The sequence below is a fragment of the Rana temporaria genome, chromosome 13, assembly GCF_905171775.1.
Source record: "Rana temporaria chromosome 13, aRanTem1.1, whole genome shotgun sequence".
In the NCBI taxonomy this organism is placed as follows: domain Eukaryota; kingdom Metazoa; phylum Chordata; class Amphibia; order Anura; family Ranidae; genus Rana; species Rana temporaria.
Genome location: NC_053501.1, coordinates 118,658,254 through 118,788,395, shown reverse-complemented (window position 1 = coordinate 118,788,395; position 130,142 = coordinate 118,658,254). Strand labels below are relative to the sequence as shown.

At 49.2% G+C, this 130,142-nt stretch overlaps 5 protein-coding genes across 8 annotated transcripts; 2 read left to right on the top strand and 3 right to left on the bottom strand.

Annotated features, from left to right (window-relative positions):
* Positions 1 to 23,922: 23,922 nt before the first annotated feature.
* Positions 23,923 to 45,566, bottom strand: TDRKH (tudor and KH domain containing). Of its 3 annotated transcripts, none has more exons than XM_040332448.1 (14): positions 45,466 to 45,566; positions 41,997 to 42,123; positions 38,240 to 38,346; positions 37,276 to 37,468; positions 35,060 to 35,199; positions 33,530 to 33,791; positions 31,249 to 31,412; positions 30,983 to 31,155; positions 28,854 to 28,918; positions 28,619 to 28,767; positions 27,826 to 27,930; positions 27,658 to 27,739; positions 25,086 to 25,649; positions 23,923 to 24,098 (listed from the first exon to the last, which is right to left on the bottom strand). In XM_040332448.1, the coding sequence occupies exons 2-14, from the start codon at positions 42,106 to 42,108 to the stop codon at positions 24,043 to 24,045; spliced, it is 2,172 nt and encodes a 723-aa protein (XP_040188382.1). In that variant the 5' UTR covers positions 42,109 to 42,123; positions 45,466 to 45,566; the 3' UTR covers positions 23,923 to 24,042. The 3 variants fall into 3 exon arrangements, with proteins under 3 accessions (XP_040188382.1, XP_040188381.1, XP_040188383.1); XM_040332447.1 differs by lacking the exon at positions 45,466 to 45,566 and adding an exon at positions 45,095 to 45,290; XM_040332449.1 differs by lacking the exon at positions 45,466 to 45,566 and adding an exon at positions 45,105 to 45,290.
* LOC120920401 (zinc transporter ZIP1-like) lies at positions 45,180 to 52,461 on the top strand. Its single transcript, XM_040332474.1, has 4 exons — positions 45,180 to 45,304; positions 48,265 to 48,455; positions 48,553 to 48,683; positions 48,804 to 52,461. The coding sequence occupies exons 1-4, from the start codon at positions 45,195 to 45,197 to the stop codon at positions 49,437 to 49,439; spliced, it is 1,068 nt and encodes a 355-aa protein (XP_040188408.1). The 5' UTR covers positions 45,180 to 45,194; the 3' UTR covers positions 49,440 to 52,461.
* A 12,858-nt stretch (positions 52,462 to 65,319) lies between these two features.
* LOC120920414 (protein S100-A10-like) lies at positions 65,320 to 79,191 on the top strand. Of its 2 annotated transcripts, none has more exons than XM_040332502.1 (3): positions 65,320 to 65,430; positions 75,591 to 75,754; positions 78,893 to 79,191. In XM_040332502.1, the coding sequence occupies exons 2-3, from the start codon at positions 75,617 to 75,619 to the stop codon at positions 79,046 to 79,048; spliced, it is 294 nt and encodes a 97-aa protein (XP_040188436.1). In that variant the 5' UTR covers positions 65,320 to 65,430; positions 75,591 to 75,616; the 3' UTR covers positions 79,049 to 79,191. The 2 variants fall into 2 exon arrangements, with proteins under 2 accessions (XP_040188436.1, XP_040188435.1); XM_040332501.1 differs by lacking the exon at positions 65,320 to 65,430 and adding an exon at positions 74,420 to 74,506.
* Positions 79,192 to 99,844: 20,653 nt separating this feature from the next.
* On the bottom strand, positions 99,845 to 114,907 carry LOC120920404 (acyl-coenzyme A thioesterase THEM4-like). The gene is made up of 7 exons (XM_040332480.1): positions 114,794 to 114,907; positions 110,819 to 110,910; positions 106,032 to 106,185; positions 104,433 to 104,586; positions 104,224 to 104,334; positions 103,948 to 104,072; positions 99,845 to 100,141 (listed from the first exon to the last, which is right to left on the bottom strand). Exons 2-7 carry the CDS (start codon positions 110,903 to 110,905, stop codon positions 100,101 to 100,103), a joined length of 672 nt encoding a protein of 223 aa, XP_040188414.1. The 5' UTR covers positions 110,906 to 110,910; positions 114,794 to 114,907; the 3' UTR covers positions 99,845 to 100,100.
* A 7,800-nt stretch (positions 114,908 to 122,707) lies between these two features.
* Positions 122,708 to 127,234, bottom strand: LOC120920405 (acyl-coenzyme A thioesterase THEM4-like). The gene is made up of 6 exons (XM_040332481.1): positions 126,921 to 127,234; positions 126,496 to 126,649; positions 125,878 to 126,031; positions 125,657 to 125,767; positions 125,242 to 125,366; positions 122,708 to 122,961 (listed from the first exon to the last, which is right to left on the bottom strand). Exons 1-6 carry the CDS (start codon positions 126,993 to 126,995, stop codon positions 122,915 to 122,917), a joined length of 666 nt encoding a protein of 221 aa, XP_040188415.1. The 5' UTR covers positions 126,996 to 127,234; the 3' UTR covers positions 122,708 to 122,914.
* Positions 127,235 to 130,142: the final 2,908 nt, after the last annotated feature.

The window sequence follows — 130,142 nt, the reverse complement described above, 5'->3', positions numbered from 1 at the left end:
CCAGCCATACTACTATAATAAATGGTGGCTAGTGAAGGGGGAGAGGGTGCTTTGGTGGCCGGGGGGGGGGGAATTGTCCAGCCGCTGTGGGAGAGACCTGTCATAGTGGGCCAGTCTGGATGAAGTCCAGGGCCAAATTTTTGTCCCAGTCCTGGTTTGGGACCACACTCAAAGGTCTTTGAACTTGACGGTTATCACACCAGTGTAGCCGCCTGGTTACTTCAAAGTACTGGTGCTATTTAAATTTTAGAGGGGGATCAGAGTGTTAATTGAACTCTGATCCAGTTAATGTGTTCAAACTTGGGACTCTGTCTCAGCTCTCTGTGCTATGGGCTCATTCTGTTGTTGCTGGGGTGCTCTTCTCACCCCAGGACAGTAGGTGGCAGCAGTGGAGTCAAGGTTTGGGTGCTTTTCCCCCAGCAGCCAATCAGGAGGGTTGAGCCTCGCTCTGCATGCTGGGGGAGGGTATTTATGGGGCAGACGCCATTGGTTCTGGGTCTTCTTCGAGTGTGGTACCCACCTTTTAGGGTGACGGCGCCCCACCGTTATGGCTTACCTGGGCGTGCATTCCACGCGGTGTTCCTGGACCATTTGAGCTGTGGCAGGGAGCCCAGTAGTCGACTGGGTTCCCAATCCTAAAGATCCCAATCGGTATAGCTGTTCGGTGGGGAGTCCATCTGAGGAGAGCCAATGAGAGGCTGGTGATCCAATAGGGTCTCGACAAAAAAACACCAGGGTTTAAGGTATCTGCACACTGAGAGGCTGGTCACATGTCAGTCGGTACCTGAAAGCAACTTGAAGGAAATCCAGGCGTAATTCTATCAATGAGGTTCATCTCCGTAACCACAATCGGGAGGGCCTGTGGCAGAGGTTTCTTTCTGAGTCTATTTCCAGGAGGGTCTGTGGCAGAGACTTAACCTTAAAGGTTTGAGCGATACTCTGGCTGCCAGGTCAGTGAGAGAGGCCTGTCCGGGTACGCTATACCCACTCAAGCAGGAGTGGCGCAAAGTATTACACATGGGAGCAGGACTGTTTCCCTATTGTTACGCCAGAATCTGCTATTCTTCTTCTCCTTTCAACTCTACCTTCTTCACCACAAGTTTTATTATTTTCTCCAAAATTGTTTTCTCCTGAAAGGCGCATATTACCCTTCTTCAGCCACGGCTCCCATTGAACATCCATATGGTCCGAACAGTCCTCAACTGTTTTAATGTGTTGCGTTCTTCAACATGCACCTCAGAAACCGCTCCTATGGCACAGTCCATAACTAACTTCCAACATGTGGTTCCGAACCAGTACCTCTGGAACAGTCTTTCATTCTTCAACATGTGAAAGAGCTCCTATGGAACAGTCCATAAATGTCTTAACGCATGTGGCTTCCCAACCTGTTTTTCCGGACCAGTACCTATGGAACAGCTATTAATGGTTTTACTGTATTGCGCCTCTCAACATAGGCTTCAGAACCAGCTCCCATGGAACAGTCCTAACGAGCTGTGCTTCTCAACACGTGGGAGCAGGACTGTTTCCCTATTACGCCTGAATCTGCCATTCTTCTTCTCCTTTCAACTCTACCTTCTTCACCACAAGTTTTATTGTTTTTACCCGGCTGGCAATAAAGAGCACAGCAAGAGACACCTGTCGCGGACATTCCGTTACTACTGCTATATGCACCATACACCCCTAAGACGGCGGAGGAGCCATGAGGTAACATGCCACCCAAAACAAACCAGCAGCTCCTTCGGGGGTAGTGCTACACCAGTATGGGTAAAGAGATCCCCGTGGTGGAGGAGGAAGACAGCAAATCTATACCAGGGTCTGGAATGGGTACTTCTAGTGTCCATGATCCTCGCAAGCGGCACTGGTAGGGGGGCACACCTAGGCGTGAGTCTGGTGCAGGATTCCTGGAGAGTCGTAGATGCAGGATGGTCATCAAACTGGGGGAGCTAAAGGCCATTTCGCTGGCCCTCAAAACCTTCCAGCAGGAGCTCCAGGGACATCACGTTCAGGTCCGCTCGGGCAACCCCTCAGCGGTTGCCTACATCAACCGACAGGGGGGCACCAGGAGCAGTTCCCTGTGGGCCTGTGACGGAAACCATATACAACTGGGCCAAAGTTGCAGTGCTTTCCCTGTGAGCGGTACACCTAAGGGGGGGGAGTTAAACCAGCTGGCAGACTTCCTCAGGGGGAGAGACTGGATCCTGAGTTAGGACACTTACAGGAAGATTACCCAAAAGTGGGATGGGGTTCCATGTATGAACCTTTATGCTTCAAGGGAGAAGGCAAAAACTCCCCTCTTCGTCTCTCTGAACCAGTGGGACGGGGCAATAGGGGTGGACGGTCTCTCTCTCAGAGCTGGTGATATGCCTTCTCCCCCCCCCTGCACCGTTGCCTGCAGTCTTGATGAAATTCCAGACAGAGGACACGGCCCTGATCTTGATAGCGCCACACTGGCCCAGAAGGAGGCCATGGTTTTCTGTCCTAAAACATCTGGCGGTGGAATCTCCTTGGATATTATCAGTCCGGGAAGACCTTCTCTCTCAATGTCCAATCTGCTGTCCCCAGGTGGAGAGGTGGAATCTGGCAGCTTGGCTACTGAGGAGGACAGGGGTTCTCCGAAATATTGGTGGCGACCCTTCTATTTAAGGCCGGGTTCACACTATTGCGAATTGGATGCGGGATCGCTGCATCCAATATGCAATAGCAGGAGAAAGTGATTGGCTCTCTATGGAGCCGGTTCACATATGTCCGAAGCGGCTCCGGTGTGAATTTGCACAGGAGCCCTGTGCGTCTTTTAGTCCGTTTTAGGTCCAAATTCAGCCAAAAATGTGGGCTGCAAATGTCGACCCGGGACACACTAGACCCCTGCTGGAAGCTGCATCGGCATTGGGTGTGAACGGAGCCTAAAGGTCTGGAAGAAGTTAAATTCTTGGTGCGCAGAGAGCTCCTTAATACCTCGTACACACGGACAGACTTTCCGAGGGGAAAAACGGGCGGACTTTTTTTCTCGGAAAGTCTGGCCGTGTGTAACCTCCATCAGACTTTTTTTCTCCATCGGACTTCCGACGGGGTCACGGGTGGACTTTTGCACGGTCCAAAGTCCGACCGTGTGTACGAGGCGTTGGCAGCTCAGTAGCAGTACTGGAGTGAGGCAGACAAGGGACTGGCCCTCGGCACCCTTAAGGGCCAGATTTCCGCTCTAAGTGTGTTCTTAGAACAACTAGCAGTGAACCCAGGGGTGTCGGGAGGGTGGTGGGTGTCACTTGGGGGGCTGAAGCCCCGAAAAGCCCAGAGTCTATGGCATGCAGCATTTCATTGTTGGCCCCCCGAGTGTCGGGACCAATCTGATCCCGAGCGCCACAAGTGCGGTCGAGTGCCATAGCAGGTCCAGCCTTCTGGAGCCCGCAGCACCTATGATGGACGTCCCACTCGTCCAAGGCCGGGACCACGGGACGTGTGACGTCCATCATAGGCCCTGCAGGCTCCAGAAGGCGGGAATTACAATGCGTCACATCCCCGCTTGGGTGGGCTGCTCCTCGGCGGATGACTGACTGGCTGCTGTGACACCGCACACCACGGCTGAGGTAGGTCAGGCAGGTCAGTGTATGTAGGTCATGCAGGTCAGTGTAATGGTCAGTGTCAGGCAGGTGAGTTTAGTGGTCAGCATTGATGGGCACTGGTAAGCCACACAACCCCACCGCCCAGCCAAAACAATACACATACACCCTCCTCCCCGTTTCCGGCCTTGGACTTCGGGCTGAAGCCCCTGGTCTTAATGCCACCTAGCAACGCCCCTGAGTGAACCCCTGGATATCTAGGTTCTAACCCTAAGCCATAGGTAGGCAGAGACTGGTGTCCTCCAATCCCTTTCCTATGTGGGATCTCTCCCTGGTATTGCAGGCTCTTACAGAGGAACCCTTTGAGTCTATTGAGTCTTGTACAGTGACATTTCTAATTTTTGTAGCGATCACTACCGCAAGGAGGGTTAGTGAGCTAGACACCCCTCGATCAGGGCACCTTTCTTTCAAATCCTTCCGGATCGGATCATTTTGAAAACCGATCCGACCTTTTTGCCAAAAAATGGCTTCTAAACTTCATAGGAGCCAGGAAATTTGTTTGCCCACTTTTTTTGTTCAAATCCTGTGAGGGAACGAGAGCATGTTTTTCACAGGTAAGACCAGCGGCGGTGCGTCCATAAAGGGACGAAGAAATTCGTCAATCAGGTGCGCCGGGTCTGTGTTAACCTGTCGGCTGATTGGCTGGAACGACAGGCGCTGTGATTGGACACCTATGAGGCATCCAATCATGGCAGAAGACGAGAGGAGGATGAGCGCGCAGGAGAAGACATCGGGGTCAGGGAAGAAATGGAGGACACCGGACACCGCTGTCACCCGCTGCCCACCTGAGACGAGCTAAGGGCCGGGCAGACAGGGGGGGGCACAGTGGCTGCGTTTGATGGAGCACAGTGGCTGCGTTTGATGGGGCACAGTGGCTGCATTTGAGGGGGCACAGTGAAGCTGCAATTGATTGGCACAGTGGCTGCGTTTTGAGGGAGGCACAGTGGCTGCGTTTTGAGGGAGGCACAGTGGCTGCGTTTTGAGGGAGGCACAGTGGCTGCGTTTTGAGGGAGGCACAGTGGCTGCGTTTGAGGGAGGCACAGTGAAGCTGCAATTGATTGGCACAGTGGCTGCGTTTGAGGGAGGCACAGTGAAGCTGCAATTGATTGGCCCAGTGGCTGCATTTGCCCCCATCAAACGCAGCCTCACTTTGCCCATTACAGTGGCTGCGTTTAATGGGGGCACAGTGAGGCTGCGTTTGATGGGCATAGTGAGGATGCAATTGATGGGTGTTTTTCTTTCAGAATTTTTCAGTTTGTTTGCGCCCCCCCAAAAATGTTGAGCACCAGCCACCACTGGGTTAGATGTTAGGAGATTGAGGGCGTTTGAGGGGGGCACAGTGGCTGCGTTTGAGGGGGGCACAGTGGCTGCGTTTGATGGGCACAGTGAAGCTGCAATTGATTGGCACAGTGGCTGCGTTTGCCCCCATCAAACGCAGCCTCACTTTGCCCATTACAGTGGCTGTGTTTGATGGGCATAGTGAGGATGCAATTGATGGGTGTTTTTCTTTCAGAATTTTTCAGTTTGTTTGCGCCCCCCCCCAAAAATGTTGAGCACCAGCCACCACTGGGTTAGATGTTAGGAGATGTGTACTAAGGTTCTTGGAGAGTGCGGAACAGTTTAGAAGATCCGATTCCTTTTTTTGTTTCCTTTTTATGGGTCCAAAGCCTCGACAGTTCACTGTCCTTCATACTTGAGGGGGGCCGGACTAGGGCCAATGGGAGTAAAAAAATGTCCCTGTGTCCAGTGGGAGTAAACAATGCCTCATCTTTGATGCCAGTGGGAGGACTAGTGCCTCATCGATGGTTGGTGTCAGTGGAAAGAATAGTGGCCCACTTTTGGTGTCAATGAATTGAATTCTGGCCCATGGTTGGTGTCCGTGCAGGGAAATGTGCCCCATGATTGGTGTTGGTGCCGGGAAATGTGCCCCATGGTTGGTGTCCGTGCAGGGAAATGTGCCCCATGGTTGGTGTCAGTGTGGGGAATTGTGTCCTTTTGATGGTGTAAGTGGGAGGAATATTGTCCCATTGTTGGTTACATAGTTAGATTGATAATAGACACAAGTCCATCTGGGTCAACCGTCCTGTCCTTGGTGACAAGGACAGGAATTATGCCCCATCGCTGTTGTCAGCGGGGGAAATAATGCCCCGTTGTAGGTGTCAGCAGCAGAAATGATGCCCCATTGTTGGTGTCAGTGGATTGAATAGTGTTCCAAGGGCTGCATAAAGGCAAGCAAAGGGCTGTGTCTGGCCCCTGGGCCGCAGTTTAGAGACCGCTGATCTAAAGCAAAGCTGTGTCCTCCAAAGGTCGGAGGATTGTTTTGTTTTTGTACCATAAAATAATTTTCTCGATCATTTCTGTACTTGCTAAACAGGTTCTTATCTTGAAAAAAGAAAACTAATGGTGGCCACCACATCTAAGGACTGGTAGACTACAACATATGGATGTTTTTGCTCTTGGGTCTTCACTTTAAGTAGATATTTGAACTTTTGCTCCTGGGTGTGTCGGTGAATGTTTGGTTGCCATGATGGAGGAAGGGCTTTCCCCGCTCTGTCTGTAATCCAGATCTATGGGGGATATTGGAGGAGGTCATACACACCATGCCTAAGGCTTGCAAATCCCGGACTTTGTGTGAGTCCCTCAAGGAAAGTCTAGTTGAGGCTGCCGACTAGAAGCTGTTACAACCATAATGGGCGAAGTTGTGTAGGCCGGTTGGGTTTAGCTGTTGCTTTAGAGAGGACGTCTCATACTGATGTCTGTAATAGCGGCCATCCAACCGGTCAATGCCGGCCCTTTCTGTGCACTGCATTGTGGGATAGCAGGAGCATACTTACCAGACAGAGAGGTTGGGTCATCCTTTTCTTGGTCGGACACCCACTGTATGTAAATGTGCCCTCTGCCCGTCTTGTGTCTACATATCATGTGCTCAGGGGGGCGCTGTCCGCTAAACTTGTCTATTGGACGAGCCCCCATCTTGTGACAAACCAGCTGGAATCCAGAGATTTCCCCAGCAGTACTTACTTTCTGCCACCAGATGTCCCCGGTCTAATGGTCAGCATCCTAAACTCCAGGTCATCCCGGATAAGCCTCCAACTTGTTACAAACCAGCTTTTGCTGCTATATTTACTTATACCTCTTGAGATTTCCCCTGCAGTACTTATTTTCCGCCACCAGATGTCCCCAGTCTAATGGCCAGCATCATTCAACCTGCTTTCCCCTAAACTCAAGTCATCTCAGATGAGCCCCCAGCTTGTGACAAAACCAGTGTTTGCTGCAATATTCACCTGGAATCTAGAGATTTCCCCAGCAGTACTTATTTTCTGCCACCAGATGTCCCCGGACTAATGGTCAGCATCCTAAACTCAGGTCATCCTGGATAAGCCTCCAACTTGTTACAAACCAGCTTTTGCTGCTATGTTCACTTTCACCTCCAGAGATTTCCCCATGCAGTACTTATTTTCTGCCACCAGATGTCCCCAGTCTAATAGCAAGCATCCTTTAACCTGCTTTCCCCTAAACTCAGGTCACCCCGGACGAGCCCCCATCTCGTGACAAACCAGCTGGAATCCAGAGATTTCCCAGCAGTACTTATCTTTCCCCACCAGATGTCCCCAGTCTAATAGCCAGCATCATTCAACCCGCTTTCCCCTAAACTCAGGTCATCTCAGATGAGCCCCCGGCTTGTGACAAAACCAGTGCAATATTGACCTGGAATCAGATTTCCCCTGCAGTACTTACTTTCTGCCACCAGATGTCCCCGGTCTACCGGTCAGCAGCAGAAATGATGCCCCATTGATGGTGTCAGTAGATTGAATAGTGCTCCAAGGGCTGCATAAAGGTAAGCAAAGGGCTGCGTCTGGCCCCCGGGCCACAGTTTAGATCCAAAGCAAAGCTGTGTCCTCCAACGGTCGGAGGATTTTTTTATTTTTATTTTACCATAAAATAATTTTCTCGATCATTTCTTTACTTGCTAAAAAATTTCTTAGCCCGAAAAAAGAAAATGAATGGTAGACTACAACATATGGATGTTTTTGCTCTTGGGTCTACACTTTAAGTAGATATTTGAACTTTTGCTCCTGGGTGTGTCGGTGAATGTTTGGTTGCCATGATGGAGGAAGGGCTTTCCCCGCTCTGTCTGTAATCCAGATCTATGGGGGATATTGGAGGAGGTCATACACACCATGCCTAAGGCTTGCAAATCCCGGACTTTGTGTGAGTCCCTCAAGGAAAGTCTAGTTGAGGGTGCCGACTAGAAGCTGTTACAACCATAATGGGTGAAGTTGTGTAGGCCGGTTGGGTTTAGCCTTAGAGAGGACTTCTCATACTGATGTCTGTAATAGCGGCCATCCAACCGGTCAATGCCGGCCCTTTCTGTGCACTGCATTGTGGGATAGCAGGAGCATACTTACCAGACAGAGAGGTTTTAACCTTTTGGTTGGGTCATCCTTTTCTTTTGTCTTGGTGGGACACCCACTGTATGTACATGTGCCCTCTGCCCGTCCTGTGTCTGCATATCATGTGCTCAGGGGGGCGCTGTCCGCTAAAAATGTCTATTGGTTGCCTGTTATCTGGAAGATGTGTTGGATAAGAAATGGCTCAGAGGTCAGCTTGAACCTTGTATTTTGCCTTCTTATGTTTTAGGTCTTGACCTGAAGTATGATGGACGAGCACATTGAGGTGTGTGAGGAGGTGGTGGCTCAGAGATAAGTCCTCTGGCTGTAGACCCTGCAGCTATGAGTTCGTATCCCGGGGCCAACATCTCCTGGAGACTCCTCCCCACCATGGGAGTTCACCTCACAGGTCCTCCAGAATATGGAAGATCAGGAGTTGAAGGAGTCTCCAGTAGTGGGATCACAAGCACCTCCCACATCCACCAAAAGGTGGGTGATTGGGGGGCATCACTGAGATGCCACCATGAGAGTGTGATCCCACCATGAGAGTGTGATCCCACCATGAGAGTGTGATCCCACCATGAGAGTGGGATCACATGTAGGGATTTTTTTTTTTAATAATAATAAAGGTAGTAGGCATAAAAAAACCTCATCCATCTGAGGGTCTCAGGTCTAGCTTTGCCATCTTCCTGCGATGGTGAACTTCAAGGGCACCTGGGACCATCTTGGCACTCTCATTTGATGCCAGCTTCCAGTGCCACCAGTGCTCCAGACACCAGGTTTCACCACAGGGGGACATACAGCTCATGTAGGTCACTGCCCAGGACATTGGAGGTGAGGTGACCTGTCCAGAGCCACCAGGAGACCACTCAGGGATTCGAACTCGGCACCTATCGGCACCGGCTGCCCTCATGTTGGGCTATTAGTCCTCTGAGCCGTCTCCTCCTCACACAGAACAATGTCTTCGTTCTCCTATTTCTCCAGAACAAGGACTGGTGAAAATATAAAGAGGTAAAGAAGGGCTTCGAACCCACAGTGCCTGCTCACCATCCAGAGCACTTACCACCCAGCCATCTCCTCTTTACATAGCATGGTGTACTCATCCTCCTATTTCTCCAGGACATGGACTGGTGGAATTATAAAGACAAAGAGGAATGGTCAGGACTCACAGCACCTTTCTTAGCCTCTGAAGGGCTTTACACCCAGCCATGTATATCTTCTTTATATAGGCTGGTGTGCTGATCCTCCTATATCTCTAGAACAAGGACTGGAGGACTTCTAATTCATGGAACCTTCTGAGCTTCCAGGGAATTTCCCACCAGGCCCTCTGCTCCTCATTTAGCGTGGTTTGCTCTTCTTCTTTTTTCTCCTGGACGGGGGACAAGAATTATAAAGTGGTAAAGAAATGGTTCGAACTCACAGAATCTTCTCACCAGCCGGAGCACTTACCTCCCAGCCATCCAGGAGGTCAGGAATAAAGAAGGAAATAGTGGGATTCGATCTCATGACTCTGGGTTTACTAAACAGAGGAACTAAACACTAAGCTATTTCTCCTGTGGGACCCACCCTTAAAAAAAAAAAAAGAAAACATATAGAACGTAATAAAAATACAATTTTGGAAAGAAAATAATGAAGAAAGCACAAATATACAACTTGGCAGTTCTGTGTTGCTCCGGCTGTTGGGTGAACTTTGGAGATAAGAAAATTGAAACCATTTTTAGTATCACCATGGATGGACACCTTCTCGGAAGGTTCATAGCTCGGGATTTGGTGTCCTCAGGTCTGAGTTGGGTGAACTCCGGAGATAAGTGAATTAAAACCATTGTTAGCGTCATCGTGGATGGAGACCTTCTCAGAAGGTTCATGGCTCTGGTTGTCGTGCCCTCAGATCTGAGTTGGGTGAACTCCGGAGATAAACAAATTGACACCATTTTTAGTGTCACCATGGATGGACGCCTTCCTGGAAGGTTCATGGCTCTGGTTGTTGTGCTCTCAGATCTGGATGAACTCCGGAGATAAGGGAATTGACACCATTTTTAGTGTCATCCTCCTATTTCTCCAGAACAAGGACTGGTGAAAATATAAAGAGGTAAAGAAGGGGTTCGAACCCACAGTGCCTGCTCACCATCCAGAGCACTTACCACCCAGCCATCTCCTCTGTACATAGCATGGTGTACTCATTCTCCTATTTCTCCAGGACATGGACTGGTGGAATTATAAAGACAAAAAAGGGTATGGTCGGGACTCACAGCACCTGTCTTACCCTCTGAAGGGCTTACCACCACCCACCACCCTTGTATTCCTTATATAGGCTGGTGTGCTGATCCTCCTATATCTCTAGAACAAGGACTGGAGGACTTATAATTCATGGAACCTTCTCAGCTTCCAGGGAATTTCCCACCAGGCCCTCTGCTCCTCATTTAGCGTGGTTTGCTCTTCTTCTTTTTTCTCCGGGACGAGGACTGGAAGAATTATAAAGTGGTAAAGAAATGGTTCAAACTCACAGAATCTTCTCACCAGCTGGAGCACTTACCTCCCAGCCACCCAGGAGGTCAGGAATAAAGAAGGAAATAGTGGGATTCGATCTCATGACTCTGGGTTTACTAAACAGAGGAACTAAACACTAAGCTATTTCTCCTGTGGGACCCACCCTTAAAAAAAAAAAAAGAAAACATATTGAACGTAATGAAATTACAATTTTGGAAAGAAAATAATGAAGAAAGCACAAATATACAACTTGGCAGTTCTGTGTTGCTCCGGCTGTTGGGTGAACTTCGGAGATAAGAAAATTGAAACAATTTTTAGTATCACCATGGATGGACACCTTCTCGGAAGGTTCATAGCTCGGGATTTGGTGTCCTCAGGTCTGAGTTGGGTGAACTCCGGAGATAAGTGAATTAAAACTATTGTTAGCGTCATCGTGGATGGAGACCTTCTCAGAAGGTTCATGGCTCTGGTTGTCATGCCCTCAGATCCGAGTTGGGTGAACTCCGGATATAAGCAAATTGACACCATTTTTAGTGTCACCATGGATGGACACCTTCCTGGAAGGTTCATGGCTCTGGTTGTTGTGCTCTCAGATCTCAGAGCTGGATAAGGGAATTGACACCATTTTTAGTGTCACCATATGTTTGTCCTCCTATTTCTTCTGAACAAGGACTGGTGAAAATATAAAGAAGGGCTTCGAACCCACAGTGCCTGCTCACCATCCAGAGCACTTACCACCCAGCCATCTCCTCTGTACGTAGCATGGTGTACTCATCCTCCTATTTCTCCAGGACATGGACTGGTGGAATTATAAAGATAAAGAGGAATGGTCGGGACTCACCGCACCTTTCTTAGCCTCTGAAGGGCTTACCACCCAGCCATGTATGTCTTCCTTATATAGGCTGGTGTGCTGATCCTCCTATATCTCTAGAACAAGGACTGGAGGACTTATAATTCACGGAACCTTCTGAGCTTCCAGGGAATTTCCCACCAGGCCCTCTGCTCCTCATTTAGCGTGGTTTGCTCTTCTTCTTTTTTCTCCTGGACGGGGACAAGAATTATAAAGTGGTAAAGAAATGATTCGAACTCACAGAATCTTCTCACCAGCCGGAGCACTTACCTCCCAGCCATCCAGGAGGTCAGGAATAAAGAAGGATATCGTGGGATTCGATCTCATGACTCTGGGTTTACTAAACAGAGGAACTAAACACTAAGCTATTTCTCCTGTGGGACCCACCCTTAAAAAAAAAAAAAAAAAAAACATATAGAACGTAATGAAATTACAATTTTGGAAAGAAAATAATGAAGAAAGCACAAATATACAACTTGGCAGTTCTGTGTTGCTCCGGCTGTTGGGTGAACTTCGGAGATAAGCAAATTGAAACAATTTTTAGTATCACCATGGATGGACACCTTCTCGGAAGGTTCATAGCTCGGGATTTGGTGTCCTCAGGTCTGAGTTGGGTGAACTCCGGAGATAAGTGAAATAAAACCATTGTTAGCGTCATCGTGGATGGAGACCTTCTCAGAAGGTTCATGGCTCTGGTTGTTGTGCTCTCAGATCTCAGAGCTGGATGAACTCCGGAGATAAGGGAATTGACACCATTTTTAGTGTCACCATATGTTCATCCTCATATTTCTCCAGAACAAGAACTGGTGAAAATATAAAGAGGTAAAGAAGGGGTTCGAACCCACAGTGCCTGCTCACCATCCAGAGCACTTACCACCCAGCCATCTCCTCTGTACATAGCATGGTGTACTCATCCTCCTATTTCTCCAGGACATGGACTGGTGGAATTATAAAGACAAAAAAGTGAATGGTCGGGACTCACAGCACCTTTCTTAGCCTCTGAAGGGTTTACCACCCAGCCATGTATGTCTTCCTTATATAGGTGGGTGTGCTGATCCTCCTATATCTCTAGAACAAGGACTGGAGGACTTATAATTCACGGAACCTTCTCAGCTTCCAGGGAATTTCCCACCAGGCCCTCTGCTCCTCATTTAGAGTGGTTTGTTCTTCTTCTTATTTTCTCCTGGACGAGGACTGGTAGAATTATAAAGTGGTAAAGAAATGGTTTGAACTCACAGAATGTTATCACAAGCCGGAGCACTTACCTCCCAGCCATCCAGGAGGGCAACCATGAAGAAGGAAATAGCTGGATTCGATCTCATGATCAATCTTCAGATCTCAGAGTTGGGTGAACTCCGGAGATAAGTGAATTGACACCATTTTTAGCATTATTGTGGATGGACGCCAACTCAAAAGGTTCATGGCTCTGGTTGTCGTGCCCTCAGATCTCAGAATTGGGTGAACTCCGGAGATAAGGGAATTGACAGCATTTTTAGCGTCACCATGGACGGACGCCTTCTTGGAAGGTTCATGGCTCTGGTTGTCGTGCTCTCAGAGTTGGGTGAACTCCGGAGATAAGGGAATTGAAACCATTTTTAGTGTCACTATTGATGGACGCCTTCTTGGAAGATTCATATCTCTGGTTGTCACGCTCTCAGAGTTGGGTGAACTCCGGAGATAAGTTAATTGACACAATTTTTAGCTTTATTGTGGATGGACGCCAACTCAGAAGGTTCATGAGTCTGGTTGTCGTTCCCTCAGATCTGAGTTGAATGAACACCAGAGACAAGGGAATTGACACCATTTTTAGCATCACCATGGATGGACACCTTCTTGGAAGGTTCATGGCTCTGGTCGTCGTGCTCTCAGAGTTGGGTGAACTCCGAAGATAAGTGAATTCACACCATTTTTAGCGTCTTTGTGGATTGACGCCATCTTGGAAGGTTCATGGCTCTGGATGTCATGCTCTCAGATCACAAAGCTGGATGAACTCTGGAGATAAATTAATTGACACCATTTTTAGTGTCACCATTGAATGACGTCTTCTCGGGAGGTTAATCTCTTCAGTTGTCGGCTGTGGAGCCGGAGACCATCATTTGTAATCTATGTCGGTGTCACAGGAAGCCACAGACTTTCCTCTCATCTCATCATATTCACGCCGAAAAGTTTGACTTTAATCGTGCTCTGGGTGGGTGGAATGGTGTCTTTATTGAACATGTTTCTGGCACTGGGAGATCATCTTGTTGCACCCGGACCTCATTAGATGCAAGGAGAAGGTGTTAAGGGGGCCACACCTCATATCAGTATGATCCGCCTGATATCTATTATCAACGAAATGTATCAATATGATCAACCTAAGTGATAAAATCTATCAATATCGATGGGACTGGAATGATTGAATATGAACAGTGAACTGCAGACCCTCCATTCCATTGCTCTGACTTGAGTAAGTTGATTGGCCGTGGTGAAAATGCGCTTCTGATTAGTGAGGTATCGGCACGTATATCAGAGAACCCATCATAATATCGATTGATCGATTTTTTCTATCAGTACTGTAGGTGTTGGATGTTTTAATCAATGGCGAATCACTAGTTTGCGATGTGTGTGTGTGACCACCGTTGGAGGTTTCCCCTCACTTCCTGTTTAGTGACACTAATGTCAGCAGGACAGCAAGTGCAGTGAAATCTGTCCCAGAAAGCAGTAGAACCAGACAGCGTCTCCGCCCAGCCCAAAACGGAGAACATACACTTTATGTGCCGTGTTAAAGGGGAACTCTGGGACCTCTGCAACCCCCCAAACCTTTTTCCTGCAGTCTTCTAGCTGATCCGGTGACGTCACAGAACTTCCTTGTCGTACCCAGGCTGGCAGCGTCCTTCGGGGGCCCCCATGCTCAATGCGTTGCGGGAACACGCAGGAAACAGCCCTGCACTCGGTGTGAACAAGACAATGATCTTTACACAAATCAGAGAGCCCAAACCCCAACATGTTTCAGGTACTAGGTGCCGAGTGAATTTACCTATCCAGAGTCACCAGCCACATCAGCATCCCGTCCCCAAACAACACCATGTTCCCCCCTGTGGGGTCCAGCCCTGCAGACGGACACCTTCTATCAGATGCTCATTTTATTCTTGGACATTCCAGCATTGTGGATTTCGGATCAGATCTAGAAGAGGGTCTGGATTTGGAATCAGTTCAAGAAGGGAGTTTGGATTTAGGATCAGTTCTAGGGGAGGCTCTGGATTTGGTATCAGTTCTAGAAGAGGGTCTGGATTTGGGATCCGTTCTAGAAGAGGGTCTGGATTTGGGATCCGTTCTAGAAGAGGGTCTGGATTTGGGATCCGTTCTAGAAGAGGGTCTGGATTTTTCTGATCAGTTCTAGAAGAGGTTTTGGATTTGTGATCCATTCAAGAAGAGGCTCTATATTTAGGATCGGTTCAAGAAGATTTTATGGATTTGGGATCAGTTCTAGAAGAGAGTTTGGATTTATGATCAGTTCTAGAGGAGGTTCTAAATTTAGGATCAGTTCTAGAAGAGGTTCTGAATTTGAGATCCGTTCTAGAAGAGGGTTTGGATTTATGATCAGTTCTAGAGGAGGTTCTAAATTTAGGATCGGTTCGAGATTTGGGATCAGTTCTAAAAGAGGATCTGGATTTGAAATCAGTTCTAGAAGAGGGTCTGGATTTAGGATCAGTTAAATAAGAGATTCTGGATTTGGGATCGGTTCTAGAAGAGTTTTCAGACCTAGAATAGGTTTTTCCCAGTTATGTTCCTCTCTCGGGAGGATCATCAAGTTTTGCTTGGATTGGAATGTCGGTGGAATCAGTTTGAAATGCTTCTAAAATCATTCAGAATCCATTGACAGGTGCATTTGATGGTTCCAAGACCGAGTATAGGGTCCCTCAATGACCGAGTATAGGGTCCTTCCAAGACCGAGTATAGGGTCCTTCCAAGACCGAGTATAGGGTCCCTCCAAGACTGAGTATAGGGTCCCTCCAAGACTGAGTATAGGGTCCCCCCCAAGACTGAGTATAGGGTCCCTCCAAGACTGAGTATAGGGTCCCTCCAAGACTGAGTATAGGGTCCCTCCAAGACTGAGTATAGGGTTCCTCCAAGACTGAGTATAGGGTTCCTCCAAGACTGAGTATAGGGTCCCCCCAGGACTGAGTATAGGGTGCCCCCAAGACTGAGTATAGGGTTCCTTAACGACTGAGTATAGGGTCCCCCCAAGACTGAGTATAGGGTCCCCCCAAGACTGAGTATAGGGTCCCCCCAAGACTGAGTGTAGGGTCCCCCCAAGACTGAGGGGTGCAGGAAGGACAATATGGGATCACTGAAAGATTAAGGGGGTCGGTCAGGGAGGACAGTATGAGGTCCCTCCAGGACTGAGAGGAGCAGCTAGGATAGTATAGGGTTCCCCCTGCACTGAGGGGTGCAAAAGGGAGCCTTTCAGTATTGAGTGAAAGAGGGGGGACAGTATAAGGTTCCCCCAGAATTGATGCATATCGAGAGGGAAGTATGGGATTGCTCCAGGACTAAGGGAAGCAGGAGGGACAGTATAAAGTTCCTCCAGGACTAAGGGGTGTTGAAGGAGGTACAGAAAGGGCACAATGGTGTTCCTCCAGGACTGAGGAAGGACAATATGGGGTGGTCCCTCCGGGAGTGAGGGAAGCAGAGAGCACAGTAAGGGGTTCCTCTAAGAATGAAGGATGCAGAGAGGACAGTATGGGGTTCCTCTAGGAATGAGGGATGCAGAGAGGACAGTATGGGGTTCCTCTAGAAGTAAGGGATGCAGAGAGGACAGTTTGGGTTTCCTCTAGGAATGAGGGGTGCAGAGAGGAAAGTATGGGGTTCCTCTAGGAATGAGGGGTGCAGAGAGAACAGTATGGGGTTCCTCTAGGAATGAGGGATGCAGAGAGGAAAGTATGGGGTTCCTCTAGGAATGAGGGGTGCAGAGAGGACAGTTTGGGGTTCCTCTAGGAATGAGGGGTGCAGAGAGAACAGTATGGGGTTCCTCTAGGAATGAGGGATGCAGAGAGGAAAGTATGGGGTTCCTCTAGGAATGAGGGGTGCAGAGAGGACAGTGTGGGTTTCCTCTAGGAATGAGGGGTGCAGAGAGGAAAGTATGGGGTTCCTCTAGGAATGAGGGGTGCAGAGAGGACAGTATGGGGTTCCTCTAGGAATGAGGGATGCAGAGAGGAAAGTATGGGGTTCCTCTAGGAATGAGGGGTGCAGAGAGGACAGTTTGGGGTTCCTCTAGAAATAAGGGGTGCAGAGAGGACAGTTTGAGTTTCCTCTAGGAATCAGGGGTGCAGAGAGGACAGTTTTGGGTTCCTCTAGGAATGAGGGGTGCAGAGAGGACAGTATGGGGTTCCTCTAGGAATGAGGGGTGCAGAGAGGACAGTATGGGGTTCCTCTAGAAAGAAGGGATGCAGAGAGGACAGTTTGGGGTTCCTCTAGGAATGAGGGGTGCATAGAGGACAGTATGAGGTTCCTCTAGGAATGAGGGGTGCAGAGAGGACAGCATGAGGTTCCTCTAGAAATAAGAGATGCAGAGAGGACAGCATTGGTTGTTCCATCAGACTTCCCCCATAAATCAGTTGCCACCGCCAGGGACCCCCTTTTATCAGGTATTCCCATCAGATTTCATCATCAGACGGCACCCCTACATCTGGTGTCTCACATCAGTGTTCCCTTCTTACATCATTTGTCCCCATCAGTGTCGCCTTATAGTAGATGCCGTCATCAGAGTGCCCCTTTACATCGGGTGTACCCATCCAAGTGCCCCCTTACCGCGGCCGTCCACTGTAACAAAGCCCCGCCTCCTCTTCGTCCGCGATAGACGGAACACTGATTCAGTGGGGGGCAAAGCCAGGTGACACAAAATCTGGAGCCTGTAGCACCTCAGGGGCCCCTCAGGAGGTGTTGAGGGATTTGTTTTAGCAATTTCTGAAGGTTTCTCTGTCAGTGTTGGCAGGTGTTGGGGGAGGGTCACCTCCCGGAGGTGTGCCTCTTTTCCCCAGTTGTCAAGGAAGTGGGGTAAGCGGACAACCCCGGGTGGGGGGTACAGAGAATCCCAGCTGGTGACTAGGAGACACGGAGCGGTGTCTTACCTCACCAGTGACATCGGTCTTATCGTGGCTACAGGACGGAACTCTCCTCCTCTTAACTCGCTGAGATCGGTTACCATTCCATGTTGCCGGAACACCGCACAGACACTTCCCCATCCTGGACTGTTCTCACCCCGTGCCCCTCTCCATTCAGGAAATGGCTCACAGCTTCTCCCCAGCCAATGAGAACAGAGGGGTGTGGACTGCGGAAGGTAAAGTGGAAGCCCAGTATTAGAGCGTGGCTGTGGGGCCCTAGGGCAGATCGGAGCTGGGCCCCCCTTGAGCTTAGGGCGGGGTTGCAATTGTGACCCCTGCAACGCCTTATGCTACGCCCATGGGGGAGACCCTCACTCGGGTATAAGCCGAGGGGGGCTTTTTCAGCCCAGTAGGGAAGTAGAGCACTTTTGGAAATGCGTGTCCTGTTCTTGTCTGATACAGTGACACCACCCTCTAACGAATGAAGAGTAAGGCAGAGAACCCTCCCAAATCCACATATTTTTGTATATTTATCTATTAGATCTTTATTGTATTTATTGTTTATTTGCATATTGATATTATTAGAGGTAGACCGATATGGGTTTTTCTCTGGCCGATGCCGATTTATCAAAAATGGCCAAATATCGGCCGATATATCGGTCTACCTCGAGATATTATGCCAATTTTTTTGAATTGTTTGTTCTTTTTATTTGATCAAAACAATCAAACATGAGGTCTCGTTCCTGTCTCTTGTTATCCTTAGCATATTGCACATCTCACCAGAAACTCCCGAAGAAGCTCAAAAGGGCGAAACATGTTGAGTGGTAGAGTCTGGGCATATGCCTCTTGATGGAACATACAATCTTGATACGAGTGGTTTAATTTCCTCACGTTTTTTTAATTTTTGTAATACAATATTCGTTTTGATTGATTTCGTAATTGTGTCCTCACACTTTTTCTATACTGAACACCGTTAAAGTCCCGGGGTCCCTTCCCTACTTCTTGACCTCCTCCAACGGTCCGGGAAGACCTTTTAGGAAATTATGCTGCAGCCTCAGCTTCCTACAGCCTTGATGGGGTGGGGGGCCTTAGCAGGTCTAATGTACAAGCCCTGGAATCCCTACTTGGCTGACCTTACCCACAGCTCCTCACCATGATGGTGTAAATCTGGGATTGCACCAAGCTAGGAAGATGAAGTGAGAGCTACACGTCCAAGCAGAGTAGGCCTGCTCTCAGTAAGGATCAGAGAATAATTATATTAAAAAAACAAAAAACAAGATGCCCCCCCATCAGTTCACTATGGAAAGGACAAGGGTTCACCACACTTCAATGGCCAAGAAAATACAATCTTCATTGTGTAAAATCCGTATCACAAAGACCTCAGTTTCCAGATACAGGACGACAGCGGATAACGAGTTTCACGCAGAATGTGCATAGTCATAATAAAGACTAAGCGTCTTCTGCACGAAACGCGTTGACTGCTGATGCCTTTGTGATATAGAATTTGCACAACAAAGTTTGGATTTACCTGGCCATCGGAGAGTGGAAGTTCTTTGGATTATCACAGATCGGGGCCTCCACCATAAAGGTGATGGACTGGCCAAGCATGTCTCCAGACCCTATTGAGCATCTGTGGGGCATCCTCAAACGGAAGATGGAGGAGCGCAAGGTCTTTAACATCCACCAGCTCCGTGATGTCGCCATGGAGGAGTCAGATCGGGGCCTCCACCATATATCAACAGTGGCGGGGTTGATATATGGTGGGCCCACCTGGGGCGGTGCTGGACTTTCACTCCAAGGGACACCACCACCTACCCCCCAAATATACTTTTTTTGGCTGTTGATGTCACAGAGAGCAGAAATCACCTTTTAATGTCACTCCCATGGCTGAATGGTGGGGAGCAAGAAAGAGAAGAGGGGGGAATTAGGTGACCCTTAACCCAACTAAAACTAACCGCACTTCATCCAGCACTGGGAGGCGCAGCTACTGAATCCTCACTCCTCCACCGGCTGGCTCGTCCCCACTCTTTCCTGGACTGCTTGCTTGGGGAAAAGGTCTAATGGGCAATGGTGTGGGGGTGGTGGCGCTGTCTAAGTGGAGGCTGATGTTACCCAGAGGTGGTAAGAACAAACTATATGGACCTCAAACTAATAAGTGATAAATATAGTGCCTCTTATGATGTGTGATATGTCAGTGATAAAAATAAATAGCTTAGGTGTGGCTAGAACCACATGCTGTAAATACAACTTAATATATAACGTTGGACAAAAGTAAAGTGATAGCGCACAGCACGAGTGCCAAAAATTGTGTCCAAAAAAGTAAAAAGTTGTGTCCAAAAAAGTAAAAAATCCAAAAGACTAAAAAATGTCTAAAAGTTCAGGAAAAATATATATAAGGAATATATATGTATGAAAAGCAACAATCCGGGTGTGAATCCAATATAAATAAATTAACAGCAGTCCAGAGTGATATTGGTGACAATGTGACTTTCCAAGTGGGTAAGTGGTCACAGTATGCAGTAGTGCAGTGATGCGAAGTGGGTCCGGTGCTCCCCCTCCTGGGTCCCTACTCACCAGAGGCCCTCACCCCTGCAGGGGTAAAGAGCATAGAAAATCTCCAACCGACTCGGGTCCTCGCTCTCCCAGTAGGTCCTACGATCCAGCTGGTACCAAAAAAGATCCTGGATATCCGGATTCCTCCAAGGGATGAAAAAAAGGGTCTCATAGAGTAGTAGGTTCAAGTTCCAGTGGGTAAGTTTTATTGGTACAGCCACAGGCTTATACTAAAACAATATATACAAATGTATGCAAACAAAAGAAAAAAGTAAAAATAGATTTAAAAATGAAATAAAAACGGGGGCCAGATAGAATGCTTGTGAATACAAGCAGACAGTTATCTGTGTAATAGCAAGCTTCCCAGCACAGCACAAGCTCCACAAATGAGAACCAGCGTGGGAACGGCGTGCGTTCCACCAAATGAACAGCTGGTTAGTCCAGGAAGTGCGTGCGGGCGTGCGTGTATCCGCTTTACGCACGTTTCGTTCTCTTACGTCTTCTGAAGCGGGTACACGCATACCGCTACTGATGGTTAATATAGCCAGCGTCACCATGGAAAACCCTCCCACTTAGCGGCGTTCACCAATCATAATTTTGATGGGGAAATCCCTTCCGATCGGGAGATTTAGGCAGGAGTCCCTGGGTGAATATAATTGTAATTTCCATGGTGTGCATATGCTTAAACGGACATAACATAATATTCCATACAGTGACAATTTACATGGTGTGCATAAGTTTCTACGGACATGACATAGCACTCCATATGATGACATCTCAGTTTAACTATATGGCTTATATCAGCGCTAAATACATATTCTTCTCTCATATGCAATATCAGTGTGTGACAGAATTGTGGTATATATATATATGTATGCACAGATCAAAAAATAAACTACAAGTCATGAATAGAAACATTATGTGAATCTGGACAAGTGCAATGGTGCATATATGCTTTATGAACTGTAGTTTTGCCTGTTGCTAATGGGTCCTAATGCACAGCTCATAATGCTTAAGGAGGAATGTAAACAGAGGAGGACATAAGTTGCAGATTAAAAGTTACAAATTTAAATACATAATAAAATGATGTTGCTCCAAGCAGAGTGAGCACCCCAGGAATGAAGTGAAAATTAACCTGGGGGTGTATGTATAGGTACAAACAGTGTTATACCTATAGACAAGGATGGAGAGGTAGGATGGTTAAGCATTATGAGCTGTGCATTAGGACCCATTAGCAACAGGCAAAACTACAGTTCATAAAGCATATATGCACCATTGCACTTGTCCAGATTCACATAATGTTTCTATTCATGACTTGTAGTTTATTTTTTGATCTGTGCATACATATATATATATACCACAATTCTGTCACACACTGATATTGCATATGAGAGAAGAATATGTATTTAGCGCTGATATAAGCCATATAGTTAAACTGAGATGTCATCATATGGAGTGCTATGTCATGTCCGTAGAAACTTATGCACACCATGTAAATTGTCACTGTATGGAATATTATGTTATGTCCGTTTAAGCATATGCACACCATGGAAATTACAATTATATTCACCCAGGGACTCCTGCCTAAATCTCCCGATCGGAAGGGATTTCCCCATCAAAATTATGATTGGTGAACGCCGCTAAGTGGGAGGGTTTTCCATGGTGACGCTGGCTATATTAACCATCAGTAGCGGTATGCGTGTACCCGCTTCAGAAGACGTAAGAGAACGAAACGTGCGTAAAGCGGATACACGCACGCCCGCACGCACTTCCTGGACTAACCAGCTGTTCATTTGGTGGAACGCACGCCGTTCCCACGCTGGTTCTCATTTGTGGAGCTTGTGCTGTGCTGGGAAGCTTGCTATTACACAGATAACTGTCTGCTTGTATTCACAAGCATTCTATCTGGCCCCCGTTTTTATTTCATTTTTAAATCTATTTTTACTTTTTTCTTTTGTTTGCATACATTTGTATATATTGTTTTAGTATAAGCCTGTGGCTGTACCAATAAAACTTACCCACTGGAACTTGAACCTACTACTCTATGAGACCCTTTTTTTCATCCCTTGGAGGAATCCGGATATCCAGGATCTTTTTTGGTACCAGCTGGATCGTAGGACCTACTGGGAGAGCGAGGACCCGAGTCGGTTGGAGATTTTCTATGCTCTTTACCCCTGCAGGGGTGAGGGCCTCTGGTGAGTAGGGACCCAGGAGGGGGAGCACCGGACCCACTTCGCATCACTGCACTACTGCATACTGTGACCACTTACCCACTTGGAAAGTCACATTGTCACCAATATCACTCTGGACTGCTGTTAATTTATTTATATTGGATTCACACCCGGATTGTTGCTTTTCATACATATATATTCCTTATATATATTTTTCCTGAACTTTTAGACATTTTTTAGTCTTTTGGATTTTTTACTTTTTTGGACACAACTTTTTACTTTTTTGGACACAATTTTTGGCACTCGTGCTGTGCGCTATCACTTTACTTTTGTCCAACGTTATATATTAAGTTGTATTTACAGCATGTGGTTCTAGCCACACCTAAGCTATTTATTTTTATCACTGACATATCACACATCATAAGAGGCACTATATTTATCACTTATTAGTTTGAGGTCCATATAGTTTGTTCTTACCACCTCTGGGTAACATCAGCCTCCACTTAGACAGCGCCACCACCCCCACACCATTGCCCATTATTTCTGTATCCTTTAGGGGATTACATTCTTGGGGGGGCTGCAGTCTTATTATTCTTATTATTATTATTTATTTTGGAATACGTATTTTATGTTCGAATTTTAAGTACTACTACATATTTCCAAACTAGTGTTTCCTAAGCGCGGTTATTTGCTTTTTATTTTGGGGAAAAGGTCTGGCATGGATTTTGGGGGGGCAATGAGAACCCTACACCATTTTGGTGTGGGGTTCCCCCAAAGGGCTCAATATTGATTGTGGGGGACCACCCACTTTTTTCTGCCGTTCGTTTACATCCTGCTGGCAGCGGGGAATCCTGCTGACAGCAGATAAGTCACGGTTGTTAAGGACTCTGCAGCCACTCGCTCCTTAACAACCGGCTTTTCTCGCTGAATCCGAATTATGTGAATTTTTCTTTAACCTTTTTTCAGATTTGTTTACATTCAGAAATTCAGAGACATCCAAATCTCCAAAAACTGAACATTTCAGATGAAGAACAAAAATGTCAACGAATTGAATGGCATCGGTGTTCCTGAAAGTGATATTCCAAGACTCGAACACTGTTGTCCTCCTCGGTCTTACCCCTTCAGGGAGGCTGAGAGCGAATCAGCTTTGAGGTCATGAAACCCAACCAACCCGTCCTCCCAACCAACCCACCCCTCCCAACCAAGCGACCCGTCCTCCCCACCAACCCACCCTCCCAAACCACCAACCCACCCTCCCAAACCACCAACCCATCCTCCCAAACCACCAACCCACACCACCAACCCATCCTCCCAAACCACCAACCCATCCTCCCAAACCACGCTCCCACCCAAACCACCCTCCCAACCCAAACCACCCTCCCAAACCATCCTCCCAACCCACCCACCCTCCCATCCTCCCAACCCACCCACCCATCCTCCCAACCAAGCGACCCACCCTCCCAGCCAAGCGACCCACCCTCCCAACCAAGCGACCCACCCTCCCAAACCACCAACCCATCGTCCCAAACCACCAACCCACGCTCCCACCCAAACCACCAACCCACCCTCCCAACCCATCCTCCCAAACCACCAACCCATCCTCCCAACCCACCCCCCATCCTCCCAACCAAGCGACCCACCCTCCCAAACCACCAACCCACCCTCCCAACCTGCATGGACACCAACGTCCCGGTGTACGGCATTCACCCACCAGCCCTGCAAATCACTGCGAGCAGCCAAGACAAACAGCCCAATAATAAGCAGCCGGCCATCTCATTTTAAATTAACATTGTAACTTTAATAACGGAAATCTATAAATACAAATGTAAACATTGGGAACTGGAACGTGCAAGTGTGCAACAAAGTACTGCCCCCCCCCCCCCCCGGAGGCATTTAGGCTTCATTCGGCTCCACCACGATGACATCATCACTTGAGGAATTCAAGGTCTCTGAAAAAAAAAAAAAAGAAATGCTGAATTATAAATGAGCCTAAAAGCCTGCTGTGCCCATTATGAGGGGTTCCCACCATGCCTGTGCTGAGTTCCCGGGTCTGTATACCCTCTGTGCCCATGAGGGGTTCCCACCACCCCTGTGCCGAGTTCCCGGGTCTGTACACCCACTGTGCCCATGAGGGGTTTCCATCATCCTTGTGCCGAGTTCCTGGGTCTGTACACCCGCTGTGCCCATTATGAGGGGTTCCCACCATCCCTGTGCCGAGTTCCTGGGTCTGTACACCCGCTGTGCCCATTATGAGGGTTCCCACCATCCCTGTGCTGAGTTCCCAGGTCTGTACACCCGCTGTGCCCATTATGAGGGTTCCCACCATCCCTGTGCCGAGTTCCCGGGTCTGTACACCCGCTGTGCCCATTATGAGGGTTCCCACCATCCCTGTGCTGAGTTCCCGGGTCTGTACACCCGCTGTGCCCATTATGAGGGTTCCCACCATCCCTGTGCCGAGTTTCCGGGTCTGTACACCTGCTGTGCCCATTATGAGGGGTTCCCACCATCCCTGTGCCGAGTTCCCGGGTCTGTACACCAGCTGTGCCCATTATGAGGGTTCCCACCATCCCTGTGGCAAGTTCCCGGGTCTGTACACCCGCTGTGCCCATTATGAGGGGTTCCCACCATCCCTGTGCCGAGTTCCCGGGTCTGTACACCCGCTGTGCCCACCATCCCTGTGCCGAGTTCCTGGGTCTGTACACCCTCTGTGCCCACCATCCCTGTGCCGAGTTCCCGGGTCTGTACACCCGCTGTGCCCATTATGAGGAGTTTCCACCATGAGAATGATGAAGGCACAGGTGAAAAGTGATAGAGAATCTATAGTCAGTAACTTCCATGTGTCCACCATGAGTCGAAAAAGGTGAGTGAGAAGGAAAAGTTGTGATCCAATCACCAGAGGAGAAAGATAAGTAAAGCGGTGACATCACGCTGTGTACCGGGTTTGGTGGCAGCCTGCTTGGCACCATCCTGGAGTACTCCGCTCTCCTCCTCGCTGTCGGAACTGATGGTAATGACCTCCTTGGAGTCGTCAAACACTGAGCTGGTGGACACTTCGTCCTCCAAGTAGTAGAAGCAGCCGCGTAGGGAGTTGATGCTGCTGTCCTCCATGGACGACACGGGGCTGCCCACTTCGGAGGCCGTGCATGTAGAACAGTCGGTGGAGGTCGTTAGGGAGGAGAAGGAGGAATCCACCGAGGCCGAATGGCAGGAGGGGGTGGCCGATTTGTCGGAGGTGGCCGATTTGTCGGAGGTGGTCGATTTGTCGGAGGTGGCCGATTTGTCGGAGGTGGCCGATTTGTCGGAGGTGGCCGATTTGTCGGAGGTGGGGGAGGAGGCGGCGGCAGCAGGGTCCTCACTGCTTCCCAGGCAGATTTTGGACAAGCTCATCTCCAAGCTGTCGGCTGTGGAGATTTGCAGGAGAGGCGGTGGAGACGAGGCGTCGGCCAGCTGTAGCTCCAGGCTGCGGTTCACATCTGCCCGTGTGACTTCGATGGACTCATCTGGCGGGTAGGTATGTCAGTTACATCCAGATTCTCATCCCACCACTGACCACCCGTGTGTGAGGGGGGGTGGGGGGGGGTGCTACCTTCAAAAAGGTGACAGGTGCTCAACCAAAAACAGACACAACCTGGCATTTACCTATCTCACCTACCCCAACCGGAGAGATGCAAGGGCTTGTCCTTCACCTCAAGTCCTGGCCAGGACATTGTGAAAGTAGGGTGATCTGATCGATTTGGACCCTGCCACCCGGGAACTCAAGCCACACCCAAGCAGCCACAAAGGACCCCGACCACACTGCACATCCAAAGCGCAGCATGGCACTCTTGCACCCCCCCCCCCCAAAAGCACCACACCTGAGCGGGCGCAATATTAAGGGCTCATTTACACTTGCTTCAACTTTCAACACATGAAAATGCCTATCACTTCAACACACTTTTTTTATGGGTTTTTGTTGCTGACGATGCTTTTTTGAAGCTTAGCAAATGCCCCGTATGGTGTTGATTTTCTATTTGTTTTAAAGGGGCCCAATAGAACCAGAGATCAGTGGTACCCCCCCCCAGCTCTGCCGATGCCCCACTCAGTAGTAACCTCCCAGCTCTGATCCCCCGCTCAAAAGTAACCCCCCAGCTCTGGTCTTGTCACCTCCCCGCTGTATTTCTCCCAAGCTGTTCACAATGTTTGACATCTGCCAGTTTCTCCTGTTCCGGTCCCCAAGCTCTGCCGATGCCCCCACTCACTAGTAACCCCCAGCTCTGCCGATGCCCCCGCTCACTAGTAACCCCAAGCTCTGCCGATGCCCCCGCTCACTAGTAACCCCAAGCTCTGCCGATGCTCCCGCTCACTAGTAACCCCAAGCTCTGCCGATGCCCCTGCTCACTAGTAACCCCAAGCTCTGCTGATCCCCTGCTTAGTAGTAGCCCCCAGCTCTGCCGATGCCCCACTCACTAGTAATCCCCCAGGTCTGCCGATGCCCCACTCACTAGTAATCCCCCAGGTCCGCCGATGCCCCACTCACTAGTAACCCCCAGCTCCGCCGATGCCCCACTCACTAGTAACCCCCAGCTCTCCCGATGCCCCGCTCAGTAGTAGCCCCCAGCTCTGCCGGTGCCCCACTCACTAGTAACCACCGGCTCTGCCGATGCCCCGCTCAGTAGTAACCCCCAGCTCTGCTGATCCCCTGCTCAGTAGTAGCCCCCAGCTCTGCTGATCCCCCTGCTCAGTAGTAGCCCCCAGCTCCGCCGATGCCCCACTCACTAGTAATCCCCCAGGTCTGTCGATGCCCCACTCACTAGTAATCCCCCAGGTCTGTCGATGCCCCACTCACTAGTAACCCCCAGCCCTCCCGATGCCCCATTTACTAGTAACCCCCAGCTCTCCCGATGCCCTACTTTAGTAGTAAACCCCCAGCTCTGCCGATGGCCCTAAGCATGGCACTTTAGCAGGCACAATATTAAGGACCCAGCCCCAGTGCGTGCCCCAAGCATGGCACTCTAGTGGGCACAATATTAAGGGCCCCAGCCCAATGCGTGCCCTAAGCATGGTACTTTAGTGGACACATTAAGGACCCCTGCACCAATGCATTCTCCAAGCCCCACACTCACAGGGGGCACAATAAGGACCCCAGATACACTGCGCATGCATAAATTTAGAATGACTCTCCAACAGGCACAGGGATCCCAGCCACACTACTCCTCCAAGGCACAGCACTCTTCCACCCTTAAGCACCGCCCCCGAACAGGCACAATACTAAAGACCCCAGCCACAATGCATGCCATAATCGGCCATATTGATAAGAACCCTTGCACACAACGACAAGCATAGCGGGCTGGCTCCATTGAGACCCTTGCAAAGCAACGTAGCCACCTTTGGAGGGTTTGAGAACACTTTAATTGCCATACTCGCCCTTTTAGAGGCAGTACAGGTTTGCTTTTTTTGTGTGGGGATAGGGGGGGTGATTCATGCATTCATATATGGTGACAATAACCCCCGGTGCTAAATGCCGCTTACCAGACTCCAGCCGGGGTTCCTCCTCTTGTAGTTTTGCAAAGCTTGTGGGTTCTGGCTTCTCAGACATGCTGGTGACTTCCGTCTGTCAGGGGGGGGGACATACAATGAGCCTACACAGGGCGACACATTGGTTTTTGAGAGAATTCACAGCCGAAGAAGGTTCCTCACCAAAAGTCGAGATACCGTTGTCTCATCCTCGTCCGACTTCACAGGACTTTTCCGTTGCTCCACTGCAAGTCCCAGACTAATGAGTTCCTGGCCGATATCCAGCATCTGCAACAAGAAGAGAGTCAAGGCCTGAGAAAATGCCAGAGGACCCGTCCCAACTGGGCCAAGGGCCCCCGTCCCAACTGGGCCAAGGGCCCCCGTCCCAACTGGGCCCAGGCCCCGTCCCAACTGGGCCCAGGCCCCGTCCCAACTGGGCCCAGGCCCCGTCCCAACTGGGCCCAGACCCCGTCCCAACTGGGCCCAGACCCCGTCCCAACTGGGCCCAGACCCCGACCAACTGTGCCCAGACCCCGACCAACTGTGCCCAGGCACCGTCCCAACTGGGCCCAGACCCCGACCAACTGTGCCCAGACCCCGACCCTTGCATTCTTTGGACTTCAGTTCTGTCAATTATGGAGGCCAAGCATTACATGTGGGCGTTACCTGTGCAAATACAGCCTTTGCCTAGGAACGCCCACACCTCAAGACTGATACCCGCCCATCAAGGCAATTTCCACATTAGCAAGATTAAGCATTGGGGCATCTCCACTCCCGACCCAACTGGGCCCTGATCCCGACCCCTTGCATTCTTTGGACTTCAGTTCTGTCAATTATGGAGGCCAAGCATTACACGTGAGCGTTACCTATGCAAATACAGCCTTTGCCTAGGAATGCCCACTCCTCCAGACTGATACCCGCCCATCAAGGCAATTTCCACATTAGCAAGATTAAGCATTGGGGCATCTCCACTCACCGGGTCCTTAGATGGGTCGTATAGCTGGATCTGAAAGTGGGAGACCTCCGGGGACGGGAAACTGACTATCTTGGCCAACAAGGGTTTCCACTTGGCACAGTGCACCAAGGTATCAAACGTGTCCAGGGCCTCGGAGGACCACTTCTCACCTGCCACAAGATGCAGACATTGGAATGAGCGGACAATTTGGATACGCTCCAAACTTGAGGGTACCGAGGAGGGTTCTGTGACTCACCGTTCGGAACGACATACGCGAGGCCACATTCCACCGCCTGGAACGGCAAACTGAGAAAGTCACTCCTGAAACGAAAAACACACAAATGTTTTTTCAGAGGAGAAACAAGACTCAGTCACATGGGCACTGAGGCCTGAAGTCCATACATCATAAATTGCAAGACAAGACCACCAAAAGAAAAAAAAGAGATTGGTTGTGCTAGGAAAGCGTATGTATTACTGTTTAAGTAACGGCAAAGATTTTCCCGAAAAAATGGGTCCATAGCAGGAACGTAAAAATGCTCTACTCCATGGGAGTCAGGGGCGAGAACTGAAATATCTGAGAATTTGTGCCCATTTGTGAGATCAGGCACTGAAGTTGGATGAAGAGACCTGGCACACACAATGGGCACCAAAAAAAATGCCAGCACTATGACCATGAATGTTTCTCTTTGGTATGTCAGCACTATGACCATGAATGTTTCTCCATGGTATGTCAGCACTATGACCATGAATGTCCCTCTATAGTATGTCAGCACTATGGCCATGAATGTTTCTCTTTGGTATGCCAGTCGTGTGACCATAAATGTTACTTCATGGTCATAGTGCTGGCATATCTTGAAGCAACATTTATGGTTACACGACTGGCATACCAAAGAGAAACATTCATGGTCATAGTGCTGACATACCATGGAGAAACCTTCATGGTCATAGTGCTGACATACTATGGAGGGACATTCATGGTCATACAGCTTGCATACCGTGGAGAAATATTCATTGTCTTAGTGCTGGCATACCAAAGAGAAACATTCATGGTCATAGTGCTGGCATATCTTGAATGTTTCTCTTTGGCATGCCAGCACTAAGTCAATGAATATTTCTCCACAGTATGCAAGCTGTATGACCATGAATGTCCCTCCATAGTATGTCAGCACTATGACCATGAATGTTTCTCTTTAGAATGCCGGTCGTGTGACCATGAATGTTGCTCCAAGATATGCCAGCTTATGACCATTAATATTTCTCTACGGTATGCCAGCTGTATGATTATGAATGTCTCTCCATGGCATGCCAGCACTATGACCATGAATGTTTCTCCATGGTATGTCAGCACTATGACCATGAAAGTCCCTCTATAGTATGCCAGCACTATGACCATGAATGTCCCTCCACAGTATGCCAGCTGTATGACCATGAATGTTTCTCCATGGTATGCCAGCACTATGACCATGAATGTCCCTCCACAGTATGCCAGCTGTATGACCATGAATGTTTCTCCATGGTATGCCAGCACTATGACCATGGATGTCTCTCCACGTGTGACCATGAATGTTGCTCCAAGATATGCCAGCTTATGACCATTAATATTTCTCCATAGTATGCCAGCTGTATGATTATGAATGTCTCTCCACGGTATGTCAGCACTATGACCATGAATGTTTCTCTATGGTATGTCAGCACTATGACCATGAAGGTTTCTCCATTGTATGTCAGCACCAGGACCATGAATGTTTCTTCATGGTATGCCAGCACTATGACCATGAATGTCCCTCCATAGTATGCCAGCACTATGACAATGAATAATCCTCCTCAGTATGGCAAGTGTATGACCATGAATGTTGCTTCAAGATATGACAGCACTATGACCATGAATGTTTCTCCATGGCATGCCAGCACTATGACCATGAATGTTTCTCTTTGGTATGCCAGCACTATGACCATGAATGTCTCTCTCCACGTGTGACCATGAATGTTGCTCCAAGATATGCCAGCTTATGACCATTAATATTTCTCCACGGTATGCCAGCACTATGACCATGAATGTTTCTCCATGGAATGCCAGCACTATGACCATGAATGTTTCTCTATGGTATGCCAGCACTAGGACCATGAATATTTCTCTATGGTATGCCAGCACTAGGACCATGAATATTTCTCTATGGTATGCCAGCACTAGGACCATGAATATTTCTCTATGGTATGCCAGCACTAGGACCATGAATATTTCTCTATGGTATGCCAGCTATATAACACGCTTGGCTATATAATGCTAGGAACAGAAAACTGAACCCATAAAGAGCTCACTCGCTGGCATATCAGCCCAGAATAAATACACAAAGCGTGGCAAGGCGATGCCCCACATGCACTTACCTGAGCGGGAAGAGGTGCCCTTTCGGGCACGCCCAGTTGTCGCCATAGTCCACGTAATACAAATCCACCTGGCCGTTCTCCGGTAATCCCAGGACCTCCGCCCTGTACCAAAAACCGTCAGCGTGGAACGGAGCCGCCACGATATCTCCGTTCTGAATCTCCGCCATCTCTCCCTGATGAGAAAAAAAAAAAAAAAAACAGCCACGGTAACGCCACGCCTGCCGCAAGATCAAAGCGCACCCGGGGGCCAAAGCGCACGTCCTCACCTGCTTCTGTCTCAAGTAAAAGTCGCTCATCTCCGTGGTCAGCTTGTCGAGCTGCGAGGCCCGCGAGCCGAGGATCTGGATCCAAAAATGTTTTGGGTTCTCCGTGGCGGAGACGCAGATTTCCACGAACTCGCCGGCGCGGAAGTTGAAGTCCGGGCTGGGAACTGGAAGGCGGAAATACAAAGAAAAATAAGGGCAGATCAATTACAAAAGGGGGATCGCAAAATCAATAGCATACGATTTGTTCTCCCCTCCGATTCTAGTTTCACTTCTCTTTGGGTCCCGCCCATCGCCAGAGCTAAGCCCTGCCCCCCTTTCCAATGATGGCCTATACAAGGGCGGGTATAAAGAGGAGAGATAGGTGCAGCCTAGTCCTAGAGGTGAAGGCGAAGCCTTGCAATGGGGGGCCACGGCAAAGCCTTGCAATGGGGGGCCACGGCAAAGCCTTGCAATGGGGGGCCACGGCAAAGCCTTGCAATGGGGGGCCACGGCAAAGCCTTGCAATGGGGGGGGCCACGGCAAAGCCTTGCAGGGGGGGGGGCCACGGCAAAGCCTTGCAATGGGGGGGGCCACGGCAAAGCCTTGCAATGGGGGGGGCCACGGCAAAGCCTTGCAATGGGGGGGGCCACGGCAAAGCCTTGCAATGGGGGGGGCCACGGCAAAGCCTTGCAATGGGGGGGGGCCACGGCAAAGCCTTGCAATGGGGGGGGGCCACGGCAAAGCCTTGCAATGGGGGGCCACGGCAAAGCCTTGCAATGGGGGGCCACGGCAAAGCCTTGCAATGGGGGGCCACGGCAAAGCCTTGCAATGGGGGGCCACGGCAAAGCCTTGCAATGGGGGGCCACGGCAAAGCCTTGCAATGGGGGGCCACGGCAAAGCCTTGCAATGGGGGGCCACGGCAAAGCCTTGCAATGGGGGGCCACGGCAAAGCCTTGCAATGGGGGCCACGACAAAGCCTTGCAATGGGGGGCCACGGCAAAGCTTTGCAATGGGGGGCCACGGCAAAGCTTTGCAATGGGGGGCCACGGCAAAGCTTTGCAATGGGGGGCCACGGCAAAGCCTTGTAATGGGGGGCCACGGCAAAGCCTTGCAATGGGGGGCCACGGCAAAGCCTTGCAATGGGGGGCCACGGAGAAGCCTTGCAATAGGGGCCACGGCAAAGCCTTGCAATGGGGGGCCACGGCGAAGGCTTGCAATGGGGGGCAACAGCGAGGCTTGCAATGGGGGGCCACAGCGAAGTCTTGCAATGGGGGGGCCACAGCGAGCCTTGCAATGGGGGGGCCACGGCAAAGCCTTGCAATGGGGGGGGCCACGGCAAAGCCTTGCAATGGGGGGGCCACGGCAAAGCCTTGCAATGGGGGGGGCCACGGCAAAGCCTTGCAATGGGGGGGCCACGGCAAAGCCTTGCAATGAGGGGGCCACGGCAAAGCCTTGCAATGGGGGGGGCCACGGCAAAGCCTTGCAATGGGGGGGCCACGGCAAAGCCTTGCAATGGGGGGGCCACGGCAAAGCCTTGCAATGGGGGGGCCACGGCAAAGCCTTGCAATGAGGGGGCCACGGCAAAGCCTTGCAATGGGGGGGCCACGGCAAAGCCTTGCAATGGGGGGGCCACGGCAAAGCCTTGCAATGGGGGGGTAGCCACGGCAAAGCCTTGCAATGGGGGGGTAGCCACGGCAAAGCCTTGCAATGGGGGGGGGGGCCACGGCAAAGCCTTGCAATGGGGGGGGCCACGGCAAAGCCTTGCAATGGGGGGGCCACGGCAAAGCCTTGCAATGGGGGCCACGGCAAAGCCTTGCAATGGGGGCCACGGCAAAGCCTTGCAATGGGGGGCCACGGCGAAGCCTTGCAATGGGGGGGCCACGGCGAAGCCTTGAAATGGGGGGGGGGCCACGGCGAAGCCTTGAAATGGGGGGGGGGCCACGGCGAAGCCTTGAAATGGGGGGGGCCACGGCGAAGCCTTGAAATGGGGGGGGGGGCCACGGCGAAGCCTTGAAATGGGGGGGGCCACGGCGAAGCCTTGAAATGGGGGGGGGGCCACGGCGAAGCCTTGAAATGGGGGGGGGCCACGGCGAAGCCTTGAAATGGGGGGGGGCCACGGCGAAGCCTTGAAATGGGGGGGGGGCCACGGCGAAGCCTTGAAATGGGGGGGCCACGGCGAAGCCTTGAAATGGGGGGGGCCACGGCAAAGCCTTGCAATGGGGGGGCCACGGCAAAGCCTTGCAATGGGGGGCCACAGCCGAATGAAACTAGTATCAGAGAGGTGCACTAGAGCGCCCCCTACCCTCAAACTTGTAGACATTGAACGTAGCGTTGGCGAGATTTCGGGACTCGGATTCCTCGCCCATCCTTTCCTCCGGAGAGTCGGCGGTGTGGAAACTCTCCGGGGAGCCCGTGCTTGGGGTGGCGCCCTCCTTGGCAGCGGGGGGCGGCTTGTCTTTCTTCTTTACGGCGATTATGGTCTTCTTGTGCGACCGGAAGTTGGAAGAAACCGCTGGATTTTTCCAGATGGCGGCGTCGTCCTCCAACACCTTCTGGATCAGAGCCTGTGAGCGAGGACAGAGGAAAAAATAAAACATTAAAAAACGTTCCAATCAGATCACTGGGTTTTTAACCCCTTCAATACCGGGCACTTTCACCCCCTGTCCTGCCCAGGCCAATTCTTTCAGCTTTCGTCGCTGTCACGCTTTGAATGACAACTGCGCGGTCATGCAACACTTTACTCATAACACGTTTTTATTTATTTTTTCACACAAATAGAGCGCCCCTTTTGGTGGTATATAAAAAAAAACACACAAAAAAAAAAAACACAAAAACAGACAAAAAAAAAACAACAACCACCAACCAAACAACAACCACCACCAACCAAACAACAACCACCAACAACAACCACCAAACAACAACAACCACCACCCCACCAACCAAACAACAACCCAACAACCAACACCCACCAAACAACACAACAAACAAACAAAAAAACAACAAACCATCATGTGATCTGCTGCGATTGGAAACAGCTAGTCACGTGGTACAAATGGGATGTGATTGGTCCAGTCTGTACCATGTGATCACTGTAGTCAATCACAGCAACACAAAATTGTATACAATTAATGGCATTGATAGGAAGCCATCCATTGTGTACAACTGTCATGTGATCTGCTGTGATTGGCCATAGCTGGTCACATGGTACAAATGGGCTGTGATTGGCCCTGTCTGTACCATGTGATCACAGTGACCAATCACAGCTAGCAACACAATTGTACACAATGAATTGCATTGATAGGAAGCCATCCATTGTTTACAACGGTCGTGTGATCTGCTGTGATTGGTCACAGCGATGACATGGTACCGGGCAGTGGGCCGGAACACTGATCAGTCATCCGCTATCACATCGGAGCGCCATACGACGTCCTCCCAGAACAATGGGGTTCCACGCCCCGGACGTCATTTAACAACAGCGTGGGCGGGAAGCAAATACCTTTGGAGACCAAGTGGAATTACTGGGTCTTTGCCAAATTTGTGTGTGTGTGGGGGGGGGGGGGGGGGGCGGAGTCACAACACCCTTTCTTGAGCATTATATGAAAGAACACATGCCAGGCATCCCTTTTGACGTGCATGCTCCTTCCTGCTGGCCGCTGCAGATTTCCGCTGTGCAATCTGTTGATCATTTGCTTGATTACACTCTGGTGGAGTGATCGGCAGATTGCACAGCTAAAGTCTGCCCCCCACCCAGTGGCCAGCAGGGAGACACGGGTATGTTGGAAGGGACGCCAGGGACGTGCCCCCTTCACGGAGCTGGAATCAACCTAAGCACCTTGGCGGCCTCCACTTGCTTCAGCGATCCGGTGATGGTGATGCACCTCGCGAGGTCCAAGCAGTTGTCTGGCTGGCGCTCACACTGGATATTGGCGCCGGAGGTTTTACTCATCTCCCGAACCCTCTGCCCTCCTTTTCCTGAAACCAAATGGGACAAGGAATGGGTCAAAGCACAGTCACTACTACATTGCTAATCAGTACGGAGATCCTAATTCTTCTATATAGATACTTGTATCACTAGAGGGGTCTTCATCAGGGGGAAGGAGGTCCTGATCCCTCTATACAGATCTTTATATCACTAGAGGGGTCTTCATCAGGGGGAAGGAGGTCCCGATTCCTCTATACAGATCTTTATATCACCAGAGGGGTCTTCATCAGGGGTATGGAGGTCCCGATTCCTCTATATAGAGCTTTGGTTAGATCTAATTCCCCAGTTGGGCCCTCAAACAGAATCCATGACTTGTTGGTAGGACATTGTACTGTCCAATCCAGGTGAAGGAACCCAAGAGTCCCTGATCATTATATCACTAGAGGGATCACCAGTAAGAGGAAGGAGGTCCTGATTCCTCTATATAGATCTTTATATCACTAGAGGGGTCACCAGCAGGAGGTCCTAATCCCTCTATATAGATCTTTATATCACTAGAGGGGTCTTCATCATGGGGAAGGAGGTCCTGATTCCTCTATATAGATCTTTATATCACTAGAGGGGTCTTCATCAGGAGGAAAGAGGTCCCGTTTCCTCTATATAGATCCTTGGTTAGCTCTAATTTCGAATATGGTGTCCAGTTGGGCCCTCAGCAGAATCCATGACTTGCTGGTCGGACATTGTACTGTCCAATCCAGGTGAAGGAACCCAAGAGTCCCTGACCATTATATCACTAGAGGGATCACCAGTAAGAGGAAGGAGGTCCTGATTCCTCTATATAGATCGTTATCACCAGAGGGGTCTTCATCAGGAGGTCCTAATCCCTCTATATAGATATTTATATCACTAGAGGGGTCTTCATCAGGAGGAAGGAGGTCCTGATTCCTCTATAGATCTTTATATCACTTGAGGGGTCTTCATCATGAGACCTCTATATAGATCTTTTGTTAGATCTAATCTCGAATATGGTGTCCAGCTGGGCCCTCAAGCAGAATCCATGACTTGCTGGTCGGACATTGTACTGTCCAATCCAGGTGAAGGAACCCAAGAGTCCCTGACCATTATATCACTAGAGGGATCACCAGTAAGAGGAAGGAGGTCCTGATTCCTCTATATAGATCTTTATATCACTAGAGGGGTCACCAGCAGGAGGAAGGAGGTCCCTATTTCTCTATATAGATCTTTATATCACTAGATGAGTCATCAGGGGGAAGGAGGTCCCGATTCCTCTATATAGATCTTTAAATCACTAGAGGGGTCTTCATCAGGGGGAAGGAGGTCCTGATTCCTCTATATAGATCTTTGGTTAGGTCTAATCTCGAATATGGTGTCCAGTTGGGCCCTCAAGCAGAATCCATGACTTGTTGGTAGGACATTGTACTGTCCAATACAGGTGAAGGAACCCAAGGAGTCCCTGACCATTATATCACTAGAGGGATCACCAGTAAGAGGAAGGAGGTCCTGATTGCTCTATATAGATCGTTATCACCAGAGGGGTCTTCATCAGGAGGTCCTAATCCCTCTATATAGATATTTATATCACTAGAGGGGTCTTCATCAGGGGGAAGGAGGTCCTGATTCCTCTATAGATCTTTATATCACTTGAGGGGTCTTCATCATGAGACCTCTATATAGATCTTTTGTTAGATCTAATCTCGAATATGGTGTCCAGCTGGGCCCTCAAGCAGAATCCATGACTTGCTGGTCGGACATTGTACTGTCCAATCCAGGTGAAGGAACCCAAGGAGTCCCTGACCATTATATCACTAGAGGGGTCACCAGCAGGAGGTCCCGATTCCTCTATATAGATCTTAATATCACTAGAGGGGTCTTCATCAGGGGGATGGAGGTCCCGATTCCTCTATAGAGATCTAATTTCGAATATGGTGTCCAGTTGGGCCCTCAAGCAGAATCCATGACTTGCCGGTCGGACATTGTACTGTCCAATCCAGGTGAAGGAACCCAAGAGGAGTCCCTGACCAAATCAATGATATGCAAGTCACCGATCTTATGATAGCCCCTCCCCCCCACACGCACTTCCCATCGGGGCTCCCTGGAAAACGTACCTATAATCCGGCACACGGATCTGGCCGGTAGGTGCAGCTCCACCTCTATCACGGCATCATCCTGTAAGATTCCCGGGAGGAGCTCCTGGGCGTGGCGCACCTGGGCGGGGCTCCCTCTGATCGTCAGCTCTTGGCGCCCATCGGAGTCGATGACTTGGCTCAGCTCGATACGAGTGGACGTTCGCTTCGAGAGCTGCGGGGGGGAAGAAAGAAGGCAGAACGGTATTTTCTAGAATCACGTGATCAGCCCCAGCGTGGCGAGAAGTTACAATGCACCGCCAAGAACCCTGTTCAAGAAAGTCTGTGCAGCTTTATGTGGAAGAACGCATGTCCGGCATCCTTGTAGACATACATGTTTAAAGAACTCATCAGCAGATTGCACAGCTAAAGCCTGCAGCACCCTCTTGGACAGCAGAAGAGCATGCATGTCTAAAGGGAGGCCAGAAATGTGTTCTTTCATATGAAACTCTTAAGAACATCCGATGCCGTGGTCCACCGGCAACAGCCATTGGCTTTCTTTTCCATCACTCTATCTTTGCTGTTCGTCATATGTGGGTTTGGCCTTTAGAGATGGTAGAAGTCAATGTACCAAGTATTATATAAAAACGTATCCTTGGTATCCCTTTAGGTATGCATGCTTTTTCCTGTTGGCCACTGGGGGCTGAAGACCTTAGCTGTGAAACCTGTTCATCACTATATCAGTGTAATTAAGCAATTGATCAGATAGCACAGCAACAAGCGGCCAGCAGGGAAGAGCATGCACATTTAAAGGGATGCCGGGAATGTGTTCTTCCACACGATGATAGAGGCAGTGTGTTGTAACGTTTAAAATAGCCTGCGAAGCCGTCGTATCAAACCCACGAAGACCAGCAGACAGACCCCCTGATAACAGCACTCAATCCAATTTTGGAGTTTAGCGCCCCTCCCCAATGGACGGGGGAGGAGGAGCTGGAAGAGACCTCACCTGACCAATGGCCTCATCCTCTCCAGCCGAGAGTGGCTTCACCGCGCGCTGAGAGATCTTCATTCGAAGTTCCTCGGTATCCTCGTTGCTCTCCGTAGATGCCGGCGCTGTGGGAGGAGACAGACACAGAGGTTCAGTAGGGCGGAGCCATGGGAGGGGCGGGGCCTTGGGAGGGGCGGGGCTCTGGGGACACATTTGGAAATCTCTGGGAGGGAGAAAAAGTTTACGTTCCCCCAATTTACCAATCAGTAAAGGGCGCAACAATGCGCAACCGTGTAATGGGATGTTCTGCACACTCAGGAGCCGGGAGTACAGATAGGGGGGCAAACTTCTATACAATCACCTCTGCCCTCCCCCTATACATAGTGCCCGCTTCCTACTCCTATTATCACCTCGCCCTCCCCCTATACATAGTGCCCGCTTCCTACCCCCATTATCACCTCGCCCTCCCCCTATACATAGTGCCCGCTTCCTACCCCCTCACCTTTCCTTATACATAGTGCCCGCTTCCTACCCCCATTATCACCTCGCCCTCCTCCTATACATAGTGCCCGCTTCCTACCCTCATTATCACTTCTGCCCTCCTCCTATACATAGTGCCCGCTTCCTACCCCCATTATCACCTCGCCCTCCCCCTATACATAGTGCCCGCTTCCTACTCCTATTATCACCTCGCCCTCCCCCTATACATAGTGCCCGCTTCCTACCCCCATTATCACCTCGCCCTCCCCCTATACATAGTGCCCGCTTCCTACCCCCTCACCTTTCCTTATACATAGTGCCCGCTTCCTACCCCCATTATCACCTCGCCCTCCTCCTATACATAGTGCCCGCTTCCTACCCTCATTATCACTTCTGCCCTCCTCCTATACATAGTGCCCGCTTCCTACCCCCATTATCACCTCGCCCTCCCCCTATACATAGTGCCCGCTTCCTACTCCTATTATCACCTCGCCCTCCCCCTATACATAGTGCCCGCTTCCTACCCCCATTATCACCTCGCCCTCCCCCTATACATAGTGCCCGCTTCCTACCCCCTCACCTTTCCTTATACATAGTGCCCGCTTCCTACCCCCATTATCACCTCGCCCTCCTCCTATACATAGTGCCCGCTTCCTACCCTCATTATCACTTCTGCCCTCCTCCTATACATAGTGCCCGCTTCCTACCCCCATTATCACCTCGCCCTCCCCCTATACATAGTGCCCGCTTCCTACCCCTATTATCACCTCTGCCCTCCTCCTACCCCCATTATCACCTCGCCCTCCCCCTATACATAGTGCCCGCTTCCTACTCCTATTATCACCTCGCCCTCCCCCTATACATAGTGCCCGCTTCCTACCCCCATTATCACCTCGCCCTCCCCCTATACATAGTGCCCGCTTCCTACCCCCTCACCTTTCCTTATACATAGTGCCCGCTTCCTACCCCCATTATCACCTCGCCCTCCTCCTATACATAGTGCCCGCTTCCTACCCTCATTATCACTTCTGCCCTCCTCCTATACATAGTGCCCGCTTCCTACCCCCATTATCACCTCGCCCTCCTCCTATACATAGTGCCCGCTTCCTACCCCCATTACCCCCTCACCCTTTCCTATACATTGTGCCCGCTTCCTACCCCCCCACCCTCCTCTATCCATATACATAGTGCTCGCTTCCTACCCCCCCGCCCTCCTCTATCCATATACATAGTGCCCGCTTCCTACCCCCATTATCACCTCTGCCCTCCTATACATAGTGCCTGCTTCCTACCCCCATTACCCCCCTCACCCTTTCCTATACATAGTGCCCGCTTCCTACCCCCCATTACCCCCTCATCTTCCCCTATACATAGTGCCCACTTCCTACCCCCATTATCACCTCTGCCCTCCCCCTATACATAGTGCCCACTTCCTACCCCCATTATCACCTCTGCCCTCCCCCTATACATAGGGCCCGCTTCCTACCCCCCATTACCCCCTCATCTTCCCCTATACATAGTGCCCGCTTCCTACCTCCATTATCACCTCGCCCTCCCCTATACATAGTGCCCGCTTCCTACCCCCCCGCCCTCCCCTATCCATATACATAGTGCCCGCTTCCTACCCCCATTATCCTACCCCCTCTGCCCTCCTCCTATACATAGTGCCCGCTTCCTACCCCCATTATCACCTCGCCCTCCCCCTATACATAGTGCCCGCTTCCTACCCCTATTATCACCTCGCCCTCCCCCTATACATAGTGCCCGCTTCCTACCCCCCCGCCCTCCCCTATCCATATACATAGTGCCCGCTTCCTACCCCCATTATCCTACCCCCTCTGCCCCCCCCCCCATACATAGTGCCCGCTTTCTACCCCCATTATCACCTCGCCCTCCCCTATACATAGTGCCCGCTTCCTACCCCCATTATCACCTCTGCCCTCCTCCTATACATAGTCCCCGCTTCCTACCCCCATTATCACCTCGCCCTCCCCCTATACATAGTGCCCGCTTCCTACCCCCATTATCCCCTCTGCCCTCCCCCCATACACAGTGCCCGCTTTCTACCCCCATTATCAGCTCTGCCCTCCCGCTATACATAGTGCCCGCTTCCTACTCCTATTATCACCTCGCCCTCCCCCTATACATAGTGCCCGCTTCCTACCCCCATTATCACCTCTGCCCTCCTCATACATAGTGCCTGCTTCCTACCCCCATTATCACCTACCTCCTATACATAGTGCCCGCTTCCTACCTCCATTACCCCCTCACCTTCCCCTATACATAGTGCCCGCTTTCTACCCCCATTATCACCTCTGCCCTCCCCCTATACATAGTGCCCGCTTCCTACCCCCATTATCAGCTCTGCCCTCCCGCTATACATAGTGCCCGCTTCCTACCCCTATTATCACCTCTGCCCTCCTCCTACCCCCATTATCACCTCGCCCTCCTCCTATACATAGTGCCCGTTTCCTATTCCCTCACCTTCCCTATACATAGTGCGCGCATCCTACCCCCTCACCTTCCCCCTATACCTGGTGCCTGCTTCCTACCCCCATTACGCCCTCACCTTCCCAAATACAGAGTACCCGCTTCCTACCACTCATTACCCCCATCCCTACACCCTTATACATTGTGCCCACTTCCTACCCCCTATTACCCCCTTCCCATCCCTCCTATACATAGTGCCCACTTCCTACCCCCCATGACCCCCTTTTCAATCCCTCCTATACATAGTGCCCACTTTCTACCCCCTTTCCAATCCCTCCTATGCATAGTGCCCACTTCCTACCCCCTTCCCTCCTATACATAGTGCCCACTTCCTACCCCCTTCCCTCCTATACATAGTGCCCACTTTCTACCCCTCCATTACCCCCTTTCCCATCCCTCCTATACATAGTGCCCACTTCCTACCCCCCATGACCCCCTTTTCAATCCCTCCTATACATAGTGCCCACTTTCTACCCCCTTTCCAATCCCTCCTATACATAGTGCCCACTTCCTACCCCCTTCCCTCCTATACATAGTGCCCACTTTCTACCCCTCCATTACCCCCTTTCCCATCCCTCCTATACATAGTGCCCACTTCCAACCCCCCATTACCCCCTTTCCCTTCTTTACATAGTGCCCACTTCCTACCCCCTATTACCCCCTTTCTCTTCCCTCCTATATATAGTGCCTACTTACTACCCCCTTCCTATACCCTTTATTACCTAGGATAGGTATATGGGGGGGGGTGTATATTCCGATTTTTTGGGACGAGTTTATGAAGGGTGGGTGGTCCCGATGGTATTACCTTGCCCGCTGCGGTACTTTGCGTAAAATACACAGAGCATGGCCGCCCCCGCGGACACCCCGAGTGCCAGCGCCACCTTCTGCCTGGTGCTGAGATCGCTCCAGCTCGCCATGGTGGCACCAAAGACCTGCGGATAAAGGAGGAGCGTAAGGAGCGCAGGGACCCCATGTACAAGAAAATAACCCCCAAAACCCACGAGGGAGGAGGAGCCAGTGTCACAGCCGGCATTACCATCCACTACGTCACTCTAGGTCTGTCCCTCTCCGACATGGGAGTCTCACTCCTCCTGCTGCATTCTCGAGAATGAAAAAATAAAAACTAGGGTCACATGACCCCCCCTCAGTATACATGGGGGGTCCTATACTAGGGTCACATGACCCCCCTTAGTATACATGGGGGGTCCTATACTGAGGTCACATGACCCCCCCTCAGTATACATGGGGGGTCCTATACTGAGGTCACATGACCCCCCCCTCAGTATACATGGGGGGCCTATACTAGGGTCACATGACCCCCCCCCTCAGTATACATGGGGGGGGTCCTAATACTAGGGTCACATGACCCCCCCCCTCAGTATACATGGGGGGTCCTATACTAGGGTCACATGACTCCCCCCCCAGTATACATGGGGGGCCTATACTAGGGTCACATGACCCCCCTCAGTATACATGGGGGGCCTATACTAGGGTCACATGACCCCCCCCTCAGTATACATGGGGGGTCCTATACTAGGGTCACATGACTCCCCCCCCAGTATACATGGGGGGCCTATACTAGGGTCACATGACCCCCCTCAGTATACATGGGGGGGTCCTAATACTAGGGTCACATGACCCCCCCCCTCAGTATACATGGGGGAGGGGGTCCTATTACTGGGGTCACATGACCCCCCTCAGTATACATGGGGAGTCCTATACTGAGGTCACATGACCCCCCTCAGTATACATGGGGGGTCCTATACTGAGGTCACATGACCCCCCCTCAGTATACATGGGGGGTCCTATACTGAGGTCACATGACCCCCCCTCAGTATACATGGGGGGCCTATACTGGGGTCACATGACCCCCCCTCAGTATACATGGGGGGTCCTATACTAGGGTCACATGACCCCCCTCAAAATACAGGGGGGGTCCTATACTAGGATCACATGACCCCCCTCAAAATACAGGGGGGGTGCTATACTAGGATCACATGACCCCCCCTCAGTATACATGGGGGGTCCTATACTAGGGTCACATGACCCCCCCTCAGTATACATGGGGGGCCTATACTAGGGTCACATGACCCCCCCTCAGTATACATGGGGGTCCTATACTAGGGTCACGTGCACCCCCCCCTCAGTATACATGGGGGGGTCCTATACTAGGGTCACATGACCCCCCTCAGTATACATGGGGGGTCCTATACTGAGGTCACATGACCCCCCCTCAGTATACATGAGGGGGTCCTATACTAGGGTCACATGACCCCCCTCAGTATACATGGGGGGCCTATACTGGGGTCACATGACCCCCCCCCTTAGTATACATGGGGGGTCCTATACTAGGGTCACATGACCCCTCAGTATACATGGGGGTCCTATACGAGGTTCACATGACCCCCCTCAGTATACATGGGGGGCCTATACTGGGGTCACATGACCCCCCCCCTTAGTATACATGGGGGGTCCTATACTAGGGTCACATGACCCCCCTCAGTATACATGGGGGGCCTATACTGGGGTCACATGACCCCCCCCCTCAGTATACATGGGGGGTCCTATACTAGGGTCACATGACCCCCCCTCAGTACACATGAGGGGGTCCTATACTAGGGTCACATGACCCCCCTTAGTATACATGGGGGGTCCTATACTGGGGTCACATGACCCCCCCTCAGTATACATATAGGGTCCTATACGAGGGTCACATGACCCCCTCAGTATACATGGGGGGTCCTATACTGGGGTCACATGACCCCCCCCCCTAGTATACATGGGGGGTCTTATACTGAGGTCACATGACCCCCCCCCCTCAGAATACATGGGGGGTCCTATACTGGGGTCACATGACCCCCCCTCAGTATACATGGGGGGTCCTATACTGGGGTCACATGACCCCCCCCTCAGTATACATGGGGGTCCTATACTGGGGGTCACATGACCCCCCTCAGTATACATGGGGGTCCTATACTAGGGTCACGTGCACCCCCCCTCAGTATACATGGGGGGTCCTATACTAGGGTCACATGACCCCCCTTAGTATACATGGGGGGTCCTATACTGGGGTCACATGACCCCCCCTCAGTATACATGGGGGTCCTATACTAGGGTCACATGACCCCCCCTCAGTATACATGGGGGTCCTATACTAGGGTCACATGACTCCCCCTCAGTATACATGGGGGTCCTATACTAGGGTCACATGACTCCCCTCAGTATACAGGGTCCTAATATTGGGGTCACATGACCCCTCCTCAGTATACATGGGGGTCCTATACTAGGGTCACATGACCCCCCCTCAGTATACATGGGGGGCCTATACTAGGGTAACATGACCCCCCCTCAGTATACATGGGGGTCCTATACTGGGGTCACGTGACCCCCCTCAGTATACATGGGGGGGTCCTATACTGGGGTCACATGACCCCCCCTCAGTATACATGGGGGTCCTATACTGGGGTCACATGACCCCCCCTCAGTATACATGGGGGGTCCTATACTAGGGTCACATGACCCCCGCTCAGTATACATGGGGGGTCCTATACTGGGGTCACATGAACCCCCCTCAGTATACATGGGGGTCCTATACTAGGGTCACATGACTCCCCTCAGTATACAGGGTCCTAATATTGGGGTCACATGACCCCTCCTCAGTATACATGGGGGGTCCTATACTGGGGTCACATGACCCCCCCTCAGTATACATGGGGGGCCTATACTGGGGTCACATGACCCCCCCTCAGTATACATGGGGGTCCTATACTGGGGTCACATGACCCCCCCTCAGTATACATGGGGGGTCCTATACTAGGGTCACATGACCCCCCTCATCCAATAGGGGTCAGTAGACAGACCATTCCCTCCCCCAGGGGTAATATTCACCCTCTTCAGACTCACAGAAACTCACCCGCCGGGACAGACACAGAAGACTGAACCCGGCTGGGGATTCTCTCGGCTATTTAAAAGCTCTGTACCGCCCACTTCCGGGTGTACCAAGATGGCGGCCGCTCAGAGCATGCGCTCTTCGGGCAGGAGGAAGGAGGAGCCAAAGGGAAACCTGTGGAGAGACTTGTGTGAGTCCGGGCCGTCAGTGGTGATCACTCCGGGGTAAGTACCGAATATATTACCCCTCCCTGCCCCCTTCATACCCCATAACCAGCACCCCCACCCCTCATACCCCGCCCTCACCCCATATACACCGCCCCCTCTATTCCCAGCCCCCCCTTTAATCCCCGCCCCATCCCTCCCCCAGCCGTCAGGACACCCACCTGCCTGCGGTCGGTCCTGTATTAGCCCCTCTGGCGGGTATTAGTCGGTGTTTAGTATTGGCCCCCGGCGGCCATTTTTCCGGAGACCTGGGCTAGGTGGGCGGGGGTTCGACCTCTAGTGGGCGGAGAGCCCGTCACCATGGTGACTGTTAGTCACTGGTATTCTCTCCCTGTCATCCTGTGAGGACCCCCCCCCAGGGGCTGTCTAGTGTGCTGCCTGAGAACATACCCCCCCCAGGGGCTGTCCTGTGTCCTGCCTGAGAACATACCCCCCCCCCCCAGGGGCTGTCCAGTGTCCTGCCTGAGAACATACCCCCCCCCCCCCAGGGGCTGTCCAGTGTGCTGCCTGAGAACATACCCCCCCCCCCCAGGGGCTGTCCAGTGTGCTGCCTGAGAACATACCCCCCCCCCCTCCCCGCGGCTGTCCAGTGTCCTGCCTGAGAACATACCCCTCCCCGCGGCTGTCCAGTGTCCTGCCTGAGAACATACCGCCCCCCCCAGGGGCTGTCCAGTGTCCTGCCTAAGAACATACCCCTCCCCAGGGGCTGTCCAGTGTGCTGCCTGAAAACATACCCCCCCAGGGGCTGTCCAGTGTCCTGCCTGAGAACATACCCCCCCCCCCCCCTCCCCGCGGCTGTCCAGTGTCCTGCCTGAGAACATACCCCTCCCCGCGGCTGTCCAGTGTCCTGCCTGAGAACATACCGCCCCCCCCAGGGGCTGTCCAGTGTCCTGCCTAAGAACATACCCCTCCCCAGGGGCTGTCCAGTGTGCTGCCTGAGAACATACCCCCCCCCCCCTCCCCGCGGCTGTCCAGTGTCCTGCCTGAGAACATACCCCTCCCCGCGGCTGTCCAGTGTCCTGCCTGAGAACATACCGCCCCCCCCAGGGGCTGTCCAGTGTCCTGCCTAAGAACATACCCCTCCCCAGGGGCTGTCCAGTGTGCTGCCTGAAAACATACCCCCCCCAGGGGCTGTCCAGTGTCCTGCCTGAGAACATACCCCCCCCTCCCCGCGGCTGTCCAGTGTCCTGCCTGAGAACATACCCCTCCCCGCGGCTGTCCAGTGTCCTGCCTGAGAACATACCGCCCCCCCCAGGGGCTGTCCAGTGTCCTGCCTAAGAACATACCCCTCCCCAGGGGCTGTCCAGTGTGCTGCCTGAAAACATACCCCCCCCAGGGGCTGTCCAGTGTCCTGCCTGAGAACATACCCCCCCCCTGGGGGCTGTCCAGTGTCCTGCCTGAGAACATACCCCTCCCCCGGGGGCTGTCCAGTGTCCTGCCTGAGAACATACCCCCCCGGGGGCTGTCCAGTGTCCTGCCTGAGAACATACCCCCGGGGGCTGTCCAGTGTCCTGCCTGAAAACAGACCTACCCCCCCGAGGTGGCCATTCTGTGTCCTGCCTGAGAACATACCCCCCCAAAACTGTCCGAGTGACACAACAGAGAGCCTGGAATTTTGCCCCAGGAAGGGGGACGGAGGGTCAGATATCAGCACTGAGCTCAGGCAGGAGATGGGACAGCTTCCAGGGGGGCCTCACAGCATGACAGGGAGAGAATAGCAGTGAGTAACGGAACACACCACCATCCCTGAGAGTCCGCAACCACGGGGGAGGGGGGAATCCCACAAATATCTGTCCCTCCTACCCACTACTATACATACTGCCCTCTTCCTACCCCTAATTACCCCTCCCCTATTCCTCCTACCCACTCCTCTTTATACTGCCCTCTTCCTACCCTAATTACCCCTCCCCTATCCACTCCTCTTCCTACCCCAATTACCCCTCCCCCTACCCACTCCTATATATACTGCCCTCTTCCTACCCCAATTACCCCTCCCCTACCCACTCCTCTATATATTGCCCTCTTCCTACCCCAATTACCCCTCCTCCTTCTACCCACTCCTATATATACTGCCCTCTTCCTACCCCAATTACCCCTCCCCTACCCACTCCTATATATACTGCCCTCTTCCTACCCCAATTACCCCTCCCCTACCCACTCCTATATATACTGCCCTCTTCCTACCCCAATTACCCCTCCCCTACCCACTCCTATATATACTGTGCTCTTCTTACCCCAATTACCCCTCCCCTACCCACTCCTCTATATACTGCCCTCTTCCTACCCCAATTACCCCTCCCATACCCGCTCCTCTATATACTGCCCTCTTCCTACCCCGATTACCCCTCCCCTACCCACTCCTCTATATACTGCCCTCTTCCTACCCCAATTACCCCTCCCCCACTACCCACTCCTATATATACTGCCCTTTTCCTACCCCAATTACCCCTCCCCCATTCCTCCTACCCACTCCTCTTTATACTGCCCTCTTCCTACCCCAAATACCCCTCCCCTACCCACTCATAATATATACTGCCCTTTTCCTACCCCAATTACCCCTCCCCTACTACCCACTCCTATATATACTGCCCTCTTCCTACCCCAATTACCCCTCCCCCATTCCTCCTAGCCACTCCTATACATTCTGCCCTCTTAATACCCTTCATTACCCCCACCCCCCCATGCCTCTTACTGCCTTCTACAGCCCTCTTTTTACCCCCTATTAGCCCCCCCAACACACACTCAGATCAACCCCGTACATGTTGCCCCTCCTTCCTGCCCCCCCTTCCTGCCTTACTGCCCCAATCCAACCCTCTTCACCTCTCCTCCTCCTTCATGTATACTGCCCACCAATGCCCCATTACCCCCCCTCTCCCTCCCCCATACCCTTGTCTAGCCCCCCCCCACCCGGTGACTGTTTTTGGTGACATCTGATGCCTATTGTGTGGTTCTCTCCCCAGAGCTGGTGCCACCATGGAAGGAGACCTGGCCAGGCTTGTGTGGAGGCCGGGCCTGGATGCCCCGCCCCCCTCCGTCGTCACCGACCTGGAGATGAAGATCGGCTCCCTGGTCACTTTACTCCTCCTGACCCTCATCAGCGGCCTGATCCCCCTTTTCCTGCTGCGCCGCCAGGGGAGCACCGACATCCTGAGTAAGAAACGGGGCTGGGGGGAGGGGACATGAACAACCAATATCCTTATCCCAGTGGCGGTCTCATTCCAATCTCTGAACTTCCGCTATCTCCGTAGGTGCCCGTCGCCGAACGCTGAGCCTAATCAGCTGTTTTGCCGGCGGCGTCTTCCTGGCGACCTGCCTGCTGGACCTGCTGCCTGACTACCTCTCCGGGATGAACGAGGCGCTCGGCAAGTTAAACATAACGGTGAGTATGGCGCTCCTATACATCCTAAGGCCCTCCCCCTCCAGTGGGGCGGAGTTTGTAGTTTAGCTTCCTGTGTACAAAGTGACCTAATCCAGATTTTTGGCTTTCCCCCCCCGGCAGCTCCAGTTCCCTCTTCAGGAGTTCATCTTGGCCATGGGGTTCTTCCTGGTTCTGGTTTTGGAGCAGATCGTGTTGAGCTACAAGGACCAAACGGGCCTATCAGAAGAGACTCACTCCCTCCTGGGCTCGGAGGCCCGCCACTCGGGCCCGGAACAGCCGCACGTACACGTGGACGTCAACGCGCACTCGGCGGTGCGGGCGGTCACCCTGGTCGCGTCGCTCTCCCTGCATTCCGTTCTGGAGGGTCTGGCGGTCGGCCTCCTGCGGGAGAGCGGGAAGGTCCTGGAGATCTGCTTGGCCCTCCTCATCCACAAGTGTATCATCTCCTTCAGCTTGACCTTGAAGCTGAGCCAGGGCCGCCTACGTCCTCGGGTCATCCTGGGCTGCCTTCTGCTTTTCTCCTTCATGACCCCTCTGGGCATCGGCATCGGGGTGGCCCTGATGGAGTCCTCCGACCCCTTGCACCAGCTGGCTCGCAGCGTCCTCGAGGGCATCGCCACCGGCACCTTCTTGTACATCACCTTCCTGGAGATCCTGCCTCATGAACTAAATTCCGGCGACCAGCGCATCGGCAAGGTTGTGGTGATGCTGTGCGGCTTCTCGGTTATCACCGCCATCTTGTTTATCAAGATCTAGGATGGGTCATATACAGGACATTTCCAACTTGCCCTTCCCCCTTCCATGAACACTGATGGCAAAGATGGAGGAACGATGGTCACAGAAAAGGACCGGCTCATGAGCGGACCCACCAGGGCTCTTCATCTACAAGTGTATCGCCTTCAGCTTGACTTTGAAGATGAGCCAGAACCACCTAAGGCCTTGGGTCATCCAACGCTACTTTCTGCTCTTCTCCTTCTCGACTCCCTCTGGCCATCAGCCTTGGGGTGGCCCCCTGACGAAGTCCTCTGACCTCTTTCACCACCTGACTCGCAGTGCCCTGGAGGGAACCACCAGCACCTTCTTGTATACTAACTTCTTGGAGATCCTGCCTCACAAGTTCTGGCAAGGTTGTGGAGCTTCTCAGTCATCGCCACCATCTTGTTTACCAAGATCTAGGATGGGCTATAGACAGAACGTTTCCATCTCACCCTCCCCCTTTCCCAAACCCTGATGGTCAAAAAAAAGAACCAACTCATGGGCCGACCCACCATGGCTCCTCAACCACAAGTGTATCATCTCCTTTAGCTTGACCTTGCAGCTGAGCCATGGCTACTTCCATCCTTGGGTCATCCTATGTTGCCTTCTGCTCGTTCCCTTCATGACCACTCCTGGGAATCAGCCTTGGGGTGGTCCTGAGGAAGTCCTCTGACCTTTTTTCACCAGCTGACTCGCAGTGCCCTGGAGGGCATCACCACCAGCACCTTCTTGTATACTAACTTCTTGGAGTTACGAGTTCTGGCGATCAGCTCATCGGCAAGGTTGTGGTGACGCTGTGGAGCTTCTCGGTCATCGCCACCATCTTGTTTATCAAGATCTAAGATGGGCTATAGACAGAACGTTTCCATCTCACCCCCCCCCCCTTTCCCGAACCCTGATGGTCAAAGAAAGGGACCAACCCATGAGCAGACCCACCATGGCTCCTCAACCATCTAAAGACCCAAACCGAGTTTAATTCTGGACTGTAATCGGCAGTTTCCTTTTTTCTTAGCCCTTCCAAATGGTGTTGGCCGTTTCTCCTTTGACGAAAAAGAGAACCATTTTGGATGGCGGTCCAATGAAATTGCCAGATGATGAGGATTCGGCCTAAAAACAAATTCTGTAAAACGGACATTGAAACAATCTCACCGTGTTTTGACTTTTGGTTTTATCCGACCTGGAGGGACCTCAGGAGTCAGTCACCAGTAGGCCTAAAAAAATATAAAGTTGGGCACCCAACTTTTTGAAGCTCCTGTCCCTTTTGGCCACCCATCTTGAAAATCCAACAATGAACCCCCCGATACTCCCCTTCACCTCGCTCTACTGACCTATCAGAACCTTCAGAAATATCAGGTTCTTCAGGTATGGAGAACAAAGTTAACTGGGGTGTCCCAAGTCTACAACTCGCCCAACTATGGAGGAGGCCGCCATGATGGATTGGTGGCTTCATCCTCCTGTAGGGTAGTCATGTGACGGCACAGCACCGGTTCCAAGTACAGGGAATTATGGGAAAGAAGACAGAGGCATCAGCCTTGAGGCTTCATCCCCCTGTAGGGTAGTCATGTGACGGCACAGCACCGGCTCTAATTACAGAGAATTATGGGAAAGAAGATGGTGGAAGCCATGATGGGTTGGTGGCTTCATCCTCCTGCCAAATCTTTAGCGTTAAATGCTCTGGTCTCGTTTTTTTTTTTTAGTTGGGGAGGTTTCGGACACTACTTCCTGTTCCAGACACACCCCTACTTCCTGTTCCAGACACACCTCCTACGTCCTGTTCCAGACACACCCCTAATTCCTGTTCTGGTGACACCTCTACTTCCTGTTCCAGACACACCCCTACGTCCTGTTCCAGACACACCCCTACGTCCTGTTCCAGACACACCCCTACTCCCTATTCTGGTGACACCCCTACGTCCTGTTCCAGACACACCCCTACGTCCTGTTCCAGACACACCCCTACGTCCTGTTCCAGACACACCCCTACGTCCTGTTCCAGACACACCCCTACTCCCTGTTCCAGACACACCCCTACTTCCTATTCTGGTGACACCCCTACTCCCTGTTCCAGACACACCCCTACTTCCTATTCTGGTGACACCCCTACTCCCTGTTCCAGACACACCCCTACTTCCTATTCTGGTGACACCCCTACTCCCTGTTCCAGACACACCCCTACTTCCTATTCTGGTGACACCCCTACTCCCTGTTCCAGACACACCACCCCTACTTCCTATTCTGGTGACACCCCTACTCCCTGTTCCAGACACACCCCTACTTCCTATTCTGGTGACACCCCTACTCCCTGTTCCAGACACACCCCTACTTCCTATTCTGGTGACACCCCTACTTCCTGTTCCAGACACACCCCTACTTCCTGTTCCAGACACACCCCTACTTCCTGTTCCGGTGACACCTCCCGATGTGACAGAGTATGAGCCAAGCCACAAGTTTATATTCCAGATATGAATGAGCAACTGCAACGCTATTGGACAGTAACACCACTAGGACCTCCCCCGAGGTTCCAGCATTACCCATTCATTTCCTCACTGGGGTCACCAGCACAGGAAGTGAAATCTCAGCAGAGGGGACACAAACGGCATTTAAAACCTTCCCAGTTCTATTGAAATTGCACAGTTTTGGGCGGAGTTTCGTCATTTCGGGGGTCTCAGGCCTCAGTGGGATAGGAGGAGACGTCTACAGTTGACCAATCGCCAATCTGATCGTACGATCGCCTTTAGATCTAGAGTAGCGCAAGGGCCTCTGATTGGCTACAGATTGATTCACGTGTCCTCCTATTCTATAGATTAGGAGATTGTCCAATCAGATGGCACGGTGTATGGCCAGCGTGAGATCATATTATTCACCAGCACTAACCAATCAAATGTAAGGGATTGCTTTATTATATCGGATTAATTCTACTAGTATTAGTTTACCTTCGTCTTATATATATATATATATATTTTTATTACTTGCACAACGGATTTCTACAATTTATAAATTTGCAGTAAAAGAAAAAAAAAAAGTTAAAAATATAAAAAAAAAGCGGCGGATTTTTTCAGACAAAGTATAAATATTTCATCATGTTAAAGTACATTCGTTCTGTGCCAATGGGGGCAACGTCAGGCGTTAGACTATTGTTTTTATTTTTTTTTTTGCTTGGTCGAATGTTATTCATGAAATAAAAAATAGTGTGATATATTAAATGATAAATAGTGGAAAAATGGATATTACCGCGCTTATCAAAGGAGGGGAAACAGAGAGGGGAAGAAAGGGGGAGGGGAAATGAAAGTGATGAGAAGTGGAGGTACAGCTGCGGCACTGGAAGGTGTATCAAACCATAAACAATTGAAAATGGGGAGGGTAGTGCTGCGCTAATCAGTGGTGAATGGATAAGTGAATAAACAGGTGGGGGAGGGGAATGAAAGTAGGTGTAATTGAAATGAGGAGCAATATAGCCCAAATGGCATCAGCATAAAAATAAATATAAATGATCAGTGAACAATAACAGTAATGGTGCAAATCATATAACTACACAGGTTCCTCTTAATGTGATGAAATACACTATAAGTAATGGTGCAAAAAAATCCCAGGTAACTGTGCTAAGTGACACTCCTATACTGGTGATAAACAGTCCAACAGAGTTTGAGAAATATTAGCAAAAAGTATAAGTAAGATTTCAAAAGTCCAAGAAAGCAAAAGTGCAAGTGTAGGTCCGCAATATGGAGTGAGAGGAAAATGGGTATCCAGTGATCCTTTTAGGGTAAGTAAGGATGTCCCCTTACCTTACTGCTGTAAGGTAACAGCATATAGATCCAACCACATTAGATGGTTCACTCGATGGGCTCTGATCCAACAACGGCAGGTCCTCCTTGGAGTTCTCGTCCCAGATTGGTCAGTTTCTCGCCCCAAAGAAATAAAGCATCGATGGTGTGATACCGTTTTAAAAATTTTAATTCTCAAAGAAAATAGACAGGGGTACTCACATAATCCAAAATACAATTGAGCATGTAAAAAAGAGGGGCAATCTGTCGCCAACGTCACCTCCGATACCTCTCAGTGGACTCATGCGTCACCTCCGTCACTATCATGTGACTCCTGAGGAAGTCACATGATAGTGACGAATGCGCATGAGTCCACTGAGAGGTATCGGAGGTGACGTTGGCGACAGATTGCCCCTCTTTTTTACATGCTCAATTGTATTTTGGATTATGTGAGTACCCCTGTCTATTTTCTTTGAGAATTAAAATTTTTAAAACGGTATCACACCATCGATGCTTTATTTCTTTGGGGCGAGAAACTGACCAATCTGGGACGAGAACTCCAAGGAGGACCTGCCGTTGTTGGATCAGAGCCCATCGAGTGAACCATCTAATGTGGTTGGATCTATATGCTGTTACCTTACAGCAGTAAGGTAAGGGGACATCCTTACTTACCCTAAAAGGATCACTGGATACCCATTTTCCTCTCACTCCATATTGCGGACCTACACTTGCACTTTTGCTTTCTTGGACTTTTGAAATTTTACTTATATTTTTTGCTAATATTTCTCAAACTCTGTTGATGGACTGTTTATCACCAGTATAGGAGTGTCACTTAGCACAGTTACCTGGGATTTTTTTGCACCATTACTTATAGTGTATTTCATCACATTAAGAGGAACTTGTGTAGTTATATGATTTGCACCATTACTGTTATTGTTCACTGATCATTTATATTTATTTTTATGCTGATGCCATTTGGGCTATATTGCTCCTCATTTCAATTACACCTACTTTCATTCCCCTCCCCCACCTGTTTATTCACTTATCCATTCACCACTGATTAGCGCAGCACTACCCTCCCCATTTTCAATATATTAAATGATGTTATATTATAATGTGATCTAATCTCTAATTGTGCATTCTGCATTTGTGGGGTCGGTAGTGGCAGCCCTGAATTTGTGAATTTATTTTGTATGAATTTTTGTCTAAAAATAAATAAATAAAGAAATTGTGAAAAAAATTATATGATCTAATATACAAACTGTTGCCACTATATAAATCCTGTATAATAATAAATACAATTGTAATATAATATATAATAATATTATTAATATTATATTATAAACAAAAATAAAAAATATATATATATATTATATAATTTTATATATATATATATATATATATATATATATATATATATATATATATATATATATATATATATATATATATAATTTTTATAATATTAATATAATTATTATATTACAATTGAAAAATTAGATTATATATATATATATATATATATATATATATATATATATATATATATATATATATATATATATATATATATATATATATAAAAAAAAATTCAATTGTAATATAATAATTATATTATTAATATTATATATATATTTTATAATATAATATTAATAATATAATTATTATATTACAATTGAAAACAAATTATATAATATATATATATCTATATATTATATAATTTTTTTTCAATTGTAATATAATAATTATATTATTAATATTATATTATAAAATATATATAAAAAAATATATATATATATATATATATATATATATATATATATATATATATATATATAATTTTTATAATATTAATAATATAATTATTATATTACAATTGAAAAAAATGTGTGTGTGTGTGTGTGTGTGTATATATATATATATATATATATATATATATATATATATATATATATATATATATATATATATTATAAAATATATATATTTTTTTTATATAATATTAATAATATAATTATTATATATTATATTACAATTGAATTTATTGTACTTTTTGTTTCAAATCTGTATATTTGATGATAATATAATATTAAATTCTAGCAAAAAAAATACAGATTTTAAATAGCGCCAGAAAATGCCGAGTCAGCAGGTGGTTAAAATACCTTGTTAGCGCCGTCTAGTGGCCATAAGGTGACATTTCAATTTTTTTTTATTTAGAATATAATACAATTATAATATAAAATTAATAATATAATATATTCATTATATTACACTGTTGTTGTTGTTATTATTATTAATATACAGGACTTATTTAGTGGCAACAGTTTGTATATTGGATCATATTATAATATTCTACCAAAAAAATACTAATTGATGCCACTATATAAATCCTGTATAATACTAATAATAATAATGAAATTGTAATATAATATATAATTGATATAACATATAATTAATATTATATTATAATTGTATTATATTATAAATAAAATATATAAACACCACAATGTCGCCACTAGATGGCGCTGACAACGTATTTATTATCCACTTGCTGATTCTGCCTTTTCTGTATTAACCACTTTTTTTTAAATCCGTATTTTTTGCTAGAAAATTACTTGGAACCCCAAAACATTATATATATTTTTACCAGAATAAAAGGGCGATTGTTGCAAAAAAAAATAAAATAAATTATGTCACAAAAATAATAAAATTGTAATATAATATATAATTAATATAATATTAATATTATATTATAAATAAATGTATTTATATTATAAGCAAAAAATATATAAATACCACATTACGGCCACTGGATGGCGCTAACAAACAGTATTAACCACTTGCTGACCCGGCCTTTTCTGGCACTCAAATTTACTTGGAACCCCCAAACATTATATACAAGGCTTTTTTTTCAGGGGGAACTCAGTTCCACCACCTCTGGCTCAGACCCTTTGGTGCCTGCTCACCACAATCACTTGTAAACACAGAAGTCTGGTTTCTGTGTTTACACGTGACAGCTTTGTAACCCCCTGAACTCTGCACTCTGTGTGTAATGCAATCCTGGTATTTAATGCCCCTTTAAGACCCTTCTACTGTTTGTGAAATCTGAACGGGTCGTGGTTGAGTTCCTGCACCTATTTCCTGAGAAAAAAAAGCTCTGATTATATATATTTTTAGCAGAGACCCTAGAGAATAAATTTGGCGATTGTTTCAATTTTTTTTAAGTCACAATAATAATAAAATTGTAATATAATATATAATTAATATAATAATACTATTACAATTGTATCACATTATAAATAAAAAATATAAATACCACCTTACGACCACTTGACGGCGCTAATAACCAGTATTAACCACTATGCTGACTCTGCCTTTTCTGGCACTTTTTGTTTAAAAACTGTATTTTTTGCTAGAATATTATAATATGATCGACTATACAAACTGTTGTCCCTATATAAATCCCGTATTATAATATTAATAAAGAAAAATAAAATTGTAATATAATATATAATGAATATATTATTATATTATAAATAAAAAATATAAATACCACATTATGGCCACTGGATGGCGCTAACAAACGGTATTAACCACTTGCTGACCCGGCCTTTTCTGACACTTTTTTTTTTGCTTGAAAATTACTTGGAACCCCCAAACATTATATATATTTTAAGCAGAGACCCTAGAGAATAAAATGGCAGTTGTTTAAAAAAAAAAATGTATGTCACAATAATAATAATAAAATTGTAATATATATAATTTATATAATAATATAATATTATAATTGTATTATCTTATAAATAAATAATAATAAAAAATATATATACATTTTTTGATAGAAAATTACTTGTAACCCCCAAACATTATATATATTTTTAGCAGAGACCCTAGAGAATAAAATGGCGATTCTTTCAAATTTGTCACAATAATAATAAAATTGTAATAGAATATATAATTAATATAATATTACTATAATAATTGTATTATATTATAAATAAAAAAATATAGTGGCATCAATTAGTATTTTTTGGTAAAATATTATGATCTAATATACAAACTGTTGCCACTAAATAATTCCTGTATAATACTACTACTAATAATAATCATAATAACAACCGTGTAATATAATATATAATGAATATATTATATTATTAATTTTATATTATAATTGTATTATATTATAAATAAAAAGTTTGGAGACCCCTGGACTATACAAACAGTTGCCACTATATAAATCCTGTATTATAATATTATAATATATAATAATAATATTAATAATGAAAAATAACATTTTAATATAATATATAATGAATATATTATTAATATTATATCAGAAATAAAAAATATAAATACCACATTACGGCCACTTGATGGCGCTAACAAACAGTATTAACCTCTTGCTGACCCGGCCTTTTCTGTCACTTTTTTTTTTTTTTGCTCGAAAATTACTTGGAACCCCCAAACATTATATATATATTTTAAGCAGAGACCCTAGAGAATAAAATGGCGATTGTTTTAAAAAAAAATGTAGGTCACAATAATAATAAAATCGTAATATAATATATAATTTATATAATAATAATAATATATTATAGATGTATTATCTTATAAATTATCTTATAAATAATAATAAAAAAAATATATATTATATTTTTTTTTTATTATTTATTTATAAGATAGATTTTTTTATATATAAATTATCTCACCTAATGGCCACTAGATGGCGCTAACAAACAGTATTGACCACTTGCAGACCCGGCTTTTTCTTGCTCTTTTTGTTTAAAATCTGTATTTTTTGCTAGAATATTATAATATGATCCAATATACAAGCTGTTGCCCCTATATAAATCCTTTATAATACTAATAATAATAAATAAAATTGTAATATAATATATAATTATTATATTATTATTATTTTTTAATTAATATTATATTATAATGGTATTATATTATAAATAAAATAAAAAAATGTATGTCACAATAATAATAAAATTGTAATATAATTAATATAATATATTATAATTGTATTATATTATAAATAAAAAATATAAATACCACCTGATGGCCACTAGACGGCGCTAACAAAGTATTTTAACCTCTTGCTGACTCTTCTGGCACTTTTTGTTTAAAAATCTGTATTTTTTTTTTTTTGCTAGAATATTATATTAAATATATGATCAAATATACAAACTGTTGCCACTATATAAATCCTGTATTATAATAATAAATATAATAAATACAATTGTAGTATAATATATTATTAATATTATATTATAATTGTATTGTATTATAAATAAAAACTAGAAATACCAAACGGTATTAACCACTTGCTGACCCGGCTTTTTTTGGCACTTTTTTTTTTTTTAAACCGTATTTTTTTTGCTAGAAAATTACTTGGAACCCCCAAACATTATATATATTTTTAACAGAGACCCTAGAGAATAAAATGGCGATTTTTTTTTTTATGTCACAATAATAATAAATTTGTAATATAATTAATATATTATATATATTATTATTATTATTGTTTTTATTATAATTGTATTATATTATAAATTAAAAAAATAATAAAACATTTATCTCACAATAATAATAAAATTGTAATATAATATATAATTAATATATTATATTATTATTATTTTTTATTATTAATATTATAATTGTATTATAATTTAAATAAAAACAAATAATAGAACATTTATGTCTCGGTAATAATAAAATTGTAATATAATATATAATTAATATATTATATATTATTATTATTATTATTATTTTTTTTAATATTATAATTGTATTATATTATGAATAAAAAAAATAATAAAACATTTATGTCACAATAATAATAATAAAATTGTAATATAATATATAATTAATATATTATATATTATATTATTATTATTTTTTATTAATATTATAATTGTATTATATTATGAATAAAAAAAATAATAATAATAAAATTGTAATATAATATATCATTAATATATTATATATTATTATTATTTTTTATTAATATTATAATTGTATTATAATTTAAATAAAAAAATAATAAAACATTTATGTCACAATAATAATAAAATTGTAATATAATATATAATTAATATATTTTATATTATTATTATTTTTTATTAATATTATAATTGTATTATAATTTAAATAAAAAAAAAATAATAAAACATTTATGTCTCGATAATAAAATTGTAATATAATATATTATTAATATTACATTATAATTGTATTATATTATAAATAAAAAATATAAATACCACCTTATGGCCACTAGATGGAGCTAACAAACATTAATCATTTTGTATGATCAACAGCTCCACCTAGTGGCCTGAGGAGGTATTGCTCCTCCTCCCCATTCATTCTATTCTGTATGAATGGATAATATTCGACCCGGAGAAGGAAATCGCCTCATAATGACGTTTTTGTTTTTTCCGCACAGAACGAATGTACGCGCCGTCTCATTGGACGAATAGCTCTGTGTGTTTTATTTTTATTTTTTTTATATAAAGAGACCCCACACCGTGTATTACAGAAGCACAACAAGTATATTTTCTACCTGCGATCGCACAGAAGAATGGCGGTTTTGCGATCTTTCATTCGCTCACGTTGTCTGTAGATTTTTTTTCTGAGATGAGAGATTTGGATTCGCAGTGCGATGGTCACGCGATGTGCGATGGTCACGCGATGTGCGATGGTCACGTGATGTGCGTTTATAATAAACCTGACGTGAAATCCTGCGTCCGGACTCCTCCTTGTGTTTTGTATTATGGCTCAGTAGTAGTGGCCGGACATCTAGTGGAGGTTTCGGGTCTCTACAACTTGTGGTTTTGGTTTTCTCCTCCCCTCCTGTTGAGTGCTAGTTAGTTCAGTCCTCTCCGTTTCTTCCACCTTCCCTCAGGCAGGCCGGGCCGAGGACAGACCTGATACTAAAGTCTCTCTTATTTTTCTATGTTGTTCTTCCCTCCTCTGTGTAATGGATTCGCACAGAGCAGCCCGGATCCTCCTCTTCTTGGGTCCCTCTTCTGTACTCCTGGCCCCTCCCTCCTGCCGAGTTCCGCCCACAGCTTGCTATGGAGACACCAGAGCCGAGCCGCTGCTCTGTGTGTCCAGACAGGAAGCCGCTGCTTGGCTCTGCCCCCTCTTTCTCCTCATTGGCTGCCTGACTTTGTCAGCAGCGGGAGCCAATCAGGAGGGGGAGTCCTTGGTCTTCGTGGCTCTCGTGCGACATCGCCGGATGGAGAGGGGGCTCAGGTAAGTATTGGGGGGGGGGGGGGCTTTACAATCACTTTAACGACCCATTCAGTTTGCAGCAAATCGGGCACTACACAGCCGATGGAAGATTTTATATGGGATTGCAGTCAGATTGTATAGTGTGGTCAGTCAGATTGTATAGTGTGGTCAGTTTAACCCTCTTCACGACCGTGCGATAGCATGGTATGACGTCCTCCTGTCATCGCGCTTCCCCCTCCCCCCCGCAGGCCTGCGCTGGCAGTGATCTGTGATCGGCAGATCGGGGGGTAAAGAGCCAATCACAGCTGATCAGTCTACACAGGATTGGCCGGTTATTGGCATTCCTCTCCTTGTGCTGAGGAGAGCCGATAACCAACAAATCCACACAAGGGCTATCCATCATCGATCACGGGTTCTGCCCCAACAGTGATGCCTGTCATTGCCCCCCATCAGTGCCACCTATCAGTGCCAAGCCTTTCCCTCCATCAGTTCCACATATCAGTGCCACTTCATCTATGCCCACCAGTTTCCAATCAGTGCCCGTCATTGCCCCCATCAGTGTTGCCCATCATTGCCCCCATCTGTGAAGCCTATCAGTGCCCATCATTGCCCCCCCATCAGTGCCACATATGAGTGCAGCCTTTCAGTGCCCATCAGTGTAGCCTATCAGTGCCCATCATTGCCTCCCCATCAGTGCCACATAGGCTACACTGATAAGCTGCACTCATATGTGGCACTGATGGGGGGGCAATAATGGTCACTGATAGGCTGCACTCATATCATTGCCCCCCCATCAGAGCCACATATCAGTGCTGTCTCAGCAGTGCCCAACATTGCCCCCCATCAGTGCCACATAGGTTACACTGATAGGCTGCACTCATGTGGCATTGATGGGGGGAAATGATGGGCACTGATAGGCTGCACTCATATGTGGCACTGATAGGCTGCACTGATGGGGGCAATGATGGGCACTGATAGGCTGCACTCATATCATTGCCCCTCGGGACCACCTATCAGTGAAGGAGAAAAATTATTTATTTACATTTTATAATTTGTTACTTTTAAAAGGTTTGTTTTTCTTTTATCGATTATTTAGCGAACAAAACCCCCCCAACCCCCCCCCCTCCCCCCATCCCCCCCCCTCCCTCCTCCTCCCGGGGTGAATAAATCCCACCAAAGGAAAGTCGTCCCAAAATAATGTCCTCCGAGTACAAATGTTACCCGACCGAGTAATTGTCATTCAAAGTGTGAGAGCTGAGAACTGGTCGGGGGAGGGGGGGAGGAGGGGCAGGAGGAGGAGGAGGAGGGGGGAGGGGGCAGGAGGAGGGGGGAGGGAAACGGTGATAAATAAAATGATATCTTGTTGTGACATTTGTTACAAAATGAGGAAGTTCCTGATTGTGATCAGAAATCACCCCCCCCTCCCCCCCCCGCTACAGAGAGGAATAACACACCGGGCCACTAGTATCCCCTCCCCTCTTGGGGGCTACACATTGTGACACCCCCACCCCCGCCATAATGAGACACACCGCCCTCGCCGCTGAGTGTTATTCATTCTTACAAAGTTACAATGTACAGTCTGATCACTGGGGGAGGGGAGACTGAGGAAATGACTCCTCCTACTTCTAATAATAATTTGTAACTTCGGGATAAATTCGTATTCATTACATTCACTGACAACCAAATTTGAAAGGAAGTTCCGATAGCGATAATATAAGAAGTTCGCTCGAATTTTCTTTTTTATTTCAGAATTTTTCGAACGATCGAATTTCTGGATTTTCGGGTTTTCAGATCTTCTTCCCATTTTTTGAATTTCTGGATTTTTTGAATTTCCGGATTTTCCGGTTTTTCGAATTTACAAATTTTGAAACGCCCCGAAGACTAAAAAAAAGTTCTGGAGCTTTTTTTTTTCTTTGCTCAAATTGGGCAGATTTGTGCGTTTTTGGCACGTTTTTATAACCATAAAAATACTTGGAAATGCGCATTTTGGCACCCGTTTTTGTGCAATTTTCTGTTTAAATAAAATAAAATAAAAAGTAATCATGTATGAATAAATAAATGTAAAGTAAGTACCCAAATAACTAAAAATCATCATAAATAAATATATGTAATAATAAATAATAATTAACTTCTTTACCTAAAATAAAATAAAAAAATATTATTATTAACAATAAAATAATAATAAACACCCGAACAAAAAAATAAATAAATTAAACAGTAATAATGTATTATTATTATTTTCCACGTGACCGGCCGGCTCTGTCCAATCACAGCCGGTCACAGAATGTCCACAAGCCGCAGTAACTACCTGGTATCGGGTTTTTCTCCTCAAACACCGAGGAGATTGTGGTAACAGATAGTTACCGATCACAGTGCACACCAATACACACTGATTGCCCTTAGTAAAAGAGTACCTATCTGCATCCCATCAGAGTACCTATCTCCAGCCCATCAGAGTACCCGAGTACCTTTTTTCAGCCCGTTGGAGTACCCAAGTACCTATCTGCAGCCCATCAAGGTACCTTGTCACCAGCCCATCACAGTACCCAAGTACCTATCTTTAGCCCACCAGAGTACCCAAGTACCTATCTCCAGCCCATCAGAGTACCCGAATAACTGTCATCAGCCCGTTGGAGTACCTATCTGCCGCCCGTCGGAGTACCCGAGTACCTATCTGCCGCCTATCAGAGTACCTATCTTCAGCCCGTCAGAGTACCCGAGTACCTATCTGCCGCATATATCTGGGCTGGAGATAGGTACACTGATGGGCGACAGATAGGTATTCAGGTACTCTGATGGGCTGCAGATAGGTACTCGGGTACTCCAACGGGCTGGTGACAGGTACTCGGGTATCTCTGATGGGCTGGAGATAGGTACTTGGGTACTCTGATGGGCTGGAGATAGGTACTCAGGTACTCTTTAGTCCGTCAGAGTACCCGAGTACCTATCTGCCGCCCGTCGGAGTACCCGAGTACCTATCTTCAGCCCATCTGAGTACCCAAGTACCTATCTCCAGCTGATCAGAGTACCCAAGTACCTGTCATCAGCCCGTCGGAGTACCTGAGTACCTATCTGCTGCCCATGCCTCGGATATGTTGGGGTCATTTTGTGGGCGTTTCCCTTGTCCTGGTGCTCGGGGGCCTCCAATAGTGTGATTGGTTGTCAGGAAATGAGACGTGTGATTGATGTCCCCAGAACCCCTGAAGGTTCTCCCTGGATGTTGGGCCTCTATGTGGCCGGCTTGTGGGAAAGTCGCACACATGTGGAACCCCCATACTCAGGAGGAGGAGCTGAGTGTATTTTGGGGTGTAATGGCAAGTTTGCCGCGTGTGATTTTCCCAAGAAAATTACAACTTCAAAAAACTCGCCATGCCTCTTACTAAATACCTCGGACTGTCTACTCCTCAAAAAGGGGGGATTTGTACTTTTCTGGGGTTTCAGGGCTTCAAGAAATGAAATCGGCCCAGGGGGTGAGGAGAGATCTATGGGGTGAGGAGGTATCCAGGGGGTGAGGGGGGATCCAGGGGGTGAGGAGGGACTCAGGGGGTGAGGAGAGATCTATGGGGTGAGGAGGTATCCAGGGGGTGAGGAGGGACTCAGGGGGTGAGGAGAGATCTATGGGGTGAGGAGGTATCCAGGGGGTGAGGAGGGACTCAGGGGGTGAGGAGAGATCTATGGGGTGAGGAGGTATCCAGGGGGTGAGGAGGGACTCAGGGGGTGAGGAGAGATCTATGGGGTGAGGAGGTATCCAGGGGGTGAGGAGGGACTCAGGGGGTGAGGAGGGACTCAGGGGGTGAGGAGGGATCCAGGGGGTGAGGAGGGACTCAGGGGGTGAGGGGGGATCCATAGGGTGAGGAGGGATCTATGGGGTAAGGAGGGACTCAGGGGGTGAGGGGGGATCCAGGGGGTGAGGAGAGATCTATGGGGTGAGGAGGTATCCAGGGGGTGAGGAGGGATTCCGGGTGGTGAGGAGGGACTCAGGGGGTGAGGGGGGATCCATAGGGTGAGGAGGGATCCAGGCGGTGAGAAGAGATCTATGAGGTAAGGAGGGACTCAGGGGGTGAGGGGGGATCCAGGGGGTGAGGAGGGATCTATGGGGTAAGGAGGGACTCAGGGGGTGAGGGGGGATCCAGGGGGTGAGGAGAGATCTATGGGGTGAGGAGGTATCCAGGGGGTGAGGAGGGACTCAGGGGGTGAGGGGGGATCCAGGGGGTGAGGAGAGATCTATGGGGTGAGGAGGTATCCAGGGGGTGAGGAGGGACTCAGGGGGTGAGGGGGGATCCATAGGGTGAGGAGGGATCCAGGCGGTGAGAAGAGATCTATGAGGTAAGGAGGGACTCAGGGGGTGAGGGGGGATCCAGGGGGTGAGGAGGGATCTATGGGGTAAGGAGGGACTCAGGGGGTGAGGGGGGATCCAGGGGGTGAGGAGAGATCTATGGGGTGAGGAGGTATCCAGGGGGTGAGGAGGGACTCAGGGGGTGAGGGGGGATCCAGGGGGTGAGGAGAGATCTATGGGGTGAGGAGGTATCCAGGGGGTGAGGAGGGACTCAGGGGGTGAGGGGGGATCCATAGGGTGAGGAGGGATCCAGGCGGTGAGAAGAGATCTATGAGGTAAGGAGGGACTCAGGGGGTGAGGAGGGACTCAGGGGGTGAGGGGGGATCCAGGGGGTGAGGAGGGATCTATGGGGTAAGGAGGGACTCAGGGGGTGAGGGGGGATCCAGGGGGTGAGGAGGGATCTATGGGGTAAGGAGGGACTCAGGGGGTGAGGGGGGATCCAGGGGGTGAGGAGAGATCTATGGGTGAGGAGGGACGGGGATGACGGAAGAATTCCAGGATTGGGAGGAGGAGGGGGAGGGGAGGGGCGGGGCTGGAAGTGACTCAGATTTCTAGGGTTGGTCCTTCTCTTAGTTGGAGGTTCTCTGCTGACGGCTCACATTGTGCCGACCGACTCCGAGCCGCACCGTCCTCCACTTCTCTATCCGCCCCGAAGGTGAGTCCCCCCATCCTCCTCTTCTATTATCCCCCCCATCCTCCTCTTCTTATATCCCCCCATCCTCCTCTTCTATTATCCCCCCATCCTCCTCTTCTTATATCCCCCCCATCCTCCTCTTCTATTATCCCCCCATCCTCCTCTTCTATTATCCCCCCATCCTCCTCTTCTATTATCCCCCCCTCCTCCTCTTCTATTATCCCCCCATCCTCCTCTTCTATTATCCCCCCCATACCCGGGGCGAGACCAACGGGCGCCAAACATCGGCGCCTTTCCTGTCCGTTCGGCTCGTTCCAAGGGCTTACCCCGATCTTCGCCAAACTCCGGTCCCCGAGGCGCCCCGGCAGGTCGTGTTTTCAGGCTTTCCATTATTTTGCACAGGTGATTGGATCCGTGTCGCCGCCTCAGTAATGAGCGCCGCCGCCGTTCCCTGCGAGGGAAATCCTGAAAACGTGAGCCGTCGGGGCGCCACGAGGACTGGAAGCCTTAACCCCTTACAGCCAATCAGGAGACTGCTATCTGGCTGCCAGTCCTTACTGCATTCCGTAACGCTCGCGTAACCCCTCGCCCGTCTGCCGCTGCAGTGGGTGGGGCAGGTCGGAAAATCTCAGTCAGTTCCCCGTTGTTCGCTGCAGATTCACCGTCAGGTCACGGGACGGGGGGGGGGGGAGAAATGAAAGGAGCCCCCCCCCCCCTCACCTGTCTATACATAGCGGGTCGTTGCATGCGCCCCTAGAATAGTTGGGGGGGGGGGAGGGGTCACTTTTTATTATTCGTATTGTTATTATATCATTAATGACCTCCCCATTGCGCCCCCCCAAATTGCGCTCTTACTGCCGTTTGGGGGCGGGGTTTGGCTGTCAATCGTTGCGGATGGGTTATGGTGGGCGGTTGCGCCTGCGCAGCGTCACTGACAGCGCAGGGATACAATCATTAGAATGTTGCAACTTTTATTTCTAACCGATCGCATTAATCGCCTCGCTTTCGGTCTTTTTAGCACTTTACTTTCGCCGTCACCTTCCCCAAATTGCGCTCTTACTTTCGTTTGGGGGCGGGGTCTGTGGATGGGTTTGGGGGAGCGGTTAGCTCTTTCGCCGCTGCGTGCCCCATATTGCGCTGTTTGTTTCGTTTAGGGGCGGGGTTTGTGGATGGGTTTGGGGGAGCGGTTAGCTCTTTCGCGGTTGCATGCCCCAAATTGCGCTCTTTCGTTTGGGGGATGGGTTTGGGGGGGGGAGGTTAGCTCTTTCGCCGTTGCGCTCCCGAAATTGCGCTCTTTAGTTTGGGGGCGGGGTCTGTGGATGGGTTTGAGGGGGCGGACAGCTCTTTACTTTCGCCGTTGGGCGCCCCAAATTGCACTCTTACTATCATTTGGGGGCGGGGTCTGTGGATGGGTTTTGGGGGAGCGGTTAGCTCTTTTGCTGCTGCGTGCCCCAAATTGCGCTGTTTCGTTTTGGGGCAGGGTCTGTGGATGGGTTTAGGGGAGCGATTAGCTCTTTACTTTCGCCGTTGGGCGTCCCAAATTGCACTCTTACTATCGTTTGGGGGCGGGGTCTGTGGATGGGTTTGAGGGGGCGGACAGCTCTTTACTTTCGCCGTTGGGCGCCCCAAATTGCGCTCTTACTATCATTTGGGGGCGGGGTCTGTGGATGGGTTTTGGGGGAGCGGTTAGCTCTTTCGCTGCTGCGTGCCCCAAATTGCGCTCTTTCATTTGGGGGCGGGGTCTATGGATGGGTTTGGGGGGGCGGTGAGCTCTTTATCTTTGCCATTGCGCTCCCCAAATTACGCTCCTACTTTCATTGGGGGGCGGGGTTTGTGGATGGGTTTGCAGGGGGCGGTTTGCTCTTTACTTTCCCTGTTGCGTGCCCCAAATTGCGCTCTTACTTTTGTTTGGGGGCGGGGTTTGTAGATGGGTTTGGGGGGAGGTTAGCGCTTTTACCGTTGCGCTTCCGAAATTGCGCTCTTTCGTTTGGGGGGCGAGGTCTGTGGATGGGTTTGGGGGGGGGGGGGCGGTTAGTTCTTTACTTTCGCCATTGCGCTCCCCAAATTGCGCTCTTACTTTCATTTGGGGGCGGGGTTTGTGGATGGGTTTGGGGGGGTAGTTAGCTCGTTACTTTCGCCGTTGCGTGCCCCCACTTGCGCTCTTACTTTCGCTTGGGGCGGGGTTTGTGGATGGTTTGGGGGGGTAGTTAGCTCTTTACTTTCGCCGTTGCGTGCCCCAAATTGCGCTCTTACTTTCGTTTGGGGCGGGGTTTTGGGGATGGGTTTTGGGGGGGGGGGGCGGTTAGCTCTTTACTTTCGCCGTTGCGCACTCCAAATTGCGCTCTTACTTTCCTAGGAGGGCGGGGTTTGGCTGTCGAACGTTGCGGATGGGTTATGGGGGGCGGTTGCGCCTGCGCAGCGTCACTGACAACGCAGGGATACAATCATTACAATGTTGCAACTTTTCTTTTTAACCAATCGCATTAATCGCCTCGCTTTCTGACTTTTTATCGCTTTTATTTCGCCAATGCGCCAATTTCGCTCTTACTTTCATTTGGGGGCAGGGTTTGGGGGGGGCCTGTTAGCTCTTTACTTTCGCTGTTGGGCGCGCCCCCCAATATGCGCTCTTTTCTAAGAGGGTGTGGTTTAATTATCGGTTGCTGGGGGGGGGGTCTGCAAACGGGTTTGGGGGGGGGGGGGCGGTTGCGTCCGCAGAGCGTCGCCGGCCACGCACAATTGAGCATCGTTACAATGTTGTAACTTTTATTTCTAACCGATCGCAATAATCGCCTCGTTTTTGGCACTTTACTTTCGCCGTTGCACGCCCCAAATTGCGCTCTTACGTTCGTTGGAGGGCGGGGTTTGACTTTCAGTCGCCGGAGGGGGTTTGATGGGGTGGAGGGGGCAGTTGCGTCGCTTACCAGGTGCGATTAGAAAATTATTACAATGTTGCAACTTCATTTTTAATCGCCTCGTTTTCGGTCTTTTTAACTCGATACTTTCGCTGTTGCGCGCCCCAAATTGCGCTCTTACGTTCGTTGGAGGGCGGGGTTTGACTATCAGTGGCCGGAGGGGGTTTGCGGATGTGTTTGGGGGGGGGGGCAGTTAAGTCGCTTGCCACGTGCGATTAAAAAAATATTACAATGTTGCAACTTTCATTTCTAATCGCCTCGTTTTCGGTCTTTTTTAACTCGATACTTTCGCCGCTGCGCGCCCCAAACTGCGTTTTTACGGTCGTTGGAGGGCGGGGTTTGATTATTGGTCACGGGGGAGGTTTGGATACAGGTTTGGGCGGGGGGTTGTGTCTGCAGAAAATCGCAGACCGCGTACGATTTAGAAATCACTACACTTGCAAATTTGATTAATTTATTTTTTCGCCGCTGTGCGCCCAAAATTGCGCTCTTTCTTTCGTCGGAGGGTGAGTGTTTGACGAACGGTTGCCGTGGGCGGTTTGCGGATGGGTTTGGGGGTCTGCCAACCATGCAGGGGACCTGACATACGGTGACATCGCCGAGCGGCGCGGTCTTGGCGAAGTTCATTTATTTTTTTTGGTGAAGTCATCAGAAAAGTGCAGGCGCGGTCGGGCAGGCGCGGTCGGGAAGGGGTTAAAGGAAAAGACTGGAGGAGCGTTGCGGAGACGTGTTGTGCACACACAGGAGGGACACACCCTGCACTCAGCCCACAGACCGCACTCCCTGCGCTCGCTCTCTCTCAGCCCGCTTAACCCCGCGCGCGCCGGCGAGACACGGCGAATCAGACGGGACGCCAATTTGTTAAATTTAATATTTGCCTTTTTATGGAGGACTTTGGTGCTCCTTTTAAAGGATCCCCCCCCCTCACCCTGAAAGTCATGTGACTTTTGTAGGTGGGTTCTGATTGGCTGGGTTACTCACCCCCTTTTTGCTGCCCCACTTTGGGGTTTTGCAGCTCCCACCACACCGGTTGCGTCCTCCGGGGACGGCGAGAACTTATAGCGGTAACAGTTTGCGCAACGCTTTACAATATAACGGGAGGTAATACAGTTGTAATAGAAGAGGGTTCTGTGGGCGGGAGGGGGGGCTGTGGTCCGCAGAGCTTACAATCTAAAAGGCAGAGTTCCTGGGTCTGTACCCCCGCTGTGCCCCATTATGAGGGGTTCCCACCATCCCTGTGCCCATTATAAGGGGTTCCCGCCATCCCTGTGCCCATTATGAGGGGTTCCCACCATCCCTGTGCTGAGTTCCCAGGTCTGTACACCCGCTGTGCCCATTATGAGGGGTTCCCACCATCCCTGTGCTGAGTTCCTGGGTCTGTACACCCGCTGTGCCCATTATGAGGGGTTCCCACCATCCCTGTGCTGAGTTCCTGGGTCTGTACACCCGCTGTGCCCATTATGAGGGGTTCCCACCATCCCTGTGCTGAGTTCCCGGGTCTGTACCCCCGCTGTGCCCATTATGAGGGGTTCCCACCATCCCTGTGCCCGGGTCCCATTGGCCTTGGTCTGGGGCGGAGTGTTTTGGGTTCCTCCTCAGGCCGGGGGTCTGGTGATGGAATGATGAGTGGGGTGCGGTCCTCCCGGGATTACTTGGAACGGATTGGAGGAATGCCTGAACCAATAACCGCGCCCGGCTGACCCTGACACGGAGGGGCTCCAGGGAGGGGGTGTGGTGGACCTTGAGGCCGCTATCTCCTCCTTGTCTGCAAAGCTGACAATCAAAGCCGTTATCTACCTGCCAACAAAAACACCGAACTTTCCAGAAACAATTTCCATTGTATTTGTTCTGCACTGTCTGTCATAAACAGAACCCCCACCTGCCCATCTCTGGGGCCCCTGAATCCCTCCGTCCTCGGGCCCCTGAATCTATCCATCTCTGGGGCCCCTGAATCTATCCATCCTCGGGGCCCCTGAATCTATTCATCTCTGGGACCCTGAATCTATCCATCTCTGGGGACCCTGAATCTATCCATCTCTGGGGCCCCTGAATCTATCCATCCTCAGGGCTCCTGAATCTATCCATCCTCAGGGCTCATGAATCTATTCATCTCTGGGGCCCCTGAATCTATCCATCTCTGGGGCCCCTGAATCTATCCATCCTCAGGGCTCCTGAATCTATCCATCTCTGGGGCCCCTGAATCCCTCCATCTCTGGGGTCCCTGAATCCCTCCATCCTCTGGGGTCCCTGAATCCCTCCATCCTCTGGGCCCCTGAATCTATCCATCTCTGGGGCCCCTGAATCTATCCATCTCTGGGGCCCCTGAATCCCTCCATCTCTGGGGTCCCTGAATCCCTCCATCCTCTGGGCCCCTGAATCTATCCATCTCTGGGGTCCCTGAATCCCTCCATCTCTGGGGCCCCTGAATCCCTCCATCTCTGGGGTCCCTGAATCCCTCCGTCCTCAGGGCCCCTGAATCTATCCATCTCTGGGGCCCCTGAATCTATCCATCTCTGGGGCCCCTGAATCTGTCCATCTCTGGGGCCCCTGAATCTATCCATCTCTGGGGCCCCTGAATCCCTCCATCCTCGGGCCCCTGAATCCCTCCATCCTCGGGCCCTTGTTCAGGCATTTCCGGTTCTATGTTGTCACAATGTCACATGGGCTTCCCATGGAGACCACGAATGGACGTTCCATCACACAGACATTGCCCCCTGGTGTCTCCATCAGGAATTCCGCCCTGAGAAATCCCATCACTGGAATGCATGGAGATAGGAAGTGGCTGCAAAGAGGCCGCAGGAGATCAGCAGCACTGAGAGGGCGATTGTTTATGATTCTCCTCAGCTGTAGATCCGCATACCGCAGAGGAATTCCCGGAATGTGTGAAATGTGTGCGCTGATCTCTGGACGCGTTTTATTGTCGGATCAACGTACAACCCCCGCCCTCCCCTCCCCCGATCACAGAGATTGCATTGTCAGTCCTGAGGTGGAAAGGTCATGTAGTGTAAACTCCTCTGTACAGAGACTGTTGTGATTGGCTCAGTGATCTCTGTACAGCGCTGCGGTATATGTCAGAGCTATATACATGTCTAATAATAGTGTGTGTAAGTCTCGGTGTCTGGCATTAGTCTTTAGATCCCGTGGTAGGTCTGTAGATCCCATGGTAGGTCTGTAGATCTCATGGTAGGTCTGTAGATCTCGTGGTAGGTCTGTAGATCCCACGGTAGGTCTGTAGATCCCACGGTAGGTCTGTAGATCTCATGGTAGGTCTGTAGATCTCGTGGTAGGTCTGTAGATCCCACGGTAGGTCTGTAGATCCCACGGTAGGTCTGTAGATCCCACGGTAGGTCTGTAGATCCCACGGTAGGTCTGTAGATCCCATGGTAGGTCTGTAGATCTCATGGTAGGTCTGTAGATCTTGTGGTAGGTCTCATGGTAGGTGTGTAGATCTTGTAGTAGGTCTGTAGATCCCGTGGTAGGTCTGTAGATCTTGTGGTAGGTCTGTAGATCCCGTGGTAGGTCTGTAGATCCCATGGTAGGTCTGTAGATCCCATGGTAGGTCTGTAGATCATAAAGTAGGTGTGTAGATCCCGTGGTAGGTCTGTAGATCCCGTGGTAGGTCTGTAGATCCCATGGTAGGTCTGTAGATCTCGTGGTAGGTCTCATGGTAGGTCTGTAGATTTCATGGTAGGTCTGTAGATCTTGGGGTAGGTCTGTAGGTCTCATGGTCGGTCTGTAGATCTCGTGGTAGGTCTGTAGATCCCGTGGTAGGTCTGTAGATCCCATGGTAGGTCTGTAGATCTCGTGGTAGGTCTGTAGATCCCACGGTAGGTCTGTAGATCCCACGGTAGGTCTGTAGATCCCATGGTAGGTCTGTAGATCTCATGGTAGGTCTGTAGATCTTGTGGTAGGTCTCATGGTAGGTCTGTAGATCTCGGAGTAGGTCTGTAGGTCTCATGGTAGGTCTGTAGATCTTGTGGTAGGTCTGTAGGTCTCATGGTAGGTCTTTAGATCTCGTGGTAGGTCTGTAGGTCTTGTAGTTGGTCTGTAGATCCCGTGGTAGGTCTGTAGATCCCGTGGTAGGTCTGTAGATCCCATGGAAGGTCTGTAGATCTCGGGGTAGGTCTCATGGTAGGTCTGTAGATCTTGGGGTAGGTCTGTAGGTCTCGTGGTAGGTCTGTAGATCCCACGGTAGGTCTGTAGATCTCGTGGTAGGTCTGTAGATCTCGTGGAAGGTCTGTAGATCTCGTGGTAGGTCTGTAGGTCTTGTGGTAGGTCTGTAGATCCCATGGTAGGTCTGTAGATCTCGTGGTAGGTCTCATGGTAGGTCTGTAGATCTCATGGTAGGTCTGTAGATCCCGTGGTAGGTCTGTAGATCTCGCGGTAGGTCTGTAGGTCTCATGGTCGGTCTGTAGATCTCGTGGTAGGTCTGTAGATCTCATGGTAGGTCTGTAGATCTCGTGGTAGGTCTGTAGATCTCGTGGTAGGTCTGTAGATCCCGTGGTAGGTCTGTAGATCCCGTGGTAGGTCTGTAGATCTCGCGGTAGGTCTGTAGATCTCACGGTAGGTCTGTAGATCTCGTGGTAGGTCTGTAGATTCCGTGGTAGGTCTGTAGATCCTGTGGTAGGTCTGTAGATCCAGTGGTAGGTCTGTAGATCTCACGGTAGGTTGGTAGATCTCATGGTAGGTCTGTAGATCCCACGGTAGGTCTGTAGATCTCGTGGTAGGTCTGTAGATCCCATGGTAGGTCTGTAGATCCAGTGGTAGGTCTGTAGATCTCACGGTAGGTTGGTAGATCTCATGGTAGGTCTGTAGATCCCACGGTAGCTCTGTAGATCTCGTGGTAGGTCTGTAGATCTCGTGGTAGGTCTGTAGATCCCACGGTAGGTTGGTAGATCTCATGGTAGGTCTGTAGATCTCATGGTAGGTCTGTAGATCCCATGGTAGGTCTGTAGATCTCGTGGTAGGTCTGTAGATCCCGCAGTAGGTCTGTAGATCCTATGGTAGGTCTGTAGATCCTATGGTAGGTCTGTAGATCTCGCGGTAGGTCTGTAGATCCCATGGTAGGTCTGTAGATCCCACGGTAGGTCTGTAGATCTCGTGGTAGGTCTGTAGATCCCATGGTAGGTCTGTAGATCTCAAAGTAGGTGTGTAGATCTCATGGTAGGTCTGCAGATCTCATGGTAGGTCTCATGGTAGGTCTGTAGATTTCGTGGTAGGTCTGTAGATCTCATGGTAGGTCTGTAGATCTCGTGGTAGGTCTCATGGTAGGTCTGTAGATCTCATGGTAGGTCTGTAGATCTCGTGGTAGGTCTGTAGGTCTCATGGTAGGTCTGTAGATTTCGTGGTAGGTCTGTAGATCTCATGGTAGGTCTGTAGATCTCGTGGTAGATCTCATGGTAGGTCTGTAGATCTCATGGTAGGTCTGTAGATCTTGTGGTAGGTCTGTAGGTCTCATGGTAGATCTGTAGATCTTGTGGTAGGTCTGTAGGTCTCATGGTAGGTCTGTAGGTCCCGCGGTAGGTCTGTAGATCCCGCGGTAGGTCTGTAGATCTCGTATTAGGTCTGTAGATCCCACGGAAGGTCTGTAGATCTCGTATTAGGTCTGTAGATCCTACGGTAGGTCTGTAGATCTCGTGTTAGGTCTGTAGATCCCGTGGTAGGTCTGTAGATCTCATGGTAGGTCTGTAGATCCCGTGTTAGGTCCGTAGATCCCGTGGTAGGTCTGTAGATCTCATGGTAGGTCTGTAGATCTCGTGGTAGGTCTGTAGATCCCGTGGTAGGTCTGTAGATCCCGTGGTAGGTCTGTAGATCCCGTGGTAGGTCTGTAGATCCTACGGTAGGTCTGTAGGTCTCGTGGTAGGTCTGTAGGTCTCATGGTAGGTCTGTAGATCCCGTGGTAGGTCTGTAGATCCCGTGGTAGGTCTGTAGGTCACACTGGTGGAGGGAGTGATGGGAATACATAGGTTGTCCTCACACAAGGTCACAGCCCCGCCCTGATATAAATGTAAATGACTTTGCAATCAGATCCCGGGGATTTATAAGAAGTCTTGTTCCCGAGGAAAGCTCCGCCTACAAATTATAATATATATTCAGTATATAGATAGGAAACCCTCACAGTATAAGCCGCAGCACCTCGGGGATCCGATCGGAGAGACTGGATTCCACCATGGATCCTTCTTCAGGTAATACGTCCCAATACTTTTGGTAATCTACAAGATCTCTACATATCGATTCTTCTGTCCTGGAAGTTCTTTGGTGGCTTCAGATCTGGGATTTGAAATTCACGATTTAACGTCTCGGCGCACAGACAGACAGACGCGTACCATCCCCCAATGACCCGTCACGAGTGCGCACTTTTCACCGGCCGCCTTCTTTCCCGGCAGATGAAGCCATTAGCCTCCATTAGACGTTCCTCTGAACCCCTCCTCCACCGACCACGACGAGAGCCACTTATAATAATCAATGGAGCCGCTAATGGGAACGTTAACCCCTCGGTGTGCTGGTCCTAGGTCGGGGGAAGGGATGGAGTTTGGGCGGGGACAGGTTCTCTTTAATGGTAGGGATCGGTCATAAGAAGAGAGAAATCATCTAGACGTTCTCTGCAGGAGATCAGATGAGTGATGGAGACGTCATGGCGCCCGTCCTTGGCACTCGGTGGTGGTTGTCCATGATTGGGGCTCTATGGATAGAGTTGACGGGGGGCCCTATGGATAGAGTTGGGGGGGCCCTATGGATAGAGTTGGGGGGCTCTATAGATGGAGTTGGGGGCTCTATGAATGGAGTTGGGGCAGGGGCCCTTTGGATGGAGTTGGGGGGACCCTATGGATGGAGTTGGGGGGCCCAATGGATAGATTTGGGGGGCTCTATAGATGTAGTTGGGGGGCCCTATGGATGGAGTTGGGGAAGGGGCCCTATGGATGGAGTTGGGGGGGCCCTGTGGATGGAGTTGGGAGGGCTCTATGGATGGAGTTGGGGGACCCTATGGAAGGAGTTGGGGGGACCCTATGGAAGGAGTTGGGGGGCCCCTATGGATGGAGTTGGGGGGCCCTATGGATAAAGTTGGGGGAGGGGTTTCTATAGATGGAGTTGGGGGGCCCTATGGATGGAGTTGGGGGAGGGGGCTCTATGGATGGAGTTGGGGGGCCCTATGGATGGAGTTGGGGGGGGTCTCCAGCTTCGGCTGTTATAAATGAATAATCAATGTCTTACTGTCTTTATCATCTCCATGGAAACGGTCGGACTGAGCTCTCTCGCCGTCTCTTGCAGAACTCCACTCCTCAGACTCCGCAGACATGGGCGTCCCATCCCAGATGGAGCAGGCTATGGAGAACATCATGTTCACCTTCCATAAGTACGCCGGGGGCAAGGACTACATGAGCAAGGAGGACCTGCACCACCTGATGGAGAGCCAGTTCTCCGAATTCCTCAAGGTGAGTTCCCAACCAAACCCCCGCAGGTGATGACCTTCCATTCCCTCTACAATCCTTCACAATGCATCTACAGCCTCCTTTGTTTTCTAGGTGGACCTTGTAGGGGTTGGATGGGGTAGGAGATCACATGATTGGGGTTAAATTGTATGGGGTTAGGGTTGTATAGTATTGGGGATGTATAGGGTTGGGAATGTATAGGGTTGGGGGATGTATAGGATGGGGATGTATAGGGTTGGGAGATGTATAGGGTTGGGGGATGTATAGGGTTGGGAATGTATAGGGTTGGGGGATGTATAGGGTTGGGGGGTGTATAGGGTTGGGGATGTATAGGGTTGGGGGTGTATAGGACTGGAGATGTATAGGGTTGGGGGTGTATAGGGATGGGGGATGTATAGGGTTGGGGGTGTATAGGGATGGGGGTGTATAGGGATGGGGGTGTATAGGGTTGGGGGATGTATAGGGTTGGGGGATGTATAGGGTTGGGGATGTATAGGGTTGGGGGATGTATAGGATGGGGATGTATAGGGTTGGGAATGTATAGGGTTGGGGGATGTATAGGGTTGGGAATGTATAGGGTTGGGGATGTATAGGGTTGGGGGTGTATAGGACTGGAGATGTATAGGGTTGGGGGTGTATAGGGATGGGGGATGTATAGGGTTGGGGGATGTATAGGTTGGGGGTGTATAGGGTTGGGGGATGTATAGGGTTGGGGGATGTATAGGGTTGGGGGATGTATAGGGTTGGGGGTGTATAGGGTTGGGGGTGTATAGGGATGGGGGATGTATAGGGTTGGGGGGTGTATAGGGTTGGGGGATGTATAGGGTTGGGGGGTGTATAGGGTTGGGGGATGTATAGGGTTGGGAATGTATAGGGTTGGGGAATGTATAGGGTTGGGGATGTATAGGGTTGGGGGATGTATAGGGTTGGGAATGTATAGGGTTGGGGGATGTATAGGGTTGGGGAATGTATAGGATGGGGAATGTATAGGATGGGGAATGTATAGGATGGGGAATGTATAGGATGGGGATGTATAGGGTTGGGGGATGTATAGGATGGGGATGTATAGGGTTGGGGGATGTATAGGGTTGGGGGTGTATAGGGTTGGGGGATGTATAGGGTTGGGGGTGTATAGGGTTGGGAATGTATAGGATGGGGATGTATAGGGTTGGGGGTGTATAGGGATGTAGATGTATATACTCGGGATTGTATAGGACTGGGGGTGTATAGGGTTGGGAATGTATAGGACTGGGCATGTATATGGTTGGGGGGTGTATATACTCGTGATTGTATGGGGTTGGGGGTGTATAGGACTGGGAATGTATAAGACTGGGGATGTATAGGTTGGTGTTGTATAGGGTTGGGGGATGTATAGGGTTGGGAATGTATAGGGATGTAGATGTATATACTCGGGGTTCTATGGGGATGGGAATGTATAGGGTTGGGGTGTAGATGTATATACTCAGGGTTGGGAATGTGTAGGGTTGGGGGATGTATAGTGTTTGGGATGTATAGGGTTGGGAATGTATAGGATGGGGTGTATAGGGTTGGGGGATGTATAGGGTTGGGAATGTATAGGGTTGGGGGATGTATAGGGTTGGGAATGTATAGGGTTGGGGGATGTATAGGGTTGGGGGATGTATAGGGTTGGGAATGTATAGGGTTGGGGGATGTATAGGGTTGGGGGATGTATAGGGTTGGGAATGTATAGGGTTGGGGGTGTATAGGGTTGGGGGATGTATAGGGTTGGTGTTGTATAGGGTTGGGGTGTATAGGGTTGGTGTTGTATAAGGTTGGGGGATGTATAGGGTTGGGAATGTATAGGACTGGGAATGTATAGGACTGGGGGTGTATAGGGTTGGGAATGTATAGGGATGTAGATGTATATACTCGGGGTTCTATGGGGATGGGAATGTATAGGGTTGGGGTGTAGATGTATATACTCGGGGTTGGGAATGTGTAGGGTTGGGGGGATCATATGTAGGGTTGGGGGATGTGTAGGGTTGGGAATGTGTAGGGTTGGGGGATGTATAGGGTGGGAATGTATAGGGTTGGGTGTATAGGGATGTAGATGTATATACTCGGGGTTGTATGGGGTTGGGAATGTGTAGGGATCATATGTAGGGTTGGGGGATGTATAGGATGAGGGTGTAGATGTATATACTCGGGGTGGGGAATGTGTAGGGATCATATGTAGGGTTGCCCCCTGTCAGGATTCTTCCGGACAGTTGGGGTTTTGAATGGTGTGTCCAGGCGTCAGTCCAGCTGAAACCCGGACACATTATTCAGACAGGGGTGTGGCTCAGAACTCGGCCTGAATAAAAAGTGGTGACCTGAATCAGACGTGATCGTCGGCGATCGGCACATCCTGCTATAGGAAACCGTGGCGCTGATAGTAAATATCTGGGAATCCATCGGATTACATCCAGCTTGTTCTCACACCCTCCGACATCCGATCCTCCACGTCTCCTCCTCGGGATTAGCGCCCTCCGCGCCTCTTGCAGGCCTCGTCTCGCCCCGACTAATCTGCGGGCGCCGCCCTCTGCTGGGTGTGAGGCGACTCAATGAGCGCCATTCACAAGATATTGCGCAATTCGATGGGGGGGGTGGGGTTTTATCACATTCCTTCCATATCCTGGAGGGCAGACTAGTATCATCCGACCCTACAGTATATACTACATCCGACCTACAGTATATATTACATCCGACCCTACAGTATATATAACATCCGACCCTACAGTATATATAACATCCGACCCTACAGTATATATTACATCCGACCCTACAGTATATATTACATCCGACCCTACAGTATATATTACATCCGACCCTACAGTATATATTACATCCGACCCTACAGTATATATTACATCCGACCCTACAGTATATATTACATCCGACCCTACAGTATATACTACATCCGACCCTACAGTATATATTACATCCGACCCTACAGTATATATTACATCCGACCCTACAGTATATATTACATCCGACCCTACAGTATATACTACATCCGACCCTACAGTATATATTACATCCGATCGTCTGATATTTGTGTTGATACGTTGTAGTGTTGTACATTGTTATATATTATTCTATTTCCTTCCATTGACCCCCCCATTTTTTCCTCCCCCCCAGAATCAGAACGACCCCCTGGCGGTGGATAAGATAATGAAGGATCTGGATCAGTGCCGCGATGGGCGGGTCAACTTCCACAGCTTCTTCTCCCTCATCGCCGGCCTCACCATCGCCTGTAATGACTATTACTGTAAGCACATGAAGGGGAGGAACTAAGGGAGCCCCGCCCACCACCAACCGCCAATCTCGCCAGACTGCTGCGTTCCCATCGCCGGAGGGGGAGGAGCTCCCAAATCTGTTAATGCTTTCCAGTCTACCTAACCTGCGCCCGCCCCCAAATAAACCTCCCGTGTTTTGTACCAACCGCGTCCCTTGTGTCTGGTGTCCGCACTATAATATCATTCAAGGGTCTCTTATAAAGGTTTTCACCCGGGATTCACACCATATTCACTCCGCATTCACCCGGGATTCACTCCACATTCACCCGGGATTCACTCCACATTCACTCCGCATTCACCCGGGATTCACTCCACATTCACTCTGCATTCACCTGGGAGTCATACCATATTCACTCCGCATTCACCCGGGATTCACTCCACATTCACCCAGGAGTCATACCATATTCACTCCGCATTCACCTGGGATTCACTCCACATTCACCCGGGAGTCATACCATATTCACTCCGCATTCACTTGGGATTCACTCCACATTCACCTGGGAGTCATACCATATTCACTCCACATTCACCCTGGATTTATACCAGATTCACTCTGCATTCACACCTCTTTCAAACTACATTCACCCAGGATTCCCACCGCTTTCACTCTGCATTCAACCAGGATTCACTCCGCATTTATACCAGATTCACTCTGCATTCACACCACTTTTACTCCGCTTTCACCCAGGATTCACACCGCATTAATACATTAACCCAGAATTCACACCGCAGTCATAACACATTCACCCAGAATTCACTCTGCATTCATACCACATTCACCAAGGCTTCACACTGCAGTCATACCACATTCACGCCACATTCACCCAGGATTTTCTCCGCATTCACCCAGGATTCACTCCGTATTAACATCGCATTCACCCAGTATTCACTCCACATTCATACTGCATTCACCCAGGATTCACTCCGCATTTACACCAGATTCACTCTGCATTCACACCACTTTCATACCACATTCACTCAGCATTCACCCAGGAATCACACTGCTTTCACCCAGGATTCCCACCGCTTTCACTCCACATTCACCCAGGATTCACTCCGCATTCACCCAGGATTTACTCCGCATTCACTCAGGATTCCCTCCGTATTAACATCGCATTCACCCAGGATTCATTCCACATTCATACTGCATTCACACCAGATTCACTCTGCATTCACCCAGGATTCCCACCGCTTTCACTCCGCATTCATACCACATTCACCCAGGATTCACTCCGCATTCACACCAGATTCACTCTGCATTCACCTAGGAGTCACACCGCTTTCATACCACGTTCACTCCGCATTCACCCAGGAATCGCACTGCTTTCACCCAGGATTCGCACCGCTTTCACCCTGCTTTCATACCACATTCACCCAGGATTCCACATTCATACAGTGGACATAAAGGGGTGTATTTAGCATAGCAGTTTTCCCCCTCATGTAATATTGTTCTGCACAAATGGGACTAAATCGAATGTTCCAAGATTATATCTTCTGCAATTCGAATGTGTAGATAAAAAAAAAAAAATATTCTGGAAGATAAAAATGTTCATCACGGCGCCATCTAGTGGCCGGAAGGCGGTATTGTCTGTAATCACACCTTCCAATCACAGAGAATATAGCCGGAGAACGTTCGCCTTTTCCCCATTCGAAAACATGGTTTGAGTGATCATCGCCTTTATATACAACTCTGTGTGTGTTTATATATCGGGGGGGGGGGGGGGGGATACCGATCGTCTCCCCTGCAGATTGTTACATAGAAATGAAGGGTCTATAATTCCTCTCATAGGTGTATTTTATATGATGGAGACAGAAGATCAACCAAAACTCCAGAGAGATCACATGATACAAATGTTATAAATGGAGGGAAATAAGTATTTGACCCCCTTAGTAGTTGGGGGAGGTTCCTTGGTAGTTGGGGGAGGTTCCTTAGTAGTTGGGGGAGGTTCCTTGGTAGTTGGGAGAGGTTCCTTGGTAGTTGGGGGAGGTTCCTTGGTAGTTGGGGGAGGTTCCTTAGTAGTTGGGGGAGGTTCCTTAGTAGTTGGGGGAGGTTCCTTGGTAGTTGGGGGAGGTTCCTTAGTAGTTGTGGAAGGTTCCTTAGTAGTTGGGGGGAGGTTCCTTAGTAGTTGGGGGAGGTTCCTTGGTAGTTGAGGGAGGTCCCTTGGTAGTTGGGGGAGGTTCCTTGGTAGTTGGGAGAGGTTCCTTAGTAGTTGGGGGAGGTTCCTTGGTAGTTGGGGGAGGTTCCTTGGTAGTTGGGGGAGGTTCCTTAGTAGTTGGGGGAGGTTCCTTGGTAGTTGGGGGAGGTTCCTTGGTAGTTGGGAGAGGTTCCTTAGTAGTTGGGGGAGGTTCCTTGGTAGTTGGGGGAGGTTCCTTGGTAGTTGGGAGAGGTTCCTTGGTAGTTGGGAGAGGTTCCTTGGTAGTTGGGGGAGGTTCCTTGGTAGTTGGGGGAGGTTCCTTGGTAGTTGGGGGAGGTTCCTTGGTAGTTGGGGGAGGTTCCTTGGTAGTTGGGGGAGGTTCCTTGGTAGTTGGGGGAGGTTCCTTAGTAGTTGGGGGAGGTTCCTTAGTAGTTGGGGGAGGTTCCTTGGTAGTTGGGGGAGGTTCCTTAGTAGTTGTGGAAGGTTCCTTAGTAGTTGGGGGGAGGTTCCTTGGTAGTTGGGGGAGGTTCCTTAGTAGTTGGGGGAGGTTCCTTAGTAGTTGTGGAAGGTTCCTTAGTAGTTGGGGGAGGTTCCTTGGTAGTTGGGGGAGGTTCCTTAGTAGTTGTGGAAGGTTCCTTAGTAGTTGGGGGGAGGTTCCTTAGTAGTTGGGGGAGGTTCCTTAGTAGTTGAGGGAGGTCCCTTAGTAGTTGGGGGAGGTTCCTTGGTAGTTGGGAGAGGTTCCTTAGTAGTTGGGGGAGGTTCCTTGGTAGTTGGGGGAGCTTCCTTGGTAGTTGGGGGAGGTTCCTTGGTAGTTGGGGGAGGTTCCTTGGTAGTTGTGGAAGGTTCCTTAGTAGTTGGGGGGAGGTTCCTTAGTAGTTGGGGGAGGTTCCTTAGTAGTTGAGGGAGGTCCCTTAGTAGTTGGGGGAGGTTCCTTGGTAGTTGGGGGAGCTTCCTTGGTAGTTGGGGGAGGTTCCTTGGTAGTTGGGGGAGGTTCCTTGGTAGTTGTGGAAGGTTCCTTAGTAGTTGGGGGAGGTTCCTTAGTAGTTGGGGAAGGTTCCTTAGTAGTTGGGGGAGGTTCCTTAGTAGTTGGGGAAGGTTCCTTAGTAGTTGGTGGAGGTTCCTTAGTAGTTGGGGGAGGTTCCTTTGTAGTTGGGGGAGGTCCCTTAGTAGTTGGGGGAGGTTCCTTGGTAGTTGGGGGAGGTTCCTTGGTAATTGGGGGAGGTTCCTTAGTAGTTGGGGGAGGTTCCTTAGTAGTTGTGGAAGGTTCCTTAGTAGTTGGGGGAGGTTCCTTGGTAGTTGAGGGAGGTCCCTTAGTAGTTGGGGGAGGTCCCTTAGTAGTTGGGGGAGGTTCCTTAGTAGTTGGGGGAGGTTCCTTGGTAGTTGGGGGAGGTTCCTTAGTAGTTGGGGGAGGTCCCTTAGTAGTTGGGGGAGGTTCCTTGGTAGTTGGGGAGGTTCCTTAGTAGTTGGGAGAGGTCCCTTAGTAGTTGGGGGAGGTTCCTTTGTAGTTGGGGGAGGTCCCTTAGTAGTTGGGGGAGGTTCCTTAGTAGTTGGGGGAGGTTCCTTAGTAGTTGGGGGAGGTTCCTTTGTAGTTGGGGGAGGTCCCTTAGTAGTTGGGGGAGGTTCCTTGGTAGTTGGGGGAGGTTCCTTGGTAGTTGGGGGAGGTTCCTTAGTAGTTGGGGGGGGTCCCTTAGTAGTTGGGGGAGGTTCCTTGGTAGTTGAGGGAGGTTCCTTAGTAGTTGGGGGAGGTCCCTTAGTAGTTGGGGGAGGTTCCTTTGTAGTTGGGGGAGGTCCCTTAGTAGTTGGGGGAGGTTCCTTAGTAGTTGGGGGAGGTTCCTTGTTGGGGGAGGTCCCTTAGTAGTTGGGGGAGGTTCCTTGTCGGGAAGCACAAAGGTCAGACGTTCCTTGTAGGTGGTGATCAGGTCTCCACACATCTCGGGAGGGATTTTCTCTTCTCTAAGCCCTGAAGGATCCTTGGATGTCGCTTCGAAACTCCAACGTTTCACCTCCCTCCATACATTTCCTATGGGATTAACCACTTGCCCACCGGGCCTATTCTGGCACTTCTCTCCAATTTTTTGGCTAGAAAATTAATCAGAACCCCCAAACATTATATATATATATATATTTTTTTAGCAGACACCCTAGGGAATAAAATGGCGGTCATTGCAACTTTTTTTCTCGCACGGTATTTGCGCAATCATTTTTCAAAAGCCTTTTTTTGGGGAAAAAAAATGAATTAAAAAATAACAAAACGGTAAAGTTATCCCAATTTTTTTGTATAATATAAAAGATGAAGTTACGGCGACTAAATAAATACCTAACACGTCACGCTTTAAAATTGCGCCATACTCGTGGAATGGCGCCAAAGTCCATAGACGACGCTTACATTTTAAATCCTGAATCATAATTCTGACAAATTTTTCGTTATTCGGATTGCAATAGTAATTCATTTAAATGAATCTGAAACAACGAAACAAAATTTCATCCAAAATTCCAATCAGATCGAGTCGAATTAGAATCAATTAAAAAAAAAAAAAACACAAGATAAGAATAGAAAATAAGGGAACAGAATAGAATAAAATAGCATAGAATAAAATATAAAAGAATAGAATAAAATAGCTTAGAATAAAATATAAAATAAAAGAATAGAATAAAATAAAAGAATTGAATAGAAAATAATAGAATAGAATAGAAAAGACTAGAAAATACAATAAAATATAAAATAAAACAATAGAATAGAAAACCAGGGAATATAATATAATAAAATAGCATAGAAAAGCCTAGAAAATAAAAGTATAGATTACAATAGAAAAAAAAATAGAAAATAAGGGAATAGAATATAAAAAAAATAGCTTAGAAAATAATTGAAAATAAAAAGAATAGAATAGACTAGTTAAGACTAGAAAATAAGATGGCATAGAAAAGAATAGAAAAAAATAGGATCGAAAATAAGGGAATATAAAATAAGGGAACAGAATAGAATTAAATAGAATAGAAAAGACTAGAAAATAAAATAGCATAGAAAAGAAAAGAAAATAGTATAGAAAATAAGAATATAATAAAATAGACTAGAAAAGAATAGAAAATAAAAGCATGGAATAAAATAGAATAGAAAATAAGGGAATAGAATATAATGAAATAGCATAGAAAAGACTAGAAAATAAAAGCATAGATTCAAATAGAATAGAAAATAAGCAAATAGAATATAATAAAACAGCATAGAAAAGAATGGAAAATAAAATAATAAAATAGAATAGACTAGTTAAGACTAGAAAATAAAATAGCATAGAAAATAATAGAAAAAAGTAGGACAGAAAATAAGGGAATAGAAAATAAGGGAACCGAATAGAATTAAATAGAATAGAAAAGACTAGAAAATAAACTAGCATAGAAAAGAAAACAAAATAAAATAGTATAGAAAATAAGAATATAATAAAATAGCCTAGAAAAGAATAGAAAATCAAAGCATAGAATAAAATAGAATAGAAAATAAGGGAATATAATAAAATAAGCATAGAAAAGCCTGGAAAATAAAAGTAAAGATTAAAATAGAATAGAATAAAATAGCATAGAGAATAACAAATAAGGGAACATAATAGAATTAAATAGAATAGAAAAGACTAGAAAATAAAATAGCATAGAAAATAAAATAGTATAGAAAATAAAATAATAGAAAAAAGTAGGACAGAAAATAAGGGAATATAAAATAAGGGAACAGAATAGAATTACATAGAATAGAAAAGACTAGAAAATAAAATAGCCTAGAAAAGAATAGAAAATAAAAGAATATAATTAAATAGAAAATAAAAGAATTGAAAAGAAAAGACTAGAAAATACAATAAAGTAAAAAATAAAACAATAGAATAGAATAGAAAACAAGGGAATATAATATAATAAAATAGCATAGAAAATAATGGGAAATAAAAGAATAGATATTGAAAAAAAAATTGAATAAAATAGCATAGACAAAATAGGATAGAAAAAAGGGGAATATAATATAATTAAATAAAATAGAAAAGACTAGAAAATAAAAAGAATAAAATAGCATAGAGAGAATAGAAAAGAATAAAATAAAATAGAAAATAAAATAATATAATATAATAAAATGGAACAGAATAGGGCATAGCATATAATAAAATAGCATAGAAAAGAATGAAAAATAAAAGAACGGAATAAGATAGAATAGCATAGAAAAGACTAGAAAATAAAAGAATAGAATAAAATAGAATAGAAAAAAAACTGAAAAGAAAAGAAATGGGGAAAAACAGAACAGAAAATACAAAAATAGAATAGAATAGAATAGAAAGAATACAATTGTCTTCTTAATAAACAGAATACATTTTATTTGAAAACGAACAAAACAAACAGATTCCAAAAACAAAGAAAACAAAAATGATTTAAATGAAACAAATCGAAAAGAAAAGTAAATATTTTCGTTCTGCACGTCTCCGGTGACACCCCCTCCCCTCCCCCTCCATTTCTGGTAAGGGTGTCACTGGGACAGGAAGTGGGGATATTCTCTCCATCGGGTGTCACCGGGACAGGAAGTGGGGATATTCTCTCCATCGGGTGTCACCGGGACAGGAAGTGGGGATATTCTCTCCATCGGGTGTCACTGGGACAGGAAGTGGGGATATTCTCTCCATCGGGGGTCACCGGGACAGAAACAAATATCTGATATAATGTATAAACCATAAAAACGAATTCCTCCGGCCGGAGTCGGGGGATTTCAGCGTCACAAAGCGGCCGCCATCTTGGAAGAATTCGCTCCAGCTGTGCAAACATCGGCGCAGTGGGCGTGGCTCCGAGGTGCGAGAAACGATGGAAATATTTGGGATTTTTTCGAAGGTTCTCTGGAAGATAAAAGAAAACTTGGCAGCGGCGGCGGCGAGGGCGGCAGAACGTTTTATTGTTATCGGCGAGGCGCGGTTTTCCCGCCAGCTGGGCCCGAATGGTGTTTGTGTTGGAATGAGCCCCTCCCCTCCCCCCTCTTCCTCACTGTTTGGGGAAGAAAATAAAGTGGCGTTTCCACGGCGATGTTCGCCAGCGGACGGGGCGGTGCGGGCAAGCTGCCAGGGGAGGGTGAATCACAGGAAAATGACACATCGCTAAAAAAACGCCGAGGGATTCTCCTCCGGCCGCCAAAATTCCGAGGTTAACCCCTCGCCTCCTGGGTTAGCAAAATGCCACGCCGCGGCGATGAACAAACGTGGGGGTCGCGTCGAAAACCGACCGACATTATAATCCACGGAAGCGCCTCGCATCGGCGCGCCGCGCTGGGGCCGGTTCGCGCCTTTTTTAAAAAAAAGGGACGCGACGCGCCAAAGATGCTGCATGCCACGCCCCCTCCTAACGCAAAACAAACAGATCGCTTGCCGCGTTCACACCCGAAACGTGCAGCAAAAAAAAAAACGCCAAAAAGATTGAGCGCTTTGCCGCGACCGTTCCGAATTGTTATCGGCACCCCTGTTACAGCCGGGGAAGCAGCTAGCCAAGCCCGGTTTGTGCTTGATCAGCGGCTTCAGGAAGCAGGGAAGACATCAGGGGTCTAATAGACCCATGATTTCTCCATAAAGGGTACCTGTTACAGTCGAGGAAGCAGCTAATGAAGCACGATCTGTGCTTGATTAGCTACTTTGGAGGGCAGGGAGGACATCAGGGGTCTAATAGATCCCCGATGTCTCCATAAAGAGTGCGTATTACAGCCAGGGAAGCAGCTAATCAAGCAAAATCTGTGCTTGATTATCTACTTTGAAAGGTAGAGAGGTGTCTTCATAAAGAGTACCTGTTACAGCCAGGGAAGCAGCTAGCCAAGCTGGATTTGTGCTTGATCAGCTGCTTTGGAGAGCAGATAAGAGCTTAGGGGTCTAGTAGACCCCTGATGGCACCTTAAAGATTGCCTGTTACAGCCAGGGAAGCAGCTAATGGAGCACAATATGTGCTTGTTTAGCTGCTTTGGAGGGCAGGGAGGACATCAGTGGTCTACTAGACTCCTGATGCCTCCATAAAGAGGACCTCTTACAGCCAGGGAAGCAGCTAACCAAGCTTAATTTGTGCTTGATCAGCTGCTTTGGAGGGCAGTGAGTGGACAGCCAGGGAAGCAGCTAATAAAGCACAATCTGTGGTTGTTTAGCTGCTTTGAAGAGCTGGGATGACATCAGGGGTCTTAAAGAACTCCTGATGCCTCCGTGAAGAGGACCTGTTACAGCCAGGGAAGCAGCTAACCAAGCCCGATTTGTGCTTGATCAGCTGCTTCGGAAAGCAGGGAAGACCTTAAAAGGGTCTAGTAGACCCCTGATGGCATCTTAAAGAGTACCTGTTTACAGCCAGGGAAGCAGCTAACGATGCACGATCTGTGATTGATTAGCTTCTTTGGAGAGCTGGGAGGACATCAGGGGTCTAATAGATCCCTGATGTCTCCATAAAGAGGACCTGTCACAGCCAGGGAGGTCAGCTAACTAAGCTGGATCTGTGCTTGATCAGCCGCTTTGGAGGGCAGGGAGGAGTTTCCATAGAGAGTACCTGTTACAGTTTGCGCTGAAATTCAAATCAAATGTATTTTTTCCCTGAAAATTTGTATTTGATAAACGGCCGCGGAAATGTCAGGCGACACCGAAAAAAAAAAAGAAAAAAAATCGCAACCGCCGCCATTTTATTCCCCGGGGGCCTCCGCTTTCAGAAAACATAGAACTTTGCAAGTCATTTTCTAGCAGATTTTAGTAGGAAATTGCAAAAAATTGCCCCGGACAGAAAGTGGCGCAGTGATCCCGCGTTGTGACGCACATTGAACGCCGTGGCGTGAACGGGGCGACATCTGACGTTCTATTTGTACCCCGTCCTGTGACCCCTTCGGGGGAGGGGACACCCTGGCACTGAGGGGGTTACACATATCCCTCATCCGTCGGATTTTCCACCCCATCGTGCGGCGGCGGCGGCGTGCGTTTCCACCTCCTGCAGCGCTCACCTCACCCCTCCCCCGTTCATATTAAGCTTCCCTTCAGCTTTTTTCTTTTTTTTCCCCCTCGCGGTGCAGCCGGCGGTGTTTACTTCCGTCACCCGGGGGGACGCGGTGTCAGCGAGGTTCGGTATCCATGGCGACAATTGTTGTCGGAAGTAAACACCGGGCCGGAGTGTAGATGGACATGAGAGAAAAAAACACCCTGCTGGGTTTTCACTGTTAGCTGGGGCCCCGTTTTATATATTCCCCTCACTTCCTGTCATGGTGACAAGATTAGAGATTTCCCCTCACTTCCTGTCATGGTGACAACATTAGAGATTTCCCCTCACTTCCTGTCATAGTGACAACGTTAGAGATTTCCCCTCACTTCCTGTCATAGTGACAACGTTAGAGATTTCCCCTCACTTCCTGTCATAGTGACAACATTAGAGATTTCCCCTCACTTCCTGTCATGGTGACAACAGAGATTTCTCCTCGCTTCCTGTCATGGTGACAACGTTAGAGATTTCCCCTCACTTCCTGTCATAGTGACAACATTAGAGATTTCCCCTCACTTCCTGTCATGGTGACAACAGAGATTTCTCCTCGCTTCCTGTCATGGTGACAACATTAGAGATTTCTCCTCACTTCCTTTCATGGTGACAGAGATTTCCCCTCACTTCCTGTCATGGTGACAACGTTAGAGATTTCCCCTCACTTCCTGTCATGGTGACAACAGAGATTTCCCCTCACTTCCTGTCATGGTGACAACGTTAGAGATTTCCCCTCACTTCCTGTCATGGTGACGTCAGAGAAATTGTCCCTCGCTTTCTGTCACGGAGACAACATTAGAGATTTCCCCTCACTTCCTGTCATGGTGACAACAGAGATTTCCCCTCACTTCCTGTCATGGTGACAACAGAGATTTCCCCTCACTTCCTGTCATGGTGACAACAAAACTTTCCCCTCACTTCCTATCATAGTGACAACATTAGAGATTTCCCCTCACTTCCTGTCATGATGACAACATTAGAGAGATTTTCCCTCTTCTATCATGGTGACAACTTTAGAGAGACATTTCCCCTCATTTCCTGTTACAGTGACAACATTAGAGAGATTTCCCTTCACTTCCTGTCACGGTGTCAACGTTATAATAGCAGACAGGAAATGATGCCAAATCTCTATAACTTTATCACAGTGACAGGAAGTGAGGGAAAATCTTTCCAACGGAGCCACAGATAACAATATGTTGGGTGAAAGTCACATTCTCTGCTCCTGCTTTTGGAGGGGATAAGGGTCACTTGACACTGCCGTCTTCCTTCTGAAAATGCCAGTTGCCTGGCTGTCTCTGGCTTCGATGGCATCTGGGTGGCTGACCAGGGACAAGCATGCAGCCAGTGAAGACCGGAACTCATAGTTTGTATCGGGTCAGTAACTCTGGGGGGGATTGGATGAGAGTGAATGTTTCAGGCCAGGGTCACAGTATGGTGGTTCGGTGCGCTGCGTTATGAATGTGACGTCCTGACGCAACGCGTAAGGGCCCATTTACACTACAGCGTAGCGGTGTCCTTCGTTTTGAATGGCGCCCCGGAGCAGCTAAGGTGACAGGCCTACGGTACATCGTTCCGCAGCTCATGGAAGTGCAACGAGTTACAGCAACAGGATCACAAAATAGGACGAGTTGGTAGCCAATTCATTTTGAATGTGACGTCCTGACGCAACGCGTAAGGGCCCATTTAATTTGCATAGGGCGCCGGCGCAACTAAGACGACGCGCCAACGGGACAGCATTCCGCAACTCACGGCAGTCCAACGCGTTACAGCAACATGATCACAAAATAGGACGAGTTGGCATACAATTAATTTTGAATGTGACGTCCTGACGTAACACGTAAGGGCCCATTTACACTAAAGTGTTGCGGTACCATTCGGTTTGAATGGCGCCCCGGCGCAACAAAGGCAACACGCCTACGGTACAGCGTTTTTCTGCAGCTCACAGCACTGCAACACGTTACAGCAACAGGATCACAAAATAGGACGAGTTGACAGCCAATTAATATTGAATGTGACGTCCTGACGTAACGCGTAAGGGCCCATTCACACTACGGCATTGCGGGTGCCCTTCATTTTGAATGGCGCCCCGGCGCAACTAAGGCAACGCGCCTACGAGACAGCGTTCTACAACTCACGTCACTGAAACGCGTTACAGCAGCAGGATCACACAGCCAATTCATTTTGAATGCGACGTCCTGACGTAACGCGTAAGGGCCCATTCACACTATTGTATTTGCGGTAACACGCGACGTTGGACGTTAAATGCCGCTGCTGCAGTGGCGTTTATTCCGAAACTGCGCCTTGCTGATGGGCGTGCGTTGCAGTACAATATAAAAATGGCGCATTGCGCTTCCAGAAATGGCGCATTGCACCGCATTTAATTTAAGGAACAAGTCGCCTTAACGCAACGCAAAGATATAAACGGGACCCCCGAACTGGTCACAAGTGTTCTGCAAGAGATAAAACATGGCGAGGAGCATTCTGTCCTCACTGCTGGGAAGACGCGGGTGGGCGGGGCACGCGGGGGGGGGGGTGCGCGGGGGGTGACGGATCAATTTAAATTTCTCGGAACGCTGGGTAAACGCATGACCCCCCTCCCCCGCACATAGATCATAGATATTCTTCCAGTGAACAAGTCATCCGTGTGAATTCCCCGGCAGGGTGTGCAGCCATTCCATGCAGAGCAGGGCAGCGCCCCCTGCTGGACACACATCATAACATCCGATATTACCTCTTCCAACTGTATGTACAGCGCATTCCGGAAAGTATTCACAGAGCTTCACTTTTTCCACATTTTGTTATGTTACAGCCTCATTCCAAAATGGATTCAATTCATATTTTTATCTTCATAATTCTACAAACAATCCCCCATAATGACAACGCGAGAGAAATTGATTTAAAATCTTTGCAAATTTAAAAAAAATAAAAAATGAAAAAAATCCCATGTACATAAGTGTCACAGGCTCCTCCCATGTACATAAGTGTCACAGGCTCCTCCCATGTACATAAGTACCACAGACTCCTCCCATGTACAGAAGTATCACAGGCTCCTCCCATGTACAGAAGTATTACAGGCTCCTCCCATGTACATAAGTATCACAGGCTCCTCCCATGTACATAGGTCTCACAGGCTCCTCCCATGTACACAAGTATCACAGGCTCCTCCCATGTACATAAGTATCACAGGCTCCTCCCATGTACACAAGTATCACATGCTCCTCCCATGTACATAAGTATCACAGGCTCCTCCCATGTACATAAGTATCAAGGCTCCTCCCATGTACAGAAGTATCACAGGCTCCTCCCATGCACATAAGTATCACAGGCTCCTCCCATGTACATAAGTATCAAGGCTCCTCCTATGTACAGAAGTATCACAGGCTCCTCCCATGTACATAAGCATCACAGGCTCCTCCCATGTACACAAGTATCACAGGCTCCTCCCATGTACAGAAGTATCACAGGCGCCTCCCATGTACATAAGTATCTTAGACTCCTCCCATGTACATAAGTATCTTAGACTCCTCCCATGTACAGAAGTATTACAGGCTCCTCCCATGTACAGAAGTATCACAGGCTCCTCCCATGTACAGAAGTATCACAGGCTCCTCCCATGTACATAAGTATCTTAGACTCCTCCCATGTACATAAGTATCACAGGCTCCTCCCATGTACAGAAGTATCACAGGCTCCGTCCATGTACATAAGTATCTCAGGCTCCTCCCATGTACATAAGTATCTCAGGCTCCTCCCATGTACAGAAGTATCACAGGCTCCTCCCATGTACATAAGTATCACAGGCTCCTCCCATGCACAGAAGTATCACAGACTCCTCCCATGTACATAAGTATCACAGACTCCTCCCATGTACACAAGTATCACAGGCTCCTCCCATGTACACAAGTATCACAGGCTCCTCCCATGTACATAAGTATCACAGGCTCCTCCCATGTACACAAGTATCACATGCTCCTCCCATGTACATAAGTATCACAGGCTCCTCCCATGTACAGAAGTATCACAGGCTCCTCCCATGTACAGAAGTATCACAGGCTCCTCCCATATACAGAAGTATCACAGGCTCCTCCCATGTACATAAGTATCACAGGCTCCTCCCATGTACAGAAGTATCACAGGCTCCTCCCATATACAGAAGTATCACAGGCTCCTCCCATATACAGAAGTATCCAATACTGTGCAATTGTAATTACAATATAATAGCTGCCTGGTCTCTCCTCTCGTTTTTATAGAACTGCCTAATGAAGCCGTTTACATGAGTGTCCAGTCACTGTGCAATATTCATGCCTGCTGTCTCTCACATAACGGACAATTCTGACATTTCTCTCCTACGTGTAAAAATCATCATTTTTTTTTGCTAGAAAATTACAGAGAACCTTATATTTCCTGACGGACCCCATGGCAGCCTAAGACGTGTAGCTTAATCCCGCCCCCCCCCCCCCCCATTAGGACCCTTCTCCCATAAATCTTTGCTCCGCTGCCAGAGGCCGCGTTCCCTTTTTTTTATCCTCCTCCCAGGACCAAGATGAAGTCTTACCTTTGTGTCTCCTTGGAGCGCAGCCGCTTTCCAAGCTCGCCGTTTTCAGAAAGTCGCCGGGACCCCGTCTGCGCATCCGGAAAGCCGCGAACGAAGATTCTGCGCTTGGTTCTGTGCAGGCGCGGTTTCGCCAAAATGGCGGGGGGGGGCGGCGGTCGCGCACGCGTTCGGCCGCCACCAGATTGTGACGTTTTTCCGACTCCGGCGCGATGTGGGGCAGATTTTAATAGCTGTCAAAGCAGCCATTCCTTGGGACGACTTGCAGGCTTATGCGGCGGGTTCCCTTGGCACTGGTCTCTGGTTTGCAAGGTACATTGTTTGCTGCAGGCTCCCTGGGTGCTGGCTGCTGTCTCTGTTTTGTTATGTGCTCTCTCATGCCTGGAGTCACTCCTGTTTCTTATAAAGCTTTAAATGGTTCATTTCGGTTTCAAACCGCCTTGCCATGGATCTGTCACCGCCCCCCTGTGGCCAAGCCTTGCGCTGCAGGTAGGATTTAGTTATTTTCTGCCTGTGATGCTTGGGTTCAGGAGCTCTTAACCCTTTCTTTTTCACTCAGCCCTTCTGGGTCTGAACACCAAAGCATGGCAAAGACCGTCCTAGGCAGGGGTGGTACAAGGCAGGGGTGGTACAAGGCAGGGGCGGTACAAGGCAGGGGCGAAAGGGGCGGTACAATTTGCTGGAGGGAGGGAGGGGGGGTGCAGGTGAATGCGGCAGCAGTGTGCTTCACAACAGTGTGTGTGACTGTATAAACTAGCGGCCGGTGCCGCGAATAGCTACAATCATGGCCGATCCTAGGCGGGTGCCAGGAGCAAAGGCAGAGGGGGAGGGGGGCCGAAGCCCAGTTGCCACGGACCCCCCCCCCCCCCCCACTGCATGCTCTTCCCCGCAAATCCGATCATGTGTACACAAGTCCATGGGACTAAAGTCCAAAGTACAAGCATGCTCAGAACCAATGCTAAAGATCAGACAACAATAGCAGAAGTTGCCCAAAGGGTGGCGGTACAGAGCAGAAATACCACGTAGTAGGTCTATTACGTCACTACGTTTGTGTTTGTTGGCTGAAAAAGTCCTGCCGCGTGTATGCGTACCAAGTTAATGGTCAGTGCCGCTTTGGAGCAAAATCAATGGAAAAGTCCGATCGTGTGTATGAGGTTTTAGAGGGAAACTGCAGCCCCCAGCATGCCCAACTGAAGAGGAGGGAGAGAGCCAAGCTATGGATGGCAAGTGACATGTGACAGCCGGCAACAGTGGTGAATGACATGTGGCATCTGGCACCAGGTGACAGTGACATCTGGCAGCAGGTAACAGTGGCGCATGACACGTGGCATCTGGCAGCAGGTAACAGTGGCGCATGACACGTGAAATCTGGCAGCAGGTGACATTGGCGCATGACATGTGAAATCTGGCAGCAGGTGACAGTGGCAAATGATACGTGGCATCTGGCAGCAGGTAACCGTGGCGCATGACATGTGGCATCTGGCACCAGGTGACATGTGGCATCTGGCAGCAGGTAACAGTGGCGCATGACACGTGGCATCTGGCAGCAGGTAACAGTGGCGAATGACATGTGGCATCTGGCAGCAGGTAACAGTGGCGATTGACACATGGCATCTGGCAGCAGGTAACAGTGGCGCATGACACGTGAAATCTGGCAGCAGGTGACATTGGCGCATGACATGTGAAATCTGGCAGCAGGTGACATTGGCGCATGACATGTGAAATCTGGCAGCAGGTGACATTGGCGAATGACATGTGGCATCTGGCAGCAGGTAACAGTGGCAAATGATACGTGGCATCTGGCAGCAGGTAACAGTGGCATCTGGCAGCAGGTAACAGTGGCATCTGGCAGCAGGTAACCGTGGCGCATGACATGTGGCATCTGGCACCAGGTGACATGTGGCATCTGGCAGCAGGTAACAGTGGCGCATGACACGTGAAATCTGGCAGCAGGTGACAGTGACATGTGGCATCTGGCAGCAGGTAACAGTGGCAAATGACACGTGGCATCTGGCAGCAGGTAACAGTGGCGCATGACACGTGGCATCTGGCAGCAGGTAACAGTGGCGAATGACACATGGCACCTGGCAGTAGGTGACGTGGCAAGTGACATGTGGCATCAGGTGACGGTGGTAATGACACGTGGCATCTGGCAGTAGGTGACGTGGCAAGTGACATGTGGCAGCAGGTGACGGTGACTACTGACACGTGGCATCTGGCAGCAGGTAACAGTGGCGAATGACACATGGCATCTGGCAGTAGGTGACGTGGCAAGTGACATGTGGCATCAGGTGACGGTGGTAATGACACGTGGCATCTGGCAGCAGGTAACAGTGGCGCATGACACATGGCATCTGGCAGTAGGTGACGTGGCAAGTGACATGTGGCATCAGGTGACGTGGTAATGACACGTGGATAAACCCAGGATGTCAATGTTGTTATTGGTGTTATTTTTTGTTATTTATGTATATGTAATGTTGTTTGTATTTTAAATGTGATCCTTTTTTGTGTATGTTTTTTTTTGGGGAAATGTAATGTAAAGTATATTTGTAATTCTTAAAAAACTTGGAATAAAAACAAATGAAAACAATAAAACATCTCCAATAATATCAAATTTACTCATAAATCTATTTTCTTGAGGCCCATAAAATGCCAGGACAGTACAAATACCACCCAAAGGCCCCCTTTTTGACAGACTGAGGTATTAAAAAAAATAATAAATCTTTTAAACAAATTCTGGTTATAGAACACAGTTACAATATTTGAGCCGTAATTATGAACCTTATTATAATACAGTATACATTCCTTGTTCATTATGCAGTTATTATTTTATGTTTATTTTGACATATCGTCCTAGACTTTAATCCCCCCAAAGAAGACTACGAGATTAGGTCGAAACGCGTAGGTTACACAGCGCAATTGCTTACTTGCCCCGGCGTAACGAGTGCTCCTGATTCAGGAACCTCGTTACGCCGACTGCAGCATAAGGCCTAGTACACACGAGCGGATTTATCCGCGGATACGGTCCACCGGACCGTTTCCGCGGATAAATCCTCTCGAGGATTTCCGAGGATTTTGATCCGATGGAGTGTACTCACCATCGGATCGAAATCCGCGCCGAAATCCCATTCCGTCGCCGCGATGATGACGCGGCGACATGCGCGACGCTGTCATATAAGGAATTCCACGCATGCGTCGAATCATTACGACGCATGCGGGGGATTCATTCGGATGGATTGATCCGGTGAGTCTGTACAGACCAGCGGATCAATCCGTTGGGTTGGATTCAAGCGGATAGATTTTAAAGCATGTCTTAAAATTTTTATCCGCTGGAAATCCATCCCAATTTTATCCCGCTGGATTGTACACACCAGGGGATCTATCCGCTGGAGCCGGGCCGCGGATCAATTCCAGCGGATGGATCCTCTCGTGTGTACGGGGCCTAAGATCTGCGCGGCATAAGGCTCTTATGCCCGCATATCTTAGGCTGCATTCTTGCGATGGCCGCTAGGTGGCGTTCCCGTTGTGCTCAGTGTATAGTATGCAAATTGCATACTAACGCCGATTCACAACGTTGCGCGAGCCCTGCGTACGCAATTTACGTCGTTTACGTACGGCGGTTTTCGCGCAAGGCTGCCCCTTGCTATTATGTTACGTATACCCGTCGTTCCCGCGTCGCGAAATTTATGTCGTTTGCGTAAGTGATTCGTGAATGGCGCTGGACGCCATTCACGCTCACTTTGAAGCAAATGATGTCCTTGCGACGTCATTTGCCGCAATGCACGTCGGGAAAGTTTCCCGACGGAGCATGCGCTCTACGATCGGCGCGGGAACGTGCCCAATTTAAATGATTCCCGCCCCCTACGGGATAATTTAAATTGCGCGCTCTTGCGCCGGGCATTTTGCCGGCGCGCCCGCGCAATTCACGGAGCTTTTGCTCCGTGAATCAAGGGCAGCGGAGCAAATTTGCGGGGGCGCAGGGCAAAAACGTTGCCCTGCGCCTCCGTAAATAATGCGCAATTCTACCTGTATCCGGGCCACTGAATATAGTTAACTATTATTGATTCTCAGAGAATACACTCTTTTTTCTATTGCAAGATAAAACCTACCTCATCTCTCCCTTTTACATTGAGGCCAAATTGAAGCTTCCACTTACATGCTGTCCAGCCACTGAACAAATTTTTTCAACTATTGTCTCTAATTTTTATTACTTAGTAGCTTAATGAAGCTGTCAAGCTAAATTACACCTCATCTCTTCCCCTTACATTGAGGCCCAATGAAGCTGCTGCTTACATATTGTCCAGCAATTATTGTCTCTCACATAATATATTCAAATTTTTACTACAAAAGGTAAAACCTCTCTCATCTCTCCCTCTTATATTGTGGGCTAATGAAGCTGCTTACATTCTGTCCCACCACTGTGCAATATTTGTGGCTACTGTTTCTCAAATAATAGACTAATTTCTATTTCAATATAAAACCGGCTTGGTCTCTATTTGCAACCTATTCAAATACTTACACATTGTCCTGAAACTAGACAAATTCGAAACATGCACCTGAAGTCCATATTTTGAATAATTTGGGAACGATTGTGGATATTGGGATGGGAGGAGGTTCGAGGAGTGTGGGGTAGTGGTTTTGAAGTTTTTTTGTATGTTTTTGATGTTGCTTTCACTTCCAGGTCTCAAATGCCCTTCTCCCTTGGTTGAAATTTTCCAGTGGCTCCGCCCACTTTACAGGGTCCTGTAGAGCCATCTATGAATGTGTGCTCCCAGCTGGCACTATAGGTGAGACTGCTTTGTTGCGTGTGCCCAAACAGCAAGCCCAAATGGCGATTGACAGCAGCTGATGCCTTCCCCATTCCTTGGGACATATATTTCCATGGGTGTGTTTTATGTTTTTTAATTGATATTTTAATACCCTCTTTCCCCGAAAATAAAACCTACCCCTAAAATAAGACCTAGCGTAATGTTCCAGGAGGACTGCAATATAAGCCCTACCCTGAAAATAAGCCCTAGTTTAAAATGCTTGTAAAATCCTATAACCCACTCTATTACAGTAGTACACAATGTACAATGTGTGTTTCTGTAATATAAATGCAGGGAAGAGAGCTCCGGCAGGTCACAAAAGCGCAGAGCGGTGCTATAATGAAGGTATTTGGCACAATTATATTACAGAAATACACACATTGTACATTATATACTACAGTAATAGAGTGGATTACAAGATTTTACAAGCATTTTAACTAAGTTCACACTGGGGATTCCTAACAGGCAGGTAGAGAGAGGGGAAGAGAAGACTGCACATTACATAGTAAGACCTACCCCAAAAATAAGCCCTACTGTGTCTTTTGTTGCCAAAATTAATATAAGACCCGGGCTTATTTTCGGGGAAACACGGTATATATTTACTGGATTGGTTCACTTTACATGAGGCTGAACTGGTACAAATGGGCTTACAGGCAATACAAATAACCTTTTATTAATACAGTCAATGGGAAGAAGTGAGGCTGATTTACCAAAGGAGTAGAACCTGTTCACTATGGAAATTTTTACTTAGCTCTGAGAATTTACTAAAAATGTACTTTGCAAAGAAAACCCAATCACGTGCAAAAAAACATAATAAAAAAAAAACTAGGACTTTTTGCTTGCACATGATTGGGCGATTCAAGTCAGTATCAGCTTCACCTCATTCACTATTGTCCAGCAATTATTGTCTCTCACATAATATATTCAAATTTTTACTACAAGTTAAAACCTCTCTCATCTCTCCCTCTTATATTGTGGACTAATGAAGCTGCTTACATTCTGTCCCACCACTGTGCAATATTTGTGGTTACTGTTTCCCAAACAGCGATTGACAGCAGCTGAGGCCTTCCCCATTCCTTGGGACATATATTTCCATGGGTGTGTTTTATGTTTTTTAATTGATAAGGCACTGCACAAACAACTGTGGCCGAGTGGGAGTTCCAGGAGGCCGGGTAGGCTTGGCTGGTCTTCCTGGCCCCCAGGAGGCACTTCTAAGCATTGAAACCTCAATGTAGAGCTATGGAAGAGTAGTTATGGAGCCTGGCATCCCCCTTGCCAACCCAGAAGTCTATCAGTCAATGATCAGTAAAGTCCCTGTGCCCCCCGGCAAGGAGGGTAAAGGCAGCCCAAGCCAATCGGGAGTTCAAGGAGGCCGGATAAGCTTGGCAGTCTTCCTGGGCCCCTAGGAGGCACTTCCCTGCATTGAAACCCCAATGTAGAGCTATGGGAGCGTAGTATTATAGCATGCTGCCCCCTTCACCAACGCCGCAGCCTACGAGGCAACAACCAATGAAGTTCATGCACCCCAGCAGGGAGTGGAAGCAGGGGTTGCAGAAGGCTGAAAAGGCTTGGCAGTCTTCCTGGGCCCCCAGCAGGCACTTCTCAACATTGAAACCGCACTGTAGAGCTATGGGAGGGTGGTTTTGCCTGTTATTCCCCCTTACCAACCCTACTGGGCAAGGACCAGTAAACTCCCTGTGCCCCATCAGGGATGAGAAAGAAAGCCCAGGCCGAATTGGAAGTTCCAGGAGGCAAGGTAGGCTTGGTGGGCCTTCCCGGGACCCCAGGAGGAACTTGTGTGAGCTATGTAAGAAGTGACAGTTGTAATCCATATCTTGCATTTTAGGACTTACCATAGAGCATCCATCCATCGAAGCTCCTGATGAAGCAACACTAGCGGGACGCGATGAGTCAAGCCTGCCCTGTGCCACTATGGGATCAAAACCTGGATAAAGTCCTGGCCTATCTTCGTAACAAGAACTAGAACTTATTCATGCTATGGCAGCTAAGTTGTGACAATGAAAGAAGGCTTAAAGGCTTTTTTTTTTTTTTAAGGAACATGTTTCACTCATTTAGTAAATCGGCCCCAGGAGGATGAAGTTCCTGTTCAGAAGTGGCGGCTGTCGGCTTCTGGGAGCAGAATGTCCTCCATAGCCAGGTAAAGCAAATACTGAAGTAGGCATGTTTGAGGTTATTGGGCTCAGAGGGGCCACATTACAGGAACCCAGGGCCGGGACAAGGGGTGGAGGCAGGAGGGGAAGCTGCCCCTGGCGCAATAGTTTATTGCAGGGATGGGGTGGGCACCCTGACCCTAACCCTAAAGGGAAAGGGGGGCGCAGTTTGGCATCTTTGCACTGGATGACCTTGGCCCGGCACTGCAGGAACCACGACCTACAGTACAAAATAATAGCTCTAAGAGAGCAGGTTGGCCCCTGGAAGACATCTCCCCAGGGGTCCTAGGGATATGCCGCCCTCTAGTGGCAGAAAGGATACCCTGCGGTACACAGTGCAGCTGTCAATCAACAACATTGGCGCCATTTCCAGATCTCTGTAATATACAAGAATTTATAGTTTGGCTTCTCCACAGTTCACCCTAATGTACAAACCTGAAGGGGGAAAGGAAAAAAATATTGTCAGTACAGGTGGGAGAGAGGAGGAGTGATGGGGGGTGAGAGGAGTGATGGGGGGTGAGAGGAGTGATGGGGGGTGAGAGGAGTGATGGGGGGGTGAGAGGAGAGATGGGGGGTGAGAGGAGTGATGGGGGGTGAGAGGAGTGATGGGGGGGTGAGAGGAGAGATGGGGGGTGAGAGGAGTGATGGGGGGTGAGAGGAGTGATGGGGGGTGAGAGGAGGGAAAGAGGAGGAGTGAGAGAAGAGTGATGGGGGGTGAGAGGAGTGATGGGGGTGAGAGGAGTGATGGGGGGTGAGAGGAAGAGAGGAGAGAAAGAGGAGGAGTGATGGGGGGGTGAGAGGAGTGATGGGGGGGTGAGAGGAGTGATGGGGGGTGAGAGGAGGGAAAGAGGAGGAGTGAGAGAAGAGTGATGGGGGGTGAGAGGAGTGATGGGGGTGAGAGAAGAGTGATGGGGGGTGAGAGGAGTGATGGGGGTGAGAGAAGAGTGATGGGGGGTGAGAGAAGAGTGATGGGGGGTGAGAGGAAGAGAGGAGAGAAAGAGGAGGAGTGAGAGAAGAGTGATGACAGCAGGGAGAGAGGTGGCGTGAGAGGAGGATGAGGGAGAGGAGGGATAGAGGAGTGATGGGGGGGGGTGAGGAGGAGTGAGAGGAAGGGGTGGAAGGAGGAAGACAGGAGGGGGAGAGGAGCAATGACAGGAGGGGGAGAGGAGCAATGACAGGAGGGAGAGGAGCAATGACAGGAGGGGGAGAGGAGCAATGACGGGAGGGGGAGAGGAGCAATGACAGGAGGGGGAGAGGAGCAATGACAGGAGGGGGAGAGGAGCAATGACAGGAGGGGGAGAAGAGCAATGATAGGAGGGGGAGAGGAGCAATGGCAGGAGGGGGAGAAGAGCAATGACAGGAGGGAGAGAGGAGCAATGACAGGAGGGGGAGAGGAGCAATGACAGGAGGGGGAGAAGAGCAATGACAGGAGGGGGAGAAGAGCAATGACAGGAGGGGGAGAAGAGCAATGACAGGAGGAAGAGAGGAGCAATGACAGGAGGGGGAGAGGAGCAATGACAGGAGGGGGAGAGGAGCAATGACAGGAGGGGGAGAGGAGCAATGACAGGAGGGGGAGAGGAGCAATGACAGGAGGGGGAGAGGAGCAATGACAGGAGGGGGGGGAGGAGCAATGACAGGAGGGGGAGAAGAGCAATGACAGGAGGGGGAGAGGAGCAATGACAGGAGGGAGAGAAGAGCAATGACAGGAGGAAGAGAGGAGCAATGACAGGAGGGGGAGAAGAGCAATGACAGGAGGGGGAGAGGAGCAATGACAGGAGGGAGAGGAGCAATGACAGGAGGGGGAGAGGAGCAATGACAGGAGGGGGAGAGGAGCAATGACAGGAGGGGGAGAGGAGCAATGACGGGAGGGAGAGAGGAGCAATGACGGGAGGGAGAGAGGAGCAATGACGGGAGGGGGAGAGGAGCAATGACGGGAGGGGGAGAGGAGCAATGACAGGAGGGAGAGAGGAGCAATGACAGGAGGGGGAGAAGAGCAGTGACAGGAGGGGGAGAGGAGCAATGACGGGAGGGGGAGAGGAGCAATGACGGGAGGGGGAGAGGAGCAATGACAGGAGGGGGAGAAGAGCAATGATAGGAGGGTGAGAGGAGCAATGACAGGAGGGGGAGAGGAGCAATGACAGGAGGGGGAGAGGAGCAATGACGGGAGGGAGAGAGGAGCAATGACAGGAGGGGGAGAAGAGCAATGACAGGAGGGGGAGAGGAGCAATGACAGGAGGGGGAGAGGAGCAATGACAGGAGGGGGAGAAGAGCAATGACAGGAGGGGGAGAGGAGCAATGACAGGAGGGGGAGAAGAGCAATGACAGGAGGGGGAGAGGAGCAATGACAGGAGGGGGAGAAGAGCAATGACAGGAGGGGGAGAGGAGCAATGACAGGAGGGGGAGAGGAGCAATGACAGGAGGGGGAGAAGAGCAATGACAGGAGGGGGAGAGGAGCAATGACAGGAGGGGGAGAAGAGCAATGACAGGAGGGGGAGAGGAGCAATGACGGGAGGGGGAGAGGAGCAATGACGGGAGGGGGAGAGGAGCAATGACGGGAGGGGGAGAGGAGCAATGACAGGAGGGGGAGAAGAGCAATGATAGGAGGGTGAGAGGAGCAATGACAGGAGGGGGAGAGGAGCAATGACAGGAGGGGGAGAGGAGCAATGACAGGAGGGGGAGAAGAGCAATGATAGGAGGGTGAGAGGAGCAATGACAGGAGGGGGAGAGGAGCAATGACAGGAGGGAGAGAAGAGCAATGACGGGAGGGAGAGAGGAGCAATGACAGGAGGGGGAGAGGAGCAATGACAGGAGGGGGAGAAGAGCAATGATAGGAGGGGGAGAGGAGCAATGACAGGAGGGGGAGAGGAGCAATGACAGGAGGGGGAGAAGAGCAATGATAGGAGGGGGAGAGGAGCAATGACAGGAGGGGGAGAGGAGCAATGACAGGAGGGGGAGAAGAGCAATGACAGGAGGGGGAGAGGAGCAATGACAGGAGGGGGAGAGGAGCAATGACAGGAGGGGGAGAAGAGCAATGATAGGAGGGGGAGAGGAGCAATGACAGGAGGGGGAGAGGAGCAATGACGGGAGGGAGAGAGGAGCAATGACAGGAGGGGGAGAGGAGCAATGACAGGAGGGGGAGAAGAGCAATGATAGGAGGGGGAGAGGAGCAATGACAGGAGGGGGAGAGGAGCAATGACAGGAGGGGGAGAGGAGCAATGACGGGAGGGAGAGAGGAGCAATGACAGGAGGGGGAGAGGAGCAATGACAGGAGGGGGAGAAGAGCAATGATAGGAGGGGGAGAGGAGCAATGACAGGAGGGGGAGAGGAGCAATGACAGGAGGGGGAGAGGAGCAATGACAGGAGGGGGGAGAAGAGCAATGATAGGAGGGTGAGAGGAGCAATGACAGGAGGGGGAGAGGAGCAATGACAGGAGGGGGGAGAAGAGCAATGACAGGAGGGGGAGAGGAGCAATGACAGGAGGGGGAGAGGAGCAATGACAGGAGGGGGAGAGGAGCAATGACAGGAGGGGGAGAGGAGCAATGACAGGAGGGGGAGAGGAGCAATGACAGGAGGGGGGAGAAGAGCAATGATAGGAGGGTGAGAGGAGCAATGACGGGAGGGGGAGAGGAGCAATGACAGGAGGGGGAGAGGAGCAATGACAGGAGGGGGAGAGGAGCAATGACAGGAGGGGGAGAAGAGCAATGATAGGAGGGGGAGAGGAGCAATGACAGGAGGGGGAGAGGAGCAATGACAGAAGGGGGAGAAGAGCAATGACAGGAGGGGGAGAGGAGCAATGACAGGAGGGGGAGAAGAGCAATGATAGGAGGGGGAGAGGAGCAATGACAGGAGGGGGAGAGGAGCAATGACAGGAGGGGGAGAAGAGCAATGATAGGAGGGGGAGAGGAGCAATGACAGGAGGGGGAGAGGAGCAATGATGGGAGGGAGAGAGGAGCAATGACAGGAGGGGGAGAGGAGCAATGACAGGAGGGGGAGAAGAGCAATGATAGGAGGGGGAGAGGAGCAATGACAGGAGGGGGAGAGGAGCAATGACAGGAGGGGGGAGAAGAGCAATGATAGGAGGGTGAGAGGAGCAATGACAGGAGGGGGAGAGGAGCAATGACAGGAGGGGGAGAGGAGCAATGACAGGAGGGAGAGAGGAGCAATGACAGGAGGGGGAGAGGAGCAATGACAGGAGGGGGAGAGGAGCAATGACAGGAGGGGGGGAGAGCAGTAGTCCTCACCGGTGGCCTCAATGTGAAGCACGGCGTCGTCATGACTGCGGACCTGGCAGCTGCTGTAGACCTTGCGGCCGTCGACCTTCTCCACTCGGCTGTCTATGAGGACTGTAGATCCCAGAGGAATCGGACTACAGACACAAAGAGAACCTCATCACTCCTCTCCGCTATCACATATCATCAGTAGCTCCTCCCACCACCATGCTCCTCCCCCCACCATGCTCCTCCCCCCTCCATGCTCCTCCCCCCACCATGCTCCTCCCCCCACCATTGCGCACTTACCTGCGATAGTCGATGTTCAGGTTGGCCGTCATCGCCGGTCCGATGCCGTGTACAATTCCCAGCCCCACGGTGGAGTCTATGATGGCGGCGATGCAGCCCCCGTGTGCGTACCTAGAAGAAGGCGAAGGGGACGCGAGAGTCAGAGGCAGAACAAGATGGCCAAGAAACCAAAAGGATTCTGGGTAGGAGAAAAGAAAAAGAACGCTCACCCCGTGACGCCTCCCAGATGGGGCCCGGGCTGGAATATGCAGATCATCCTCTTCTCCGCCTCCTTATAGAACATGCAATACTCGAAGCCGACTCCGTCCCGCTCAGCGATCCGGGTGAAGAGACGAGTTTCCCCGTCGGCCTCCGCAGACATACCTGTACGGAGGTCAGAGGTCACACCAGAGGAGCTTACACTCTAATGTCCCCCTACAGACAGGGCCGATCCTGGGCAGGTGCACGGGGTGCAGCACACCCAGGCGCCACAGAAGTGGGGGGGCGCTGAAGCGTCAGAGTGCCTTCCTTCCGCCGCCTCCTATTCTTGTCTGTTATATCTGCAGTCTCTGATCATCTCCTGTACTATGTCTTCAGTCTCTGACCATCTCCTGTACTACGTCTGCAGTCTCTGACCATCTCCTGTACTACGTCTGCAGTCTCTGACCATCTCTTGTACTACGTCTTCAGTCTCTGACCATCTCTTGTACTACGTCTGCAGTCTCTGATCATCTCCTGTATCATGTCTGCAGTCTCTGACCATCTCATGTAGTATGTCTGCAGTCTCTGACCATCTGCTGTACTACGTCTTCAGTCTCTGACCATCTCCTGTACTATGTCTGCAGTCTCTGACCATCTCCTGTACTATGTCTACAGTCTCTGACCATCTCCTGTATCATGTCTGCAGTCTCTGACCATCTCCTGTACTATGTCTGCAGTCTCTGACCATCTCCTGTACTATGTCTACAGTCTCTGATCATCTCCTGTATCATGTCTGCAGTCTCTGACCATCTCCTGTACTATGTCTGCAGTCTCTGACCATCTCTTGTACTATGTCTGCAGTCTCTGACCATCTCTTGTATTATGTCTGCAGTCTCTGACCATCTCCTGTACTATGTCTGCAGTCTCTGACCATCTGCTGTATTACATCTGCAGTCTCTGACCATCTGCTGTATTATATCTGCAGTCTCTGACCATCTCCTGTACTATGTCTGCAGTCTCTGACCATCTCTTGTGCTATGTCTGCAGTCTCTGACCATCTCTTGTATCATGTCTGCAGTCTCTGACCATCTCCTGTAGTATGTCTGCAGTCTCTGACCATCTCCTGTAGTATGTCTGCAGTCTCTGACCATCTCCTGTACTATGTCTGCAGTCTCTGACCATCTCTTGTGCTATGTCTGCAGTCTCTGACCATCTCTTGTATCATGTCTGCAGTCTCTGACCATCTCCTGTAGTATGTCTGCAGTCTCTGACCATCTCCTGTAGTATGTCTGCAGTCTCTGACCATCTCCTGTACTATGTCTGCAGTCTCTGACCATCTCCTGTAGTATGTCTGCAGTCTCTGACCATCTGCTGTACTATGTCTGCAGTCTCTGACCATCTCCTGTATTATGTCTGCAGTCTCTGACCATCTCCTGTATCATGTCTGCAGTCTCTGACCATCTCCTGTATCATGTCTGCAGTCTCTGACCATCTCCTGTATCATGTCTGCAGTCTCTGACCATCTCCTGTACTATGTCTGCAGTCTCTGACCATGTGGGGGCGCCAGAAATATTTCCGCACCCAGGCGTCTGTGACCCTAGGATCGGCCCTGCCCTACAGTAACATACCGTCTAGGGGATTGATGGTGGTGTTGTAGGAGGGAAGTCTTCTCCAGCTCCGGTCTCGGCTCAGCTCCTCGTACAGTCTCTTGGTGTCGGGGTTCCAGGTGGAGTTGGGCAGGGAGTAGTCTCGTAGTGGGCGGGTCGCACAACAATGGGTCACCTGCGGATGTGACAGAAAAAGTATTCATACCCCTCTATATACAGTGTCTGGAAAAAGTATTCATGCCCCTCTATATACAGTGTCTGGGAAAAGTATTCATGCCTCTCTATATACAGTGTCTGGGGAAAGTATTCATGCCCCTCTATATACAGTGTCTCGAAAAAGTACTCATGCCCCTCTATATACAGTGTCTGGGGAAAGTATTCATGCCCCTCTATATACAGTGTCTGGGAAAAGTATTCATACCCCTCTATATACATTGCCTCGAAAAAGTATTCATACCCCTCTATATACAGTGTCTGGAAAACCCTCTATATACAGTGTCTGGAAAAAGTATTGATGCCCCTCTATATACAGTGTCTGGAAAAAGTATTCATGCCCCTCTATATACAGTGTCTGGGAAAAGTATTCACGCCCCTCTATATACAGTGTCTGGGAAAAGTATTCACGCCCCTCTACAGGGAGTGCAGAATTATTAGGCAAATGAGTATTTTGACCACATCATCCTCTTTATGCATGTTGTCTTACTCCAAGCTGTATAGGCTCGAAAGCCTACTACCAATTAAGCATATTAGGTGATGTGCATCTCTGTAATGAGAAGGGGTGTGGTCTAATGACATCAACACCCTATATCAGGTGTGCATAATTATTAGGCAACTTCCTTTCCTTTGGGAAAATGGGTGAAAAGAAGGACTTGACAGGCTCAGAAAAGTCAGAAATAGTGAGATATCTTGCAGCGGGATGCAGCACTCTTAAAATTGCAAAGCTTCTGAAGCGTGATCATCGAACAATCAAGCGTTTCATTCAAAAAAGTCAACAGGGTCGCAAGAAGCGTGTGGAAAAACCAAGGCGCAAAATAACTGCCCATGAACTGAGAAAAGTCAAGCGTGCAGCTGCCAAGATGCCACTTGCCACCAGTTTGGCCATATTTCAGAGCTGCAACATCACTGGAGTGCCCAAAAGCACAAGGTGTGCAATACTCAGAGACATGGCCAAGGTAAGAAAGGCTGAAAGACGACCACCACTGAACAAGACACACAAGCTGAAACGTCAAGACTGGGCCAAGAAATATCTCAAGACTGATTTTTCTAAGGTTTTATGGACTGATGAAATGAGAGTGAGTCTTGATGGGCCAGATGGATGGGCCCGTGGCTGGATTGGTAAAGGGCAGAGAGCTCCAGTCCGACTCAGACGCCAGCAAGGTGGAGGTGGAGTACTGGTTTGGGCTGGTATCATCAAAGATGAGCTTGTGGGGCCTTTTCGGGTTGAGGATGGAGTCAAGCTCAACTCCCAGTCCTACTGCCAGTTTCTGGAAGACACCTTCTTCAAGCAGTGGTACAGGAAGAAGTCTGCATCCTTCAAGAAAAACATGATTTTCATGCAGGACAATGCTCCATCACACGCGTCCAAGTACTCCACAGCGTGGCTGGCAAGAAAGGGTATAAAAGAAGAAAAACTAATGACATGGCCTCCTTGTTCACCTGATCTGAACCCCATTGAGAACCTGTGGTCCATCATCAAATGTGAGATTTACAAGGAGGGAAAACAGTACACCTCTCTGAACAGTGTCTGGGAGGCTGCGGTTGCTGCTGCACGCAATGTTGATGGTGAACAGATCAAAACACTGACAGAATCCATGGATGGCAGGCTTTTGAGTGTCCTTGCAAAGAAAGGTGGCTATATTGGTCACTGATTTGTTTTTGTTTTGTTTTTGAGTGTCAGAAATGTATATTTGTGAATGTTGAGATGTTATATTGGTTTCACTGGTAAAAATAAATAATTGAAATGGGTATATATATTTGTTTTTTGTTAAGTTGCCTAATAATTCTGCACAGTAATAGTCACCTGCACACACAGATATCCCCCTAAAATAGCTAAAACTAAAAACAAACTAAAAACTACTTCCAAAAATATTCAGCTTTGATATTTGATGTTCATTGAGAACATGGTGGTTGTTCAATAATAAAATTAATCCTCAAAAATACAACTTGCCTAATAATTCTGCACTCCCTGTATATACAGTGTCTGGGAAAAGTATTCACGCCCCTCTATATACAGTGTCTGGAAAGAGTATTCATACCCCCTCTATATACAGTGTCTCGAAAAAGCATTCACACCCCTCTATATACAGTGTCTCGAAAAAGTATTCATGCCTCTCTATATACAGTGTCTGGAAAAAGTATTCACACCCCTCTATATACAGTGTCTCGAAAAAGTATTCATACCCCTCTATATACAGAGCCTGGAAAAAGTATTCATACCCCTCTATATACAGTGTCTCGAAAGTGTATTCATGCCCCTCTATATACAGAGCCTGGAAAAAGTATTCATGCCCCTCTATATACAGTGTCTGTATATAGAGGGGTGTGAATACTTTTTCCAGACACTGTATATAGAGGGGCATGAATACACTTTCGAGGCACTGTATATAGAGGGGTATGAATACTTTTTCCAGGCTCTGTATATAGAGGGGCATGAATACACTTTCGAGACACTGTATATAGAGGGGTGTGAATACTTTTTCCAGACACTGTATATAGAGGGGCATGAATACACTTTCGAGACACTGTATATAGAGGGGTATGAATACTTTTTCCAGGCTCTGTATATAGAGGGGCATGAATACACTTTCGAGACACTGTATATAGAGGGGTGTGAATACTTTTTCCAGACACTGTATATAGAGGGGCATGAATACACTTTCGAGACACTGTATATAGAGGGGTATGAATACTTTTTCCAGGCTCTGTATATAGAGGGGCATGAATACACTTTCGAGACACTGTATATAGAGGGGTGTGAATACTTTTTCCAGTGTCTCGAAAGTGTATTCATGCCCCTCTATATACAGAGCCTGGAAAAAGTATTCATGCCCCTCTATATACAGTGTCTCGAAAGTGTATTCATGCCCCTCTATATACAGTGTCTGGAAAAAGTATTCACACCCCTCTATATACAGTGTCTCGAAAGTGTATTCATGCCCCTCTATATACAGAGCCTGGAAAAAGTATTCATGCCCCTCTATATACAGAGCCTGGAAAAAGTATTCATACCCCTCTATATACAGTGTCTGGAAAAAGTATTCACACCCCTCTATATACAGTGTCTGGAAAAAGTATTCATGCCCCTCTATATACAGTGTCTGGAAAAAGTATTCACACCCCTCTATATACAGTGTCTGGAAAGAGTATTCATGCCCCTCTATATACAGTGTCTGGAAAAAGTATTCACACCCCTCTATATACAGTGTCTGGAAAAAGTATTCATGCCCCTCTATATACAGTGTCTGGAAAGAGTATTCATGCCCCTCTATATACAGTGTCTGGAAAGAGTATTCATGCCCCTCTATATACAGTGTCTCGAAAAAGCATTCATACCCTTCTATATACAGTGTCTCGAAAAAGTACTCATGCCCCTCTATATACAGTGTCTGGGGAAAGTATTCATGCCCCTCTATATACAGTGTCTGGGAAAAGTATTCATACCCCTCTATATACATTGCCTCGAAAAAGTATTCATACCCCTCTATATACAGTGTCTGGAAAAAGTATTCATACCCCTCTATATACAGTGTCTCGAAAGTGTATTCATGCCCCTCTATATACAGAGCCTGGAAAAAGTATTCATACCCCTCTATATACAGTGTCTCGAAAGTGTATTCATGCCCCTCTATATACAGTGTCTGGAAAAAGTATTCACACCCCTCTATATACAGTGTCTCGAAAGTGTATTCATGCCCCTCTATATACAGAGCCTGGAAAAAGTATTCATACCCCTCTATATACAGTGTCTCGAAAGTGTATTCATGCCCCTCTATATACAGAGCCTGGAAAAAGTATTCATGCCCCTCTATATACAGAGCCTGGAAAAAGTATTCATACCCCTCTATATACAGTGTCTGGAAAAAGTATTCACACCCCTCTATATACAGTGTCTGGAAAAAGTATTCATGCCCCTCTATATACAGTGTCTGGAAAAAGTATTCACACCCCTCTATATACAGTGTCTGGAAAGAGTATTCATGCCCCTCTATATACAGTGTCTGGAAAAAGTATTCACACCCCTCTATATACAGTGTCTGGAAAAAGTACTCATGCCCCTCTATATACAGTGTCTGGAAAGAGTATTCATGCCCCTCTATATACAGTGTCTCGAAAAAGCATTCATACCCTTCTATATACAGTGTCTCGAAAAAGTACTCATGCCCCTCTATATACAGTGTCTGGGGAAAGTATTCATGCCCCTCTATATACAGTGTCTGGGAAAAGTATTCATACCCCTCTATATACATTGCCTCGAAAAAGTATTCATACCCCTCTATATACAGTGTCTGGAAAAAGTATTCATACCCCTCTATATACAGTGTCTGGAAAAAGTATTCATACCCCTGGAAAGTCCAACCATGGGAGGATGTCAATATACACCCTCCCAGCAAAGTAAGCCCGTGCTGTAGCCATCGCATGGCCTAAGGTGATTTGGGGGGATCTGCGGGACCCCTTGCTCGGATAAGGGTCCGGTATACATTTTGGGAGGGATCGGACGCCATTTTCTTTTTTTTTAACTCTGACGTTCCCCTCAAAATCCATACCAGACCCGAAGGGCTTAACCCCATCACCCACCAATCAGTACTCACGGAGAAGCGGCATTCGCTCTGGGTCCCGGCGGTGTGGCGGCAGATGGCAGCGCCGCCCCGGATGATCCTGGAGAGTCCGTACAGCATGGCGCCTGTGAGAGGAGACAGGAGAGGGATGAGACGGGGACACCGGGAATTCTATACATTATTGAGGGGGAGGGGCCAGCGCACGTCACGTGACCATACAGAGGTGACATGAGACCTTTATACACAGAGAGGGGCGGAGCCAGCGCACGTCACGTGACCATACATTATCCTGCATCTCCTCCCCCACACTGGAGTACTACATATCCCAGCATGTCCTGTGTGCCCTTCCCTCCCCTACACCGGAGCACTACATATCCCAGCATGTCCTGTGTACCCTTGAATAAATGAAGTGATGGGGCAAATGGATGCCGCATGTGGCCAGAAGTGGGGGGGGGGGGGGGGTGGCGCCAGGGAGCCTCGGAAACACTCGGGGACTGAGTATTTCCGAGTGATTTTGAGTATTTCCAAACAGCTTGGAACCGTTGCGAGCGTCACCGGCACCCCCGCACCTCTGGCCAAATGCGGTACTGCACACCCCATTAGCTTGAATTCTGCGAGACAACACTCGCAAACCGAGTCAGAATTAAAAAAAAAAAAAAATTGAAAAAAATGTGCTCGTTATTCAAAACGCTCAGAAACCGCGTTTTACTCGTTAACCGAGGTTCCACTGTAGTTGTAAAATAATGAGCTTTATTAATGTATCAAAGGTAAGTTATAATCCGTTAGATGTTAAATAACACAAAAAAAAAAAATCACACACATACAAAAATGTACAACGTTGTCACAATATGGCGCCAGACCTATGGGCCCCACACATATATATACACATGTATATGTGTGTGTGTATGTATATATGTGTATGAGTGTGTATATATATATATATATATATATGTGTGTGTGTATATGTAGGAGTGTGTATGTGTATATATATGAGTGTGTATATTTGTGCATGTATGTGTATACACATATATACACAGATACACACTCATACATATATATTCACACTCATACAAACACACACACTCATATATACACACTCACACTCATATATACACACACACAGACACTCATATATACACACACTCCTACACATATATACACACTCATACACATATATACACACTCACACATACATATACACACACTCATACACATACACACACACTCCTACACATATATACACACTCACACTCATACATACACACATATACACACACACACACTCCTACACATATATACACACTCACACTCATACATACATACATATACACACACACACTCTCCTACACATATATACACACGCTCATACACATACACACACACTCCTACACTTATATACACACTCACACTCATACATACATACATATACACACACACACACACACACACTCTCCTACACATATATACACACACTCATACACATACACACACACACACACTCCTACACATATATACACACACTCATACACATACACACACACACACACTCCTACACATATATACACACACTCCTACACATATATACACACTCATACACACACTCATATATACACACTCATACACATATATACACACACTCATACATACATACACACACACACACACACACACTCCTACACATATATACACACACTCCTACACATATATACACACACTCCTACATACACACACTCACACTCATACATATACACACTCAAACACATATATACACACACTCCTACACATATATACACACACTCCTACATACACACACTCATATATACACACTCATACACACTCCTACACATATATACACACTCACACTCATATATACACACTCATACACATATATACACAAACCCAGCAGGGATGGAACGGAGTGGTGCTGCTCTATGTATTGGGATATTCCCGGGAATTTCATACTAATTAGACTAATAGGCCCGGAATCACAGAGAGCGGGCGCACGTTGCGCCGCCGTAGCGCAAACCAATGTACGCTACGCCGACGCAGCGCAGAGAGGCAAGCATGGAATTCAGGAAGCCAGTGCTCCAAAAGCTGCGTTGGCATGGCGTATATTTCGAAGGCGCAGGCCGGCGTAGGTGGAAGTGGGCTTGCCCCATGCAAATGATGGCTGGATAGCCAGACAAGTACGTTGAACGAACTGCGCATGCATTGTGGACGCATCCCCGTGCGCATGCTCACAACCACGTCGGACCAACTACCTACGATACTCCGGATCACTGCCTACGCCATGAACGTAACCTACGCCCAGCCAGACACACGTCCAACGTAAACTACGTTAAATACGCCGGCTTGTGTTCCCTGATGCAGACCTTTACATGTCTGCTGTTGAGTTACACCTCCTTTATGGGGCTTAAATTTACGCCGGACGTACAACTTACGCGCACCTCGTGTAGCCTGCGTCGGTCGCGCGCAGGTTCGTGAATCGCCGTATTTTCCTCATTTGCAGATTTGAATGGCTAATCAAGGCAAGTTACGTTGGCGGGATTAAGCCTGTTTTTAGGCGTATCTTAGTTTGTGGGTACGGCGCACAGATACGCCGGGCGCACATTTGCACTACGTCGGCGTAAGTGCTTTGTGAACCCGGGCCATACTGTTTGCTGGGGCCCAGATTCAGGTAGCAATTGCGTCTGCGTAACCATAGTTACGCAGCGCAATTGCTTACTTGCGCCGGCGTTTCGAATGCTCCTGATTCAGGAACCTCGATACGCCGACTGCAGCCTAAGATATGCGCGGCATAAGGCTCTTACGCCAGTCGTATCGTAGGCTGCATTCTTACGATGGCCGCTAGGGGGCGTTCCCGTAGTGGTCAGCGCATAGTATGCAAATTGCATACTAACGCCGATTCACTACCCTACGCAAGCCCTGCGTACGCAGTTTACGTCGTTTCCGTCCGTCGGGTTTCGCGTATGGCTGCTCCTGCTATTAGCAGGGGCAGCCAATGCTAAGTATACCCGTCGTTCCCGCGTCGTGAAGTTTAAATTTTACGTTGTTTGCGTGGACGCCATTTACGTTCACTTTGAGGCAAATGACGTCCTTGCGACGTCATTTGCCGCAATGCACGTCGGGAAAGTTTCCCGACGGAGCATGCGCACTACGTTCGGCGCGGGAACGCGCCTAATTTAAATGATCCACGCCCCCTACGGGATCATTTAAATTACGCGCGCTTACGCCGGGCATTTTTAAGGAGCGCCCATGCAAATTACGTGGCTACTGCTTCGTGAATGAAGCGTAGCGCAGATAATTTGCGGGGGGCGCAGGGCAAAAACGGGACACTGCGCCTCCGTAAGAAGTGCGCAGCGGTACCTGAATCTGGCCCTGGGTGTCCATTTCGGATGTCCATGAACTGATGGAATTCCCAGAGCTCCCAACTGTCCCTGATTTCGAGGGGCTGTCCCCGATTTGGAGCAATGTCCCTCATTCGTCCCTCACGTTGCTCTGATCTCTATAATTGTAAATAAAATGCACTTTTTATCTTTCAAAAAGTGTTTCCCACGCTTTCAAAGAAAATTCTAAAATCGCTTATTTTTTACATTTTGAAAGCCAATATAAAAGGAATAGTAGCGGTAAAAATAAAGCCCTTGTGGATTTAATTAACTTTTTTTTTGGGGGTTAATTCTCCTTTAAGGGGGTGTGGCTGGGGGCGTGTCCTATGCCAGTCCAAGTGCTAACGTCCAAAGGCGGCTGCTCCGGATATTTACGAGAGACGGTAAAAAAAAATGGGGGGTTGAAAAAAAAAATAGCTCAGTCAGGCACGTAGTAACACGCAATTTGCTGTCCCCCAATGATCGCTCAGCCGTGATTGACATCGCAAAAGAGACGCGCACGGTACATCGGGACACGATGCGTGATCGCGCCATATATGGAGAGCGGCGGCAAACGTACATCAAAGCCCCGAAGGCTCTCACCGTTCCGCAATAAGTAGCTGGAATCTCCGCGGTCTCTCACCCGTCTTCGTTTCCCCGATGCCAACAAAAGTGGGTCAGAATATCCGTTGCAGTCGATCGTGTCCCGGCTGGGTGCGGAAGTCTCCGATCAGCTCTCTGGTTGTTTAGCTACGGTGGCCCAAAGGTCAATACAGGGCAGTGTTGCCCAGGCAGGCCAAGGGATGATGGCGGTGCCTGTGTACCCTCCCCTCCCCTCACATCGGAGCAATACATATCCCATCACGTCCTGTATCCCCCTCCCCCCACACCGGAGCACTACATATCCCAGCATGTCCTGTGTACCCTCCCCCAGCACTGGAGCACTACACATCCCAGCATGTCCTGTGTACCCTCCCCCAGCACTGGAGCACTACACATCCCAGCATGTCCTGTGTACCCTCCCCCAGCACTGGAGCACTACACATCCCAGCATGTCCTGTGTACCCTCCCCCAGCACTGGAGCACTACACATCCCAGCATGTCCTGTGTGCCCTCCCATACACCAAAGCACTACATATCCCAGCATGTCCTGTATCCCCTCCCCTCCCACCGGAGCACTACATATCCCAGCATGTCCTGTATACCCTCCCCCCACACCGGAGCACTACATATCCCAGCATGTCCTGTTTACCCTCCCCTCCCACCGGAGCACTACATATCCCAGCATGTCCTGTTTACCCTCCCCTCCCACCGGAGCACTACATATCCCAGCATGTCCTGTTTACCCTCCCACCGGAGCACTACATATCCCAGCATGTCCTGTATCCCCTCCCCCCACACCAGAGCACTACATATCCCAGCATGTCCTGTATCCCCTCCCCCCACACCGGAGCACTACATATCCCAGCATGTCCTGTGTACCCTCCCCACACACACCGGAGCACTACATATCCCAGCATGTCCTGTATACCCTCCCCCCACACCGGAGCACTACATATCCCAGCATGTCCTGTATACCCTCCCCTCCCACCGGAGCACTACATATCCCAGCATGTCCTGTTTACCCTCCCCTCCCACCGGAGCACTACATATCCCAGCATGTCCTGTTTACCCTCCCCTCCCACCGGAGCACTACATATCCCAGCATGCTCTTGTCAAGGTGGTATCGGGGGGGGGGGGGGGGATAATAAATACAACGTCCTGAACGCGGAGGATGGAAGGAGTGCTGTGTCGGTACAATTCTGAGAGATCGGAGGGCGATTCTATGGGATATGTAGTGCTCTGGTGTGAGGGGGGAGGGTACATGGAGCATGCTGGGATATGTAGTGCTCTGGTGTGAGGGGGGAGGGTACATGGAGCATGCTGGGATATGTAGTGCTCCGGTGTGGGGGGGAGGGTACGCTGGACATGCTGGGATCTGTAGTGCTCTGTTGTGGGGGGCAGTACACAGGTCATACTGTGATATGTAGTACTCCGGTGTGGGAGGAGGGTGCACAGGACATGCTGGGATCTGTAGTGCTCTGGTGTGGGGGGGGGTGGTACACAGGTCATACTGTGATACGTAGTACTCTGGTGTGGGAGGAGGATGCACAGGGCATGCTGGGATCTGTAGTGCTCTGGTGTGGGTGGTACACAGGACATACTGTGATATGTAGTACTCTGGTGTGGGAGGAGGATGCACAGGGCATGCTGGGACATGTAGTGCTCTGGTGTGGGGGGAGGGTACGCTGGACATGCTGGGATCTGTAGTGCTCTGGTGTGGGGGGAGGGTACGCTGGACATGCTGGGATCTGTAGTGCTCTGGTGTGGGGGGAGGGTACGCTGGACATGCTGGGATCTGTAGTGCTCTGGTGTGGGGGGGGGGGCGGTACTCAGGTCATACTGTGATATGTAGTACTCCGGTGTGGGAGGAGGGTGCACAGGACATGCTGGGATCTGTAGTGCTCTGGTGTGGGGGGGGGGTGGTACACAGGTCATACTGTGATACGTAGTACTCTGGTGTGGGAGGAGGATGCACAGGGCATGCTGGGATCTGTAGTGCTCTGGTGTGGGTGGTACACAGGTCATACTGTGATATGTAGTACTCCGGTGTGGGAGGAGGATGCACAGGGCATGCTGGGATCTGTAGTGCTCTGGTGTGGGTGGTACACAGGACATACTGTGATATGTAGTACTCTGGTGTGGGAGGAGGATGCACAGGGCATGCTGGGACATGTAGTGCTCTGGTGTGGGGGGAGGGTACGCTGGACATGCTGGGATCTGTAGTGCTCTGGTGTGGGGGGAGGGTACGCTGGACATGCTGGGATCTGTAGTGCTCTGGTGTGGGGGGAGGGTACGCTGGACATGCTGGGATCTGTAGTGCTCTGGTGTGGGGGGGGGGCGGTACTCAGGTCATACTGTGATATGTAGTACTCCGGTGTGGGAGGAGGGTGCACAGGGCATGCTGGGACATGTAGTGCTCTGGTGTTAGGGGAGGGTATGCTGGGATCTGTAGTGCTCTGGTGTGGGGGGGGGGTGGTACACAGGTCATATGTAGTACTCCGGTGTGGGAGGAGGGGGCACAGGGCAGCTGGGAAGCTGGCACTACATATCCCAGGTGCTGGGATATGTAGTGCTCTGCTTACATACTGTCCAGCCACTTAAAGCGGAGCTCCACCCTAGTGGAACTCCCGCTGATAAAAAACCCTCTCGTCTCACATTTGACACCTTTCAGGGGGGTGCAGATAGGTAAACTAGATAGATAGATAGATAAACAGGTATTTGCATCCACATCCGGCCACACAGTCTCGGGCAGACGTCACCCCCTGTCCCCCCCCGTTGTGTTCTGGGAACACTCGGCTCCCAGTACACAGCGGGAGCCAATCGGCAGGCGTAGCGCGACTCGCGCATGCGCCGTAGGGAACCGGACAGTGAAGCCGGAGCGCTTCACTTCCTGGTTCCCTCACCGAGGAAGGCGTGGGGGGGGCAGCAGAGTGACGAGCGATCGCTCTCATCCTCTGCTGCGGACGGCGCTGGACTCCAGGACAGGTAAGTGTCGTAATATTAAAAGTCAGCCGCTGCAGTATTTGTAGCTGCTGGCTTTTAATATTTTTTTTTTCAGCGCACATCCGCTTTAACAATAATTGCAACCATCGTCTCTCAGATCAGACATTCCAATGTTTTCTCCCTTTTATATCGCAGCCTAAAAACGCTATTTACATAATGCCAGGCCACTGTACAATATTTGTGGCCGATGATAATATACTCCAACCTGCCTGGTCTCTTTCGCTTTTTTTATTGCAGCCTAACCAAGCTGCTTAGATACTGTCCAGCCACTGATCAATATTTGTGACGAATGTCTCTCATATAATACACTTGTCAAGTCACGTGAGGCCAGGTGACAGATGCACACCGTTGGGGTCAGGAGTGCACCACTATGATAGTGGACCCTACGGCTGACTGCTGCGGATGGATCCCTGGGTGGTGCAGGAAGGCGGGTCTAATGGGGCGCCAACACAGATCCCACAGGGAGCTAGAACATAAGATTCCCTAGGGCGCGGAGTCTAAGAGCCAGCAGGTGTTCACCAGAGCATCTAGTGGCGAGGATGGACTATGCTGCAGCTGACTCCAGGTCGTGGCTCCCAGCTCACGCTAGGCTATAGGAGGATAAGCTAAAGGTCGGGGCGACTAGCAGACAAGGATAAACGGAGAACAAGCCAAAAGTTCAAGGGTCACAAGCAGGCAGGGATAGTCGAGAACACGCCAAAAGGTCAGGGTCACAAGCAGGCGGGGATGGTCGGGAACACGCCAAGAACGGTAACAGAGACAAACGTAGAGCACGCGGCAAGCAGGAAACCCAACACACAATATTGCACGGCGAGGCAGGCTTGGAGAACACAGTGTTAAATAGTGGTTCCTGTTGAGGCCAGGGTGGAGCCACAATGTGTGAAGATTACTTAATCATGCAGGTGTGAGAGAGCAAGCCCTAAGGCTGATACACAGACAAGGTAAGAGACAGACAGGTCATGAAAGTATTACTGCAAGGCCATGACAACACTCTTAAAGCGGGGTTCCGTTTTTTTTTTTTGGAATGCTTCTGCCGCTCTTACCTGCTTCAAATAAGCACCCGTGTCTCTCAGTTTTTCTGCCCGCAGCATTGCACTTGTCCCAAAAAGGAGATGTTTTAAAATCTAAAGATGGAAGTTTCCATCTTTACTGTGGGCACTGTGAAGCCCAGCAGCTTGTCCTTCCGTGATACGGTGAATAAAATGGAGAATTTGTTGCCGCCCACGTCAAATGACCCGCTTGCCGAGTCACGTGACTCGCGGGATTACAGCACAGCGCGTCTCCTGGGATTCTCCTCACTCCCAGGAGACATAGCGCTGGTCAGGGGAAATAGTGATACACGCCCACTCCCGCGGGGAAAAGTGATTGACAGGACAGGAACAGCTTCATTTACCGCGATAAAAAAAAAAAGGATTAGTTATTGTCGATGGCTGGTGGTTTAATACAGCCAAAGTTAAAATTTAGGGTGAACCTCCGCTTTAATTTTAATTTACAAGATAAAACCTGTCTGTCTCTCCCTCTTCTTTTGCGGCTAAATCAAACTGCTTATATGTTTTCCAGCCACTGAACAATATTTTTGGCTATCGTGTCTCTTATAATACACTCTTATATTTTTATTGCAAGATAAAACCACACTGCTTACATGTTTGCAATATTCATGGCCGATATCTCTCAGATAACACACTCATTTTTATTGCAAGATAAAACCTGCCTAGACATTCCTAGGTAGATTCACAAAGAGTTAGGCCGGCTTATCAGTAGATAAGCCGACCTAACTCTGAATCTACGCCGGCGTTTGTTTAAGCGTATGCTCAAACAGAGATACGCTTAAAACAAAGCTAAGATAGGCCGGCTTGCGCCGTTCTATCTTAGCTTGCAATGTTTCTGATGGCCGGTAGATGGCGCTTCCATTGCGGCCGGCGTAGATTATGTAAATGAGGGGATACGCCGATTCACGAACGTACGCCAGGCCTACGCGGTCGAATTACGTCGTTTCCGTAAGGGATAGGCCGCCTAAAGTTAGAGCTATGCTCTAGTGGCCTAGCCAATGTTAAGTTTGGCCGCCGTTCCCGCCGCAAAATTCGAAATGTTAACGTCGTTTGGGTAAGTCGTCCGCGAATCGGGATTTACGTCCACGTCGAAATCAATAGGCCCCTACGGCGTACTTAGCCGCAATGCGCACTGGGAAATGTAGTCGCCCGGTGCATGCGCAGTGTCAAAAAACGTGAGGTCAAGCCTCATATCCATACAACACGCCCCCCTCCAAGTCATTTGAATTAGGCGCCCTTACGCCCGCTCGTTTGAGGCTACGCCGCCGTAGATTAGCAGGTAAGTGGTTTGAAAATCACTACTAGCCTAACTAATTTACGGCGGTGTAGCCTAAACAGGCTAGGCTAGGCCGTCCTAAAGATAAGCCTTTCTACGTGAATCTACCTATCCATCTCTGTTTTATATTGCCGCCTAATGAAGCTGCTTAAATAATCTCCAGTCACTGTACAGTATTCATGCCTGAGGTCTCTGACATAATAGATTCCTATTTTTATGGGTCTCTCTACTTTTATTGCAACCTAACCAAGCTGCTTAGATGCTGTCCAGCCACTGATCAATATTTGTGGCTAATGTCTCTCATATAATACACTCTTAATTTTTTATTGCAAGATAAAACTTGCCTGGTCTCTCCCTCTTATATTGCAGCCTAACCAAACTGCTTACATGTCTTTCACCCACTGAACAGTATTTGTGGCGATTATTTTACAGGCAATACAGTTCAATTTGAATTAAAATATAAAAGCTGCCTGGTCTCTCCCTCTTTTATATAACTGCCTATTGAAGCTGTTTACATAAATGGCCAGTCACTGTACAATACTCGTGCCTGGTGTCTTTCACATAATGGATATTTATTGCAAGCTAAAACCTGACTCACCTCTCCCTCTTACATAGGTTAATGTAGCTTAAAGAGGAGTTCTGCCCCCACCCCCCTGCAAAAATGAAAAGTTAGCAGCTCCAAAACTGTTAGGCCACGTACACACCACCGGATCTCCGCTGGAAACGATCAGCCGGATCGTTTCCAGCGGAGATTCCTCCTCCGGATTTGGATCCGATGGCGTGTACACACCATCGGATCCAAATCTGTGCGGAATTCATCCGCGGTGACGTGTCGCGCCGTTGACGGAAGGTAAGTACTTCCACGCATGCGTCGAATCGTTACAACGCATGCGAGGGAGGGGAGCGGACGGATTGATCCGGTGAGTCTGTACAGACCACCGGATCAATCCGCTGGAGCCGATTCAAGCGGATAGATTTCTTAGCATGCTAAGAAATTTATATCCGCTTGAAATCGATCGGGCCGAGGAATCTCCGCGGATAAATATCCGCTAGGCCGTACAGACGACCGTATTTGTCCGCTGGAACTGATCCGCGGATCAATCCCAGCGGATAGATCCGGTCGTGTGTACGGGGCCTAATTGTTGACTTTTACTATTAGGGCACTTACTTGTCCAGGCATCCAGCGGTGTCCTCGCCTGAGCCGATTCTTCCATAAGCTCTTGGGTGCTGGCGCCACACCATCTTGGCTAACTAGCAGGGAAGCCTTGCAGCTTTCTGAATGGGCCAGCTGCAGGAGGAAGGAGGGGGTGAACCAAGCCAGAAAGTAGGAGCAGGTACCTGTCAAAACCAGGCTCGCCCAAAAGGTGCCAAATGTGGCAGCGGAGATGGGGGGGAGGGGCAGACAAGTGGAGCTTCCCCTTTTAGGTACGGCTCCGGTTTAATGAAGCAGTTTACATACTGTCCAGCCACTGAACATTATTTCTGGTTATTGTCTCTCAGATACTACACTCTATTATAACTGGGGATATAGGGATTGGAGGAAATGTGGGGTTGAGTGGTTTTGAAGTGTTTTTGTGCGCTCCGTTTTTACTTTTTATTAAACCTTAAAAAAGCATATAGCCTTGCACCTCTTTGCACTCACCATGCTTGCTTTTGTTTTAAGCCTGCTGTTGCTTTCACTTCCACGTCTCAAAATGCAGTCTTCCTTGGTCTCAGTTCTCCAGTGGCCCCCGTCCCCTTTTCAGGATCCCACGGAGCCGTCTTTACATGCGTGCTCCCGGCTGCCGTTATAGACGAGCTTCCTTATGCAGAATCCAGAGATATGAAATAGCTGCAGTGCCAAGCCACTCCCCTTAAAGTGAGTGATTCACAGCAGCTGAGCCCCCCCGATGTCCCTACTTTTTCTGTGCATGTGAACAGCGAAGCAGCAGTGATCTTCTTGGTGTTTTTCTTTTATAGATGGTAGCAGTTACCGTAATAAAAAAAATCAATCATAGACTTGTTTTTTGTAATGTTTAATTGATGTTTTGATTTTTTTTTTTTATAAACTAGTCCAAAGTTAAAAAGACAACAAGTGCAGAAGATTTAATAGATGCAAAGATAAAAAAAAAAAAGTAGTTTCCCAGCAGCCATCATCAGGTAAAGACTGATCATTGGGATCTGCTGGCTGCTGGGAGGGTATTTAGTCCCTCCTCTACCATTTCTCTTGCTTGTGATTTGCCCGATAGCCAGGATTCATGCTTGCTGAGTTATTCCAAATCAAAAAGTGCCTGATATTGCTCCTGCCCTGTACCTTGCTGGCTCCTATCTGCTCTCCATGTTTCTGATCCCAGTCCTGGCTCCTCCTTCCTGACTGTTCCTTGCACCTCCAGTTAATCTTGTTGATTTGCGCTTCCCTTTTGCCTTTTTATATATTGTATTATAGTTTGTTGGTTAGTTAGGTATTTTAGTTACTAGGTTTATAATTTGCTTTATCCTTAACAGGAAGATAACACATCGAGTGTACTGACGAGGTTCCTGTTCTGAAACGCCGGCCGTTGGTTTCAGGGGAGCGGTGCAGCACCCATATCAAGTTAGAGTTTATATTGTAGTAGGCATGTTTGAGGTTATTGGACCCAGAGGGGGGGGGGGGGGGGGCGCCATGGCGGAGACCACTATCCTCCAGTGCAGACAGAACGATTGCTCCGAGAGATCGTGAGTACATTATAAAGAGCAGGTATCCCAGGAAACCTACAATACAGGATCTGCCGCCCTCTAGTGACAGACAGGATACACTACAGGTGCCAACCAATGGAATTAGGAATATTTCCAGATGTCTGTAATATACAGCAATTTATAGTTTGGCTTTAAGTCCTCCCGACTTGGGCGTGATGAACAAAGCTGAAAGGGGGAGGGAAAAAAAAAAGGAGAATTATCAGTACTGGAGTGAAAGAACAAAAGACAGAAGCGAGAGGAGGGACAGGAGCAGGCGCAGAAAAGGACGGGAGGAGCAGACGCAAGGAGGGACGGGGAGGAGCAGACGCAAGGAGGGACGGGAGGAGCAGACGCAAGGAGGGACGGGGAGGAGCAGACGCAAGGAGGGACGGGGAGGAGCAGACGCAAGGAGGGACGGGGAGGAGCAGACGCAAGGAGGGACGGGGAGGAGCAGACGCAAGGAGGGACGGGGAGGAGCAGACGCAAGGAGGGACGGGGAGGAGCAGACGCAAGGAGGGACGGGGAGGAGCAGACGCAAGGAGGGACGGGGAGGAGCAGACGCAAGGAGGGACGGGGAGGAGCAGACGCAAGGAGGGACGGGGAGGAGCAGACGCAAGGAGGGACGGGAGGAGCAGACGCAAGGAGGGACGGGAGGAGCAGACGCAAGGAGGGACGGGGAGGAGCAGACGCAAGGAGGGACGGGAGAAGCAGACGCAAGGAGGGACGGGAGAAGCAGACGCAAGGAGGGACGGGAGGAGGGACGGGAGGAGCAGACGCAGGAAGTAAAGAAAAGCAGAGGAGGAGTAACAGGAGGCGCATCGGCAGGACAGGAGGGACGGAGGAAGGGGGAGCGACAGGAGGAAGGGGGAGAGACAGGAGGGACGGAGGAAGGGGGAGGGACGGAGGAAGGGGGAGAGACAGGAGGGACGGAGGAAGGGGGAGAGACAGGAGGGACGGAGGAAGGGGGAGAGACAGGAGGGACGGAGGAAGGGGGAGAGACAGGAGGGACAGAGAAAGGGGGAGAGACAGGAGGGACAGAGAAAGGGGGAGAGACAGGAGGGACGGAGGAAGGGGGAGAGACAGGAGGGACGGAGGAAGGGGGGAGCGACAGGAGGAAGAGGGGGAGAGACAGGAGGGACGGAGGAAGGGGGAGAGACAGGAGGGACGGAGGAAGGGGGAGAGACAGGAGGGACGGAGGAAGGGGGAGAGACAGGAGGGACGGAGGAAGGGGGAGAGACAGGAGGGACGGAGGAAGGGGGAGAGACAGGAGGGACGGAGGAAGGGGGAGAGACAGGAGGGACGGAGAAAGGGGGAGAGACAGGAGGGACGGAGGAAGGGGGAGAGACAGGAGGGACGGAGGAAGGGGGAGAGACAGGAGGGACGGAGGAAGGGGGAGCGACAGGAGGGACAGAGGAAGGGGGAGCGACAGGAGGGACAGAGGAAGGGGGAGCGACAGGAGGGACAGAGGAAGGGGGAGCGACAGGAGGGACAGAGGAGGGGGGAGCGACAGGAGGGATGGAGGAAGGGGAAACGACGGAGGAGGGGGGGGAGCGACAGGAGGGACGGAGGAGGGGGGGAGCGACAGGAGGGACGGAGGAGGGGGGGAGCGACAGGAGGGACGGAGGAGGGGGGGAGCGACAGGAGGGACGGAGGAGGGGGGGAGCGACAGGAGGGACGGAGGAGGGGGGGAGCGACAGGAGGGACGGAGGAGGGGGGGAGCGACAGGAGGGACGGAGGAGGGGGGGAGCGACAGGAGGGAAGGAGGAGGGGGGGAGGGACGGAGGAGGGGGGGAGCGACAGGAGGAGGGGGGGAGCGACAGGAGGAGGGGGGGAGCGACAGGAGGAGGGGGGAGCGACAGGAGGAGGGGGGAGCGACGGAGGAGGGGGGGAGCGACGGAGGAGGGGGGGAGCGACAGGAGGGACGGAGGAGGGGGGGAGGGACGGAGGAGGGGGGGAGCGACAGGAGGGACGGAGGAGGGGGGGAGCGACAGGAGGGACAGAGGAGGAGGGGGGGAGCGACAGGAGGGACGGAGAAGGGGGGGAGGGACGGAGGAGGGGGGAGCGACAGGAGGAGGGGGGGAGCGACGGAGGAGGGGGGGAGCGACAGGAGGGACAGAGGAGGAGGGGGGGAGCGACAGAAGGGACAGAGGAGGAGGGGGGGGAGCGACGGAGGAGGGGGGGAGCGACAGGAGGGGGGGAGCGACGGAGGAGGGGCGCGACGGAGGAGGGGCGGAGGAGCGACAGGAGGGACGGAGGAGGGGGGGAGCGACGGGGAGGGGCGACAGGAGGGACGGAGGAGGGGGGAGCGACAGGAGGAGCGACAGGAGGGACGGAGGAGCGACAGGAGGGACGGAGGAGCGACAGGAGGGACGGAGGAGCGACAGGAGGGACGGAGGAGGGGGGAGCGACAGGAGGGACGGAGGAATAATAACAGGAGCAGCAGAGAAGAGATGAAGATTTCCTCACCGGTGGCCTCGTTGTGAAGCACGGTGTCATCATGACTGCGGACCTGACAGCTGGTGAAGACTTTGCGGCCGTCTACCTTCTCCACTCGGCAGTCTATGAGGACTGTAGCTCCCAGAGGAATCGGACTACAGACACAAAGAGAACCTCATCACACCTCTCCGGTTTCATCAATTACTCTCCCCAATATCATCATTCTTCTCCGATCACTACCACACCCCCCCCTGCCCCCATCACCATTATCTTCATGATCTCCTAAGTGGCCCCGAGGGGCCCCTGAATGCGACTTCCCTCTATTTCTTATTTCACTTGACATGGCTGATAAAACCCAATGCTGGCCACACCCATTACAACCTCATCATACAATCTCCTTCCTCCAATCAAAGCCAACCCGGTCAGGTAGCTCCTATCCACTTACTTGCGATAGTTGATGTTCAGGTTGGCCGTCACGGACGCTCCGCTGCTGTATTCAATTACCGTCCCCGCCGTCTCGTCTATGATGGTGGCGATGCAACCTCCGTGTGCGTACCTAGAAGAAGACAAAAGAGGGGGAGAGGTGGAGGCAGAACAAGATGGCCAAGAAACCAAGAGGATTCTGGGAAGGACGGACTGGGGAAAAAAAAAAAAAAGAATGCTCACCCTTTGGGGCCCTCTGTATAGGGCCCGGGCTGGAATATGCAAAGCGTCCTCTTCTCCGCCTCGTTATAGAACATACAATACTCGAAGCCGACTCCGTCCTGGTCAAGGTTCCTGGTGAAGAGGCGAGTTTTCCCGTCTACCTCTGGAGACATACCTGTACAGAGGTCAGAGGTCACCAGAAGAGCCTACACTCTAATGTCCCCTCCCCCTACAGTCTCATCAGTCTCTGTACAGAGGAGCTTACACTCTAATGTCCCCTCCCCCCCACAGTCACATCAGTCTCTGTACAGAGGAGCTTACACTCTAATGTCCCCTCCCCCCACAGTCACATCGGTCTCTGTACAGAGGCGCTTACACTCCAATGTCCCCTCCCCCCACAGTCACATCGGTCTCTGTACAGAGGCGCTTACACTCTAATGTCCCCTCCCCCCCACATCACATCAGTCTCTGTACAGAGGAGCTTACACTCTAATGTCCCCTCCCCCCACAGTCACATCAGTCTCTGTACCAGAGGAGCTTACACTCTAATGTCCCCCCCTCCCACATCACATCAGTCTCTGTACAGAGGAGCTTACACTCTAATGTCCCCTCCCCCCCTGTGGTCACATGATCTCTCACCGGCCCGGTGGTGGAGGTGGGAGTCGTAGGAGGGAAGTCTCCTCCAGCTCCGGTCTCGGCTCAGCTCCTCGTAGAGTCTCTTGGTGTCGGGGCTCCAGGTGGGGTTGGGCAGGGAGTAGTCCCGCGGTTCCGGTTTCGCACAGCAGGGGGCGGCCTGCGGATATCAGAGACACGCCCTCTTATGTGTTTTGTATCATCATGTAACATTATTGGTTACACAGTGTGCAGAGCCCCGCCTACGAGGGGCAGATTTCTGTCATCTGATCACCGCCCCCCAGGTTCAGTGTGTGGGCAGCGCTGCAGTACCGGCTCCTGGGGGGGGGGGGAGGGAGCAGGCTCTTACAGTGGCAACAGATGAAATGCCCCTCCCCCCAACTGGGGACACAGTGAGGGGTTAATCCCATCACCCACCAATCAGTACTCACGGAGAAGCGGCGATCGCTCTGCGCCCCGGCGGAGGTTCGGTGACCCCGGAGGATCCTGTCGAGTCCGTACAGCATGGTGCCTGTGAGAGGAGACAGGAAGTGATAAGACGGGGACACCGGGAAGTCTATACATCACCTGAGCGGGGGAGGGGCCAGCGCACGTCACATGACCATACATCGGTGACACGGATCAGACAATGAGACCTTTACACAGGAGGGGGAGGGGCTACCAGGTGCACAGGTCATGGAGGAGAGGTATATCGCCAACACGGTCTGTGGAGCTGTACAAAGTCCATGTGATTGATACAAATACAGGAAGAGTCATCATGAGCTCCGCCCCCGAACACTACATATCCCAGCATGTCCTGTGTACCCTCCCCTCCCCCACACCGGAGTACACCAAGTCCCAGAACTGAACTACAAGTCCCAGGAGCACCAGAGCTGAACTACAAGTCCCAGGGGGACCAGAGCTGGACTACAAGTACCAGAGCCAAACTACAAGTCCCAGGAGGACCAGAGCTGGACTACAAGTCCCAGGAGGACCAGAGCTGAACTACAAGTCCCAGGGGGACCAGAGCTGGACTACAAGTACCAGAGCCAAACTACAAGTCCCAGGAGGACCAGAGCTGAACTACAAGTCCCAGGAGCACCAGAGCCGAACTACAAGTCCCAGGGGGACCAGAGCTGACCTACAAGCTCCAGAGTCCAGCCCATGGCCTGCTGGGAGTTGTAGTTACCCTGTAGCTGTATATGAATGAAGAGCTCCCCCTGCCCCCCTCCTCACCTGTTCTGTCTTCCCTGCACAGTGCACTCTGTCCTCCCTATCCGCTCATTCAATTACAGTTCCCAGCTGACACCTGTCCCTGTCTCCGGAGACATTTTCCTGAGGCCTCCACCTGGAGATAAGGGAGCCGGAGCTACAACAACATGGCCGCCACACTGGATAGAACATAAAGATGTGGGCGGCCTCTAGTGACCCGCCGCTCAGGTAGAAGTATCACCGCCAGAGGCCGCGGCTCTCTCGTGTGTCGCACACTGTTGTGGCAGCCATGTTGTTGTGGCCCCAGCCCTTTCATTTTCAGCGTAGGCTTCAGGAAAATGTCTCCGGACACAGGGACAAGTGTGAGCGGGGAAGCGGGACATTGCTGGGACTGGGGGGGGAGGTGGTCAGGGCGGGCTATTCATGCATTCATTCATATTACATAGTGCACAAGGGAACTACAACTCCCAGCAGACCATGGCCTGGATTCTGGAGCTTGTAGGCATGGCTGAGACTTGTAGTTGTTCTGATACTCCTGGGACTTGTAGTTTTTCTGGTCCTCCTGGGACTTGTAGTTCAGCTGTAGTACTCCTGGGTCCTGTAGTTCAGTTCTGGTACTCCTGGGTCCTGTAGTTCAGTTCTTGTCCTCCTGGGACTTGTAGTTCAGTTCTGGTACTCCTGGGTCCTGTAGTTCAGTTCTGGTCCTCCTGGGACTTGTAGTTCAGCTCTGGTCCTCCTGGGACTTGTAGTTCAGTTCTGGTCCTCCTGGGAGTTGTAGTTCAGCTCTGGGACTTGTAGTTCAGCTCTGCTTCTCCTGGGTCCTGTAGTTCAGTTCTGGTCCTCCTGGGAGTTGTAGTCCAGCTCTGGTACTCCTGGGAATTGTAGTCCAGCTCTGGTACTCCTGGGTCCTGTAGTTCAGTTCTGGTCCTCCTGGTACTTGTAGTTTGGCTCTGGTCCTCCTGGGACTTGTAGTTCGGCTTTGGTCCTCCTGGGACTTGTAGTTCAGTTCTGGTCCCCCTGGGTCCTGTAGTTCAATTCTGGTACTCCTGGCACTTGTAGTTCAGCTCTGGTCCTCCTGGGACTTGTAGTTCAGCTTTGGTACTCCTGGGACTTGTAGTTCGGCTCTGGTCTTCTGGGACTTGTAGTTCAGTTCTAGGGGGATGTTCTGGGACTTGTAGTGTCCCTTTTTCTGTAGGGCTCTCCCTTCTCCCATTTTGCACCATCACCCCACACCCGGACAGGTTGTTACCAGCTATGTGGGGGGGGGGGGGGCGCCAAACAGATGACAAATCTGCATAACTGCCTGCGAACACCCTACAGAGGGCGTTCACTTACCTCATCCATGGCAGCTTTCCAATGTTCACCGCACCCTTAAAAAAAAAAAAAAATACACTCCGAGCCCATTACTTCCTGTAGCATCATGTGACCATCCGGAAAACTTCATATCCAATCATGCGCTGCCTTATTGCCTCATAGAATAGGGCGTGTGTTACGTCTGCGCACCACGCCTCCCTCATCACTGCACCCCCCCCTTTTCCATTTCCACCCGCTTTCCTGGCACTTTTTTGCTTCCATGTAACAATCAGTATTTAAAGCAGAGGCCCCCCCTAGGGCAGTGATGACGAACCTTGGCACCCCGGATGTTTTCGGAACTACATTTCCCATGATGCTCATGCACTCTGTAGTGTAGTTACGCATCGTGGGAAACGCAGTTCCAAAACATCTGGGGAGCCAAGGGTCGCAATCACTGTCCTAGAAAATAAAATGGCGGTCGTTGCAAGTTTTGTATGTCACATGGTTTTTCAAATGCAACTTTTTGGGAAAAAAATAAAATAAAAAAGGTGTATTTTAACGCACCCCCCCCCCCCCCCCATTTTTAAAGAAAATATAAGAGATGATGTTACGCCGAGTAAATAGATACCAAACATCTATTGAGCAGGGAGAATGAACTGATTGGACAGCTCTAGGTCCGACTCATCAGGGGTGTGTCCAACGTATGCTGTAGGGATCAGGTTCAGCGCTGCCATGGGGTCCAGACAAGTCCTGCATGTTTCAGGTTCAAGGACCAGTGAATTATTGCAGTCTAATAAATCTGCTTACAGACTATCCAGCCACTGTATGATATTTGTGTCTGTTGTCTCTAAGATAATACACTTTAATTTCAACTTCAAGATAAATCCTGCCTCATCTCTCTCTTCTCCCCCAGATCTGCCTGGTCTCTACTTTTTAGATTGCGGCCTAACAAAGTTGTTTACATATGCCGCGTACACACGGGCGGACTTTCCAACAGGAAAAACTCAGTCGAAATTTCTGACGGAAAAATAGAGAACCTGCTCTCCAAGTCCGTCGGTAATTCCGACAGAAAAAGTCAGATGGGGCATACACACGGTCGGAATATCCGACGAAAAGCTCCCATCGGACTTTCTCTGTCAGATATTCCGACCGTGTGTCCAGCCACTGAA

Coding starts and splice junctions, on each gene's coding strand:
- TDRKH (XM_040332448.1), bottom strand. CDS start 42,108: ATGGCGAGCTGGAGCGATCTCAGCACCAGGCAGAAGGTGGCGCTGGCA. Junction 37,469..38,239: donor AGGATGAGGCCATTGGTCAG/GTGAGGTCTCTT, acceptor TCCCCCCCGCAG/CTCTCGAAGCGAACGTCCAC. Junction 28,919..30,982: donor GGGCACCTCTTCCCGCTCAG/GTAAGTGCATGT, acceptor TTTTCGTTTCAG/GAGTGACTTTCTCAGTTTGC.
- LOC120920401 (XM_040332474.1), top strand. CDS start 45,195: ATGGCGGCCGCTCAGAGCATGCGCTCTTCGGGCAGGAGGAAGGAGGAG. Junction 48,456..48,552: donor GGGGAGCACCGACATCCTGA/GTAAGAAACGGG, acceptor CTATCTCCGTAG/GTGCCCGTCGCCGAACGCTG. Junction 48,684..48,803: donor TCGGCAAGTTAAACATAACG/GTGAGTATGGCG, acceptor CCCCCCCGGCAG/CTCCAGTTCCCTCTTCAGGA.
- LOC120920414 (XM_040332501.1), top strand. Junction 75,755..78,892: donor AGTTCTCCGAATTCCTCAAG/GTGAGTTCCCAA, acceptor CCTCCCCCCCAG/AATCAGAACGACCCCCTGGC.
- LOC120920404 (XM_040332480.1), bottom strand. CDS start 110,905: ATGCTGTACGGACTCTCCAGGATCATCCGGGGCGGCGCTGCCATCTGC. Junction 104,073..104,223: donor CTGAACATCGACTATCGCAG/GTAAGTGCGCAA, acceptor TTGTGTCTGTAG/TCCGATTCCTCTGGGATCTA. Junction 100,142..103,947: donor GCTTCACATTGAGGCCACCG/GTGAGGACTACT, acceptor TTCCCCCTTCAG/GTTTGTACATTAGGGTGAAC.
- LOC120920405 (XM_040332481.1), bottom strand. CDS start 126,995: ATGCTGTACGGACTCGACAGGATCCTCCGGGGTCACCGAACCTCCGCC. Junction 125,367..125,656: donor CTGAACATCAACTATCGCAA/GTAAGTGGATAG, acceptor TTGTGTCTGTAG/TCCGATTCCTCTGGGAGCTA. Junction 122,962..125,241: donor GCTTCACAACGAGGCCACCG/GTGAGGAAATCT, acceptor TCCCCCTTTCAG/CTTTGTTCATCACGCCCAAG.